Here is a 144,179-nt window from a genome sequence, read left to right on the forward strand (position 1 = left end):
TTCAGCTGAGCTCTCAGCTAAGTGAAACTTTTTTGATATTTGTGTGAAACATTTTGGATATCTTTATATTTTATTAAGGGATTACTTTTTTAGTGTCTTTTCTTCTGTCTGACCTTCATTTTTCCTCACTACCCATAGTTACCATTGGTACATTTTCAAATACCATTGTTGGCATGGCCTTCCTCCCTTACCCTTGTGGTATTTCTTCAATACCATAGTTGGTATTGTTTAACCTATTAGCTTTTTTTATTCAGGTGTTTCCATTCTTTTCTATCATATTATTTTCTATTTCTATCATACCAGTGTATCATTATATTTGTGACTTTTTTGAATGGAGTTGACTTTCATTATAGTTGGATTATACAGTTGGCTTGTGGTGTTTTTTCTCTATCAAGATATCAGATAAGAAGGGTACTTCAGGTTTTAGGCATTTTACTTCATGTAAGGACAATCTACCTAGCAGTGATTCTCATGACTGTGTATACTGTTTGGGAGTGCAACCTCCATGTGACATTTGTCAGAGTTTCAGTCAACGCAGTCTTAATGAGCACAAAAATAAACTCATTCTGAAAGGGTTACTCAAGTCTCCCTTCTCAGAGGCCATTTCTGCGATGGAGGTCTCAACCCCTCCTTCTAAGGACAAAAGGAGATCCCACTTGGTTCTTTCTTCACCATTGGATTATTAGAGCAAGCCTGGGAAATCAAAGGTCCGTATGTTATCTTCAGAGCATAAATCAGCCTCCTCGGCTCTGTGTTCTTCAGCCCCGACCATCTCAAAACCATCGATACCGGTGCCCGTTTTGGCACCGGTCCTGCCTCCGGCACCAATCATAGACCTTACAATGCCTATTTCAACTTTGGCACCTGTGGCCACTTCGGCTCAGGGCACATCTTCAACTACGTCATTAGTTTCCATTTTGGAACCGACCGTTTCAGCTCAGAGTGCCACTTTGGCACTGAGCGTTGTACCAACCTCACTGGATTTGATCCCTTTACTTCCGGTCTCGAAACTAAAGACTTCAGTGCAGGCAGACCTTGCACCATGGACCCAATACTCCCCCTCTCTAGATCCATTTCTGGCCAAGTGTATAGACCCTTCATCAAACGTCCTGACTCCCCATCCAGAGTATCCACTAGATCCACCAGGAGCCTTTCTGAACATGATGTGGTGCATCTTGTAGACCAGCTGTTGTTAGCCAGGGGGATTCCTTCACTTTCTTAGAGCCATCCAGGGTTGCCTTATCCACGGACTCCATCTTACACTCCTCCTTCGACCATCTTGGTTCCGAACGACATCTTTCTTGTAACCCAACACCTCGGTGCCTATGGTGCACCTCACTCTGGTTCCGAGTTTGTCCCTTTGGTCTTCAGTTCCCACTGAACCAGTCCTTCCTCAGTCTGGGGATTGGGGGATGGCCACGTCAGCCTGGGGTATGGAACCACCTCTCTCCTCGGTTCTATCCTCGGTGCCGATAGCCGTGTCCGCGCCGATCCTGCTTGAGGCCCCATCAGTAGGGGTGGGTTCATCAGAGTGGGGTGTGACCCCAGTCCCAAGGTTGTCTTTATTGGTTCCAGGCTCCCATCCCTCTTTGGGCAGGCCTGCCTTCCATGCGATGGAGAGGGCTCTTGCTTCTGGTAGCACTCCTTCGATGTCGGAACCCCAGTTTTCACCCCCTGAGCTACAGCTGTCACAGACCACCCCCCCAGGACATCAGGCAGAGAAGCCACAGGACACACCTGTTCAGGGTACCCACTCTTCCAAGTCCTCCTCAGAGACCCCCACTGAGAAGCCCCTCAAAAGAAGACATGCAAGAGGAAGCAAATGGACTCACCCGAAGTGTCCTTAATGGAAGACATGGATTACAATGATGGTGAAGGGTCCCCGCGGTCACCTCCTGATGATGTCTCCTTCGGAAATATCCTGGAAATGTTAAAGCAGAGAGGTGACTCAAAGCCCTCCAACCCTTCATCTGAGGAGTCTGTGTTCCTGCAGGCTTTTCACGCCCAGCCTTCTACCTCTTGGGTGCCTCCACCTGCCGACGAGCTCAACCAGCTCATCATGCAGTTCCCTTGGAAGAACCCTAATTCCATTGAGGTGATCCCTCAGAGACCAGACAAAATTCTTTCCCCTCCCGAGGAGAACCCGCATTGGTCCAAAGGGTTACCAGTTGATGCTATGGTGGTGGCCACAAAAAAGGACTTGGCTGTGGAAAGTCCTGCTGTCCACCCACCCAACAGGGAGTCCCAGGCAGTGGACAGATGCGGGAAGCAAGTTTTTGTATCAGAGACCTTTGCCATATGGTCCCTGAATTATTTGGCACATTTTACAAGGCTCCAGAGGGACTTAATCTCTGAACTCTCTGGGACACTCACAGGACAGTTGTCTGATGAGGTCAGGGACAAAGTGGCCTCAGAGCTCACAACCCTGGAATCAATATCAAACTTGTCCAAGAGGTTGCTGTCACATGCAACTGAAGGGGTGGCTAGAGCAGCGGGTTCGGGAATTGTTATGAGGTGTCATGCCAAGATGCACATTTGTGACCTCACGGACCCCTTCAAGTCTTCCTTTCTGAATTCTCCCATCAAAGCTTCATCCCTTTTTGGCTCCAAAATGAAGGACATGCTAGCCAGGTGTGAGCAAGATGGAAAGACTCTGCCAAAGGCCTATGGTTTTCCAACCCTCAACATACCTTCTCCAGGAATCAGAGGAGTGGAAAGATGTGGCATAAAAATTCTCAAGGTCCCTTCCGTGCCACACGTGGAGGCAGAGGGGGGTAACAATTCCGGAAGATGCCCCTATAGAGGCCAAGGGTGTCCTCATAATCAGAGCCCCAGGGATTCCTTCTCTGGACAGCCTTATCAGTGCTCCTGAGGAGCAGCCTGATTGCTTATCTCTGGAAGCAGTCGGGGGTCATTTCTCTCTCTGCACCAAGCTGCCTGGCAATCCATCACCACCGATTGTTGTGTGCCGAGCATTATCACCAGAGGTTACACCATTCCCCTTTCTTGTCAGATAAATTTCCCAAGAAAACTTACCGATGTCCCACCCAGTCAAAGGGAAGAAGCAGCTTCAGAGATTTTAAAGCTGTCTCAAAAAAGAGTCGTCCAACCAGTCCCACCAGACCAGCACAGATCTGGATTTTACTCGAGATTCTTTTTGGTGTGAAAAAAGACAGGGGACTGGAGACCCATTTTGGATCTCAGCATTTTAAGCAAGTCTATCCCCCAAACCAAGTTCCAGATGGTCACGGTTCAGTCCATTCTCCCCTTTTTAAAAGAAGATGATTGGATGTGCTGTATAGATCTCCAGGATGCATATTACCACATCAAGATGGATAAATGCTCCAGGATTCTGCTTTACTTCCAGCTAGGAGCCAATCATTATCAATTCCATGCCCTGCTGTTCAGTCTCTCTACAGCCTCCAGAGTGTTCACGAAATGCATGGCAGTGGTAACAGCTAACTTGAGACTAAAATGATTCCGGGTGTTTCCATATCTGGATAACTGGCTCCTTACTGCCCCCACCAAGCATCTTCTGGTAACACCACTACATTATACTCTCTCTCTCGCTGGCAAAATTGTTGGGAATAATGATACATTGAAAGAAATCAAATCTTGTCCCTACACTACAAATAGAGATCATTAGAGCAGTGCTCAATACTCAGTCCTGCCTGGTATCACTCCTAATTCACAGACTCCATTGATTGAGGCTTCAACTCTGGGTGATACTCTCACAAACAACAGTTTCTCCAAAGGAAGTTCTTCAGGCCCTAGGTTCTATGGCAGCATCAATCCCAATAGTGCCTCTAGCAAAGCTACATATGTGGAGTCTGCAATGGCTCCTTCTGTATCAGTGGTTCCCAAACTATCACCCCCTCAGTTACCAGATTCGAATAACCAACTCCTGCAAACAGGACCTGCTTTGGTGGATGAGGCCAGACACAGAACTTTGGAGTCGTCCATTTCAATCTCCTCAGCCCACAGCCATTGTGACCACAGATGCTTCCCTGATTGGGTGAGGGGACCATTTCCAGGGAAAGACTGTCCAAGGCACATGGTCCATCTCAAAGGGCCACCTACATATCAATGTTCTGGAACTGAGACCTTTGTTGTTAGCGTTGCAGGCCCTCCATTTGGCTCTCCCTTCCGAGACCACTGCAATTCAATCAGACAATATGTCAGTGGTCTGGTATATCAACAAGCAAGGAGGAGCCAAGTCCTATCCCCTATGTCGAGAAGCCATGAGAATTTGGCAGTGGGTGATAGCTTCCAACCGCTTTCTAATAGCAACGCATATCCTGTGGAGCTCCAACGTGATTGCAGACAAGCTGAGCAGATGCATCCTTATGCCTCACAAGTGGTCCCTCAACCCCGAGGTGATGTCAGCAATCTTCAGCCACTGGGGCCAGCCCTGCTGCAATCTTTTCACCTCCCCATCAAACACCAAGTGCAGCAGCTATTTCGCCCTACTTCCCCCCTGAAGGGGAGTCACCGAGGGACGCTCTGATCCATGACTGGCCCACAGGACTTCTTTATGCTTATCCTCCCATCCCTCTGATCCCACAATTTCTAAAGAAAGCTCTTCGGTTGAGATGCAAGGTGATCCTCATTGCCCCATTCTGGCCTTGATAAGTTTGGTTCCCCTTCCTTCGGCCTCACCTAGTATACCCACCATGGATTCTGGACCCTCTACCAGATCTGATTACTCACCCCAAGGATTGAGTCACCAAAATCTGTCCAGTCTCAAGCTGACAGCTTAGTTTCTCCACTTCCACTAGTAGCCAGGCAAGCTAATCTCTCCTTGCTTGTTCAAGATATCATTCTGGCCTCTCATAAACCATCCACTAGAAGAATATACCAGGATAAATGGAAAAGATTCTCCTTCTGGTCCAAGGATAACATGCTAGATCCATATTCAGCTTTAGTTACTGCAGTGCTTCAATACTTGGCTAAGTTTTTTTGATAATGGAGCCTCTGCCTCTACCGTACGAGTACATCTAGTGACAATTTCCAATTTCCAAAATGGTATAGATGGCACCCCTCTTATCTCTCTATAAATTTGCAAGGCTTTCCTCAAGGGGACTTCCCATATCTGGCCTCCTGTCAGACAGCCCGTGGAACCATGGAACCTCACTCTAGTCCTTCAATCTTTGACTCAGAAACCTTTTGAACCTGTTGTGAAGTGTGACCTAAAGTTTTTGTCTTGGAAATCATTGTTCTTGGTAGCCATCACATCTGCCAGAAGAGTCCCGGAGCTGCAGGCATTGTGTATCAAGAGTCCCTATCTGGGCTTTCATAAAGATAGAGTATCATTTCGGATGAATCCATCCTTTCTCCCCAAAGTTGTTTCTGAATTCTCCATAGACAAGACCACTGACCTACCAGTGTTCTTTCTGAATTTTGTCATTAGAGGAGAGTACTGCCTTCACTCTTTAGATGTAATAGACAATTGAGATTTTATCTAGGCAGGACCAAACCTATCAGTAAATCTGAACAGCTTTTCATCTCCTGTTCTGGGCCCAGAATGGGAGAGGCTGTTTCCAAGGTTACTTTATCAAAATGACTAAGGGACTGCATATGTTTCATCTATTCCATCAGTAATGAACCTATACCAACAGTTAAAGCTCACTCCACTAGACCTATGGCAACATCTGTAGCTTTCTATTCCAGGGCTTTCATAGATGACATCTGTGCAGCAACTACTTGGGCTAAGCCTCATACCTTTATCAGTCATTACAAATTGGACTTGGTCTCCAGAGGTATGGCTGCCTTCAGCTCAATGGTACTCAGGAATGTTCTTTCATAAGGGCTGCCCATGGACCTCAAGGTAGCTTGGGATTATGTCCCATCAGTGATGAATGGAAAGAAGATTAACAACATCAGATAAAGAAGTTATGTCTTACCATAACATTCCATCTGTGTTGTTCATCTTCTTATATTCATCACTTCCCACCCTCCTTCCCCCTCTAAAGGCTCCTGAGGGGTGCTTTGGGTCTAAGTGGTGCCCTAGGGTAGTTGCACAGAAGTGGCCTCGGCTGTGCTTTCTTTTCTCTAGCAAACTCAATCTGAGGTAACAGAGGGAAGGGCATTCTGGGTAGATACTTCACTCGAGAGTTTTTTTGGCTGGCGCGAGCTTGGTAAAAGGGCCGACTTGGTTCCATGGGCTCGGAACCGAACCCATCAGTGATGAATGAAAGAAGATGAACAACACAGATGGAATGTTATGGTAAGACATAACTTCTTTTTTTGCTTGCACTGAGATTTTTGCTCAGTACATGCGTACTACCATGTCGATATTTGCAAAGTCGATCTTTTGTGGTCAATCTTGTGAACATCAATGTTTGGGTCAGTGTTTAACCCTAATCCTGCCCCTGCTATTAAACCCAGCTAACAAATTACCTTACCAAAAGCCAATTTACTATGAGTATTACTAAATAAGATCTCTAATAAACTTTCAAAATTTACAACTTTCTTAAAAGTAAAATTAGGTCTTGTACCTATAACTTTGACTAAGTCCTGATTGCCTAATACTATCTTCCAATTGTCAACTATAATGCTTTTAATAAGCCACATTTCATTAGAAATAGGCAAAACAAAAGCATTTAAAAATTCCTTATCCATAACTGACATATTACTTAAGAAAGTTGTAAATTTTAAAAGTTTATTAGAGAAAAGAGCTAATTCATGTGATATAACTAGTGAAATTACCATTAATACCAGGGGCACCTATGCGTGCCATCACTGTAAACAGTGTAGATATATTAGTAATTCCTCCTCAGTTTATTTTTCCCATTTAAACATTACACATTGGTCTAAAAAGTATTACACTTGTCATAGTGAAATGGTAGTATATGTAGCCCAGTGCTTGTCATGTCCAAGCTATTATGTAGGGATGACTACAAGATGTCTCAAAAAAAGAATTAGTGAGCACATTTTAGCTATTAAGAAAAAAGACATGACAAATGCACTGGGCAAGCACTCCACTAAGTGTAATAATTTTTAAAAATTTATATTTTCTGTTTTGGACAGTGTGTCTTATGGTATGTTTACTGGATACAATAAACTTAGTTTGGAATGCAGAGAATCTATATGGCAGGTATATCTAGGTGCAGATCAAGCTCCTGGATTAAATTAATTGGTTAATATAACATGTTTTTTTACAAATGAAATGAATTTTATTAGTAACATGTTTACAATATTTTTCTTATTTAACATATAATTTGTTAGGACATTATTATTATTTTTTGTATTTATACATATTTATATAAAAGAGAATATATATTTATATGTATATAAACTTACATCTTAACGGAATTAATTGATTACTGACATCATTGAACATGTGATCATTATTTTATTATATAAAGTGCTTTAGTGTCTGGGTGAGTTGTTTCTGATGAAGTTCACGTTAAATAAAGTGAATGAAAGAGCTAAAGATTGGTGTTCCGTACTTTATTCAGCTGATTTGGATTAACCTTGGAAGTGTGTTTTATTTAGTTTCTATTTGTGGAGTTTTCTTTGTTTTCTTGTGGTTTTGGTTTCGAGGTTTGGTTCATTTGGCTTTTTGCAAGTATGTCACAGGACACACTACTCAACTTATCCATTCATCCAGTCCCAGATGGTTTTGCTCAATTTTCAGAGCAAATAACAAGTGTGATAACTACAGCTATTCAGAAGGGGCTTGAAAAAGTAACTGCTAACAGCGTTGCATTTTCTGAAAGCCAAAAAGAACATAGTTCTAGTCGGACGGTTTTATCTAATACACCGGATACAGAAGGAGACGACGATACATCTGGTGAGCCTTTGGCGGGTCCGAATAGTGTATTGGATTATATTTTACAACATTCTATGAATCCTTTTGTGAACATTACAAATGGTGAAGCGACTGATTCAGTGAGTATAGATACGGATTTAAATTCAAATTCATTATCTATTCAAAAGAATTGTAAGCAGAGTATATATGATTTAGAAAAATTGACCTTGAAATACGTTATGTTAGACATTGAAATCAGCTATTTAACTGAATGCATAAAAAGGAAATGTGTTCCACAGGGACTGAGAACCAACAAATTTCCAAACTGTGTCAATTTTGGAGACAGCTTATTCAACGAACTAGTTAACATGTTTAATGACTTTGGTATCAAAATGATGATTACACTAACTGAACATTATACCAAGCAAGTGCAAACTATTAAAAATCAAATGATTGACTTGGATAAAAAGGTCAAAATTTTTTCATGTTTTCCAATGTTCAACAATCTATATTGTGGTATAACAGCAAAAGCGGACAGACAAAGAGCTACAATAGTGGCCAGGAAACAAAAGAAGTTCAAGTGTGACATTTTAGCTTACGCAAATAAGACTGCATACACTGTGAATAATAAATTTTCAACAGTTCATGATTGTGATACAAACAGTAACTGTGTTAACAATGTTGCTAATGATAACAACAGTGTAAGTTGTGTAAATGTAAGGCTTGACAACAATAATGTAAAAGACATAACTGGTACCAACAGTAATGTTAACTGTGTTAACTGTGTAGGTTCGTCTAATGATTCGAATGTTGAGACATCGAATGTGCATTCAAATAACAATGGTGCTACAAATAACAACAGTAGTGAAGGAGTAGCTAACACTGTGCCTTTTTTGGTGGGCAAACAAGGGAACAAGAGGGCACCTACTTGGTCCAAAGTGGTGCAGAACAAGCCCAAAGGCAGGGTCAGGAACAAAAAGAGATGGTAGAAGAAAGTAGCTTTACTAATTATGATATACAGATTCATAATTTATCTAGTATAGCTCTTTCACTTCCTACAATAAACCTTCTCAAAAAAGGATTTTCTTTTATTCCTACTAATTCCTTTAATTTAGCCAGGACTATTATTGATTTTAGACTTGCTTTGAGGAATTTAAATTTGAAATATATTATGCAAGACATCAACTGCACAATGCCATCTATGGGCCTGAAAAAAGCAAGTACTTATAATCCACCATTAATAGGCACATTGCAAGTATTTCAAAATATGTGTGAAGAAGCTATTAGAGATATCCAACCTGTGAAAAATGTTAACAACTTGAATGAACTAGAAACTAAGGCCATGAAGGAATTAAGAGAAAATAGTCAAATAAGATTGATGAAAGCGGACAAGGGGGGTAAGATAGTTATCATGGATAACAGTCAATATAATGAGTTTATGGAAAACTTGTTACAAGATAAAAATACATATCAAAAGGTATATTATAGTTTCATTCAGCGAAGTTTTTTAAGACTGGACACATGCTTGTTTGATATGTTCTGTCAAGGTGAGTTAGACTATCAAAGTTATAGTTTTCTACAAGTAGAATATCCAAAAATGGCTGTATTGTTTGGTATTCCTAAATTACAGAAAAATATTTCAAATCCCCCCTTTAGGCCCATCATATCAGCCAATAAATCTAAGACTGAAACTCTTTCTCTTTGGTTGGACTATATTTTAAATCCAATTGTTCAGAGTTCCAACCATTACTTAAAAGACTCCTGGCATTTGCTTGAATTATTAAGAGATTTAAAACCATCTAATAAAGATTTTTGTATGGCATCATTAGATGTTCAATCACTATATACCTGTACTGACCAGGAGACAGGCATTGAATATTTGAGAGAGTACTTATCTAAACACAGTAATTTAAATGACATCAAAATTAATACTGTGTGTACGTTAATGGAATTAGTACTCGACAATAATTTTTTTACATTTAATGGTAATCTTTACAAGCAAATTTCAGGTGTTGCAATGGGTGCAAGAGTGGCTCTAGCATATGCCAATTTAGTAATGGAAAACTGGGAAAGCACCTTTATTGACAATAGTTATTACAGTGAAAATATTATTTTTTACTGTCGTTACATTGACAATTTATTTTTTCTTTGGCAAAATACATTAGATGATTTCAATAATTTTGTTAGCTATTTAAATAGCACCACTAATTTTTTTAAATTTTCAGTAGGTGGTTATGGATCAAGTTTAGATTTTCTTGATCTTAATTTGTATTATGATTCCATAGCTAAACAATTTTTTAGTAAAATATATAGGAAATCAACATTTGCAAATCAGTACTTGCATAAAGAAAGTTTACACCCACTGCATATGAAAATAGGAGTCATTAAGGGACAATATATTAGATTGAGTAGATTGACATCACAAGACACTATTTTCTGTAATGAAATGAAAACTCTGAGAATTTTTTTTCTGGCTAGAGGTTACCAAATATCATGGCCAGAATCTATTGAAAAAGAAGTTGTGGCGTTAAGAAATAATAAAGCTAGTCCTATTTTGATTATCAGTTTGCCATCTTCCACAAGTAATATGTCAGTTATGGATAAGAAATTTTAAAATGCTTTTGTTTTGCCTATTTCTAATGAAATGTGGCTTATTAAAAGCATTATAGTTGACAATTGGAAGATAGTATTAGGCAATCAGGAATTAGTCAAAGTTATAGGTACAAGACCTAATTTTACTTTTAAGAAAGTTGTAAATTTTAAAAGTTTATTAGAGAAAAGAGCTAATTCATGTGATACAACTAGTGAAATTACCATTAATACTAGGGGCACCTATGCGTGCCATCACTGTAAACAGTGTAGATATATTAGTAATTCCTCCTCAGTTTATTTTTCCCATTTAAACATTACACATTGGTCTAAAAAGTATTACACTTGTCATAGTGAAATGGTAGTATATGTAGCCCAGTGCTTGTCATGTCCAAGCTATTATGTAGGGATGACTACAAGATGTCTCAAAAAAAGAATTAGTGAGCACATTTTAGCTATTAAGAAAAAAGACATGACAAATGCACTGGGCAAGCACTCCACTAAGTGTAATAATTTAAAAAAATTTATATTTTCTGTTTTGGACAGTGTGTCTTATGGTATGTTTACTGGAGACAATAAACTTAGTTTGGAATGCAGAGAATCTATATGGCAGGTATATCTAGGTGCAGATCAAGCTCCTGGATTAAATGAATTGGTTAATATAAAATGTTTTTTACAAATGAAATGAATTTTATTAGTAACATTTTTACAATATTTTTCTTATTTAACATATAATTTGTTAGGACATTATTATTATTTTTTTGTATTTATACATATTTATATAAAAGAGAATATATATTTATATGTATATAACTTACATCTTAATGGAATTAATTGATTACTGACATCACTGAACATGTGATCATTATTTTATTATATAAAGTGCTTTAGTGTCTGGGTGAGTTGTTTCTGATGAAGTTCACGTTAAATAAAGTGAATGAAAGCGCTAAAGATTGGTGTTCCGTACTTTATTCAGCTGATTTGGATTAACCTTGGAAGTGTGTTTTATTTAAATATTTCAATGTGTTAGGAAGTTACATTTAGAGAGTTTTTTTTTTCTTGATAAGGCTAAGCGACATGTTGTGAATAATAAATTTGGAGGCTGTGAGTGAGGATGATAGTTTTTATTCTTGCACATCAGATATATTTGATGGCAAAGAGAGTCCTAATGCATATTGTTTGTTGGGCACTGCAAATGAAAATGTTAAGAGTAGATTTATTCCACCTTATAATAATGAATGTGTTAAACATTTCTCACAAATGGTTAACTTTGCTATTGAGCAGTTGTTTGCTGAATTTTATAAGAACAAATCTGATATACAGTATACTTTGACTAAGAATGAATGGGCTGCTTTAAAAGATTTGGCAGAGAGAAAAGACCTGATTATCAAGCCAATGGATAAAGGCAATAAAATAGTTATCTTACATTATTCACAATATTTATGTATGTGTTGAGATCATCTAAATAATAATATAGTGTATGAAGTTAGTGATATTAATGTTTATAAAAAAGCTATGCAAGATTTTTCTAGTTTAATGGAGAAAGGTTGCCATTTAAAGTATTTTATTAGAAGTGAAGTGGACACAAAATTTAGTTCTAAAGGTTGCAACTTGGCCACACTTTATTGTCTACCCAAAGTCCATAAGGACAGTAGTAATCCCCCAGGTAGACTGATTGTGTCCACGACTCTTTTCTTCAAAATATTGAAAAGGTATCGCATAATTTTTTGTTGCCTTATGTTGAGAAGCTCTCATCCTATATTAGGGAGTCTTCTGATTTCCTTACTAAAATATCTAGAACTAAATAGAATCCGAATATGTATTGGATTTCTTTGGATGTCAAAAGCTTATATACTAACATCTGAAGAATTCTGTGAATTCTATGCACGTCTTTCTGTTTATCTTGCTGTTAGTTGCATTTACATGCATGCACACCACAGTATATTAACTCTTAGTATGAACAGCTACTTTTAAATACTGGATTGTACTAAGTACACTAAATACATGGAGGCAAACTGCTTCAGTAAACTGCTTTAGTTAGTACGACATTTCTGTTACATTTGACTTTTGGTTCTACAAAGACACAACACATATGCTGTCAGCTCTCTATAGTAAATTCCCAAAGTCTATTTAAGCATAGTTACATTTACACCAGAAGATCTGGTATTTTTCCGGAGTCTAATGTAAAACAGTTCTTTCTTTGTATAACAGTTTTTCTTTGTTCTTCTAATTTATGATTTGTCCTTGATTCTTTGGTCCAGGAAATTCAGTCTTGCATTATCTGAAACTTAGTGTTCCAGCACTATCTTGCTTGAAGTTACTTCGATGTACTTTTAGCTTTACTTTATGGATGTCCTTGCAGCTGCCATCTACGTAGTTATTTTTACAGACTTTGTTTCTCAATAACATACTTCTTCACATGGATGCCAAAAATCTATTTAAGCTATCATATGTTTGCCAGCACATATACTACTTTCTATTTTTTAGCATTTATATTATTCTAGATTAACCCTTTATATTTCATACTATTTTGCAGCTTTTTATTCAAGCTAATAATCATACTAGCAACAGTTTGAAAAGACAGTGGTTGGGATTCACTAATCCACCGTGTAAGACTAACTAAGTCTTACACGGAAACTGCAGTCTAAGAGTATGATGTCAGCCCGTCATGCATATTCATGAGAGCGCGCTGACTCAACTCTAAGGCTAACATGGAGCATGCACGAGTGCACAGGGCGTGTCAGACTGCCGAGCAGTCCAAATATCCATGCCCCTGCAAGTGTCTAAACTGCAAATGTCAACTGAAATGAGCGAGTCTGCTCAAATGTCTACATACCCAACACTACACTCCCCCACATTCTAAATCCCTGTACAAGTTAAAAATGTAAAGCGTACCTTTTTTTTAAATTATTCCCGACATAGCTGCCCGTATTTGCGCGGGTATGTGCGGGTTTGCCCTTTGCTTAGCTACAGTTAGCAGTGTAGACATCAAAGAGGATAATACACTACTGATATGCAAATGAAGCCAAATAGCAATAACATAGCGGTAGAGCCCTCGCACAAAGAGGAGGCATTCCTGGTTCGAGTCCCACCACTCCCCTCCCTATTTTATGTAGGAAATGTGTGCATAAAAATAACTCTTGACATTTACCTTTTAAATCCCAGTAAAATGCATTGAAATGGCCTATGCATTAGTGAACGATATTTTATATATATATATATATATATATATATATATATATATAAGAAGGTGGAATGGTCATGCATACTGATAAATGCATAAGTAACGTATCTTAAGCAATGTGAAGCACTGCTAAGCAAAGTCCACTAGTATTAAGCACAGTGAAGTATAATTGCTCAAAGCTCAGCACTGCTTTAACTGGTGCAATAGTTTTGTGCGGAGCTACGCATCGTGCCAACTAGCGCAAACACAACATGTTTGCGCGGAGCTGCGCACCGCGCTAACTAGCACAATGTTGGGCAATGTCGGCCAGCGTAGAGCAACTACCTATAGCTTAGCACTGCTTTAACTAGCGCAATAGTTTTGTGTGGAGCTGCGCACCGTGCTTACTAGCACAACGTCAGGCAACGTAGGGCAACATCGAGCAACGTTGGGCAAAGCTGAGCAAAGTCGGCTAAACACAGCTACACCTCCTATCCGGTCTGGTCAGTAGTAAAATAAAAAGCAATGACAGGCCTCGAACCTGGGATACTGCGCACCATAATCACAGTACTAAACACTAAGCCATGACAGCTTTAAATATGGATGCATTTCCAACACACTCATATATAACAATGGAAGTTTACCCATTGCTAAGCAGGTTTGCTCTTAGCTGAGATTTTTCAAAACAGGCCAATCACAAATAAGTGTGGGAAATGAGGCATATTTAAGCTCCATAGGCGGGAATAATTGCCATAACTGGTTGTAGCTCCCATCTACAGGGCATTGAGGAGTCAAAATATATGGTTTGGCTCCTCGTCCATCATCATGATGCAAGACTCCTGCAGAGCCAGTTTCAGGGCACTGAGTACAAAGCGGAAGCCCGGAACCATTTAGCACATGATCTCACCAGTGCCACAGGCGTCCCTTGGACTGGTGAGCAGGTCAGACACCACCATGCAGACCTGAAGAGATGCAAGGAGGACCGACTGAACCAGTGGATACAGGAGGCCCGTGGAATGGCAAATGCCCCACTACTGAGTATGTAGCCATGGAATGAAGTATGTAAGAATTGCTATTGTAGTCTATATTATGGATAGGTATGTCTCAATATCCCTTCATTTACTTCACAGCTGCAGGTGTCCCTGCTGTGATTCAGAAAGCCTATGCAGATAGGCTGCTAAGGCTGTGCCATCAGGCAGGTTAGTAATTATTCTGCATGTGTGATCATATAAAAGAAGTGAGAGAGCCTGAAAAAGAGTGTTGTAACCCATTAATAAAGGTATAAAAAGTGTGGAATAACTTCTCTGCATGTACTGTTATATAAAATAAGTGAGACAGCCTGAAAAGGTGTTGTAACCCATTAATAAAGGTATAAAAAGTATTGAATAAAAGACCTCTGCATGCACTGATATATCAAATAATTGAGAGAGCCACTAGAAAAGTGTGTAATGTAATTAATAAAGGTATAATTCCTGGAGTGTGTCTGTGTCACTTACTTCGATATGTTGTTGTACCCTTGCATAATAGAAATAGTACTGCTGTATTAAGTGCAGTCAACCCACACATGGGTAGGCCCATATAAAGTGGATGAAGGGAGTGCCAGTAGCTGTTAAGCATATATACAGTCCTCAACTGTCGGTTAATGGCCGGCATGTACAGGTTAATCTGGCACATGCGTAGCTTGTTATTGTGTTCCCCAGAAATGTCAGTATACTGCTAGAAATGTAGGGGGCTGTTAACATATACCTGATAATGTCACCTGAACACATCCAGATATGTAGATACATAAATATAAATGAAAATATAAATATGTAGCAGTAACATCTGCATCCAGGAGAGTTTGTATATCAGATACAGGTCAGGTATATCAAGAACTAGCAAAACCCATTTCACAATTTAACGGACATTGCCTAGTGTAATAATACATGTAGGGGATATTTAACTGCAGTCAATAGGAATGTAGTGTAAACTATAAGTATAGATAAGTTGTTAATGGAGGTATCTTTTTACACCCTACTGTATGTGCATAAACAATGCAATTCCACACCTGAATGGGTATGTCTAATCTCATAACATTTGTTGGGACACATGTCCTATTGGTTTATAAATATCTGCATTTACTTTGATGCATGTGCCCTGTTCGCATACCACAATCTTGGTGGCCTGTTGCCACCAATCAATCCTGCATGCTGTTGGAATGTCCACAGTTGATCTATATATGCATGTGTCATGCTTGCTGTTCAGCTGTTGGAACTCTGGTGTGTTGGGTTAATGGGAATACTAGTGTATGCTGTTACAACTAAATTGGAATGCTGTTGGCTATTACTAACCCATATTGTCATTAAATCCTCCTAAACATAGAATGTATGGGAAGGCCGGTCCCAGTGGACCCACCTGTCCCACCTCAGCTGGTGATGACACCTGGCACCAGCAGTTCCGGTGCCCAGCCCGGGACCTCTTCCTCCGTTGGTCCTATGCCACCTTCAGGTGGAAGCGATGCAGGGGATGGGGCTCATCCCCCTCGTGCAAGTGTGGGTGGAGGAGGGCCACCTATCACCCTCTGAACAGACCGGGTTGTGGTGAGTAGGGAGATCCAGCGTTCAGTCACTGATCCTCTATGCCAGCTCGAGGCAAGAGTGATGTGACTCATGGGTGAGCCTGCCCCTCCTACGCAGCCCCCAGCACAGCCACCCTCCAGGCTGTGAAGGTGCAGTGGTGACTGCCCATGGGTGGGGATCTCAGTTCCACTGTTGCCATCTGTGTGCTCATGGGCTTGCGATTTCCAAACACCCTTCCCCGTCAATGGTGTTCACCCACCCCATGTGTCATACTCTGCCCCTGTATGCATCTTGTTTGTCTTGTCTGTTTACCTCCCCAACCTTCCTCTCAAAATATACCTACTTCCCCTACCCCAAATTCCACTCTCACCTGAAAAAAAAAAATTGGCAATCTGCTCCCCAAAAAAAATTACGCCCCATACATAGCTGCCCATTTCGCACACATGTCCGCAGGACACAAACTGAAATTTAATTGGCAGTGCAACATACTTTGTTGTCCTCACCCCTCTCTCAGGAGTGGAAGGTTTCAAATTTCCATTCAAATTACTAGTAAATGCACAGCTGTTGCTGTTAAGAAATGAGCAGCTATGGACCTTCCCTACACCCGTCCTGCGCATCCTGAGCTGTTTTCCCTACTGTCTTTCCCTCTTTGTGCCCCTTTTTCACCACTTTCCTATCTTCCCATTTTCTTTTCTTTCAAAGAAATGAGCACGGGGGTTAGCGGGAGTAAACACTTTTAAGCAGTAGTTAGCAGGTTTGCGCGAGTGTGTGCCTGTGTGCGCTTGTGTGCACTTAGCTAAGCTTGTGTGTGCTTAGCTAAACATTACGCAAACCCGCTTACAACTGCTTAAAAGTGCCTTAGTCACTCTGTATGTCAGGGCCCTTGTTCTGCTCAGCAGCAAAATAAAATACCTCTATCAGTCTCGAACCCCGGACCTTGTACACACTAAGCTGCATGAAGTACCACTGAGCAATGGTAAACATACAACAAATTGGTGCTGAAACCAATATATAATGCATCAGAATGAGTGAATGTAAAGGCCAAATAGGAATGCCATAACACAAATCCTGTTCTGTGGATCTTTACCAGCAGTTCTTGTGGAATTGCATTACATGACTGTGAAAACAGAACCAGACATTCTAGCATGAAATAATGTTACAGCAGCACTTTACAACCCCCACACAGTATTATAGCAGGACAAACACTAGCATATCTGATTAGGGTAGAGGCCATACTTCCCAACTGTGACTAATTTCCAGGCATGTCCCTGATTCCTAGACAGTTTTTAGTTGTGTTCCGCTGAATCCTACTGAAAGCTACTGAAGTTAGGCAAAAAGGTGGTGAATTACACTTAATGAATAATGACAAAAAGTAAGAGTTAGACACCACTTGTACTTCAGGAAATGTATATTAATCCATATGCTCTGGTTCTCTCAAAGTCTCAACCTAATGTTTCTAATATTGTAAAGGTGTACCTCACTTCGACCTACTTTACCCTGAGTCTGTTCAAATATGCACCTGAGTGTTTAAGAGGCCTGGCACAGGCAGAAACACACAGGCATATCAGCTATTCTGCTGTTACACACTGTGCAAATAGCTTTGGAAGGAGTTACAGAAGCATACCCATATGCAGGAATACAACACTGAAATACCAAGGGATGTAGCCATGTACTGGTAGCAACCAACTGTGACAATGCCATTGTTCCAGTACTGAAAATACCGGTGTGGTGCACAAAGAATAACAGGCTAACCTCTGGCTACCATCTGGATAGGTCCTCAGTTGGGAGCTACGCAGACAGACTACTTGTCTTGGTAAACTAACAGGTACACAGCAACCCTTTAAGTCCAGCAAGATAAAGTTCACACATTAATACATAATGCTCTCTGTCCTACTGCACCCCTACCCAAATGTAAAATAAACCTGTGTGTTCAGGGTCTACCAAGGATGTAGGTAGGCATACTCAGTACAGAAATTTATACAGTTTCCTTGAGCAGCCTGTGCTAATTTCAACACTAAAAAAGCACAAACTGTTCAAAAGTGAGTGAATAAATATTCACACTATAGCAGTTCACAAACAGTTCATGTGCCAAATGAATACATCTCAATAACTACTTTTGTATGGCAGTAAATCGTATAAGTAGAAAAGAAACTACATACTCCCATGTATCTTGTGTTAGCATATGTAGGGGTGAGTACAATTCTACACTGACAACTGTGCAGTGGAAGTGGCAACATTCAGGTCTGAGTACAACAATTATATCACTGGCTACACCCCTAGCTTCAAATATAAGAACTATACCAACCTGCTGACTTACACAACGGTCTCCACAGCAAACAAGCATGCTGGAAAGTTGAAAGGACTACGCCTACCTGACATAGCAATTTATAGCATTGGGTTGCTATGACAGTGAGTAATGCAATTACCACACAGCAGGCTACATGCGATTACCAAATGGTGGCCACCAATTGGTGCAGAGGCCATCACATGCACATGTGCAGATACCTATAAAAGCAGGCTGTACCTGCTGGCCACACATGCAATCATCCCATTGCAGATGGTGCGAGAGAGAGAGAGAGAGAGACACAGAGACAGAGAGGGTGAGAGAGAGACTCACACCCCCACCCACACCAGTGGAATAAAAATAAATAAATAAATAATAAACTAATAAAAAAAAAAATAAATAAAACATAAAAAGAAAAAATTAATTACATTCAGCCAAAAAGACAGCTAACTGAAAAATACGAACTCATACAAAGGAAAGGTATGTAACAGATATGTATTTACTGGCATGTAGTAGATGTATTTGAAGACCACTCTACATACTTTGAAACATCAATATGTGGCAGCAGTACATATCTATGCACAGATGCCCTGCATAACTATTGCCATGGACAAATCAGTGTGTAGTTGTGTGCAGTGGGACATTACTGTGATATATGTAGCTCATCATTAAATGTCAAACATCTGAACCATGTTATCTGTGTTCTGTACAGTAGTGTGGACAATGTCTGTTTGGGGAAGTAGTGCATACAGCTATATAACCATGGATGTGACAGAGTAACAAATGCATGATAGTCATATCAACATGTAGCTTAGCACTGGCAACAGCTGTACCAGGCTAGTATGGTAATTTAGCATTTGCAGCTATATATACACCCCCTCTAATATTACTGTGTGCTCACATGTGACACCTGTTCATGTTGCAGCAAGGCCCAACAGGTCAGCTGTGAGGTACATGGACTTACAACAGTGTGGTCCTTGTGTGTGTATGGAACACACATATGGAGAGATCTGTCTGTGTCAGATATATTAGCATCTGTACATGTGCATAGAGCAAGGGACATACTGCAACTGTTTGTGAAAGGTGGATATATATATATATATATATATATATATATATATATATATATATATATATATGTTGTTGAAGGGTGTTATGTGCATATTTCTATATAGGTTGTAGTGTGTGGCAAGCCAGACAGCATACAGTGCTGGTATATGACATGTGGTGGTTGAAGGCTGTGGGTATGATTCGTCAGGTTTGCAGTGTTGCAGCCAGTGAGGCCTGCTAAGGCTACATGGGCTGAGAACACCTTCAATGCATTCTGCACAACACTGTGCAATATTATGACATAACTGTATACCTCACAATCTTCCCATACTCAATATTCCCACCATGAAAGGTGGACTGTATATGTGCCTATATGTATATCAATATGTACACCAATGGATGTTTATATGTATGTGTGTGTATATACATATATATATATATATATATATAGAGAGAGAGAGAGAGAGAGAGAGAGAGAGAGAGAGACAGGGCCTTATTTACTGCAACAGATGCCTGGTGACAAATCCATGGACTCAAGCTCAATGTTGACACTGCATTGGCATCCCTCCTTGCAAAAACTCAGTACCCATTAACTACCACATAGGTGGTAGTCTACTTAACACTGAAGGTGTGATAAGAGACCATGGGACACAGGTGGACAGTAGTCTCCCCTTTGATTGTCACAGTGCCCCACTAGTCATGTAACCTGTCTACGTAGCACATGTAATCACAAAAGGTGTGTCATCCAGGGAAGTATAGGTCAGTGTTCCCCTCTACTCCACACACATAAAGCCCATTATAGAGTACAATGCCCCATGTGGTATGTACCTCACAAGACATCTACAGTAACTGGAAAGGACACAGACATACCTCACAAAGAGTAATACCGGCCTCAACCAGATGCCCTATGCAGACCGTCCCACAAAACTACAGCTAGACTGTGTCACATACCGTCTACCCAGAGGTGACCTCTGCCTAATATGCAAAGCTATGTGAAACCCAGAGCTGGTGGACATGCTCCACATAATCAGATCACAATCCCTACGAGCTACAACGCTCTAGGGACCTAAACCTTGTCACCTCAATAGACAGCACATGCTGGAGGGATAGATCCCTATCTCAGAGACATCCCATACCCTGGCACAAACCACCAATCAATAGAAATCGAAGCTCCTAATTAGCAGTCATCATATATAAACCTGATGATTGTATATGAGATAGGAAATACACCCCGGGAATCACCGCTGTAGCTCTGCTTCACAGGGCCACGTGAAATGAAATTACCTGTGTGTCAAAGGCCAGGGTAGCATATGGCTAGACATCTATAGGTCCTAGGGCCAATAGCCTATAACCTACCTATGAACCGATACACACCCACATGTACTTGTTGCAATAATTGCTTTGTGAGGTTGACTGAGTGTGATGGTGAATGTGTTGGTGAATGTGTCAGAGTTCTGTATATGTCTGATAGCTAAGTGGGAAACTGTTTCTGTCATGGTATTTAGTGTCCTAGCTGTGATCCCAGCAAAAGATGTGTATACTATTGCTAGGCACAAAAATCAGTATGACAGACGGTCTGACGTAGTGTGTTGGTGTCGACTGGGGTGTCCCATTGTAGGCTGCAGCAGTACATGTATGCTTATTGAATGTTACTGCTGGTGAATCCAACCCCTGAATGAACTGTAGTACTACCTGAAGCTGTATGCCTAAACAGCACAGTATGGTGTATGTACACATGTCCTGGAACCACTGTTTTGTTTGTTCCCCGTAGTCCTCCAGATGACATACCTCAGGCATAAGGTCTTGTAACTGTTGACACACAGTACTGTATGGTATGCAGGTAAAGGTCATGTGTGTTGTCATACCTTTGTGTCTGGTATGTATGTCTGATGTGTGTGTGTGTATGCCTGTACCATGGCCTTGGTCATATGTGTGTTACAGGATACAGGTGCATATCTAGCAACATGTAGAGTGTAATACAGCAGTACGCCACTTATATTGACGAATGAGCACATATGATAGGCAGGGGTTTGCCATCAATGACTAGTGTGGTATACTGGTAAAACTGTGACTGGTCTTTACAATCATTGCAATGGATTACATGTTACGTTATGCATTAGCTTGATATATACCCCCTGTGGCTAGGTGGTGCATTGTGTCTCATACAGTGTGCCATGTACTGATGTATAGTCTTACATACTGGTTTATCTTTGTTGCTGTGCAAAACATGGTTTGATATATAGAGTGTGCCAGGCACTGTCAGGCAGTTGTGGGTTGAGCACTGATATTTGGTATTGAAATTGTGTATCCTTTGACAGGCAATAGGTTGCTATATATGGCAGTTAAATGATATCTGTACTTTAGAATATTAAGTGTGCTACTTGATTTGCTCACACATATTGTTTCATTGTCTTCCAGGGTCATATCCCACCATCCTAATCCCTCATACAGCCCAGCAGAGGATGAAGTAATAACAGACACCATGGTTCAGTGCTACACCATGCTGTTCTCAAGAACCAGCCAGGACCAGCATGAGCGGACTGCACTGTGGCAAGATCTTGTCCGTAGGGTAAATGACATAGGCATGCATAACCGGACATATGAGCAGGTATGCCATCACTGCAGTGATTTAATTAGACATGTCCGGCAGCATGCGTCTGATATCCGTAGACAACAGCTTGCCACAGGTGGTGGGGAAGCCATCCATCCCCCCCTCAACAAAGTGGAGGAGCTGCTCCTGAGCCAGGTGGCTCCTGGCCAACAACAGCAGCAACAACAACTAACATGCGTCATCATGGAGACCGGAGCCATCCTGCAAGTTGACATGGAGCGTGCAGGTAACATGGCATAGCTGTACACTACTGTTACCTCTATTGGTATATCATGCTTATGTGAGATGTGTAGTGTGTAGTTACAAGATGTGGTGCCTAGTGTTGTGCAATAATAATAAATCGGAATATAATATGCAGGCCTGTGACTGTCAACAGTTGTACTACTGTAAGATTGCAAACACACAGTAGCAATGCCACAGTTGTTGCCACTGACAAACTGTCTCATATCCTTGTAGGTCCCTCTGGTGTGACAGCAAGGCAGCAGACCCATGCTGGTGAGTGTGTTCTACATTTATTATTGCTAATTAAATGTGCATGTCATAGGTGAGGTGTAGGCCATGTACACGTCACACACCAGCGCATAATGCATGCTGTGCATGTTTGCTGTGAGACTATGCACATCTCAGTAACATGAGTAGCTAACTCAAACACATGCAATACACAGAGCATCCCACACAATTGTGGCAACACTGTAGTGGACATTGGATAAGCAGAATCGATACACATGCACACAACACACACAACTATGTCATACACAGTACACGTTAACATGCTACACATGGCATATTCAGACACACTCTGTAAGGTCACACTTCAGTATCCCAAATGTCATCCACACAGCACACATAACATACCTGAGTGGTAGAGTCCTCTCATGTGGCTGTGCGACACTCTTCAGCACATAACACATTCATGTTAGGCAATGCCCCCTACTGTGCACCTTACGAACCCATGTAACAACTGGCCGTGAAATGGTGAATGTAGCCATGGTACTGCAGTTCAGGTACAGCATGCTATGAGCTGGTCTGGCACACATTAGTAGCCTTGAGTGACCACATGATGCTGCATGATGATGTCACATGGTACTACACCACATCCAGTTACAGTGGCCACAGTACTACACATATCATTAATTGCTATGCATCTCAATGTTGTGTGTGTGCAAACAATATGCACCGATACACAATATGCATAGCAATCATCATTTGTACAAAGTGACACACATGTCTTGCAATACTATTGAGTGTATAGGTCACATGACACACATTGTGTATGTGTGATGTTTAATGTTGCAGTTGTGTGGTAGCATGCCATGTCATGCTTGGCACTGGCATGTCCACAATATGTCCTACACTCACCATAACCACTGAAAATGGCTATGTTGAGCAATGGTATTCCATCAGGTATACATGCACCACTCATCCTGTGTGTATACATAGCATGCATGTGCTAAACCTGTGTCCACAATTGTCTACTAAAGATACAGATGCTATAATCAGAAATGGATATCTATGTGACACACTGATACACATCCAGCCATGGTATGTATACCTGTGAGTGATGGTGCACAGGACATTGCAAAGCTGTTAATACCTGCACAGCAATGTTGTGTCCATGTACACATTGCTTTCCAGGGTGAGGCCAATAACTGAACAAAACACACATGCATCAAAGCCATGTATACTGTTATTAGCAAGGGCTGTCTACACTCACACTGCATGCTGTTGAGCAACACACATCCTGCCTGCTGTCACGTTTGATATAAATGTTTGGCTTGTGATACTATACCCCACCATCACATGCTATTGAGTATGTTCTGGATTGCTGATGGTGTGTGTGTGTGTGTGTGTGTGTGTGTGTGTGTGTGTGTGTGTGTGTGTGTGTGTGTGTGTGTCTGTTGTAGTGAGGAGTGTATATGCGTGTGCATGTGTGCATGTATTCATGTGTTCATGTGTGCATGTGTGCATGTGTGTATGTGTTCATGTGTTTATGTGTGCATGTGCATGTGTGCATGTGTGCAGACATCATGTACAGGTTGTAAAGTGTGTTTCCTGTCTCCCTCTCACAGGTGCTGATTTTGGGCTGGTTCACTGCAGCAGGGAAACTGATGTCACTGAGCATGATAGTGATAATGATGATAGTTGTGTTGAGGCACAGGCATGTTTGCCAGGGTCTGTCGTTGAGCCAACAATCGACAGTACACGTGTCCACCCCATCCATGCACACAGTCATACTGCCAATACATCCATCACCAATGCCCTTAGCTGAGGGACAGCATACAGCCGGCATTGGCCAGGACAGTGTGGTATCTATGGCACTTGCATCCCAGCACAGCAGCCATACCCAGATGTCTGGAAGGGTACCACATAGGCAGATGTCCAGGGGTTCTCGTCGAGCACTGCTGGCCATCATGCCACTGGCAGACGTGCCACAGGTCTAACAACCTTGCGCATGTTCCAGGCTGTCATGCAGGCACAGGCATGTATGGAACGGTGCACCAGACAGAGACTAAGAGCACAGAGGGCACATAACACCGCTTTAAATGACAGTATCCATGACCTAGCAGGTGCCATCCGTAATTACACTGAGGTCATGGATAGACGTTGGGGTGAGACATTAGATGTCCTCCTCAATGTCATGTCCATGTGTCAGGACAGTGTGGGACGGGTGAGATGTCGACTTGGATGTATGCCAGCAACATCAGCAGCTGGCAGTCACCACAGATGTCCCTCAAGTCACAGCCGCTCCCATAGTGCCAGTACCAGCCCCAGCAATGTTGGAGCTGGGCTGTCCATAGACCGTCCTAGAAGACCACGTGCAAGTGGCTCTAGACAGTCCCAGCAGGGACCTGGGTCCAGTGTACATCCATCTACCTCTGGGGATAGCACCCAGTCAGGCTTAGTACCTAATAATGTCAGTAGCAGCCCTGCCAGGCACAGGTACCTTATCCGTGGCCAGAGACAGTGATCTGTAAAGCCTGGCAGGTACAGTCTGTGCCTGTCCCACAAATACCCATATATGGCAGCCACATGGTGGAACTGTCTGCATGCAGACACACACACATAAGCAAGACACCTATGGCTACCACATACACGCACACATTACATCAACATTGGCCCATAGCAGTACTCTTGGCCCTCACACACACACACACACACACACACACACACACACACACACACACACACACACACACACACATACATGTCAATTGTATGGTTCACTGTAGGCCTCTGGCAAACCAACTACATACCCTGTGCATATGATGAATCCTGTGCCACCTCCTGTCATCTGTGACATCGATGCAGGAACAGGCTACCATGGTGCTGATGCACAGGGTGACTTTATAGCAGTATAGCAATGTTAGCATGTTGTCAGCAGTAGAGTGTAATGATATGCTTGAAGGTGTGGCTGAGCAGGCATGATGCATGTGAGCTATGATTGTCAATGTAGTAATGTTTACACCAGTGTTAGTTCCAATAGTGTATTGTCCGCCCACGTGCCAGTTGGCTGATGTGTGTAGTATTGGCAGCATGTGTTAGAGAGTGGACAGTATGTGTGGGATGTGTGTGGCACAGATTTGCAGGTGTACATTTGTGAACATGGTGGAGGTGCACTGTCTGCATGTATGTGCATAGTGGACACATGGGCAGGGTGACATGCCCTGTATTACACAGTAACACCCCATAGTCTCGATTGGTGGCCAGTATGCAATGTACTACACACATTTTGGAACTTGACTACACGTGTGTATGACATGGTTAGACACTGTGCTGTGGGTGATACTGTTACTATCTATCACTGATTTGCATTCTGGTAGTATACACAACTTGAACAGCCTGACCATAACCAATCGTTAGATGATGTCTTGACAACTGACGCACAGATGTAGGACACACAGTAACATTTGTACACTTCAGGTACTCTACTATGCCAGTAACCAGTGGTATTCACCTGCACCCATTACTGAGACCACTACTGTTTGGCATATAGCTCTCTTAGGTACAAGCAATCACAGTAGGGATATGTCCGTCCACATGTGGTAATGCATACTGTGGCCTATAATGCATTCTCCAGATGACACACACATCCTCCACAAGGGTATCACACAGACAGATCCCTGTTGTCAAACCCATGCTGTAAAGCTATAAGTCAACCAAAGCATAGTCATCCACCTTTACGGAACATAGTATCCCCACAGTACCACATAGGTAGTAGCTACCAACATGAAGAACAGGTACCGATGTGTACATGCAACCAAGTGGTACGTCATCTGTCCTTCGATAATCACATTTCCAAAGGTATGTTTAAATCCCTCGGTGGATCACATAAGCAATGAGGGGTCTGCATGCATGTCAACAAAGGTTGTTGTACACCTATAATGAATAGCCATCAGTGATAGATCCTGCTGCATTTGAACAGGTCTGACATCTACCTCGGCCATAAACCCTCACTCACACAATTCTATAGAAACCGTAATGAGTGTGTGTGACACAGTTGACCTAGGCCAGGGATCACTGCAGTGGCTGGCCTTGTCACAAGCATACAGATGTGACCTAAGATCTGGAAAGCAGCATCACACTCTTGAAAAGATGACAGATGTGTTCTTGGAGAAAGCTGGGTTCCCACACATGCAATAATTGAGGTCATATGTTTGTATATGTATTTGCCACACAGCTACCTCACATGTGCAATGCACATACTGGTTTCATACTGTAGTAAAAGCAAAACCCACAATCCATTGACTAACAGTCTCACATACATAGAGCACACACACACACACACTTGTCAAGTGCAGGATTCAAACCCCTACCTAACTGCTTTCTGTTACTACAGGAGTACGCATTTACACGACGCGCTATACACATTACTGTGAGTTCTCTTTTCCACAGGTATATTTGTAGGGTGGTGACATCATCAGACCTTACAAAGATTAGTATACCACTTTTAAGGTCTTTGACTACTCTCCAAAAAGGTTGCACCTCTCCAAGGAGATCATATACAAACAGACACACACTTGTCAAGTGCAGGATTCAAACCCCTACCTAATTGCTTTATGTCACTACAGGAGTATGCAGTTACACAACATGCTGTACACATTACTGTGAGTTCTTGCTTCCACAGGTATATTTGTAGGATGGTGACATCATCAGACTAGACAAAGTGGATTACATTAGGTGACAATGGATGGGCTACATAGAAGGAATGTCTGAATACTTTGGCCATGTGATCATCAAAGGAGAGTTCACTATCTAACTGTGTCCCCAGGGCCTTCATGACTTTCTCCATACATACTTGGTGTACCACCTATGTGGTAATTTGTTTGCACTTTGTTTTAGCAAAACGGGATGACTATGCATTCTTTGGCATTCTTGTTGGGGCATTGTTTTGACACCAGGTATCTGTGTCTGTTAGCCCCTTCTGGAGGATGTGTGTGTCAGCCATAGAGTCGATTATGGACCACAGTTAGCAGTCTTCTGCAAACCTGTTCAGCCATACTCTTCCCATGCTTGCCTGTACCTCTGAGCAGTGTCCATTGAACAGGTGGTGTCCCAGGAGCAAGACCTGTGGGATGCCATTTGTTACTGTCTTAGAGTCGGACATGGCACCTGCAACTCTGAACATGTGTGTTTGATCTGAGAGCCACTAGGCCACACATCCTGTGACATAGCTGTTGATGTTCAGGCTGGTAAGCGTGTCCATGATGACAGAGTGGGGAATGGTGTGAAGTTCTTAGTGAGGTCCAGATGGGCTGTGTGGACTACTTTCACCTCCATCTATGTCCTTGGTGACTGTTTGAAGTAAGTCAACTATGTTTAGGAGGCAGGATCTGCCTTTAACAAGGCGAGCTTGTGTAGAGTCCAGTGTCTGGAGGTCCCCAATGTCTCTGTTTATGGGTTCCATGATAATTTGCTCAATAGCTTTGTAGACCAGGCTGAGTAGACATATAGGGCAATGGTTTCCAGGTTCTGTTGTGGCACCCCCTTTGTGGAGCTGGATGACTGCCAGTGTATGCCATTCTTTGTGTACATACCCTGTGGTACGATTGACTCTGGGCAGTGAATGTAGGTGAGGGTGTAGTTCCTTTTGGGCCTAGTGTAAGACGCAGCCTGGGACACCATCCAGTCCCATTGATGCTGTGTTCTTGGCTTTGGAGAGGGCTGTCCTTACCTGCATGTCCATGACGTTTGGGGCTCTGCATCCTTCTGTGATGGACACAGGCCCTTTTGGGGGTGATGGGGGGAGGTTTACACTGAACTTGTCCCCCAGGATGTGGCCATTGAAAGTTGGTTCAGTGTATTCCTTGTCATTTGTCAGTAGCTGACAGCATATTTGCAAGTTGACAAATAAACCAACGAACCTTGGAAACAAACTGTTTGTTTCAACTACTGTCTGCGGAATTGTTGGTGCTTTGTAATAAAGGATAATCTTTCACCAGGATCCAAGGTTCGTTGGTTTATTTGTTACATATTTGCAAGTTGACACCTACATGTCTGGTAAAGCTACGGCAATCTTTGTGGTTGTTATTCTTACAGTCCTTGGCAATTTGTCTTTTGACAGTGTCCTTTAATTATTTTATGAGCAATCATTGCTTCTTCCTAATAATGATCAGTGATGCCTTTCCTTTAGTGAAGTTGGCTCTATCGGGTGTTAGTTTCCTCTTTCTGTTGTCTAGCTTATTTATGGCCCATGACCACCAGATTGTTTTCTTATTTTTGGAGTAGTGCATCTTGGTTTTATTTGTGATGTCTCGATCCATGCATCCCTGTAGATGCTCATAGGATGCACTTGTAACTGATTTGGCAGATTGTATACCATCCTCCTATTGCAAGACGTCTTTGGAACTTTCCACTTTTGTCTTGGGACGTGTGCAGTTTGCTTTTGAAAATGTCTTCACGGTGGTTTCATTGGCTGGGTGGGGGGGTGGGATGTGGATGTCCAGTGTGATTACTTTATGATCTGATATTACCAGCGAGGGTTTTATATCTGTTGTGGAACACTGGTACCCCATGTTGGTGATGATCATGTCCAGTATGGTGTCACCTCTAGTGGCCATGGTGACCAGCTGTTCCAGGGTGTTAGAGCTTTTAAACACTAGGAAACATTGGGCAAAGGACGTTGCACACATGTAATTCTCCCACTCAATGTTTGGGTAGTTGTAATCACCTCATATAATGTTGTTTGATAGGACCTTGATATTTTCCACTGTTCTCAGGAATACTGAGTGAGGTTCCTGTGACAAGGTAGGTGATCTGTAGCAGGCTACAGTCTGATGAGCAGCTTTGACCAATCTTAGTTGCACTTGCATGGTCTCCAAGGCCTCATGCTGTGCCACTAACCTGGAGGTGTGGGTATCCATAAGGTAAATGTGTACACCCCTTCCTTTTGTATTTCACTCGTGGTTTTGGGTCCAAAGGTCAGAGGGATTGTGAGTGTTTTACGTGGAGCTTGTCCAACAGCTCTGCGTTTCACATAGCTTTGTATGTTAGGCAGTGAACACATCTGAGTAGGTGATATGCAAGGGAGTACTGATGGAGCATTTTGAGATAGTCTGTGTATGGCATGTATTTCAGGCCACTAATGCTCTTTGTGAGGTATTGCTGCAGGCTTTCCAGTTGTTGTAGTTGGCTTGTGAGGTACATAGCAAAAGTGGTGTTGTACTCTATTATAGTTCTAGTGAGTGATGAGTAGTGGGGAACAATGTCCTCTTCTATTCTGCATGAGACACATTTTGTGATGAGGTGTGCCACATAGCAGGGTTACCTGAATACTGTGGGGATGTGATTATCACCATTGTGTCCAGTGTCCACCTGTGACTCAAGGTGTCTTATCACACTTTCAGTGTTAAGTATACTACCGCCTATGTTGTCGTTCTTGGCTATGGAGTTTTTAACAAAGGGGATGACAATGCACCTTTTGGCATTGAGCTGGGGCCCATGGCTTTGACAACAGCCATCTGTCTGTCTCAGTGAGGCCCTTTTGTAGGATATCCACATCTTTATTGTTTACAATTATGGTTCCTAGTCTGCATTCCTGTGGAAACTTCATTAGCCACAGACCTTCCATGTTAAAGTTTACTTCAGGGAAGTACATACTAAACAGGACAAGACACAGGAATGGACCTTGTGGTACTGCACTCATCACTGGTCCAAAGTCATACTTGGAGTCTGCTACTTTCACAGTGTGTGTTCTGTCAGTAAGCCTGTTGGCAGCACATCTTGTGACATAGCAATTTATACCTAGTTTAGTGGGTTTACCTATATTTCCAGTGTGTGCGGTGGTGTTGTAAGCCGTGGTAGGATCAACATAGGCTGTGTGAACCACCTTACCCTTGTCGACGGTTCTGTTGACTACTTCAATGTCATCTATCAGGTTTATGTGACATGATCTGCATTTTACAAACCCAACATGGTTGTGGTCCAGGGCTTGGGGGTTACAAATGTAGTGTTTTATATGTTGTATGATGATGCTTTCCATGGCCTTGAAGACCGGGCTCGTCAGGCTAATGGGCAGCTAGTTCCTGGGGTTCGTGGTGACTCCACCCTTGTGTAGTGGGGTAACCGTCACTGTGCACCATTCAACAGGCACAAAGCATGGGGTGAGGTTATGACTGCACATGGTACGTCAGTGTGGTGCCTGTTCGTTCTGTGGTTTGTGTGGAACACAGCCTGTGAAATTATCTGGTCCCATGGCTGCTGTGATACTGGCTTTGGAGAGTGTTTTTTACCTGTGCAGCCGTGATGACAGCAACTTTGCAGTCTTCCATTATATAGATGTGCTCTTTCATGAGTGAGAGGGGGGTACAGTTAACACTGATCCTATCTGCCAGGATGTTGGCAATATCAGTTGGGTCTGTATATTTAGTGCCATTGAGCTGTAACTCAGAACAGATCTGAGTGTAGCCATAACATGGACCTGTCTGTTGGGCAGAGATCTCCTGAGTAGACAGTGTGCAACAGAGTACAGATTGGGTTACATTCAGTCATGTTGCATGAGGCAACTGTTTAAGGCCAGTAATTCTCTTGTTAGCGTAGTTCAGTGGTCTTTCTGGCTGCTGAACGTGCCTAGTCAGATTCATCGCAAGTGTGTTGTGGTACTCTCTGATGGGTCTGATAACTGATGAGTACTGGGAACCTCCTTTGACCTACATGCACAGACCTTGTCAGTATGTGTGAACACATAGCATGATTTTCTGACAACTTTGTGAATGTGTTTCTGGAAGTAGAGATGTCTATCCACATTTGTCCATAGATCCCTTATTATCATCTCCGTATTTGGCATAAAGTGTGTGAGCATGCCCAGTATGACCTTTCAGTATGTTGTTGCCTAACATTTGCTTCGTTTTGTAAGTGTGTGAGCACGACCAGTATGACCTTTTAGTGTGATGCTGAATGAAATCCACTACATTTGTTGGAGTGTGTGAGCACGCCCAGTATAGACATTTATACTATATGTGTATGGAAAATCAAGTTGTATTTTTACAGCAGGCCTCACCTTTGTGTCATAGATCAACAAGGATCATGCTGTGCCTGCAGGGCTTCCATGAGACACTTTGCATAGGCTTATCAACATTTCTACATACAGAGGGGAGAGCTATTCTTTGTACATTTCTGCACAGGGGCACACTTGATTGTTACTGTGGGTGTACATATGATGAGGGGTTCACCTAACACTTATACACATTTGCTATGCCTGCACTGCTATGTACAGTACACCATTTCAGTCTGTACTGTTGCCTATCATACTGGCTTGAGGCATACTACTGTACTACACTTCTTAGCATCCAATGCCACATATATTAGATTTCAACTTCATAGCCTACACAACCCACATCACACCGCCTAGACTGATGTTCTCTGTCTGCATAGGCCTGTGGGGGAGGTTACCCATATGCATCTTTAGGGGCATGTTACATCATTTCTTTGTGTTTGCATTACTGTACAATTGTCCTGCTGTGTCTGCACTACTGAAATGCTATCATGGGTTAGTGGTTCAGTACTGTGACTTTAGTGCACAGTATCCTGGGTTCGAGCCCTGTCACTGCTTTTTATTTTCATGCTGGGCAGGCCAGACTGCATAAGGGACAGTAAAGCTGATATGAGCATGTTTACCTGTCTTTGCTCAACTTTGCACGACTTTGCCCGACCTTGCCCAACATTGCTCAATGTTGCCCAACATTGCGCTAGTTGGCACAGCCAATTTTGTTTACATATACTAAATATTGGTAAATGCTGCTTAGAATTGCTTTATATTGCTTAGAACATGGCCATCATGCCTCCGGTGGTGCTGCAGGGCTGCCTATGTCAGATGCACATACTACACTCCCTATACATGTTTGGAAACAGGTAGTGTCAAGTTAGGCATCCCTTTTATTTGATGTGCAAGTCAGAGAGAGGTATCATTTCTGGGGTTCCTACTGAGCCAGTGTATGTGCTATGCGTTGCCTCTTTGCCAAGGCCAAGGCATACTGGGCATGCTTCCTTCTGCCTACTGGGGCAGGCTCAGGTTGTTCCTCCTCTGAGTCACGCTGTGCCTGTGCAGGCCCTGGCAATGGTGGGGGGCTGTTTGGCCCTGCCCCATGCTGTTCCTGCTGCAGCTGTTTTCGCAGGATCATATTGTGTAGCATGGCACATACCATGACAATTTGGGTACATGTAGTTGGTGAGTATTGCAAGGCTCCACCAGATGTGTCCAGGCACCAGAACCATGACTTGAGCATCCCAAACACATGCTCAATTACATTTCGTGTTTGTGCATGTGCCTCATTATGGAGTTCTTGTTCAGGTCTGTGTGCATTTCTGATGGGTGTCATCAGCCACGGCTCCAGTGCATATCCAGCATCCCCCACTAGGTGACCGTCAGGGATGTCCCCATTGGCAAATGTCTGGTAGAACTGCGTCAGATGCCAGATATGGGAAACATGGTAGCTCCCAGGGCAGCCAGCACACACATTCATTATTATGCCCTGGGCATCACACATGACCTGGCAGTTGATGGAGTGGAAGCCCTTGCGGTTAATGTAGGCCCTACCCCGCTCACCGGCTGGTGCTTTGATGCGTATGTGCATGCAGTCTATTGCACCCACTACCTCAGGGTATTCCGCTATTTGATGGAAGAGATGCATATTGCTGGCCAATACCTCACGGGAATTGGGGAAATATACATGATCACCGACATGTGCTGACATGGCATCCAGGAACTGGTGCAGTACCCTGGAGGCTGATGCCTGTGATATCCCCATCATATCACCACTTGGTCTCTGGAAGGTACCTGTTGCTAGTATTCTTAGGCCAACACATACCTTGGTTTCCACTGGGATGGGTTCCACTCTGTTGGTTCTGTGTGTGAGGCGTGGCCTGCACAGCTCAACAATTTGCTGCAGGAGGTCTCTGTCCACTCTATAGTGCTCCATTATCTCCAGCTCATGTAACCCCTGGTAGGTGACCCTGGGCCTGTACACTCTTCTCCGTCTCCTCACTGTGGGTTGTCTGGTAGCATTTGCATTGTCACCACCCTCAGCAAGTCTCCTATGTCTCCTTATAACAGCTATGGCAGCCCCTAGCATGTTTGGTCTGAGTGCAGCTTTTCAGTTTTCACTTCTACTAGCTTACTCCTGTCTTGCAGTGTCTCTTGAGAGAAACATACTGCAATGCTGTTTGCAGTGTTTTAAGTGCTGGGTTGGGCTAGTATTCTGCCTGTGTAATTGCCTGCTTCTAATTGTTTTCACCTGCTAGCTCTACCAGTATTCCCTGCTAGCTTCCTACTATTTCTTCTGCTTCCTTTTTCCTCTCTGTTTCCTCAGGGGAGCAGCGCATACCAGCGGAAACACTTTCACAGTGGCTACCACGTGCGCACATGCTTACACGGAGTAGAATCTGCTTATTCGGGTTAAAACACGCGCACACCAGCGCAAACAGGTTTATATATCTTTACACAGGCTCCTACATGCTTACTCTGCCTTACACGCGTGCACTCTGTCTTACTCGCACCTCCCAGCGTGCACACGCACGCATGCATGCATAGCAAGAAACTTTGGTGTTGGCCACAGTGTACACCTTCCATTTCTTGACTTTCCCATGCTTATCTGTTGACACTCCTCTTTCTATGCTGTGTGATTGACATCTTTCACATACCACTTTGTTCCAATAAGCTTGATTTCTTCCTGACATTCCCCCCCTGTGATGTCACCTATCTCCTACTCTGTTACTCCCCCTTATCTAACTCTTACACTACACGGAATGTGCTCATTTGCTATGTGACAGTGTGATTCACTATCCTACCACTCATTTACATAGGATTGCCTACTAATGCTTAGTTACGTGTCTTACACTCAGCTTCCCCTCTTAGCAACCACTAAACGGTGGCCATGTTGTTTTCGATCTGCTAGTCCCTGCATTGCAAATCCATGCATTGCATAAAACCTACATTTGTGGGTTTCAAACCTTTATTTTTATGTCTTATTTAGCGCAGCCCGTTTGCACGGGGCTGCGCTGCGTTTAAACCTCGCCGATCGCCGAAAAAAATATATATTTTTCATGTTTGCATCGGGTTACCATGCCAGTGGCCACATATTTGGCCATTGGCATGCTGCCTGCTACATATGCACACTTTATTTGGAGCTGTCATGGCTCCATTGTGTTATTTGCAGTAACGTACTCAGTTGTCAACTGAGTACATTTCTGCACCTAACACGACTCTTACACGGGCTGGTTTCAGCTTCGTAGATCGCTAATCTACCTCATTTGCATGCCTTTCGGCTGCAAGTGAGGTAATTAGCATATCCACGCCCTGCCTGTGTAAGAGACGTTTTAGCTGGTCTCTTACACGGGATTTCGGGCTGTTCCTGGATCGCGATGGCTGCATGGAGTCTTACACGACTCTTAGACTCCATGCAAGCCATCGTGAATCCTGCTCACTGTCTTTTGGTATTGTTGTCCTATCATGGTACAAGTGGATGGTACTTTTACCACTTGATCTGCATGAAGTACTGGTTTATTACCCAGAATATCAAGTATTTTAACCCATGGTCCTTTTTCTTGTATTACTGTATTCATTCAAATAAACAGAGTATTGGTAGAAATCATACCCTTTTTTCCTCTGTTGAGTTTATTTTTATTTTTGTGTTATTGTCTACACACTGTGACATTTTTGCATGATGTCTTCCCTTGTCAGAACTGTTACATTTTCAGGGGGTAATGTACAGTATTTAATAGAAATAGAGCTGTTTATTGAAATGTTTATGTCAGTCTTTGATTGTTTCTCTACTTTCATGTATGCCTGACCTTGTTTAGCTAACCATGCTGTTATATTTGTGTTAAATGTTATTTTTTTAAACGTACATGTTGTATGCCTTTTACAACTGAAATTGTCTTGTATTCTATTTTGTGTAGCATTTTTTTACTAAGTTTTATTTGTGAAATATTGTAAGTCCCTCTGTTTTGATGTTCAGAATGATGCAAACGAAATGCAGATGTCTGTGTTGAATGCTGCTGTGTCTCGCAGCTGCATTTTTATCTATAGTCCTTGAAGCATGTTCCAGACACTGAACATTCAGCTTGTCTCAATCTATACCAGAATATATGTGTGCTACCAAACAGAAATACTTGTATTTAACTAACTATATTATTTCTACATATATTATAGCAACAGATGTGTATATGCATCTAACTAGCAAAGAGATGTGCACATGAATTTATACATATTTAAACATATTTATCACTGTATACATTCCCTCTGTTTTATTTTAAATACAAAACTGTCTATAGTAAAGCTATATTGCTATTAACTAGAAACACATTGGGAAACAAAACCTTTAGATTTTCTTTTGATACAGCAAGTTAACACAGTTTAATATTGTCAACACAATGATGACAACCATTGCTATTAGAACTGGATGAATCTGAATATGACTCTATACAGTGATGTTTTATACTGCAATTTATTGACAATGCTTGGGATTTTATTGCAAAGGCATTGCAGTCCTGTTTTTTGAAAAAAAAAACACGTGTATAGATACTATATACTGTACAGAATACACTTGCTTTCACAGATTGTTTTTGTATTTGTATATACATGGTTGTAATGTACACTCAGTCCAATTTTTAAACCTAGCATTAAACTGAAGCCTGCTAATTACATTACTTGAAAAAATTACACAGTTAGTGTAAAATTGAAAGCATGCCCTTTCCCCTGTAGTATACATAATTTTATTACAGTATTGTTAGTTTTATGCTGTGAGAACTGAATGTATGCTTGCCCTTTTGGCTGTTATGTACACTGTGACACTTTGCTCTTACACATTTGCTTATTTATTTTTGCTGTTGCCTATACTGTCAAAGTTGTAATACGAATTGCTTTTACCAATTTTGAAAAGACGTTTACTGTTACTGGTAGTTATTTGTACCCTCACTTTTTGTAAAGGGACCTGCATAATTTAACTTGCAAACATATTATTAATGACATGTATGCACAATTGTGACATCTTATTACCATTACTAAACAGGATTAGACTTTTGTTCTTTTTACTTAATGCTGTACGTGAATACTTAATAATGTTTTAGAAAAATGAAAGCCATTTGGCCTGACAACCAGTCTTGTTTCCTTGACCTTATAAACTTCAGTACCAGTAACATTTTATCTTATGCAACATTTTTTGTAACTACCCATTCCAGCCTGGAAAGATTTGAGCTTTTTTCTTTTTTGTGCGCATTCCAGACGCTTAACCCATAACTCCTTCAGCAGTTACTCGTACCTTCAGTCATTCGTTAATATACTTGCAACTTGATATTAGAATGCAGTTGTAAAACTCTTAGAATTATAATAAACATTCGTAATTTGCCTAACTATGCATAATACTGCTTTTGAAGACTGTTTTTGCTGGAGTTTTTATGCTATCATACAATTACAAAATATTGTAAGAAACAAAAGAGATATTGGCTTAACTAACACATACTTAAAACAGATATATTTACATGATTTACATTTGCTGTGGTCTGCTTTTTGCTGCACTTTAGATGAGAAAAAAGAATGCATGCATGTCAGTCTTGTGACGTCGTGTCTTTTCTACGTTTAACTACTCTCATTTGATTTCTATGCCCTAGAACTGTTTTGTTATTTGAAATGGTTTTAAAATCACTATTTAAGTGCCTTGCTTTAACTGAATGAAAGTTTGTGCTGTGTACACTTAACCATTTTCTAAAGGTAGAATAGTACATTGTAAATTATTTCTTATCAGTGCAGTTAACTGCTGTTTCTTTAACTCTTCACTAACCAGATTATATTTGTCAGTTTTCTGTTTTGCTGACTTTAAAGCTCTTATGCACTTTTAAAAAAGTGCTTGCATATGTTGTCTGAAATTTTTGAACTCACTCTGACTGTCTTAGAAGTTTATTAAATCTTTTTGTCAGTTCACCATGAACTTCGTCTCTGTTCTTATCTGTTTTGTAATGTGCAGTGGTTTTATGCCACTTTTGTCTAGCAAGATGTACAGAAGATCTTGTAAATAACTGACTTGACTGATATTGTAACTCTGAAATTAATATTTTACATGTGGTGACAGGACATAAATGTTTACTGTCATATAAATGATGTTGCTGTTTAAGATACCAGTCAAACATAATGCATTTACATAAAGCATTGACATCAACATTACCCAATAAGGTACTGCATGTGCTACAGTTGTGTTTATACCAATTTTTAAATTCTGACAATACATGTGATGGGCTATTACTACTGTGTACCTGAAAGGTAGTGGTACACTTTACAGTTCTGCTGTTTATGACATCCATGCTGTAGAATGAGAAACAAAAAGAGAATTACCAGTTTCTGTATGGAAGGTGATCAGTCTTCCATCGAGAAAGCGTGGAAAGTCCCTAGTTGATTCTGCCAAAAGGTGGCCAAACACCGCTGGCAGACTCAGCTGTGCAAATGTACAGGACCTGTGGAACTTGCAGAGTCACTGTTCTGCTACTGGATACTGTGCATAAGAAGGAGGCAAACATTTGCACTGGAACTGGACGTACTAACTAAATAAAATGAAAATGTAGCTGTAGTTGTCACAAGGAGAAACCATGCGGTCCATCAACTGTGGCTCGCCATTGAAGAATTCTGTACTGCCTTCCTGTTGGTTCCTTCTTGTTATTTACATTTGCATGCAAGCACACCACAGTATATTAACTCTTAGTATGAACAGCTACTTTTAAATACTGGATTGTACTAAGTACAATAAATACACGGAGGCAAAACTGCTTTAGGTAGTACGACATTTCTGTTACATTTGACTTTTGGTTCTACAAACACGCAACACATATGCTGTCAGCTCTCTATAGCAAATTCCCAAAGTCTGTTTAAGCATAGCTACATTTATACCAGAAGATCTGGTATTTTTCCAGAGTCTGATGTAAAACAGTTCTTTCTTTGTATAACAGTTTTTCTTTCTTCTTCTAATTTATGATTTGACCTTGATTCTTTGGTCCAGAAAATTCCGTCTTGCATTATCTGAAACTTAGTGTTCCAGTACTATCTTGCTTGAAGTTACTTTGATGTACAAAAATCTATTTAAGCTATTATATGCTTGCCAGCACATATACTACTTTCTATTTTTTAGCATTTATATTATTCTAGATTAACCCTTTATATTTCATACTATTTTTGCAGTGTTTTATTCAAGCTAATAATCATGCTAGCAACAGTTTAAAAAGACAGTATATACTATATAGAAGAGTATTCTTTCAACATCAGACATAGAGATGGGATAGCAGCCCTTCATTATTTCTTAAAAGATAGTCCAGTTTCACATTATGTCATAGAATTAGTACAATGTTGTTTATTAAATATTTTTTTTTTAGTTTTAATAATGTTATCTACCATCAGCTACAGGGTGCAGCACCTTTTGCCCCCATGTATACCAATCTCTTCATGGCAAAATTTGAAATGGATTATATCTATAAACATAAATTGGTTCAAGAACATTTTTTGTATTACAGTTATATTAATAATTTGATATTTGTATGTGAGAATGGTATTGATAAGGTCCATGATTTTGTTAATGATATACACAAAATTGTTTATGAGTTACAATTTGGTAAAGAATTTTTTTTCTTGATGTATATCTGACTGGATTAAATGATGGGCCTATACGTACCTCAGTTCATCGTAAATTTATTTTGAATACATTTTGAAATCTCGAAGTTAAACAACTGTGATTACCCAACAGTGCGGAACAGTATCTTTACTGTTCTCTTCACTGTAGTGCAATCTCAGAGTTGGTATATTTAAGTAGCAGGGGGTGTCACAGCCCCCCACTTGGGGGAGTGCAGGGGGGCTTGCCCCCTGCAGCAACGTGATGTCTAACTTTTTTGTTTTAGTTTTTGTTTTGTTTTTTTTCTTGCATTTTGAGATTTCAAAATCTCGAACATCCAGACATTGGGATTCTGATGTTCGAGATTTTGACTTTTCAAAATGACATAGTGGACATATATATTTATGGTCCACTTCTTAATTCCGAAAACTCAAAATCAAAAACACCAGAATCCTAACGTCTGGATGTTCAAAATTTTGAAATCTCAAAGTTAAACAATTGAGATCACCCAACAGTGTGGAACGGTAACTTTACTGTTCTCTTCACTGTAGTGCAATCTCAGAGTTGGTATATTTAAGTAACAGGGGGTGCAGGGGGCTTTTTGTTTTTTTTTTTGTTTGTTTTTTTTTTTTTTTCATTTTGCGATTTCAAAATCTTGAACATCTGAATGTCAGGATTCAGATATTCAAGATTTTAACTTTTTGAAATTACATAGTGGACCTATACATATCTATCTATCTATATATATATATATATATATATATATATATATATATATATATATATATATAGACATAGGTTCATAGGTTCATAGGTTCATACTAGGCTATCTGCCCTAGGGCATTTATAAGCCTAGCCAGAGTGTGTTTGGCTTTTGCCACCCATTTTAAATTAATTTTGCTATGCCCTTTTTCGAGGTTAGTATACTGTGCCTCTGTCTAACAGTGACACAGAAGTGATACCCGGGGTAAAATATGATCTCCCATCCACTCATCAAGATTCCTCTTGAAGAGAGTCAATGAGGGACTCTGCCTAACCTGGACTGGGATTTTATTCCAGAGTGAAGGGAGCCTCTGGGTTATGAACCTGTCCCTCCAGCATGTCCTATTTATTTCAGTGCTGAGGTTCAAGTCTCTCAAGTGCGTAGCTCGATGGGATTTGGATTTTCGGAGGTGCAGCATGTCCATTAATTCCGGGTTGGACATGGCTTTATACGTCAGGCACAGATCGCCTCTGAGCAGCCAGTATGCCACTGAGTAGAGCTGGAGTTTCTTTAACCAGGCAGCATATGGCATCTGTTTGAGCCCTTTGATCCTCTTGGTGAGGTACTTTTGGGGTCTTTCCAGTTGCTGCAGGTGTCTGGTAAGGTACATCCCAAAAGGGGCATTGTACTCAATTATGGGCCTGATGAGGGATGAGTAAAGAGGCACGATGACCTCCTCTGATCTAGATGAGAATCCCTTCATGATTAGCTGGGCTAAATAAAATGTTCTTCTAACCACTTTGGCCACATGGTTGTCAAATGAGAGATTGCTATCAACTTGGGTCCCCAGGTCCCTAATTACTTCTTCTGTACTTAATGGATTACCACCTATGTGGTAATTTGTGGGCACTTTGTTTTTGCCAAAGGGGATGACTATACACTTTTTGGCATTTAGCTTGAGGCCATGGCTCTGGCACCAGTTGTCTGTTTCTATGAGGCCCTTTTGTAGGATGCTTGTGTCAGCTGGAGAGTCGATTATGGAACCCAGTTTGCAGTCATCTGCGAACTTGGACAGCCACAGTCCTTCCATGTTGGCCTGTACCTCCGAGAAATATATACCGAACAAGAGAGGGCCCAGGACTGAGCCTTGTGGGATGCCACTTGTAACTGGTTTGGAGTCTGACATGGCTCCAGCAATTCTAACCATGTGGGTTCTGTCCTTGAGCCAGTTTGCAACCCATCTAGTGACATAGGGGTTTATATTTAAGCTGGTGAGCTTATCTATAATGCCCGAGTGGGGTATTGTATCGAAGACTTTTGCGAGGTCCAGGTAGGCTGTGTGGACCACCTTCCCCTCGTCAATGGCCTTGGTGACTGTTTCAAAGAAATCGACCAGGTTTAAGAGGCAGGATCTGCCCTTAACAAAGCCGAACTGGGTAGGATCCAGTGTCTGTAGGTCCCCAATATCTTTATTTATGAGGGCCATGATGATCCTTTCCATAGCTTTGCAGACCAAGCTAGTCAGGCTTATGGGGCGATAGTTTCCAGAATCCGTTGAGGCACCACCTTTGTGGAGAGGGACCACTGTTGCTGTACGCCACTCTTTGGGTACATATCCTGTAGTAAGGCTGAGCTTGAACAGTAGTTTTATGTTTGGGTTTAGCTCTTCTTGGAGTTCATGTAGGATGCAGCCCGGGACACCGTCTGGTCCCATTGATGCTGTGTTTTTTGCTTTGGAGAGGGCTGCTCTTACCTGAGCATCTGAGATGTCAGGGGGGCAGCACTCTGCTGGGATAGATATTTGCCCTTTTGGTGGGGAGTGGGGGAGAAGTTTGCGCTGAACCTGTCAGCTAGGATGTTGGCAATGTCTGTGGGTTCGGTGTATTTTTGTCATTTTGGACTAATTCTGAGCATATCTGGGAATTCCCACCCAGGTTCCTAACATAACTAAAGAAAGCCTTGTGATTATCTTTAGTGTCCTGTGCAATTTTTTTCTCGAAGCTGGCCTTAGACGATTTTATGAGTGCCCGTAGTTTTTTGCTAATACTGATCAGAGATGCCTTCCCTTTTTGGGATTTTGCTCTATCATGTAGTAGCTTCCTCCTTCTATTGTATAGTTTGTTTATGGCAGGGGTCCACCAGACAGGATGTCTGCCTTTGGAGGATTGGGTCTTGGTTTTATTTGGGATTGCATGATCCATGCATTCCTGAAGGTGTTCATAGAATGCGTTTATAAAGGATTCTGTGGTCTGGGCCATATTTTCCACAGGCCCAGGGGCTTTGAAGGATTCCACCTCGGTTTTGAGGAGTGTGAAATTTGCTTTAGAGAAGTTTTTCACTGTGGTTTTCTGGGCAGGGGGTGGGGTCGGGATGTGAATATCCAGTGAGAATAGTTTATGGTCTGATCTTACCAGTGAAGGATACACTTCTGGTCTGGAGCATAGAGTCCCCATGTTGGTGATGATCAGGTCCAGTATGTTTTCCCCTCTTGTGGGAGTGGTAACAAGTTGTTCCATAGCATTTGAGTTTATAAATTCTAGGAACCTTTGGGCTAGGGTGTTGGAGCTAGAGTAATGCATATATATATATATGTGTGTGTGTGTGTGTGTGTGTGTGTGTGTGTGTGTGTGTGTGTGTGTGTGTGTGAGTGTGTGTGTGTGTGTGTGTGTGTGTGTGTGTGTGTCTTGCTCTATCCTCCAATGTAAAGCAAGCTCTGTGCTTACATATACATTGATAACACTGTAATTTTATCCTGTCAGTTTACTGGTGCATGTACATATGCATTCTTTGCATCACATACTCTTAGCATTTTATTCACTGTCACTTTATATTTTTGTTACTTTATGTACTCTGTATGAGTGGCCATATTAATGTCATCAGGATGAGACTGAAATTGGTCAGAAATGATCAGTGTTCTTCCCTGCTTAACAAATTCAATCAATCAATCAATCAATCAATCAATAAATAAACAGTCTGAAATTAACTTTCTCTCAAACAAGGTCTGGCATAAATTTTTAAAGAGGAATGCCATTGCTGGTAAACTGTTTACCATTTGCAATAGTGCATTTTATTTACATAAAATGGTAATCACAGTCAATGTTTACCCAACTGTTGCATAGCCCCATCCTTTCCAATTAACCCCTTTCATTCAACTGCTTCCTGCAGCACCCCCCACACTTGTTTTAAAAGCACCAGCTGCCATGGCAAGTTATGCAGAGAAAGGGTTTGAAAGTTATTTGAATTGTTACGGTATGCTTTATGGAAAACAATGCTATTTCTTTAGGTCTGGGAATTGTAAGGTTATATAAGAGGGATTGCATCAATAGTCTAGTAAGAATCATGTTTATCAAGCAGCAAATGAGACTCCCCAAACTCTGGAATAGACTGCCCATACATGTCAAGCAGAGCGCCTCTTTGGCCCTCTTCATAAGGAATCTTGACAATTGGATGGGAGAAAGGAAATTCACCCCGAGGATCACATCAGTCACCCTGCTAGACAGGGGTCCAGGGAAGTAAATAGTGTGGGAAGAAATAGCCAGGGAATTGTTATGGCTAGGCTTGTATAGGCTCTAGGGCCAATAGCCTAGTACCAGCCTATGAACCTATGAACCTATATAGCTGGAGGTCAGTTAAGTACAGAAACAAAAATAATACCTTAAATAACCAAAGGAAATCATTTATTCAGATATGCATTTTCTTTATAAGCATAGATGTGTTGTGACAGAAGCCTATAAAACTATTTACCAGTTTTACAGTAGACGATTGATAGCATACTACACTTGTATTTGATTGTGAAAAGGCTTGAGCTCACTATCATATCATCCTTATATTTTTATTCAGGAGAAGTAAATAAACTGCTGCATTTATCTTATAATTTCATCAGTAAGCTTGGTGAAAAAGGAATCAAAAATCAGCTAAAATTTAGTCTATCATACTTATGCTGCATTTTACTTGAATAACAGAATTTCTTATTTACTTACTTACAGAACTGAACTATGGTTTACAATAATCTTTTTAAAAACATTCATAATGGGGTCTACTTCTAAAGCTCAAAGTTTCAAAACTTCAAACTTCAAAAGGTCAAGACCAGAAGATCGAAGTTTTGAAACTTCAAAAACTAAATAAAAAAAAATAAAAACAATTTTTTTTTTACATTTTTGTAGGGGAGCAAGACCCCCTCCACCCCCCACACCCCCTGCAAAATAAATAAACCAACTCCGAGATCACAGTACAGTGAGGAAAATTGTTGTTGTTGTTGTTGTGTCTTTCAGCTTTTCCTGGTTAGGGGTCGCCACAGCAGAACTCCGGTCCGCTAATGATTGGCAGTAGATTTTTACGTGCCGAGTTGCCAGCTCTGACGCACAACCTTCAATGAAGGTACACCCATTCACGCATGTCTCCACACAGAAGACGCTCTAGCTGAGAATCGAACAGGACAACGTCTTACTGTGAGGCGACAATGCTACCGCAGCACCACCACAGTGAGAAAAATGGTAAATATCTTATTCCATGCTATACAGCGATCTCCATTCAAAATGTTCGAAGTTGCAAAACTTCGACCTTCTAGTCTTGGCCATTTGAAGTTCGAAGTTTTGAAATTTCAAGCTCTGAAGGGAATCCACATAATTTATATGTATTTATCCTGTCTTCCTAAGATATTTCTTTCATTATTAATATCCCTTTTTTATAAATGTGTATCATTGGTCTGGTTAGGAAATAAATACAAGCTACTATACCTTATTCTGTACTAATTTCAAATCTCATTTGGCTTTGCATGTCCCAAGCAATTGTTGAAAGTAATCAACATGGCTATAACTACATAAATAAATACATTTTGGTGTATCACACAGTTGGCGCCCACAAAGCTGAACTGAGAGGTCCAGGATTAACGTGAAAATTAGTTTCTGTAGGAAAACATTTTTCATAAGACGAGTGCACTAATCTGAATTTGTAGTTCTCTCCTTCCCCTGTGATAGTGAAAACTGTAGCACTAGTTCATCTTCTAATCTCTGATTGTTTTTTACAGGTGCCAAGATCTACCTGTAATGAAGAATGTGGCCTAGGCTACAGGAAAACAGCTAAAGAAGGAGTGCCATCCTGTTGTTTTCAGTGCATTGCTTGTATTCGGGGTGAAATTGCAAATGAGACAGGTAAGCCATCTACAACTTACTGATGTGATTAAAATGTAAATGATTTTCAGAGACATGGCCAAACTTAGGAGCTTCTCCTGCCATTAGTTTCCAAATTGAAATAGTTCATTTAATAAAACTAAATCTCTTCACCTTTGGCCAGAATAATCCTACAAACAGACTCTAAATACCATTTAAAACAAATACTGTTAAAGGACCCACAGTGTGTTATAAGTAGATAGTGGTCAGAAACACCACATAATTTCTTTTCAGCAACAAAATCATGGTGACACTGTAATATTTGCCTTCTAATGATTATACTTAAATACAGTGTCAGTAGGCTTGCATCATGATCGAGAGGGATACAGTCCTGACTACTGCAAAGAAAAACAGAGACTGATTAGTCATCCAGCACTGGAAGGGGTGACAAATGGAAATGGGATCAAGCAGCTGCTACTATCTTGTCCACTTTGACAAGAAGAGCATGGACTGACTAGCTGCAGCACTGACTGCAAGCAGAGGCAAGGAAAAAAGGCAGTAGTACAGAAGACTATAACATGCACATGGGCACAGCAAGCAGTGTCCAGCAACGTAGGGAGAGATCAGAACACTTGCGGTACACAAGGGATACAATGCAATTCTCCAGCCTGAGTACAATTGGGGCCTAACTGTTAAAGGTGGACTGAAACCAAAAAGGAGAACAAATGAGCTCATGACTTATAGGTGGGGTCTAATGGTTGGTAGACACAAAGGAGAAAATGTCTATAGAAATATTTAAAAATAACTGCACGTCTGTGAAATTTTATTCATAGGTAAATACTAGCTAGCTGTCTTGTGGGCCATTTTAAGCCTAGCCAATTTTTTCAAAGGTGAGAATCAGACTATGTTCCTTGTGTCTAGGAGGTAAACACCTTAACCATTATGCCAATCACCCAAGCCCCATGTCAACCACCCATCCAGGGTATCTTGTAATTTTACCACTGATTTTGTTCCTGCTTCTGCAGGACTAAATGTGAAAAAAATAAGGCTTCTTCTAAGGTTTTTCACCTGTTTGTTCTTGTGTGAATGAGAAGGAGGATAGAGGAATGGTGAGGATGCAAGGAGTAGAGGTAGCGAAGGTGGATGAGTTTAAATTCTTGGGATCAACAGTTCAGAGTAATGGTGAGTGTGGAAGAGAGGTGAAGAAGAGAGTACAGGCAGGATGAAGTGGGTGGAGAAGAGTGTCAGGAGTGATTTATGACAGATGAGTACCAGTAAGAGTGAAAGGGAAGGTCTACAAGACGGTAGTGAGACCATCTATGTTATATTGGTTGGAGACAGTGGCATTGACAAAAAGGCAGGAGTCAGAGCTGGACGTGACAGAGTTAAAGATGTTAAGATTTGCACTGGGTGTGACGAGGGTGGACAGGATTAGGAATAAGTATATTAGAGGGTCAGCCCAGGTTGGAAGGTTTGGAGACAAAGCCAGAGAGGCAAGATTATGTTGGTTTGGACATGTGCTGAGGAGGGATGCAGAGAAAAGATGCTAAGAATGAAGCTGCCAGGTAACAGGAAAAGAGGAAGGCCTAAGATAAGGTTTATGGATGTGATGAGAGAGGACATGTAGGTGGTTGGTGTGACAGAGCAAGATGTAGAGTACAGGAAGAAATGGAAACAGATTATCCACTGTGGCGACCCCTGATGGGAGCAGCCGAAAGAAGAAGAAGAAGTTCTTTGATAGGTCAGGCAGTCATAAAGTCTTTTTTTTTTTGCTAGACAAAAACTATGATAACACAGGGTAATATCAAGAGTTGCAGAAAGATAAAAATGTTTTTATTATTCATTTTTAAGTTTTTTGAGGTTTGCTGTATGGGAGAGAAATATTCAGGAACTCTTCAGCTTACCAAATCATTATATTGCATTTGCTTGATGGCAGATTCAGTCAGTAAGCCTTTGAAGCCTACCCATGAAGTTAATTTAATATTGTATCTTACATCCGAACTACCTGTTCTCTTACTTCTTCTCTACCTACCCCATGGCCTCTTGAATATCAGTGACAATTCCATCTCTTATCACTCATTCCAGTAACTCATTCTATTATGTACAACCCTGTCCATGAAGAAGCACTGCTGCTTACCCTGGGGCAATGTTTTCATAACAAGAATTTTATTAAATAACCCCTTCACAGTAACCCGATAAGCAGTTATTTATTTATTGCCATTGTTGATCAGGGTTGTCTGATTAGGCACAAAAAAGGTCCCTTGGCAGAAAAGGCCTGGGAAGAAAAGCTCCACACAGAAATTTTGATAAACATTTTTGAAGATTTGAATTAACAATAATTATTAACATGATTAACTGTGCATATTTCAGAGACAATACATAATAACAATATTATGACAAAATACATTAGAACATCAAGAAAACTAGTTAAAGAGAAAAAGAAAATAGTTAATAATAAATAAAACATTTTAGGGGGAAAAGGCAAATGCTTATAACCAGGAATTGTATAAAATATGAGGAATAATGTAGATGGAAGATAGAGTTAGGTCAAAGGAGAGTAAGAGACCATGAGAGAGGAAGAGAGAGAGTTTGTGAGTGTGTTCGTAGTGAGAAAAAAAGAGTAAGAGAAGGAGTAAGATGTTTATTTCAGAAAATCTGAAACATCGTGTGTGGGTAGTAAGATGGAAAGAGTTAGGCTTGGGATGTCAGTGGCAGAAAAGGATATAGTTCTGGGGAGTAGAGGAGGAGATTAGATGGTAAGGTTGAAAGGCAGTGAAAGAAGAAGAAATGTTTTCTCATTTACACTTAATTATATCAGTGCCTATACAATATTTTATTTCCATAATAGAATTGCATTTAATTAAGTCATTTATACATGCAAACATGCAAATTCATTTGCACTGCAGACTTGATCAATTTGATTTGCTTTTTAAGTACCTTGATTATTGTAATCATACTGTTTCAGTCTTTCATTTAAATGTAAACCAGAGCCAGGGAGTAGCTGGTCATCTCATTCTGATGCCTGTGCTTCCTCCATGCCACTCTCTCCTTCCTGTAGACCATGATCCTTCATTTCTTCTGGACATAATTTTGCACAGTCATAATCTGTCTTCATGGTCTCTAACGAGAACAGCTCCAGAGACCAACATGTCTGTTCATATCCTTTCCTCTGCATCCCATCCATATTTCTGGTACCTTTCTTTTGAACTCCAAATAGCAGCCTGATATCCTTGTCATTTTATATTCCCCAAAACTGTGGACAATACTCAAAGTTTGACCCAGTACAATGGGAATGTTATCTATTTGCTTCTAAGACTCTCCTCCTGAGGATACATTCTAGCATTTTGTCTGTTGCTATTACATGGCTCTGCTTCTGAAGGCCAGTCACAGTGTGAGCAGCCCCATATCCTTTTCCTGCTGTGGTGTCATCACCTCCAGTTCTCCACTCTCTCCCTATAAGCGATATTTTACACAAGTGTTCTGGTAGCCCAAGAAAATAACTTCAGCTGCAACCTTTATGCTAACTTGGTAATTTTTATAAATTTTTCCTAAGATTCTACCTTTTCAAACTACACTTCCCAGCCTGAGCCTAAAATTTATCATTTCTGATCAGTGTTCTACCCTGGTTAATAAATTTAAATAAATAAATTAATAAATATACAAACATACATAAATATTTGTGACATGAGCAAAGAGGCAGACCATCTCCTCTGCTCCTTAAATTACCTGTGATACAGACTCACTGACCAGTATTGGGCCTAGAACTGACCCCTATAGTACTTCACTAGTGACTTTCTCTATTCCTGTTGCTGCCCATCTTGCAAAATGCTCTGTGTTCTTCAGTTCAACCATGTACCAGTATAGATGTCGTCATATGATCATTACTGCAGTAGCCTTAACTATATGGGTTATATCCTGCCAAGGATATCACAGCTATCCAGCTTCCAAAGCTTCAGGGCACCTTCCACACACCCAAACTGTCAAGCAGCTTGAACTGAGCTAACTGACAAGTTTGGGTACAAAGCCTTTCAGAGCTTTACTACTGCTGAAGAGTATGCTCCTCAGAGGCTTTTGTCAGCTTGTACTTCCCTTTGTTGGACAGATAAGTTCCCTTCAGGGGAAAAAAAGGTTTCATTTTTCTTAATTTTGTTGATGTTTCACTACTTTGGAAAAATGTCAGGAAAGTTATTTTAAAGCTAAAAGTGCTGTGTTTTAACAGACTGTCGCAAGACTGTAACATGCTGTTAAATGGAGCACTGTTTTTTCTTTGAGTTTAAAAGTAGTGTAAACTAAAAACATTTTTTCTGTGGGGAAGTTGTGTTTATTTTTCTTTTGGGGGACAGCATAGTGCTTTAAAGTGCTTTTTACTATGTTTTTTTCTGTCAAACAAAGTAACTTTTGTAGACTGGTAGTGTTTACCAGTAATTGCTGCTTGTCTTCCTTGGGGAAAAGGCACTATTTTTGGCTTGACCATGGAACAGACTACCAGTCCTATGTTCGGTCCATCTTCCAGACACAAAAAGAAAAAGTTAAGCAAACAGCCTTTGCCACCAAAGCAAGCTAGCAATTTGCCTCAGCCACAGGTGAGTAACTCTGCTATGGCTATTTGATGTACCTGAGACCACTCATCTTCTACCCGGATACCTCTGGTATAGCAACTACAGCCACTTTGGACATGGGGTTAGCCACATCCTTTGTGGCTGTTGGGGGTCCCCTCAATGGGCAAGGGAGAGCCACTCTTGTTAGTCTGGGGAGATGAAAGAGGGAAGGTTTTCCTGTTGTGTCAAAATGCTGGACCTATCCCTGGGAAAGCAGTTGCTGCCATTAGACATTTAAGATTATGAATCTGAACAGGAAGGTGCAAGGATAGAGACAGTTTTTTTTGTCCAGATTTCTGATTCAGACTCAGAGGAGAGCTCAGTTTCTGAGTGCCCCTGTGGAGGGGTTCTCTTTTTCTGAGACTATTGCTAGAATGTGCCAGTGTTTTCAGTGAGGTAATAGTGAGGTTTCTAAGTTCCTCAGAAAATACCATGAGTTGTTACAGAAGGATTTCTAGAACCTACACCCATTCCACCTGCTCTGTCTGCTTTAGAGGATGTGTACTTTACTGCCTGCAATTTCCTGATAGTCTGACCTGACCAAGCAGGTATAGCTTTAGTCGAGCCCACTGCTGCTAAGCACTTGGTTAATTCCAATCCTAATTTTTCTAATAAGGATGGGAAAAATCATTGATAGGTATGGAGAAAAAGTATATACTTCTACAACTTTGACTTTCAGAATTTTGAATTGTCAGGTTCATAGGTTTCATAGGTTGGTATTAGGTTGGTATTAGGCTATCGGCCCTAAGGCCTATGCAAGCCTAGCCATAACAATTCCCTGGAAATTTCTTCCCCCAATATTTACTTCTCTGGGCCTCTGTCCAGCAGGGCGACTGACATGATCCCCAGGGCGAATTTCCTATCTCCCATCCAATCAAGGTTCCTCTTGAAGAGAGCCAATAAGGCACTCTGCTTGACATGTATGGGCAGTCTAGTCTAGAGCATGGGGAGTCTCCGGGTCAGGAACTCATCCCTCCAGCATGTTTTGTTCATTGTGATAAGGTTCAGATCTCCAGAGCGTGTGGCTCTGACGGATTAGGAAAGATGTCATATGTAAAAGTTTGCTCTGGCAAATTATGAAAGTATCATGAATGTTTTATCTACAGTTTCTTCTTGGGAGGAAAAACCTGTTTTAAACAATTTCATTTTTTTCTATCGTGCAGGTCACTTACTCACTGGTTGCAGTGTGTTTGACTCTGTTGCTACTTCTTCCAAGACTATGGCCACTGGTACTGTTTTAAGGAAGTTTCCATGACTGCATTCTCAGAACCTCCCAGATGATGTTAAAATGAGATTTTAAATTCTGCCTTGGAAAGAGATTTATTGTTTGGCTCCTCTGCTGCAAAGGTGATCAAAAAGTGTGATGAAAGGGATGAACTGATCCAAGGAATCTCTAAGATTTTTAAGCACTCCTTTTCGAAATTGTCAAAGGGATTTTCTTTCTCCTCATTCAGTTTTGGCAAAAAAACAAAAGAATAAACAGTCTCAGAAAAATTCAGGTAAACAGGCATTTAACAAGAAATGGCAAGGGGGATCTAAAAAGAAGTCTTGAACCTCCCAAACCTAAGGATAGCCCAAGAAGTCTAAATGACTATTCACGAGATATTGTGACTCCTCTCTCACCCTCACCCCTTTTTCTTCTTCCAGTTTCAAGATAAATGGGTTTTGAAAATCATTCATCAAGGTTATAGATGGAAGTGGGAGGACATTCTTCCTTTCCAGGGGGTTAATCCTGATTCTCCAAATCAGACTATTTTGTTTCCACCTGTTCTTCATCACAAGCTGTCCCAAGGAGTGATAGAATCAGTTCCTCTTTCCCAGGTGGGGAAGGGTTTTTATTCAGGAATATTCCTTGTGCCAAAGAAAGAAAATTATTGGAGACCAGTTCTGGGTCTTTTTTTCCTAAAGCTGTTTGTGATGGTGCCCATATTCAAAATGATGTCACCTCACAACCTGTTGCCTCTTCTTCCTCTTTCAAGTTTCCTGGTAACACTAGACTTAAAAGATGCTTATCATCCCATCCCTATTCATCCAAACTTTAGTCATTTCTTAAGGTTTTGTGTGTCTGGATCACATTATCAGTTGTCTGCCTTACCCTGTGGACTATCCACTGCATCAAGAGTGTTCACAAAGTGTCTAGCTACATTTATAGCTCATTACAGGTTCCACGGTGTCCATATTTTTCTATTTTTAGACAACTTGCTTATCCTTGCAGAGTCTTTTTCAAAGTGTCAGGAATCTCTGTCTTGGGTGAGAGATCTGTTACACAAGCTGGGATACCAAGAGAACATTCTAAAGTCTTTCTTGACTCCCTTACACTGGATTTTGTTCCTTAGATGTCAACTAGACACTTCAGTTCGGAGAGGTTTCCTTCCACAGGAAAAATATATCTTTATTTAGATCTATGATTCTCATGATACCCCTGGCCAGACTCCATATAAGAAAGACACAGTGGTATCCAAAATCTCTTTGGTCTCAGTATCAACACCCTTTACCTTTTCAAATCCTAGTCCTAGGGGTTGTCAGAAGAAATATCTTTTGGTGGAAATGACAAATATCCTTAATTCCAGGTCTCCCCTTCTCCCTCCCTGCTCCAAAGCAGTTAGTTGCCACAGATGCCTCTGTCTTTGCTTGGGGAGCAGTTTCAGGAGGAATAAAAGTGTAGTGGGTTTGGGTCACCAAGGACAGAAGCACATAAGAATCAAGGAGATGCTTGCCCTGATCAAGGCACTCAACTCTCTGAACCATCTTTGGAACTCAAGACCTCTTAAAGTGGTTACAAACAATACCACAGCCATGCGATACAACAATAAGCAAGAGGGAACCAAGTCATTCTCCCTTTGTAGACTAGCTGTGTTAGCTTGGGATATAGCTTCACAGCACATTCTCACTCTACAGCATCCTACATTCCATTAGAGCAAAACTGTGTGGCAGACAAGCTGAGCAGGACCAGGGCAGACACAAGTGTAAACCAAACCAAGGGGTCTACCAAGATTTGATCCAGCTATATAGAGTTCCTCAAGTAGACCCCTTTCCCTCTTCTCTGAACAGTCAACTGACAAGATTTTGTTCCAAGACTCCACAAAAGAAGGCCTGGAATACAGATGCCTTTTCTTTTCTTTGAACAGGAATGTTCCTGCATCTTTTTCCACTCTTTCCACTAATAGCTAGAGTACTTCTGAAGATTTTATCTCCCCATTTTTTTCTTTCTTGAACCTAAAAATGAGGGAGAGAGGATACTCCATGCCTTGTATGTCCACAGTCAACTTAGATACTATCTCGACAGAACTAAATCTTTCAGATCTTCAGAGCAATTGTTCATTTCTTGTGAAGGTAAGAAGGGACAACCTGTGTCAAAATAGACTATTTCCAAATAGTTGTCTTAGGCTATTACATTTTGTTATACTCACCATAACAAATCTATTCCAGGCAGGGCCTAGGCCCACTCTATCAGGACATTGGCTTCATCTATGGCTTTTTGGAAAGAGTTGAATTCTAGAAACATTCTAGAAGTAACAACTTGGTAGTCTATACACACATTTACAAAGCACTCTAAGCTTGATTCCTTCTCTAGGTCCAGATCAAGCTTCGCTAGGACCATTCTCCCAGGGTTCCTGGACTATTCTCCTTCCACCTCCTAAATATAGTTAGCTATGGTTATCTACACATGTAGCTAAGGCTACTTCAGCAGTGATCAATATAATGAACATAGTACAATTGTGTAAGTAAATTTACCATAATGATCACTGCTGTAGTAGCCACTCCCTCTCTTCACCCCCATTGTTTTTTGGTGTGCTTTTGCCAGGGTGTGAACATTTATTTTTGCTCTTTCTAGCATTGTCCTCTTTCTGCTGACAGGAAACCTCTGAAGGGTTTGGCATCCAAACATGTGTTTTAGTCAACTCAGCTCGAGCTAACTGGTGGTTTGGGTACATGGAAGGTGCCCTGAAGCTTTGGAAGCTGGCTGGCTGTTATATCCATATAGCTAAGGCTACTGCAGCAGGGATCATTCAAACATTTACTAATATGGTAAGTCCAACTTATACAGTTGTACTTTCTTCTGTCTTGGTACTTCAAAGTCCATATAGACTGTATCTAGTGATATTCTCTTGTCAAGTTCCCCTGCAATCTAGCTTTGAAACTGGACCAGGTTTGACTGCCAACTTCTCATAGCAATGAACTTATGATGGTTGTTGTTGTGGAGACTGTTGTTTTCTGTGAAAGCATCTACCATTTCCTTTGGGATTCTCTCCATGATTTTCTTGCCACTACTGTTAGGCTAACAGGCCTGCAATAAACCTTGATTTTTCCTGCTTCCACCCTCCCAATAAAAAGGTATCACACTTGCTTTCTTCCAGTCCTCAAGATCTTCTTCAAAGTCAGGGTGAGTTGAACACCTCCATCACAGAATCTGCCAACTCACTGTCCAGACTCAATATGACCCTTGAAGAACACTCATGTAGTCTATGCACTTTATCCTTCCTTAAGGAATCTACTTCCTTTTCAACCTCCTCTCCTTCTTTTTTGGTGTCTGTCCACTGGTCTTCCTACTCTGCCCTACAGGGGTGTTGCCATGTGTACCCCATGATGTACACTTAATTTTTTATGATGACATATGATAGATTTTTTAAACTGACATATTTATCATGATTTGTGGTTATATACTTAAATGCATTTTTTTCAGTTAGCCTGAGTGGCTAAATGTTTACTTTGCTTAAACATGTAATTTCTAAGGTTTTGGAGTCAGGGACTTCATTCCAAATGCTGACGTACTATTCAAAAAATTCTGGCTATACTCACTCTGGCTGCCTACCCAATTTTGTTTGTAAAAGTTGAGGTGAAGTATTCTTCTTGTATCTCTTTGTTTAGGTACATGACCAAATATCAGTTCACAAGTGCTCATTCTAATGGGGAAAACACACTGATAATCCATGCCACCAAATATAATACAAAACAAGAATTTTGCAGTGAACAAGACTCACCTGTGCCCCCTACACCTCAATGCATTTCTAAATATTCTAAACATAACTCTGGCATCACACAACAGTGGGGAAAAGGAGAAACTCTCATCTCTTTTGTTCTATGATCTGATTTATTATATTGAAAAACATTTGATGAAAGTGAGAATTGACTAAACAAAACAGATGATTCACATTTCAATAAAATGCAACTCCACAAACAGAATGTCTCCCCCAGAAGCATAGCCCTGTGCCAGTATCATGAACTAGTGACCCACCCACTCAGCGCTTCACATGAAGAGCACAAAAAAAAAAGGACATTCCTTCTATTGCTACACCAATGAGGTTGCCAGTTGCACCCCCCCCCCCCCCATGCAGCATTCAGGTCACATTTCTGTGCTCTACCCCCGACCCTCTACCCTTTTATTAAAAAATAAATAAATCCTTCTTATAAACTGTAGCAAACTGTTAGCTACAAATGTAGAACAGTTTATACTCTGAGTGCACTGAGTGCTACGTCACTTATGTTTCAATTAAAAGGAAAAATTCTTATAAATTGTAGCAAACAGCTGCTACTGTTTATACCCCACTTACACAGAGTGCTTTAGTGCTCAGATTTTATTTAAAAAAAAAATTTCGACTTTAAAACTCAAACCATTTGCTACAGTTTAGATCTCACACAGAGTGCTACATCACTCACATTTGACCAGAAAAGCTGGTATTGCATTAAATATTAGGAATGGCTGACTGCACCTTTGGCAATTGCTCCTCTTGCCCCACCCAGCTACACCACTTATCTCCCCTCTTTTCCAAATCTTTGGTGCTCTCCTTTTGAGCTTTGTTCAGCCCAACCAGGTCACGCCTCTCCTTCATTATTATAAGAAGCTTTTTCTGTACCATACCACTAGACTTCCTGTATTCAGTCTTACTGTCTGTTCTAACTGCCTCCTTCCTTGTTCTGCACTACTCTATCCATCAAATATGTCTGAGATTCCTTTTCCAGTAGCTTCCCTCCAACTTGCTTTGTGGTGTCCTTTCATAACTAAGTACCTCTATCTGCAGCTATCTGAACCTGGTCTTTAACCTTGCCTTCCTTCTCCTTTTTCATATTTTCTGTGGTTTCACCTGAAATTTTGTCCTTCTACCTTCTTCTTTATTACAGTTTCCAGTACTCCTTTGACATCATTTGTCCATGTTCTTCTATCCTTTATCTTTTCTTTCCCTACCATTTTCCACCTCATATTGTCTACCACTTTCCTGTTGCCTCATACATGTCAGTTAACCCTTCTTTTTTCAATAGATAAACCAAATTCACTACCATCTCTATATCCCATAGTTCCCTCATTCTCTTACTTATACCCACATTGTTTACAGCTCTGAAGTTTCCTGAGTCAAATCACTAACCCCCTTGCTAACTGCATGTGCTGTCTCTCCCCCTTTCTTCTTTTCCTGCTTGTTCTTTCATACTGCCCTCTGTTTGGATCCCTCACTTTTCCTTTTTATTATTATTTGTTATTTATATGTATACATCTTTTTAAGCACCTAGATAGGACTCTGTACATCAACCTAAAGTCTTTTGTTCTTTCAACATTTTATTTATCATATACTAAACAGAATGAAACTCAGCAGAGAGATACAGGAAGTGATTAGAGCAGCATTGTATTTCTTGTCCATGACAGGACAGAAGGGTATTTTGTGCTGTTCACAGGTGGGCATCTAAGAAAGGGGTATGGGCAAAGGACCTCCCTTGGACCTAGGAGCAATGTCTGCTACCTAGACCAACAGAAGCCACAGATGGCTATAGCAACTGGTACCCCCAAGCAGGGAATGTATCCCCCTCTTCTAGTATCTTACATTTAATGAAGTAATGGGGTAAAGTACAACACCCCACCTTCTCATCCAGCTGGCATCCAGGCAGAGCATGAAGTAACTGCTGTACACTACATTGATACTTCCTTCAGATGTGTGGCGGTTCTAGCATAATAGTTAAGTACATGCTGTGCCACAGAATTGCCCTGGGGAAAGCAAATGACCAGTTTTAAAATGAAGGTCAGAGGTACCATAAACACTACTGACCCTATGGGGGAACTAACTCAACACAATGAAAGGAGCAAGATGGTGTAATTCAATGTAAAAACATAAACAATGTGAAACATTGCTGTGTTAATGGTAAACCAAAGAAAAACAGTACTGAAATAAAATGTAAACAAACAATAATGTGCAATGAGTTGTAGAAAATGGTGATCATGTTTCAGAAATGTTGTTTCCTTCTATTGGGCCAATACCACAAACAAGTATAGTTATATAAACTGGGCGGTTTTCTCAGCAAAAGATAATTCCTTACAAATGGTATGCTGACTGATAAACAGTGGTATGTATTTTCAGTTAACAGGTAGGAAATCTGTTTAAACTTGTATATCTGAAAAGTGTAAGAAAAGTTCTAAAATACATTGAGTTAAGAAAATTATAAGTTAATTTTTAAAGTAGACATTTGCTTTCCCCTAGGGTACATAGAAATGCAAGTAGTCAGGTATCTGCATTCTTTCTAGACCTATAAAAATCATTTGATTTGTTATCCCATCAAAAGTTATTCCACAAACTGTCTACCTTCACACTCTCTATCCCATCACTCACCTGGTTTCAAAGTTACCTCTCCAGTCGATGTCAGGTAGTTAAATGGCAAGATGAATTCTCATCCTTCCTCTTTATATCTATCAGTGCTCCTTAAGGATTCATCCTTGGCCCTCTACTTCCTAATATAGTCATAAATGACCTGCAAGCCTCAAGTAAGGACATTAGCATTGTCCAGGATGCAAATGATTTTGCCTTGATCTGTTTTGCCAAAATCCTGGAAAAAAATGCAAAAAAATAACCCAAACTCCCTTTATCTCCCTAAAAGCATGCCTACTGCACTCTCCGTTATTTCCAAGCCCTAAAAAAGTGCATTAATTATGCAAAGTCCGAAACAATCATCTGTACAAAAGTACATTTTGAGATAACCTCATCAAGCAATACAAAACTGAACTTGTTATTCACAACAAATGTCTAGTCATAATCTTAGATGAAAACATGAAAATTTGACCTGCACACAAAATGGGTAATTAAGAAAAAGCACCAAACACACAGCTCCTTCTATAGGATTGAACCATATCTAACTGATAATGCTAGAAAGCACATTGTCTCAACCCACCTTCATCCAGCACTCTTATGCAGCTTTCATTTCCACCAACCTAGAATCCGCACAGAATGGCCAACTAGAACAATGTTGCACCAAATGTGCTAGATTCACAGCTAATTTACCTCAAAGAACACACCACTGCCCTGAAATAGTGAAACTGGACAGGACTGTTACAGTACCTACCCTTTTCATAGTTAGTGACTACTCACAATGTCATCAACAAACCAGAACATTGCTCATCTCTAAATGACGTTATCACTTACTACTCCACTAACAGATCTATGTGTTCCACAGACAAACACCAAATACAAGTAACTAAGTCAGACAGCTCAGTACTGCTCAGCAGGAAACTCCCTATAATCCAACTACATCTCCTAAAAATGGAACTCCATCTTTCTCCCTCTCAGACAAATTGACACTCTAAAATCCTGTAAACCTTAAAAAATACCAATCAGACTCCTAAATGTATTCCTGCACTTCTCCAAGATAAATCCCATCATACACTTCATTACTACAGGTAACATCTACAGTACACCTCATTCCTACAGGTAACATCTTCTGTATACCTCATTACTACAAGTAACATCTACAGTATGCCTGATTACTACAGGTAACATCTCCTGTTTCCTCATTACTACAGATAACATCTCCCATTAACCTCATAACTATAGGTAACATCTATAGTACACCTGGTTACTACAGGTAACATCTACAGTATGCCTCATTACTACAGGTAACATCTGTACATCTTATTACTACAGGTAACATTTCCCATACACCTCATTGCTACAGGTAACATCTACAGTACACCTGATTACTACAGGTAACATCTACAGTATGCCTCATTACAACAGGTAATATCTATACATCTCATTACTACAAGTAACATCTCCCATACACCTCAATACTACAGGTAACATCTATCTACAGTACAACTCATTACAATAGGTAACATTCCCCGTAGATCTTATTACTACAGGTAATATCTCATGCACACCTCATTACTACAGGTAACATCTACAGTGCACCTCATTATTACAGGTAGCATCTGCCATGCACCTCCATTACTAAAGATAACATCTATATTACACTTCATTACTACAGGTAACATCTACTGTACACCTCATCACTACAGGAAACATCCTCTGTAAACCTCATTACTACAGTACACATCATTCCTACCGGTAACATCTCCTGTATACCTCATTTCTACAGGTAACATCTATAGTACCCCTGATCACTACAGGTAACATCTCCCGTATATCTCATTATTACAGGTAACATCTCCAATACACCTCATTAGTACAGGTAACTTCTATAGTACACCTGATTACTACATGTAACATCTACTGTATACCTCATTACTACAGGTAACATCTCCTGTGCACCTCATTACTATAGGTAACATTCCTCATTCACCTGATTACTACAGGTAACATCTCACATATACCTCATTACTACAGGTATTATCTGCAGTACGCCTCATTACTACAGGTATCATCTGCCATACACCTCATTACTAGAGGTAACATCTATAGTACACCTCATTACTACAGGTAACATCTCCCATACACCACATCACTACAGGAAACGTCCTCCATAAAGCTCATTACTACAGGTAACATTTACAGCACACCTTCATTACTACAGGTAACATCTCCCATACACCTCATTAACACAAGTAAAATTTCCCGCACACCTCATTACTACAGGTAACATCTACATTACATCTCATTACTACAGGTAACAGCTCCCATACACCTTATTGCTACAGGTAACATCTATACTATACGTGATTACTGCAAGTAACATCTACAGTATGCCACATTACTACAAGTAACATCTCCCATACACCTCATTAATACAAGTAAAAGTTCCTGCACACCTCATTACTACAGGTAACATCTACAGTACATCTCATTACTCCAGGTAACATCTCTCATACACCTCATTACTACAGGTAGCATCTATAATATACCTGATTAGTACAATTAACATCTACAGTATGACATGTTATATCTGTACACCTCATTACTACAGGTAACATCTCCCATACACCTCATTACTACAGGTAACAGCTATAGAATACCTGATTACTACAAGTAACATCTACAGTACACCTCATTACTACAGGTAACATCTCCCGTACAACTCATTACTCCAGGTAACATCTCCCATACACCTCATTACTACAGGGAACATCCCCCATACACCTCATTATTACAGATAACATCTGTAGTACACCTCATTACTACAGGGAACATCCCCCATACACCTCATTATTACAGATAACATCTGTAGTACACCTCATTACTACAGGGAACATCCCCCATACATCCTCCTAATTTTTCTCCTATGGACCAAAATCTGTTGCCAAATCTTTCCATCTCTCAAGGTGAAATCAGACCAATTATAAACTAATTTTTGCTGACAAAACTGTATTATTACAATTATCAATATCTCTTGATGCATTATTACACACTGAATATAAAAGTTAGGCCCTTTCACAAATATCCATCATTGTTAATTGTAAAATGTAATGAGAACATAACTCTATATATTACAAATGCACCCCTGTATATTGTACATAAATGTTGATTATTGTGCACTCCTTTTGTGAATCTAAAAGTTAGGTTTGCACACAGATATCCGTATCAGTTCATCTCTTACTTTCTACCACCTCTGGTACATGTTCCCAACTGTGGTCTGTTTAAGAAGGTACTAGGGATACTCTGGTATATGTTCCCAACTGTGGTTTGTGTAAGTAGGTACTAGGGATACTCTGGTACATGTTCCCAACTGTGGTCTGTGTAAGTAGGTACTAGGGATACTCTGGTACATGTTCCCAACTGTGGTCTGTTTAAGTAGGTGCTAGGGATACTCTGGTACTTGTTCCCAATTGTGGTCTATGTAAGTAGGTACTAGGGATACTGACTACTTCAAGGTTAATTTGATTCTTTGGAACATGGCACTGTTTCACTGCCGGCACTTTCTTGAAGAATTTCTGATCAGATGCTATAACAGCTTCCAATAACTGAGGATATTCAGAGTCATACAATAACTCAAGATGGCATAATCTTTACAAGTGAAGTGTATTACAATAAACTACATTAGAAGTGATTCCGACAACAAAATAATTTTGCTACAAAATAAGCCATTTTAAATTATTTCTACATTTTGTCCTGTCAAGTGGCTGTTCTTTGCCCCTGGTTGTTGCCATGTCTGGAATCAAATTGCCAGAAATTTTCATATGCCTGAAAAATGCCAGAACCACCTTAGTTTACAGACGAGTCAATATTTTTGAATCTGACACCAAAAATTCCACTTCCAGAATTCTCTTTTTGTTGCATCCTATAGAGGTGTGTGTGCATATATATATATATATGTGTGTGTGTGTGTGTGTGTGTGTGTGTGTGTGTGTGTGTGTGTGTGTGTGTAAATATATGGTGACCCTTGCACATATGCAGAAAGTCATCAGACTCTAAGCTGCAAAGTAGTGATGTAGAAAAAGGCACTCCAATGACTTCCCATAGCAAAACTGCCTACTCATTCCTAACCATAATAATAATAGTCACACATCTTTCATCTGTATCATGTTTGACTTTGACTACTATCATCCTAATCACTTATGTTACAAAATAGCTGCTCTTCATTTTGTTTACTTTCTAAGCTATAGCCTGACAAAGTAGTATAAAGCTCCTCTAGCCACCAAATGTGTCATTTGGCTTTTTAAATTTATTGTAATAGGACAATGTTAGGAATCTAAAACTTTTAAAAAGATCATAAAATCTCACTGTTGGTTTTTAGATTTAGTTCTATAACATTCAGGGAAAAATCAGAAAAAATGAATATAGCTATTTATTGAATAACACTATTAATAGTAATGAATAGTGTTATTCAATAAATAGCTATATCAATTTCTTCTAATTGTTCCTTGAATGTTATAGAACTAAATCTAAAAATAGTAATGAATGAGGCCATGGTGGAGCAGCAGTTAGCGTTGTCGCCTCACAGCAAGAGGTTCTTCCATTTGATTCTCGGCTGGAGCGCCTTCTGTGTGGAGTCTGCATGCCCTCCTCGTGGTCGTATGACATTTAAAGACATGCAGGTAGGTGCATGCGTGAATGGGTGTGCCTGCTTTCAAAGCTGGGCGTTGGGCTGGCAACTCGGCACCATAAAAATCCAATGCCAATCATTAGCGGGCAGGAGTTCCGCTGTGGTGACCCTAACCGGGAAAAGCTGAAAGACAAACAAAACTATTAAATAGTAATGAATAAACTATTAAGCAGCAATGACTACAGTGCATTGTTAGGTAACATCCCAAATGTGGGAAATTTCATAACCAGGATATGAATGTCAAAAATGTCCAAAATTACATGTGGAAAACACTCTAGCTTGGAATTTTAAACTGCTGTTTGACTGCATTGATTTTTTGATTTTTCTACTGTTAAGGTTTAAATAATTCCATTACTTTTTGATTTTACTATTAATATATTACAATTTGTAGTATTTTAAACTTTGTTTTACTATTAATTTCTTGAATTGTTAAAAGCTGTTGGCTAGGATCAGTTAGGAAACATTTCTTTTGCAGTCATTGAATGAATAAGAATTACATCTAGCTAATTAGTGTGAGAAGCCAATAAATAGTTTTCTTATTTAAGGTATTCAACTATATTCCTCTTCGGCTACAAGAGCTCTGAGTTTAAAACTGCTGTTTGGCTGCATTGATTTTTTTTTTGTATTTTCCTATCCACACATTGAACTCTTGTCACACTTTAAACTTGGTGCCTTTTTAGATGCCCACCCCTACTGTAAATTAAAGTGTGCAAGCCCCTCACAGTGCTATTTTTTTAAACAGCTTTATTGAAAACATTAAGGTAATGAACAGATATTTTGAAAAAAATTGAATAAGTTGAATTTTTAAAGTACAATATTTAAAAAAGAAAATAATACAATAACTACAATAACACAGAAAACTGTATACAATGATGTTCACTATATATCAAACAACAAGATCAATTAAGTTAATTTTTGCAGAAGAAAAATAAAGATAAAGAATAAAGGATAAAAAAAGGAAAAAAAAGAAAGATTACTGCAATAATCATTTATCCAGTTATTTAACTAATAATTTGTGTATATTTTCCCATTTGTAATATAAATTTGTATTCCTCATAGATTTAGATTTGATAGTTAACATTTCTAACTTAGATATTTCCAAGAGAAGACCTTTAAACTCTTTAGATGAGGGAACAGATGAGGAATTCCAGTTTTTTGTAATTGTTTTCCTGGCAATGGACAGTATAGACCAGAACAAAGAATATTTGTTTTTATTTATACAGTCTGGAACAGGTGTATTTGGTAATACAAGTGATTTTGTAAGTACAAAATTGTCTGTAAAAAATGTTAACTTCTTCCCAAAATTTCTTTAATAGTGCACAGTCATAAAATATATAGTTCCAATCAGCGTTTGTTTCTGCATTACATCTCCAGCAAACAATATATTGCTTAGTTATCTTACTCATTTTCTGTGGAGTGAAAAAAGATTTATGTAAAATCTCCATGTGAAGATTCTCCATTTAATGGAAGAAGTGGTTTTGCTGGCTGACTGAAGGAAATTAACTTTGCCTTTTTCTGAGGGAATAAAATTATTGATTACAGAAAATGAATTCCAATAGTTATCTGCATATACATCTAGATCTTGTTTAATTGCTCTATAAATAAATGATATACTATTTTTACTGGTAAAGTATTATAAGTATATAAAATCAAATACTGAATAAGTTTGGGTATTGAATTCTTAGCATTTGAGGGGATTAAAACTAGCTTATCTAGAATATATTTTTGAAACTCTTGCAAATCTGACCAAAGTAAAGTGTTAAGATTATCCCCAGGATTCACGAATCCTCCGTGTAAGAGAGTAGTCTTACATGGAAATGCCAGTGTAAGAGTAAGATGGCAGCACACCATGCATATTAATGAGGGTGCGCTGCCTCAACTCAAAGGCTAATATGGAACATGCATGAGTGTAGGGGGCGTGTCGGACTGCCGAGCTGTCCAAAAGTCCACGCCCCTGCAAGTCTCACAATAGGGAAATGTCAACTGACATGAACGAGTCCACACAAATGTGTACATACCCAACACTACACTCCCCCACATTCTAAACCTCAGTACAATAATAAAATGTAAAATGTTTATTTTTTTTTTTATTATTCCCGATACAACTGCCCATATTTGCACGTGTTTGCCCATTGCTTAGCTACAGTTAGCAGTCAAGACATCAAAGAGGATAATAAGAAACTTATATGCAAATTAAGCAAAATAGCAATAGAGTAGTGGTAGAACCTTCGCACTAAGAGGAAGCATTCCCGGTTCGAGTCCCACCACTCCCCTTTTCATTTTCTGTTGGAAATCTGTATATGAAAAGAATTCCTGACATTTACCAATGAAATTTTAGTAAAAAGCATTGAAATGGCCCATGTAGTAGTGACCGAATTTTATATATATATATATATATATATATATATATATATATATATATATATATATATATATATATATATATATATATATATATATATATATAAGAAAGTGAAATGGTTATGCATACTGATGAATGCATAAGTAATGTATCTTAAGCAATGTGAAGCACTGCTAAGAAAAGTTTACCAGTATTAAGCACACTTCAGTATAATAGCTCATAGCTTACCACTGCTTTAACTAGCGCAATAGCTTTGCGCGGAGCTGCGCATCGTGCCAACTAGTGCAAACAGAACATGTTTGCGCTGAGCTATGCACCGTGCTAACCAGCGCAATGTCAGGCAACGTTGGGCAACATAGAGCAATGTAGAGCAACATCAGGCAACATAGAGCAATGTTGGGCAACGTAGAGCAACTTAGAGCAACATAGAGCAACATTGGGCAATGTAGAGCAACGTAGAACAACGCAGAGCAATGTCGAGCAAAGTTGAGCAAAGTTGGTAAAACATAGTATCAGCTCCTAGCCGGTCTGGCCAGTAGTGAAATAAAAAGCAATGACAGGCCTCGAACCCGGGATACTGTGCACCATAATCACAGTACTGAACCACTAAGCCAGGACAGCTTTTCATAAGTATGCACTTTCAACACACACATACATATCAATGTAAGTTTACCCATTGCTAAGCAGGTGTACCTTCAGCTGCATTTTTTCAAAAATGGCCAATCACAAATAAGTGTGGGAAATAATGCATATTTAAGCTCCATATGTGGGAATACTAGCCATAACTGGGTGTAGCTCCCATCTGCAGGCAGCAATGGCCGGTGCTGGAGAGGGCTCTCATTTTTGAGTGCAATGTTGGGGCATTGAGGAGTCAAAAGTAATGGTTTGGCTCCTTGTCCACAATCATGAGGATAGACTCCTGCAGGGCCAGTACTAGGGCACCCAATACAAAGCAAAAGCCTGGGGCGGTCTAGCTCATGAACTCACCAGTGCCACAGGCGTCCCTCGGACTGGTGAGCAGGTCAGACACCACCATGCAGACCTGAAAAGACACAAGGCAGATCAACTGGACCAGTGGATCCAGAAGGCCTGTGGGATGGCAAATGCCCCACTACTGAGTAAGTAGCCATGGAATTAAGTATGTAAGAATTGCTATTCTAGTGTATACTATGGATAGGTATGTCTCAATATCACTTCAATTACTTCACAGCTGCAGGTGTCCATGCTGCGAATCAGCAAGCCTATGCAGATAGGCTGCTAAGGCTGCACCACCAGGCAGGCTAGTAAGTATTCTGCTTGTACTGTTATGTAAAATAAATGAGAGAGACTGAAAAAAGTGTTTAAACACAATAAATAAAGGTATAATAATTTTCTAATAATTATTATTCTGCATGTACTGTCATATAAAATAAATGAGAGAGCCTCTAGAAAAGTGTTTTAAGTCTTTAATAAAGGTATAATTCCTGGAGTGTGTCTGTGTTATTTTCTTTGATATGTTGTACTCTTGCATTATAGAAATAGTACTGTTGTATTAAGCGCTGTTAACACACAGTTGGGTAGGCTCATATTAAGTGGATGAAGGGAGTGCCAGTAGCTTATTCACAGTCTTCAACTGTTGGTTCATGCCCAGCATGTATAGGTTAATCTGGCACATGAGTAGCTTGGTATTGTGTTCCCCAGAAATGTCATTGTGGTGGCAGAAATGTAGGGAGCTGTTAACATATAACTGATAATTTCACCTAAACATATCTAGATAAGTATATGAAAGTAGAGCTGTCAGTGTACCATCTCAGCAGTAGTGTGTCTGAGCAACTCACAAAATATGTAGCAGTAACATCTGCATCCTGGACAGTTTGTATGTCAGATACAGCCCATGTATATAAAGATCTAGCAAAACCCATTTCACGATCTAAGGACAATTGTGTAGTGTAATAATACATGTAGGGGACATATAACTGCAGTCAATAGGAATGTAGTGTAAACTAGAAGGATATATAAGTTGTTAATGGAGCTATCATTTTCCACCCTACTGCATGTGCATAAAAATGCAATTCCACACCTCAATGAGTATGTCTAATCTCAAAACATTTGTTGGGACATATATATCCTATTTGTTTATAAATATCTGCATTTATTTTGATGCATGTGCCCTGTTCAAATACCACAATATTGGTGGCCTGTTGACATCAATTAAACCTGCATGCTGTTGTAATGTCCACTGTTGTCCCATATATGCATGTGTCATGCTTGCTGTTCAACTGTTGAAACTCTGGTGTGTTGGGTTAATGGGAATACTTCTGCATGCTGTTTTAACTAATTGTGAATGCTGTTGACTGCTACTAACCCATATTTTCATTAAATCCTCCTAAACATAGAACGTATGGGAAGGACGATCCCAGTGGACCCACCTGTCCCACCTCACCTGGCCCCAGCAGGTCCGGTGCCCAGCCTGGGACCTCCTTCTCTGTTGGCCCTGTGCCACCTTCAGGTGTAAGCGCTGCAGGAGATGGGGCTCATTCCCCCATACAAGCGTGGGTGGAGGAGGGCCACCTATCACCCTCCAAACTGTCCAGGCTGTGGTGCGTAGGGAGATCACGCGTTCTGTCGCTGATCCTCTACGCCAGCTTGAGGCACGAGTGGCGCGACTCACTGGTGAGCCTGCCCCTGCTATGCAGCCCCCAGCACAGCCACCTTCTGGGCTGTGAAGGTGCAGTGGTGACTGCTCATGGGTGGGGATCTCAGTTCCACTGTTCCCATCTGTGGGCTCATGGGCTTGCAATTTCCTAACATCCTTCCCCGTCAATGGTGTTCACCCACCACATGTGTCATATTCCGCCCCTGTATGCGTCTTGTTTGTCTTGTCTGTTTACCTCCCCAACCTACCTCCCCAAATATACCTACTTCCCCTACCCCACATTCCACTCTCACCTGAAAAAAAAGAAAAAAATGGCAATCTACTTCCAAAAAAAAAATTATGCTCCATACATAGATGCCCATTTTGCACACATGTCCGCTGGACACATAAACTGATATTTACTTGGCAGTACAACATACTTTGTTGTCCTCACCCCTCTCACAGGGGTTAAAGGTTTCATATTTCCTTCCAAATTTGTTGCATATGCACAACTGTTGCTGTTAAAGAAATGGGCAGCTCTGGGCCTTCCCTACACCCGTCCTGCACATCCCGAGCTGTTTTCCCTACTGCCTTCCCCTCTTTGTGCCCCATTTTCACCACTTTCCTATCTCCCCATTTTCTTTTCTTTCAAAGACATGAGCACAGGGGATAGCGGGAGTAAGCACTTTTAAGCAGTAGGTAGCAGGCTTGCGGGAGTGTGCGCCTGTGTGCGCTTAGCTAAGCATCGTGCAAACTCATGCAAACCCTCTTACAACTGCTTAAAAGTGCCTTAGTCACTCTGTATGTCAGGGCCCTTGTTCTGCTCAGCAGCAAAATAAAACACCTCTGTCAGTCTCAAACCCCGGACCTTGTACACACTAGACTGCATAAAGTACCACTAAGCCATGATAAACATACAACAAATTGGTGCTGAAATAAATATATCATGCATCAGAATGAGTGAATGTAAAGGACAAATATGAATGCCATAACACAAACCCTGTTCTGTGGAGCTTTACCAGCAGTTCTTGTGGAATTGCATTACATGACTGTGAAAAGAGAACCAGCCATTCTAGCAGGAATTAATGTTACAGCAGCACTTTACTACCCCCACACAGTATCATAGCTGGACAAACACTAGCATATCTGATTAGGGCAGAGGCCATACTTCCCAACTATGACTAATTTTCAGGCATGTCCCTGATTTTGAGACAGGTTTTTAGATGTGTCCCTCTGAATCCCTCTGAAAGGTACTGACATTAGGCAGAAAGGTGGGGAATTACACTTAATGAATAATGACAATAAGTAAAAGTTAGACACTGCTTGTACTTCAGGAAATGTGTATTAATCCATATGCTCTGGTTCTCTCAAAGTCTCAACTTAATGTCTCTAATATTTTAAAGGTGTACCTCACTTCTACCTACTTTTCCCTGAGTCTGTTCAAATATGTTTTTTGTTTGTCCTACACTGAAGAAGGCAGTTAATGCCGAAACTGGTCTGGTGTCAAAGGATTGGATAATATTTACATCTGATCTGCTGCTTGCTGGCTGGTTTTTTTTTTTTGTGCATTTGGTTTGGACCGTGCAATTCCCCGTGCATAGGACTTTGTTTGGTCTGTTCAAATATGTACCTGAGTGTTTAAGAGGCCTGGCAGAGGCATAAACACACAGGCATATCAGCTATTCTGATGTTACACATTGTGCAAATAGCTTTGGAAGGAGTTCCAGAAGCATACCCTTATGTAGGAGTACAACACTGAAATACCAAGGGATGTAGCCATGTACTGGTAGCAACCAACTGTGACATTGCTATTGTTCCAGTGCTGAAAATACCGGTGTGGTTCACAGACAAAGAATAACAGGCTAACCTCTGGCTACCATCTGGATAGGTCCTCAGTTGGGAGCTACGCAGACTACTTGCCATGGTAAACTAACAGGTACACAGCAACCCTTTAAGTCCAGCAAGATAAAGTTCACACATTAATACATAATGCTGTCTGTCCTTCTGCACCCCTACCCAAATGTACAATATACCTGTGTGTTCAGGGTCTACCAAGGATGTAGATAGGCATACTCAGTACTGAAATTTGTCCAGTTTTCTTGAGCAGCCTGTGCTAATGTCAACACTAAAAAAGCACAAACTGTTCAAAAGTGAGTAAATTAATATTCACAGTATAGCAGTTCACAAACAGTTCATGTGCCAAATAAATACATCGCAATAACTACTTTTGTATGGCAGTTAATTGTATAAGTAGAAAATAAACTACATACTCCCATGTATCTTGTGTTAGCATTTGTAGGGGTGAGTACAATTCTAGACTGAACTCTGTGTAGTGGAAGTGGCAACATTCAGGTCTGAGTACAACATTTAAATTACTGGCTACACCCCTAGCTTCAGATATAAGAACTATACCAACCTTCTGACTTACACAACGGAGGCCACAGCAAACAAGCATGGCCCCACTTTGGAAAGCTGAAGGGCTATGTCTACCTGACATAGCAATTTACAGCACTGGGTTGCTATAAAAGTGAGTACTGCAAATACAACACAGCAGGCTGCATGCAATTACCAAATGGTGGCCACCAATTGGTGCAGAGGCCATCACATGCACATGTGCAGATACCTATAAAAGCAGGCTGTACTTGCTGGCCACACATGCAATCATCCCATTGCAGATGCTGAGAGAGAGAGAGAGAGAGAGAGAGAGAGAGAGAGAGACAAACACACCCCCACCCACACCAGTGGAAAAAAAAAAGCCAAAGACACACCAAACTGAAAACTACGAACACATACAAAGGAAAGGTATGTAACAGATATGTATTTACTGGCATGTAGTAGATGTATTTGAAGACTACTCTACATACTTTGAAACATCAATATGTGGCAGCAGTACGTATCTATGCACAGATGCCCTGCATAACTATTGCCATGGACAAATCAGTGTGTAGCTGTGTGCAGTGGGACATAACTGTGATATATGCAGCTCAGCATGAGGTCCAGGGACTTACAATAGTGTGGACCTTGTGTGTGTATGGCACACACATACAGAGATATATATCTGTGTCATATATATTAGCATCTGTACATGTGCAAAGAGCAAGGGACATACTACAACTGTTTCTGAAGGGAGGTCATATATATGTTGGTGAAGGTTGTTATGTGCATATATGTATGTAGGTAGTAGTGTGTGGCAAACAAGACAGCATACAGTGCTGGTATATGACATGTGGTGGTTAAACGCTGTGGGTGTGATTTGTTAGGTTTGCAGTGTTGCAGCCAGTGAGGCCTGCTAAAGCCACATGGGCTGAGAACACCTTCAATGCATTTCGCACAAGACTGTGCAATATCATTACATAACTGTATACCTCACATACTTTGCATAATTGATATTCCCACCATGAAAGGTGTACTGTATATGTGCCTATATGTATATCTATATGTACACCAATGGATGTTTATATGTATGTGTATATATATATATATATATATATATATATATATATATATATATAGAGAGAGAGAGAGAGAGAGAGTCATATTTACTGTGACAGATGCCTGGTGACAAAGCCATGGCCTCAAGCTCAATGTCGGAAATTCATTGGCATCCCTTTTGCTAAAAACTCTGTACCCATGAACTACCACATAGGTGGTAGTCGACTTAACACCGAAAGTGTGATAAGAGACCATGGGACACAGGTGGACAGTAGTCTCCCCCTTGATAATCACAGTGCCACACTAGTCATGTAATCTGTCTACATGGCACACCTCATCACAAAAGCTGTGTCATCCAGAGTAAAAGAGGTCAGTGTTCCCCTCTACTCATCACTCACAAAACCCATTATAGAGTACAATGCCCCTTCTGGTATGTACCTCACAAGACATCTACAGCAACTGGAAAGGCCACAGACATACCTCACAAAGAGTAATACTGTCCTCAAACAGATGCCCTATGCAGACCGTCTCACAAAACCACAGCTAGACTGTGTCACATACCGGCAACCCAGAGGTGACCTCTGCCTAACATACAAAGCTATGTCAAACCAAGAGCTGTTGGACATGCTCCACGTAAACAGATCACAATCCCTACAAGCTACACGCTCTAGGGACCTAAACCTTGTCACCTCAATAAACAGAACATGCTGGAGGGATAGATTCCTATCTCAGAGACATCCCATACTCTGGAACAAACTACCTATCAATAGCAAACAAAGCTCCTCAGTAGCACTCGTCATGAATAGTCTTGATGATTGGATGGGAGATAGGAAATACACCCCGGGAATCACCTCTGTGGCTCTGCTTGACAGGGACATATGAAATTAAATTACTTGGGTGTCAAAGGCCAGGGTACTGTCTGGCTAGGCTTCTATAGGCCCTAGGGCCAATAGCCTATTACCTACCTATGAACCAATACACACCCACATGTACTTGTTGCAATAATTGCTATGTGAGGTTGACTGAGTGTGATGGTGAATGTGTTGGTGAATGTGTCACAGTTGTGTATATGTGGGATAGCTTAGTGGGAAACTGTTTCTGTCATGGTATTATGTGTCATAGCTCTGATTCCAGCAAAAGATGTGTATGCTATTGTTATCCAGAAAAAAGCAGTATGGCATATGGTCTGATGTAGTCCCTTTGTGTTAACTGGGGTGTGCCATTGGAGGATAAAGCAGTACATGTATGCTCATTGATTGGTACTGCTGGTGAATCAAACCCCTGTATGAACTGTAGTACTACCTGAAGCTGTAGGCCTAAACAGCACAGTATGGTGTATGTCCACATTGCTTGGAAACACTGTTTTGTGTGTTCCCTGTAGTCCTCACAGATTACATACCTCAGGCATAAGGGTTTGTAAGTACTGACACACAGTACTGTATGGTACACACGTAAAGCTCATCTGGGTTGCCATACCTCTGTGTCCTGTATGTATGTCTGATGTGTGTGTGGGTATGCCTGTAACATGCCCTCGGTCATATGTGTGTTACAGGATATAAGTGTGTATCTAGCAACATGTATAGTCTAGTACAGCAGTATGCCACCTATATTCATGAATGTGCACATATTGTAGGCAGGGGTTTTCCATCAACAACTAGTGTGGTATACTGGTAATACTGTAACTGGACTTTACAATCATTGCAATGGATTACATATTTCGTTATGCATTAGCTTGATATATACCTCCTGTGGCTAGGTGGTGCATTGTGTCGCATACAGTGTGCCATGAACTGTTGCATAGTCTTACATAGTGGTTTCTCTTTGTTGCTGTGCAGAAAATGTTTTAATATATAGAGCATGTCAGGCACTGTCAGGCAGTTGTGGGTTGAGCACTGATATGTGGTATTGAAAGTGTGTATCCTCTGACAGACAATAGTTTGCTATTTATGGCAGTTCAGTGATATCTGTACTGTAGAATGTTAAGTGTGCCACATGACTTGCTCACACATATTGTTTCATTGTCTTCCAGGGTCATGGCCCACCATCGCAATCCTGCCTATAGTCATGCAGAGGATGAAATATTAACCACCTGTCTCATCCAACACTACACCCTGCTATTTTCAAGAACCAGCCAGGACCAGCATGAGCGGACTGCGCTGTGGCAAGATGTTGTCCATAGGATAAATGACATAGGCATGCATAACCAGACATATGAGCAGGTATGACATCACTGCAGTGATTTACTTAGACATGTCCGGCAGCATGCGTCTGATGTCCGTAGGCAACAGCTTGCCACAGGTGGTGGGGTTGCCACCCATCTCCCCTCACCAGAGTGGAGGAGCTGCTCCTGAGCCTGGGGGCTCCCGGTCAACAACAACAGCACACATGTATCATCATGGAGGCTGGAGCCCCCCAGCAAGTTCACATGGAGCGTGCAGGTAAGATGGCATATCTGTAGACTACTGTTACCTCTATTGTTAGATCATGCATATGTGAGATGTGTACTGTGTAGTTAGAAGATGTGGAGCCTGGTGTTGTTCAATACTGATAATTTGGAAAATGATGTGTAGGCTTGTGACTGTTAACCATTGTGCAACTGTAAGGTTGCAAACCCACAGTAGCAATGCCACAGTTGTTGCCACTGACAAATTGTTTCATATCCTTGTAGGTCCCTCTGGTGTGACAGCAAGGCAGCAGACCCATGCTGGTGAGTGTGTTCTACATTTAATATTGCAAATAAAATGTGCATGTCATAGGTGAGGTGTAGGCCATGTACACATGTAACACACCTACGCATAATGCATGCTGTGCATGTTTGCTGTGAGACTATACACATCTCAGTAACGTGAGTGGCTGCCTCAAACACATGCAATACACAGAGCATCCCAAACAATTGTGGCTACACTATAGTGGACATTGGATAGGCAGTCGATACACATGCACATGACATACACAACTCCGTCATACGCAGTACATGTTAATATGCTACACATGGCATATTCAGACACCCACTGTAAGGTCACACTCCAGTATCCCAAATGTCATCCACACAGCACACATAATATACCTGAGGGGTAGAGGCCTATCATGGGGCAGTGCGACACTCTTCAACACACAACACATTCATGTTAGGCAATGCTCCCTATTGGGCACCTTACAAACCCATGTAACAACTGGCTGTGAAATGGTGAATGCAGCCATGGTACTGTGGTTCAGGTACAGCATGATAGGTGCCGGTCTGGCACACATAAGTAGCCTTGAGTGACCACATGATGCTGCATGATGATGGCTCATGGTACAACACGCCATCCAGTTACAGTAACCACAGTACTACACATAGCATTCATTGCTATACACCTCAATGTTGTGTGTGTGCAAACATATGCACCTATACACAATATGCATAGCAATCACCATTTGCACAAAGTGACACATATATGTCTTGTAATGCTATTGAGTGTATAGGTCACATGACACACATTGGGTATGTGTGATGTTTAATGTTGCAGTTGTGTTGTAGCATGCCATGTCATGGCTGGCACTGGCATGTCCACAATATGTTCTACACTCACCATAACTACTGTACAATGGCTATGTTGAGCAATGGTATTCCATCAGGTATACACGCACCACTCATCCTGTGTGTATACATAGCATGCATGAGCTAAACCTGTGTCCACAATTATCTGCTAAAGACACAGATGCTCTAATCAGTAATGGATATCTATGTGACACACAGATAAACATCCAGCCATGGTATGTATACCTGTGAGTGATGGTGCACAGCACATTGAAGAGCTTGTAATACTTGCACAGCAATGTTGTGTCCATGTACACATTGCATTCCAGGGTGAGGCCAATCACTGAACAACAACACACATGCATCAAAGCCATGTATACTGTTATTAGCAAGGACTGTCTACACTGCACTGCATGCTGTTGAGCAACACACGTCCTGCATGCTGACATGTGTAATATGACTGTTTGTCTTGTGATATTGTACCCCACCATCAACTGCTATTGGGTATGTTCTGGATTGCTGGTGGTGTGTGTGTGTGTGTGTGTGTGTGTGTGTGTGTGTGTGTGTGTGTGTGTGTGTGTGTGTGTGTCTCTGCTTTAGTGAGGAGTGTATTTGTGTGCATGTGTGCATGTGTGCATGTGTTCATGTGTTCATGTGTGCATGTGTTCATGTGTGCATGTGTTCATGTGTTCATGTGTGCATGTGTTCATGTGTGCATGTGTGCATGTGTTCATGTGTTCATGTGTGCATGTGTGCATGTGTTCATGTGTTCATGTGTTCATGTGTGCATGTGTGCATGTGTGCATGTGTGCATGTGTGCATGTGTGCATGTGTTCATGTGTGCATGTGTGCATGTGTGCATTTGTTCATGTGTTCTGACATCATGTACAGGTCATAAAGTGTGTTTCCTGTCTTCCTCTCACAGGTGCTGAGGTTGGGCTGGTTCACTGCAGCAGGGAACCTGATGTCACTGACACAAATAGTGATAATGAGGATAGGTGTGTTGAGGCACAGGCATGTTTGCCAGGGTCTGTCATTGGGCCACCAATCGACAGTACACAGCTATCCACCCCATCCATGCACACAGTCATACTGCCAATACATCCCTCATCACCAATGCCCTTAGCTGAGGGACAGTCTACAGTCGGCAATGGCCAGGACAGTGTGGTACCTATGGCACATGCATCCGGACACAGCAGCCATACCCAGAGGTCTGGAATGGTACCACATAGGCAGATGTCCAGGGGTTCTCATCGGAGCACTGCTGGTCATCATGCCCCTGGCAGATGTGCCACAGGTCTTACAACCTCACGCATGTTCCAGGCTGTCATGGAGGCACAGGCACATATGGAACGGTACACCAGACAGGGACTAAGGGCACAGAGGGCACATAACACCACTTTAAATGACAGTATCTGTGACCTAGCAGGTGCCATCCATAATTACACTGAGGTCATGGATAGACGTTGGGGTGAGACATTAGATGTCCTCCGCAATGTCATGTCCATGTGTCAGGACAGTGCGGGATGGGTGAGACGTCGACATGGACATATGCCAGCAACATCAGCAGCTGGTAGTTGCCGTGGATGTCCCTCAAGTCACAGCCGCTCCAGTAGTGCCAGTACCAGCCCCAGCAATGTTGGGGGTGGGCTGTCCATAGACCGTCCTAGAAGACCACGTGCACGTGGCTCTGGACAGTCCCAGCAGGGACCTGGGTCCAGTGTACATATGTCTACCTCTGAGGATAGTACTCAGTCTGGCTTAGTACCTGATACTGTCAGTAGCACCCCTGCCAGGCACAGGTACCGTATCCGTGGCCGGAGATGGTGATCTGTAAAGCCTGGCAGGTACAGTCTGTGGCTGTCCCACAAATCCCCGTATATGGCAGCCACATGGTGGAACTGTGTGCATGCAGACACACACACACATAAACCAGACACCTAGGGCTAACACATACCCGCACACATTACATCAACATTGGCCCATACCAGTACTCTTGGCCCTCACACACACACACACACACACACACACACACACACACACACACACACACACACACACACACACATGTCGATTGTATGGCTCAATGTAGGCCTCTGGCAAACCAACAACACACCCTGTGCATATGATGAAACCTGTGCCACCTCCTGTCATCTGTAACATTGATGCAGGAACAGGCTAACATGGTGCTGATGCACAGGGTGACTTTATGGCAGTATAGCAATGTTAGCATGTTGTCAGCAGTAAAGTGTAATGTTATCCTTGAAGGTGTAGCTGAGCAGGCATGATGCATTAAAGCTATGATTGTCAATGTAGTATTGTTTACACCAGTGTTAATCCCAATAGTGTATTGTCTGCACACGTGCCACTTGGCTGATGTGTGTAGTATTGGCAGCATGTGTTAGAGAGTGGACAGTACATGTGGGATGTGTGCAGCACAGGTTTGCAGGTGTACATTTGTGAACATGGTGGAGGTGCACTGTCTGCATGTACATGCATAGTGGACACATGGGCAGGGTGACATGCCCTGTATTACACAGTGTTAACACTCCATAGTTTCTATTGGTGGCCAGTATGCATTGTACTACACACATTTTGGAACTTGGGTACACATGTGTGTATGACATGGTTTGACACTGTGCTGTGGGTGATACTGTTACTATCTGTCATTGGTTTGCATTCTGGTAGTATACATAACCTCTACAGCCTGACCATAAACAATCATTAGATGATGTCTTGACAACTGACACACAGATGTAGGACACACAGTAACATTTGTACCCTTCAGGAACTATACTATGCCAGTAACCAGTGGTGTTCACCTGCACCCATTCCTGGGACCACTCCTGATTGCCATATAGCTCACTTAGGTACAAGCAAACACAGTAGGGATATGTCCGTCCATGTCTGGGAATGCATACTGTGGCCTATAATGCATTCTCTAGATGACACACACATCCTCCACAAGGGTATCATACAGACAGATACCTGTTGTCAAACCCATGCTGTAAAGCTATAAGCCAACTAAAGCATGGTCATCCACCTTTACAAAACATAGTATCCCCACAGTACCACATAGGTAGTAGCCCCCAACATGTTGACAGGTACCGATGTGTACATACAGCCAAGTGTTACATCATCTCTCCTTTGGTAATCACATTTCCAAAGGTATTTTGAAATCCCTCGGTGAATCACATAAGCAATAAGGGGTCTGCATGCATATCCACAAAGGTTGTTGTACACCTATAATGAATAGCCATCATTGACAGACTTTGCTGCATTTTAACTGGTCTGAAATATACCTCAGGCATAAACCCTCACTCACACTATTCAATAGAAACTGTAATGAGTGTGCGTGACATGGATGACCTAGGCCAGGGATCACTGCAGTGGCTGGGATTGTCACAAGCATACAGATGTGACCTAAGGTCTGGAAAGTGGCAGCACACTCTGGCAAAGATAACAGATGTGTTCATGGAGAAAGCAGGGTTCCCACCTCTGAAATAATTGAGGTCACATGTATGTATATGTATTTGCCACACAGCTACCTGATGTGCAATGCACATACTGTTGTCATTGTGATATGTCATACAGTAGTAAAAGCAAAACCCACAACACAGTGACCAACTGTGTCACACACATAGAGCACACACACACTCACCAAGTGCAGGATTCAAACCCCTACCTAACTACTTTATGATACTAGAGCAGTATGCATTTACACGATGCACTATACACATTACTGGGAGTTCTCCTTTCCACAGGTATATTTGTAGGATGGTGACATCATCAGACTTGACAAAGATAAGTATACCACTTTTAAGGTGTTGTAGTTGTCTCCAAAAAGGTTGCTCCTCTACAAGGAGACACACACTGTCATACAGTTGTCAAGTGCAGGATTCAAACCCCTACCTAACTACCTTATGATACTAGAGCAGTATGCATTTACATGACACACTATACACATTACTGGGAGTTCTCCTTTCCACAGGTATATTTGTAGGATGGTGACATCATCAGACTTGACAAAGATAAGTATACCACTTTTAAGGTGTTGTAGTTGTCTCCAAAAAGGTTGCTCCTCTACAAGGAGATACACACACACTCATACAGTTGTCAAGTGCAGGATTCAAACCCCTACCTAACTACCTTATGATACTAGAGCAGTATGCATTTACATGATGCACTATACACATTACTGGGAGTTCTCCTTTCCACAGGTATATTTGTAGGATGGTGACATCATCAGACTAGACAAAGTGGGTTACATTAGGTGACATTAGGTGGGCTACATAGAAGGAATTTGTAGACACTTTGGCAATGTGATCATCAAAGGAGAGTTTACTATCTACCTGGGTCCCCAGGGCCATAATTACATTCTCCGTACATACTGGATTACCACCTATGTGGTAATTTGTGTGCACTTTGTTTTATCCAAAGGGGATGACTATGCATTCTTTGGCATTCTGCTTGAGGGCATTGTTTTGACACCAGGTATCTGTCTCTGTAAAACCCTTCTGTAGGATGTCTGTGTCAGCCGTGGAGTCAATTATGGACCACAGTTATCAGTCATCTGCAAACTTGTTCAGCCATACTCCTCCCATGCTTGCCTGTACCTCTGAGCAGTATCTACTGAACAGGTGGGGTCCCAGGACCAATACCTGTGGGATGCCATTTGTGACTGGTTTAGAGTCGGACATGGCACCCGCAACTCTGAACATGTGTGTTTGATCTGTGAGCCAGTTGGCCACCCATCCTGTGACATAGCTGTTAACGTTCAAGCTGGTAAGCTTGTCCATGATGCCAGAGTGGGGAATGGTGTCGAAAGGCCTTAGTGAGGTCCAGGTGGGCTGTGTGGACTACTTTCACCTCCATCTATGTCCTTGGTAACTGTTTCAAATAAGTCAACTAGGTTTAGGAGACAGGATCTACCTTTAACAAAGCCAAGTTGGGTAGAGTCCAGTGTCTGGAGGTCCCCATTGTCTCTGTTTATGGGTTCCATGATAATTTGCTCCATAGCTTTGCAGACCAGGCTGAGTAGGCCTATAGGGCAATGGTTTCCTGGTTCTGTTGTGGCACCCCTTTGTGGAGCTGGATGACTGTTGCTGTATGCCATTCCTTGGGTACATAGCCTGTGGTAAGGTTGAGTCTGGACAGTGAATGTAGGTGAGGGTGTAGTTCCTTTTGGGGCTGGTGTAAGTCGCAGCCTGGGACACCATCCAGTCCCATTGATGCTGTGTTCTTAGCTTTGGAGAGGGCTGTTTTTACCTGCATGTCCATGAAGTCTGGTGCTCTGTATTCTTCTGGGATAGACACAGGCCCTTTTGGGGGTGATGTGGGGGTTTGCACTGAACTTGTCCCCAGGATGTGGGCAATGTAAGTTGGTTCAGTGTATCTTTTTTCCATTTTGCAGTAGCTGACAGCATTTTTGAGAGTTGCCACCTAAATGTTTGGTATAGCTAATGAAGGCTTTGTGGCTGTTATTCTTACATTCCTTGGCAATTTGTCTTTAGAAACTGGCCTTGGATTATTTTATGAGCGATCATTGTTTCTTCCTAATAATGATCAGTGATGCCATTCCTTATGTGAAGTTTGCTCTATCATGTGTTCGTTCCCTCCTTCTGTTGTATAGCTTATTTATGTGTGACAACCACCAGATTGGTTTCCTATTTTTGGAGGAGTGCATCATGGTTTTATTTGGCATGTCTCGATCCATGCATCCCTGTAGATGCTCATAGAATGCACTTGTAAATGATTCTGCAGATTGTATAGCATTATCCTATAGCAAGGGTGCTTTTGAACTTTCCACTTTGGTCTTGAGAAGTGTGCTGTTTGCTTTAGAAACTTTCTTCACAGTGGTTTCCTTGACTGTGGGGGGGGCGTGATGTGGATGTCCAGTGTGATTACTTTATGATCTGATATTACCAGTGAGGGGTTTATCTCTGTTGTGGAACACTGGTACCCCATGTTGGTGATGATCAGGTCCAGTATGTTGTCACCTCTAGTGGGCGTGGTAACCAGCTGTTCCAGAGCATTTGAGTTTTTAAACTCTGGGAAGCATTGGGCAAAGGACGTTGTACATGAGTAATTCTCCCAGTCAGTGTTTTGGTAGTTGTAATCTCCTCATATAATGGTGTTTGGTAGGACCTTTATATTTTCCACTGTTCTCTGGAATACTGAGTGAGGTTCCTGAGACAAGGTAGATGATCTGTAGCAGGCTACAATCTGATAAGCAGCTTTGCCCAATGTTAGTTGCACTTGCATGGTCTCCAAGGCCTCATGCTGTGCCACTAACCTGAAGGTGTGGGTATCCATAAGGTAAATGGATACACCACTTCCTTTTGTATTTCACTCTGGGTTTTGGGGCCAAAGATCAGAGGGATTGTGAGTGTTTTACATGGAGCATGTCCAACAGCTCTGTGTTTGACATAGCTTTGTATGTTAGGCAGAGATCACCTCTGAGTAGGCGATATGCGAGAGAGTACAGCTGGAGCATTTTGAGACAGTCTGTGTATGGCATGTATTTCAGGCTGCTAATGCTATTTGTGAGGTATTTCTGCAGGCTTTCCAGTTGTTGTAGATGTCTTGTGAGGTACATAGCAAAAGGGGCATTGTACTCTATTATGGATCTAGTGAGTGATGAGTAGAGGGGAACAATGTCCTCTTCTATTCTGCATGAGACACCTTTTGTGATGAGGTGTGCCACATAGAAGGATTTCCTGACTACTGCGGGGATGTGATTATCACAGGTGTGTCCACTGTCCACCTGTGACCCAAGGTCTCTTATTACACTTTCAGTGTTAAGTATACTACCACCTATGTTGTAGTTCATGGCTACAGAGTTTTTACCAAAGGGGATGACAATGCACTTTTTGGCATTGAGCTTGAGGCCATGGCTTTGACACCAGGCATCTGTCTCAGTGAGGCCCTTTTGTAGGATGTCCACATCTTCAGTAGTTTTGATTATGGCTCCTAGTTTGCAGTCATCTGGAAACTTCATTAGCCACAGACCTTCCATGTTAAAGTTTACTTCAGGGAAGTAGATACCAGACAGGACAGGACCCAGGACTGAACCCTGTGGTACTGCACTTGTCTCTGGTCTAATGTCGTACTTGGAGTCTGCTACTTTCACAGTGTGTGTTCTGTCAGTTAGCCAGTTGGCATCCCATCTTGTGACATAGCGATTTATACCTAGTTTAGTGGGTTTATCTATAATTCCAGAGTGGGGGATGGTGTTGAAAGCCATGGCAAGATCTACATAGGCTGTGTGAACCACCTTACCCTTGTCTATGGTTCTGGTGACTGCTTCAATGACATCTATCAGGTTTAGGAGACATGATCTGCCTTTTACAAACCCAACATGGTTGTGGTCCAGAGTTTGGAGATTACCAATGTCTTTTTTTATAAGTTATATGATGATACATTCCATGGCCTTGCAGAGCAGGCTCATCAGGCTAATGGGCCGCTAGTTCCTGGGGTCCATGGTGGCTCCCCTTGTGTAGTGGGATAACCATCGCTGTGCACCATTCAGCAGGCACAAAGCCTGAGGTGAGGCTATGACTGAACATGGTACGTAGGTGTGGTGCCTGTTCGTTCTGTAGTTTGTGTAGAACACAGCCTGGGATGTTATCTGGTCCCATGGATGCTGTGTTCCTGGCTTTGGAGAGTGTTTTTTACCTGTGCAGCCATGATGACAGCAACTTTGCAGTCTTCCATTATAGAGATGTGCTCTTTCATGGGTGAGAGGGGGTAAAGTTAGCACTGATCCTATCTGCCAGGATGTTGGCAATATCAGTTGGGTCTGTATATTTAGTGCCATTGTGCTGTAACTCAGAGCAGATCTGAGTGTTGCCATTGAGATTCTTGACATAGCTATAGAATGCTTTGTGGTTGTCTTTAGAATCAGTGTCGATTTTGTTTTCATAACTAGCTTTGGAGGATTTTATCATGGATCACAGCTTCTTACTGATGTGGACCATGGAGCTCCTCCCCTCATGGGATTTTACCCTCTTTTGCAACAGTATTTTCCTTCTGTTGTGCAGTTTGTTTATGGCAGGGGAACACCAGATTGGCTTCCTTTTCTTGGAGGTTAGTGTCTTGGTTCTGTTTGGGATAGCACGATGCATGCAGTCATGTAAGTGCTTATGAAGTGCAATTGTGAAGGATTCAGTAGTCATAACTGTATTGTCCATCTGCATGGGTGTCCTGCAGTTCAGCACTTCTGTCTTAAGAAGCATGAAGTTGGCTTTGGAGACATTTTTAACATGGTTTCCTTAATGGGGGTGTGGGTCCAGAATGTGGATATGTAGGGTAATTAGCTTATGGTCAGATGGGACCAATGAGGCGCTGACGTCAGGTGTGGAACACTGGTCACACAGGACAAACCAATCCCCGTAACCAACACAAATAACCACAAAGTGAGCTAAATGCTACTCATTGCCAGAAGTCTCAGCCTCCAGATGCACACACTCGAGGCACTTCTCATTATGGAGAATATTGATATCTGTGCAGTATCGGTAACCTAGTTCAAGGCTCCAGACAGCACACCAGCACTACCAGGATACTACTCATTCCATACCTTCCAGCATCAGAACCTGAATCATAGCACATAGGGTGAGGATGTATCCATATTCATCAAGGATACCTACACCTCTCTCTACATGCTCTCTACAGGATATGTACCCATAGAATGTTGCACAGCAATGTTCTTCACACTCCACAGGGGCGGGCCATGAAAACCCATTGGCATTCATGCTCTATGAGCCTGACAAGTGTGTTCTGCAAGGCAATGGAGCCAATCATAATGGAAGTCAACAATACAGAGATTGGGAACCTTCACACAGTTGAGCACACACAGTTTGGCTTTGTCAAATGCAGACCATGCCTCCTGAACTGGGAGGATTTCTTTGACAGTTACCCAGGCTATGGATGATTGAAATGAGCTCCACACAGCCTACCTATACCTCGCTAAGGCCTTTGACACCATTCCCCAGTCAGGTATCATAGATGAACTCACCAACCTGGCCATGAATCCATACATCACAAGATGGATTGCAAACTGGCTCACAGATAGATCCCACACATTACGAGTTGCTGGCTACATGTCAGACTCTACACCGGTAATGACTGGTGTCCCCCAGGGTTCAGTCCTGGGGTCCCTCCTGTTTGGTATAGACTTCTCAAATGTACATGCCAACACAGGAGAGTTGTGGTTGACTAAGTTTCCTGGGAACTGTAAAGTGTTTGCCATAATAGATTCCCCAGAAGACAGACATATTCTCCAGAAGGGACTCTATGAGACAGATGTGTGGTGTCAGAATCATGGCCTCAAGCTCACTGTGGAGGAATGCATAGTGATCCTCTTTGTTGAAAACAAAATACCCACAAACTACCACATGGGTGTTACCCCCTTAAAATGACAAGGTGATAAGGGATCTGGGGACACAAGTAGATAGTCATCTTTCCTTTGACAACCATGTTGCCAAAGTGATTGGGAGATCCTATGTGGCCCACCTAATCAACAAAGGGTTTGCATCAGGATCCAAAGAGGTAGTGTTGGCACTCTACTCTTACATCATCAGACCCATCATTGAGTACAGTGCACCATTTTGGATGTACTCGACTTAGCATATCCAGCAGCTGTAGAGACCACATAGGTACCTCACCAAGAGGATTACTGGCCTCAAACAGTTGTGTTATGCAACACAACTGGTAAAACTAAATCTGTTCTTTGTTGCGTACTGCCTACTCAGAGGCACACTCTGCCTAACATACAGAGCCATGTCCAACACATAACTGTTGAACATGCTCCATCTACACATAACAACATTGAGTCGCCCTACACATTCCAGGGATATGAACCTCATCAGAATGATGAATACAACATGCTGGTGGGATAGAGTACCATCCCAGACACTTGCCTTACTGTGGAACAGAGTCCCAATGTACATCAGACAGAAGCCCTCGCTGACACTCTTCAATTGGAACCTTGATGAGTGGATGGGAAACAGACAGTTCATGCCAGGCATCACATCAGCAGCCCCACTAGAAAGGGGCTTAGGGTACTAACTATTAGAACTAGGCCTTGGGAGACTACCCAATGGTGTGGTGAAAGCTGCACAACTTGCATAGGCTGATATATGCCTTTGTGGAGATAGTCTACTACATACCTATGGACCTATGTGACAGGTACATGTCTACAGATAGTAGATGTGTACTTCATTGTACAGTCATGTTGTACAGCAGGCACATGGACCACATACACTGTAATGCTTACAGATACTGGTGGCTGTTATGTACAGTGGGAGAGATGTGCACCTCATGTCTTTCGTGCCATTGGGATGTGTGCTGGGTGGGACAGTCCTGGATGGCTCCCTGTCATGGTCACCCTCTTACACACATCTCTGCCCATCCATCTTTGGCTTATTATACTGTGTTCCCCTACATATATATATATATATATATATATATATATATATATATATATATATATATATATAGGTACATAGGTAGGTGATAGGCTATCTGCCTGAAGGCATATATTAGTATGGCCAGAGTGTGCAGCTATCACCACCCATGGAGTTAGTTCCCTAGGCCTCTGTGTAGTAGAGCTGATGAAGTGATCCATGGTGTGACAGTTCAGTTTCACATACACTCATCAAGGCTCCTCTGGAAGAGTGTCAGTGAGGGTCTCAGCTTAATGTCGGTTGGGAGCCTGTTCCAAAGCAAGGGAAGTCTGTGAGTTAGTCATGTATCCCTCCAACATGTTCTATTTAATGTTGTGATGATGATATCCCTAGAGCATGTGGTACAGTGAGCTTGGGTTTACTTCAGATAGCGCATGTACATCAGTTCTGCATTGGACATGGACCTGTCTGTTGGGCAGAGATCTCCTGAGTAGACAGTATGCAACAGAGTACAGATTGAGTTAAATTCAGTCTGGTTGCATGGGGCAACTGTTTGAGGCCAGTAATCCTCTTGTTGAGGTACTTCAGTGGTCTTTCCAGCTGCTGAAGGTGCCTAGTCAGATTCATCGCAAGTGTGTTGTGGTACTCTCTGATGGGTCTGATGACTGATGAGTAGAGGGAACCTCCTTTGACCTACATGCAAAGTCCTTGGCAGTTTGTGGGAACACATAGCATGATTTTCTAACCACTTTGTGAATATGTTTCTGGAAGTAGAGATGACTATCCACATGTGTCCATAGATCCCTTATTATCACCTCCATATTTAGGGTGTTGGCACCTATGTGGTATTTGTATGACTGTAGCTCGAGGGCATAATTTTTACACCACATATGTCTGACTGAGACCCTTTTCAAGGATGTCTCTGTTGTCCCACACATCGATTATGACAACTTTTTTGCAGTCATCCACAAACTTTGCTAAACATAGCCCTCGTGTGTTTGACTGTATTTCTGAAAAGTATACACCAGACAGGAGGGGTCCCAGGACTGAGCCATGGGGGACAGCAGTTGTTACCAGCTTGAACAGGAGACCACAATTCTTACCTTGTGGGATCTATCTGTGCCCCAGTTGGCAATCCATCAGATGACATACATATTTATGCACTGGTTGTTGATTTTGTGGATACGACATGTGTCTGGGATGTTGGAAGAGGGCTTTACCAAGGTCTATGTGGGACGTGTGTAGCTCATTTCATTGATGTATGTCCTGGGTGACTGCCTTGAAAACAGTCTAGCAGGTTTGGGAACCATGATCTGCCCCTGACCAAACTGAAATTGGTAGGGTTGGGTGTTTGTAGGCTCACAATAGCTCTGTTTATGAGTTCCATCATGATGGACTCCATGGCCTTGCAGATCAGGCTTAATAGGCTTATAAGACAATAGTTCATATGGTCTGTTGTGCACCAACACTTGTGGAGTGTGCCAAATGTTGCTGTAATGCATTCAACAGTTTCATATCCTGTACAGAGGGTGAGTCTCAACAGACTGTTCAGGTGCAGGGTCTGTTTGTTTTGGAGTTCACATATGACACAGCTAGGAAGCCATGTCATCCCATAGACACTGTGTTTTTAGGTTTGGAAAGTACTGTTTAACCATTGTATATGTGATTTCTGTTTTTTCACAGTCTGCAGGTATGATAATGGGCCCTTTTGTCAGTGAGAGGGGCGTAAATATGTATGAACCTGTCTGACAAGATGTTGGCGGTGTCAGTCATGTACATGTATTCATTTACAGTTTGCACTGACTCAGAACATATATGTGTTTACATTGATATGTATGACATTGTGAAAGAAAGCTTCATGGTTCTCTATGGACCCTTTGACAATGTTTTGGCCAGAACATGGATTGGATAATGTTAGGAGTGCTCATTGTTTATTGATGATACTGATCGGAGATTTATTGGTCTTCTTTGAATTTTCACTTTCTCTGAACAAGTTCAGTGCTTGTAGTACATAGTTTGATTATGACAGGAGTCCAATATATTATATGGGTCTGTTTTCATATAACTGTGTGTGCAAGGCAGGATTGGTGAATAGTGACAAGTTTCTGGGGTAAGAACTGCAACTGCCAGATATGTGTGGCCCACTGCTTTACTCAGACATGGCCTAAGTGTGTGAGCATGCCCAGTATGACCTTTCAGTATGTTGTTGACTGACATTTGCTTTGTTTATTTAAGTGTGTGAGCATGCCCAGTATGACCTTTCAGTATGTTGCTGACTGAGATTTGCTAAATTTGTTGGTGTGTGAGCATGCCCAGTATGGACATATATACTATATGTGTGTGAAAAATCAAGTTGTTTTTTACTTCAGGGCTCACCTTTGTGTTGTACATCGACAGGAAGCACGCTGTGCCTGCAGGGCTTCCATGAGTCACTTTGCATAGACTTAACATTTATACATACAGGGGGGATAGCTATTATTTATACATTTCTACCAGGGGGCACACCTGATTGTTACTGTGGGTGTACATTGGATGAGGGGTTCACCTGACACTTATACACATTTGCTAGGCCTGCACTGCTATGTCAGGTACTCCATTTCAGTCTGTACTGTTGCCTATCATACTGGCTTGAGGCATACTACTGTACTACAGAACTTAGCTTCCAATTTCATGTATATTAGTTTGTGACTTCATAGCCTACCCAACCCACATCACACTGCCTGGCCTGCTGTTATCTGTCTGCATAGGCCTGGGGGGAAGTTCAGAGGGCATGATACAGCATTTGTTTGTGTTTGCGTTAGTCTACAATTGCCCTGCTGTGTCTGTGCCAGTGAAATGCTGTCATGGCTTAGTGGTTCAGTACTGTGACTATAGTGCACAGTATCCTGAGTTTGAGCCCTGTCACTGCTTTTTATTTTCCTGCTGGGCAGACCTGACTGGTTAAGGAACAGTAAAGCAGGTGTGAGCGTGTTTAGCCGACTTTGCCTGACTTTGCCCAATGTTGCCCAACGTTGCCCAACATTGCCCAACGTTGCGCTAGTTTGCACGGCATGCAGCTCCACGCAATTGTGCTTAAATATGCTAAATAGTGGTAAAATGTGCTTAACACTGCTTTATATTGCTTAATATAGGGCAATGATGCCTCAGGTGGTGCTGCAGGGCTGCCTATGTCAGATGCACATAGTACACTCCCTATACATGTTTGAAAACAGGTAGTGTCAAGTTAGGCATCCCTTTTATTGTATGTGCGAGTCAGAGAGAGGTGTCATTTCCAGGGTTCCTACTGAGTCAGTGTATGTGCTATGCATTGCCTCTTTGCCAAGGCCAGGGCATACTGGGCACACCTCCTTCTGCCTACTGGGGCAGGCTCAGGTTGTTCCTCCTCCGAGTCACACTGTGCCTGTGCAGGCCTTGGCAATGGTGGGGGGCTGTTTGGCCCTACCCCATGCTGTTTCTGCTGCAGCTGTTTTTACAGGATCATATTGTGTAGCATGGCACATACCATGACAATTTGGGTACATGTAGTTGGTGAGTACTGCAAGGCTCCACCAGATGTGTCCAGGCACCAGAACCATGACTTGAGCATCCCAAACACACGCTCAATAATGTTTCTTGTTTGTGCGTGTGCCTCATTATGGAGTTCTTGTATGGTTGTGTGTGCATTTCTGATGGGTGTCATCAGCCACGGCTATAGTGCGTATCCAGCATCCCCCACTAGGTGACCATCAGGGATGTCCCCATTGGCAAATCTCTGGTACAGCTGCGTCAGATGCCAGATGTGGGAATCGTGATAGCTTCCAGGGCAGCCAGCACACACATTCATTATTATGCCCTGGGCATCGCACATGACCTGGCAGTTGATGGAGGGGAAGCCCTTGCGGTTGATGTAGACACTACCCCGCTCACTGGGTGGTGCTTTGATGTGTATGCCATGCAGTCTATTGCACCCACCACCTCAGGGTATTCTGCTATTTGGTGGAAAAGATGCATATTGCTGGCCAATGCCTCACTGGAATTGGGGAAATATACATGCTCACCGACATGTGCTGACATGGCATCCAGGAACTGGTGCAGTACCCTGGATGCTGATGCCTGTGAAACCCCCATCATATCACCAGTTGGTCTCTGGAAGGTACCTGTAGCTAGTATTCATAGGCCAACACATACCTTGGTATCCACTGGAATGGGTTCCCCACTGTTGGTTCTGTGTGTGAGGCGTGGCCTGCACAGCTCAACAATTTGCTGCAGGAGGTCTCTGTCCATTCTATAGTGCTCCACTATCTCCAGCTCATGTAGCCCCTGGTAGGTTACCCTGGGTCTGTACACTCTTCTCCATCTCCTCACTGTGGGTTGCTCAGCAGCATTCACAACATCACCACCCTCAGCACCTTGCACATGTTGGTTTATAATAGCAATGGCAGCCCCTAACATTTTGTCAGCCTTAAGCTTTTTGAGTTTTCACTCTTTCTATACTGCAGTGTTGCAGAGTTCTTGTGAAAAAACAGGTTAGATGGTTGTTTGCAGAGTTTAAATTGCTGGGCTGGGCTGGGCTAGTCGACTGCCTGTGTAATTGGCTGATTGTGATATATTTCACCTGGCAGCTCTGCTAGTTCTCCTTGGTTAACTTCCTACTACTTATTTTCCTTCCTTTTTCCCTTTCTGTTTCCACAAGGGGCAGCGGCGCACAAACAAATGCACACACACGCGCGCACACGCTGTGTGCCCGTTTGCAAGAGATTTCAGATATATCCATGGCGTACACCTTTGGTTTCTTGTTTTCAGCTAGTACCACTGTTAACACGCCTCTTGCAATCCTGAGCAACTCAGGGCAAACACAAGCCACTGTGCTCCAATCACCTTACAGTCTTTCAGACATACCCCCTCATGATGTCACCTATCTTCTACACTAGTACTCCCCTACTCCTACACTTACACTCTAGGGACATGGCTCACATGCAAGGAAAATTGGGATTCACTATCCTTATCCTCATTTGCATAGGATTGCCTACTAATGCTTGGTTACATCTCTCACACTGAGCTTCCCCCCCTTAGCAACCACTACTCAGTGGCCATGTTGTTTGCAGCCTGCCAGTCACCTGCATGGCAGAAGAAGCTTTTTAGTGTAAATGCACATTTGTAGCTATTTTCCCTTTTTTTCATTTTATTTAAAGCGCAGCATGTTTGCGCGCTGCTGCGCTATGCTTAAACATCGGCGATTGGAAAAAAAATAACATTGGATTTTAAGGATTTACAACATTTGCAAATGACAATGGCCTTATATTTGGCCATTGGCATGCTTCCTCAACTAGATGCATCCTTTATTTGGAGCTGTCATAGCTCCATTTAGCTATTTGCAGAACGGTACTCCGTTACCAACGGAGTACATTTCTTCAGATAACACTACTCTTACACGGACAGGTTAGTGGTTCCTGAATCGCAAATTTACCTCATTTACATAACTTTCAGCAGCAAATGAGGTAATTTGCATAGCATAACACTGTCCGTGCAAGAGTAGCTTTAGAAGCTCTCATGCACGCCCCTGCCGGCTATTGCTGAATCGCTCATCAGACATATTGCCTGTCTGCCGTCTTACACTGTTCTTACACTCCATGCAAGCCTTCGTAAATCCGGCCCTATATTAATCTACAAGAGCATTAATAGATTTTGCCTAATTTTTATTTAGCATTTGATGCATTAATTGTTTTTGCTTAAATAGCAACATTTTAGAATAATCTGCAAAGAAAATTATCCCTTGTGTATAGGCAATAGGGAAAATGAGAAACAGCCAATTTTCAAAGATTCTAAACCTAAATATATAGTTTTTAAAGGCCTTTAGAATTAAAGTTACATAAGTAGATTTAAACATTTGAGTGGAATAATTGGAAAAGTAATCTCTCAAATTCCATATAAATTAATTATTTATTAACTATGATAGATGGTTATTGCCTTTACTTTTGGTATTTTGGAATACATTTAATATCATTTCTTTCCATTTTGCGAAATACTCTCCATCTATAAGATAAATAATTGTTTTAATAAATGATGAAATTGAATAAAGTTCTAGATTTGGTAAAGATATACCTCCATTTTACCAGCTATACATATGATAGGACAATGCAATTCTAGGCTTTATCGGATGCCACAAAACGTTTTTAATCAGTGTGTTAAATTTTTTAATAAAAGAGCCTGTAGGGGGAATAGAAATAGATTATATTATGTATAAAATCTTTGGAAGCAAAATCATCTTTATAATGGAAAGTTTTTCATCCATTGTAAATATAATCTTGTTCCATTTACTTATTAGAGTCTCTATGGTTGTTATACTTTTGCTATAATTTAGGTGTAATATGTCTTTAATATTAGTTGTTATAATTATACCTAAATATGTTATTTGTTGAGACTGAGATATATATTTTTTATATTGATCTTGTATATTATACCTTTTGGAACCAATTAGGAGAATTTGAGTTTTATTGTTATTAAAGTTAAGACCAGAACTTTTTTTGAAATATATCCATGTTTTTAAACAATTCTTGTAAGGTGGTGTCAGTACCACCAAGTGTGATTAATACATCATAAGCAAACATTTGGATTTTTGATGTTTCATTAAGGTTTAATCTATAACCTTGTATACTGTTGTTATCCCTTATTAAGTTAGCCCGAGGTTCCATAATTAACATGAATAAAAGAGGAGATAAAGGGCAATCTTACCTGGTTCCTTTTACAATGGGTATGTTCTGGGATATATTTGTACCTATTTTTATGTAGGCTTGACTTTCATTATATAATTGAGTTATAAGATTAAATCATTCAGTAAGATAAAAAGATTGTCCTAATTAACTGAGTCAAAGGCACAGTTAATATTTAAACTAACAAGAGTCAAATTATTCTTTAAGATTTTTACTGATTCAATTAAAGTTATTGTTCTTTTGATGTTATCATAGGAAGTTCTATTAATTATAAAACCTGTTTGATCCATGACTACCAGGGATGGTAAAAATTTTTTGAGTCTAGCATAAATAGACATGAACATTTTATAGTCTGTGTTTAATAATGAAATGGGCCTATATGAAGCACATTTTTCAGGGTTTTTATCAGACTTTAGTATGGGAGAAATAAATGTATACTTCCAAGAAGGGGGTATAATATTATTATGTTGAGCTATATTGAATAATGTGTGTAACATAGTTAATGCTTTGGCAGGCAAAACCTTGTAAATTTCCGAAATGATATCATCATTACCAGGAGCTTTATTTTGCTTAAGTTTAGTGATTTGATCTTTTATGTCTTTAAAATATATTTGTTTATCTATTCATTTTATTTGTGTTTCTGATGGTCTGTCCTTCATATTATTATTTATAAAAGATTGAATATCTTTTGTACTATTAATCATATCATTGGGTTGGTTTAGTTTTAAAAATATTCTCTAAACTCAATATATTTGTTAAATCAGATACCATTTTTTTTGTTGGAGAATAGATTTCTTTAATATGATTAAGTTTATTTAATCTTTTAGTCTTCTTAACTAATATATTCATAGATCTGGGATTTATAGAAAAAAGTTTAAAGTTTATATTTTTCAAGAGTAATCATGACTTTATGGTTTAAAATTTCCATATATTTATTGTTTAAAGTATTTATTTCATTTATTCTATCTTTCTTGTCTGGGTTTCTTGAAACATCAAGTCTTAAAGCATCTAACTTTGTTTGTATATTTTGAAGGTCTTTATCCCATGAAATTCTTTTCTTTTTATGCCAGTCAATAATTGTACCATATAGGTTAACTTTTAGAGCATCCCAAATGTATATTCAGAGGTTCCTTGTGTGTTATTAAGTTCAATAAAATGTACTCCTGTAGTAAAGAAATCAATGAAGTCTTTTAGTTTAGTTATGTACGCTGGTATCCTTTTAATTTGAACATTAAATGTGGAATTTAGTATAAAATCAAATGTTATGGAATTATGGTCCGAAAGGGGACATGAAATCACTTTTGAGTTTAATAAGAAATAAGTTAAGTTATTAAAAATGAATACCCTATCTATTATTGAATATGAATTGTGTCTATGTGAGTAGAATGTACAGAACAGTGACTTAGCATCTGTAAAGTTATTAATATCCTTCATCATGTATGAATCTGAAAATTCATTCAATAATTTGGCTATTGCTGGAAATTTTCTTTTACCATTGGTACTTGAGTCTTTTATGTCAGAAATATCTCCAGCAAGAATAATACTACCTTTAGAAAACTGAACTATATGCTCTATATGTTGTTTCACTGTTGTAGGTCCAAAGCCAGGAATCCAATATATATTTATTAAAGTCAAAATGTTCTTATTAAATTCTATAACAACTGAAGATAACATCCCTTTGTATTCTGTAGTCAAAATATTTTCTCTAGTACTTTTTGACAGTAAAAAATAAAAAAGTTGCAAAAATGTTTATATACTATCCTAAAGGATGATTAGTAGATTCCAAATATGTAAAAAAAACAAAATTAGGATAGATAAATTCAAAAAATCCCGTCACAAATATTCTGTAAAGGCAGAGCAGAGAGAAAGTGCTGTTACTCAGTGCTCATCTTGGCCATGCCTCCCTCCCAGTGCTATTTCTACTGGACTCTGAAAGGTCAAATTGATAAGGTACTTCCATTAGACTCTAAAAGCTTGAATTACCCTCTGTTTCATATAATCCCATTTCAGCTAGTGCACACTGCAATATCCAGAGTGTTAATTTAAATTATGTATTGTTCTTTTTGTCAGTTTTCCTTGTTCTAACCAGAAGTCAAATGCATTTTTAACTTGATCTGGGACATTGTAATACCCCTCCTACAGACTATTAAGGGATGATCTATGCCTAACCTACAAGGCATTCTTCAATCCAGCCCTGATGGATCTGCTACACATTCATAAAACTAATAGCACTAGCATTATATAATATAAAGATCTAAACCTCATCTGTGACATAAACAATACATGTTGGAGGAAAAGGTATGTGTCTTAGAGATTACTCTATCTCTGATTCCCCATTCATGTGAAACGGAGCTCTTCCCTAAGCTTATTCAAATGCAATTTGGACAAATAGATGGGAAATCACAAATTCACTCCAGCTTGCCAGCTGTGGCCCTTATGGACAGGGGCAGTTTGTATTTGCACTAAGGCACAAACATATACCAAAGTTATTCTAGCCTGTGGGCATTTATAAGTGGGAAAACTGGGGCATTAATGGCTAGGCTTAACAAAGGCTCTAGGGCCATTAGTCTAGTAATGCCCTATGATCCTAAGCAGTAATACTAGTAAAATACAAAATACAGTGCACTCTTGTAAATATATTGTCACTGGAGTAACTATATATTTCTATCACCTGTGGTATCACCTCCTTTAGTCTGACAATTCTCATTTTTTTTCAGGAGGCTTTTGTTAACCAAAATGGAAAGAAATTGTGACTAGATTTTATCACCAGCTTGTCTAGCAAAGTATTCTTAGTCGAATTTAGATTTATTTCCATAAAGGTCCAGGATAAGTATTTTTGTGTGTCATCCACATTGAACACATCAAATTTCATTGTCATTGTTAAGGAGAAAAGCTGGTGACTAGCTTCTTGCTGAAGCAGCTTAAGTGATCATTAGGTACCTTTATTCATAATATCTGCATTACTGGACAGTCTGACAGACTTTATTAGGTCAATGAGATATGTTTGCAAACTAACCTTGTTTTATGGGTAGTTTCGATCTGCAATATTAAGGTGAAGCATGGGGTTTAGAGTAACCAGCTGTTAGAGCTTGAAATTTAAGTATTAGCTTTGGAATGTCTTCTACCTGCAAAGCTTTAGTAGAAAATCTAAAGCTTCATCATCTAAGTTTAAGGGTTTCCATGTCCCATTCAATATGATCTCTAATATTTTTTGTATTTGAAAAGTAAGGCAAACAAATTATTGAAACATAATGTGCATGTACCTTTCAAGAATATATGTTTTGCCTCTATATCTCTGGAAAATTCTTGGTATCTTTTTGAACTTTCCCATTATGCAGGATAAATTCATTACTTTCTATAACTTTAATATTTTTGCCACATCTGTGTAGCTAAATAATTTAAATTTGACCAGGAGGGGTGGCTGACCAGTTTGTAAAGGAGGTATAAGAGCTCTGTGCATGTGTTGCACAACCATAGCTAGTGAATGATTATGGAGCTTAGAAATGTGGGTTTGCAGGTATTGCAGTGGATCATGCCCTTTAGAACTTTTGTTCAATCCTATCAATCAAAGATTGCTGCATTATTGTCTATTCTCAAGACCATTAATTTTAATCAGCAGTTGTTTGATTAAGGAGTCGTTATCATACATTAAGGTTTGTGTCTCTTAAAGGTGGGTCACTCGCAGAGAAACTGCAGACTCCATAAATGCTCTTTTTGCCATTAGAGCTTGTATCACTTCTAGATGCCAGTGAAGTTTCTTCCAACATTTCATTTAGCAGGATTGTAATTTTTTTCCATTTTGTCATTCAAAAGTTCAAATGACTTGTGGCTGGTAACATGGTATTCCAGAATACTAACAGATGCACATCTATAACTGCAGTGGGTCAGGAAATCAGATGAACATTTAATACCTACAGATAAAGTAAGTTAGATGGTTAGAAGGGTGCTTGGTGTGACATCTGGAAAGAGGAAGGAGAATAAGGAGACCTGGTGGTGGAATCAAGAAGTACAGGAGAGTATACAGAGAAATAGATTTGTGAAGAAGAAGTTGGATTGTCAGAGAGATGAAGAAAGAAGACAAGAGTATAAGGAGATGAGGTGCATGGCAAAGAGAGAGGTGGCAAAGGCTAAGGATAAGGTATATGAAGAGTTGTATAAAAGGTTGGACACTAAGGAGGGAGAAAAGAACCTGTACCGATTGGCTAGACAGAGGGACAGAGCTAGTAAAGATGTGCAGCAGGTAAGGGTGATAAAGGATAATGACGGTAAATGTACTCACAAGTGAGGAGAGTGTGTTGAGCAGATGGAAAGAGTACTTTTAGGGGTTGATGAATGAAGAGAGTGAGAGGGAGAGAAGGTTGGATGATGTGCGTTTAGTGAATCATGAAGTGCAGTGGATTAGCAAGGAGGAAGTAAGGATAGCTATGATGAGGATGAAGAATGGAAAGGCTGTTGGTCCAGATGACATACCTGTGGAAGCATGGAGGTGTTTAGGTGAAATGGCAGTGGAGTTTTAACTAGACTGTTTAATGAAATCTTGAAAAGTGAAGGATGCCTGAGGAATGGAGAAAAAGTGTTTTGGTACTGATTTTTAAGAATGAGGGTGATATGCAGAGCTGTAGTAACTACAGAGGGATTAAACTGATCAGTCACAGCATGAAGTTATGGGAAAGAGTAGTGGAAGCTAGGTTAAGAAGGGAGGTGATGATTAGTGATCAGCAGTATGGTTTCATGCCAGGAAAGAGCACTACAGATGGGATGTTTGCTCTGAGAGTGTTGATGGAGAAGTACAGAGAAGGTCAGAAGGAGTTGCATTGTGTCTTTGTGGATTTAGAGAAAGCATATGACAGGGTGCCTAGAGAAGAGTTGTGGTATTGTATGAGGAAGTAGGGAGTGTCAGAGAAGCATGTAAGAGTGGTACAGGATATGTACCAGGGTAGTGTGACAGCGGTGAGGTTTGCGGTGGGAGTGACGGATGCGTTTAAGGTGGAGGTGGGATTACATCAAGGATCAGCTCTGAGCCCTTTCTTATTTGCAATGGTGATGGACATGTTGACAGACGAGATCAGAAAGGAGTCCCCGTGGACTATGATGTCTGCAGATGACATTGTGATCTGTAGTGAGAGTAGGGAACAGGTGGAGGAGACCCTGGAGAGGTGGAGATATGCTCTAGAGAGAAGAGGAATGAAGGTCAGCAGGAGTAAGACAGAATATATGTGTGTGAATGAGAGGGAGGACAGAGGAATGGTGAGGATGCAGGGAGTAGAGGTGGTGAAGGTGAATGAGTTTAAGTACTTGGGATCAACAGTTCAGAGTAATGGTGAGTGTGGAAGAGAGGCAAAGAAGAGAGTACAGGCAGGATGGAGTGAGTGGAGAAGAGTGTCAGGAGTGATTTGTGACAGACGAGTACCAGTAAGAGTGAAAGGGAAGGTCTACAAGAGGGTAGTGAGACCAGCTATGTTATACGAGTTGGAGACAGTAGCATTGACAAAAAGGCAGGAGTCAGAGCTTGACGTGGCAGAGTTGAAGATGTTAAGATTTGCACTGGGTGTGAAGAGGATGGACAGGATTAGGAATAAGTATATTAGAGGGTCAGCCCAGGTTGGAAGGTTTGGAGATAAAGCCAGAGAGGCAAGATTACGTTGGTTTGGACATGTGCTGAGGAGGGATGCAGAGTATATTGGGAAAAATATGCTAAGGATGAAGCTGCCAGGTAGCAGGAAATGAGGAAGGTCTAAGATAAGGTTTAGGGGTGTGGTGAGAGAGGACATGCAGGTGGTTGGTGTGACAGAGCAAGATGCAGAGGACAGGAAGAAATGGAAACAGTTGATCTGCTGTGGCGACCCCTGATGGGAGCAGCCGAAAGAAGAAGAAGAAGATAAAGTAAGTTAAAAAGAAGCCACCAGATATATGCAAATGGTTACTACAAATAAGAATTCGTTTTTAAGGATGAATAAATTGTCTGTGGTTAGAGATTGTAGGAATTAAGCTATCATGAGCCGTGCAGGCTGCATCTCCACCATGTATTATATAGTTAAAGCCAATACTGAAAGGTGAAAAGGAATATATTTTACTTTAATAGTACTTAGGCAGGAATAGGTGGGCATCACATAAAGCAAAAGTAAAAGCAGATGATCAGAAGTAAGGCAGGGTGGCACTATACCAAGCATAAAGTGTAGGTGTGCTTGGCAGTATTAGGTAGATAATGTTAGGACCAACAGCACATGATGCATTTGTATAATCTCAGAAAGGAGCTAGTATTTAGACTAACACACCTAAGATACAGGAGAGGTTTAAGTATGTAAGAGAAAAGTAGAAGGGGTATAGGAAGGAAAGGAAAAGGGATAAAAGGTGAATAGTTATTGCATAAGGTAAAGATAGTCAGATGTTCATCTGATAGAAACTTTAATGCCAGTGTTGAGATTTAAATTAGGTGACAGCATCTTGGGTCCCAAACTAAGGAGTTTCACAATGTTCAGAGAAATGAGGAGTTGTTATTGAAAAAATGAAATTCTCTTGGATTTCTTAATTTAGGAAGAAAGTAGTCTTAGAAGGATAGTTTAAGATAGGAAAGTGCACCTTTGCCTTTCACGAATCTGCATCTTAAATATTGTAAGTCTACTTTTTCATCATAGATTGCACTGTCTCTAAACAGCAGTGATCAAGCAAATGAAGGACAGAAACAGTATTTTAAAGAAAATGAAATTAACTGATAGAATTATTCCTTCTTTAACAAGGAGCTCTTAAGTCTTGATTAGAATATGACAATAGTGCTTAAATTGGCGGGAGAAGGCAAGTTGTACAGATCTGCACATTTTGTTAATTAGAGCTTGGAGAATGGAGCAGTTCTTTGCTGATGAATAGGCAAACAGTGTGGTAGTCACGTTCAATTAACAGCATTAATACTCATGTACCAACAGCTATCCTTGCCTAAGGAGTAAGCTGAATATCTATTTTTCATGGCACACAATGCTAAGCATTTTAGTGATGTAATATGAAACTGAAGGGTAAGTAGACAGTCAAGAAATATACTTGTTTTTTGTAATGAAGGGCATCTTCAATTAAAGAACCAACACAACTGATAGCAGATCCAGTTTTAGGTACACTTAAATTACAAGGTGTTCCAAAGTTAACAGATTTCATTTATTTATTTATTTATGAAAATGAAATTAGTAAATTTCATGCAGTTCTTTAAATGTTCCATGTTTTGTTGTAGCTTCTCCATTACTTCACATTTATAAGCAGAGGAAAATATAATCACTATGCCATCTGCATTATCAGTTTTGTGATGTGAAAATCTGCTAACATGAAATTTATGAAAAGAGAAAATAATAGGGAACTCAAAGCAGAGCCTTGGAGTACACCACAGCACAGGCATTTAGGATCAGAAAAGCACTCAGATGTTTTACAAAATAACTGCATAGAGAGGTGTCTTCTTCAAGTACAATTTATTGAACAGTTTGGAAAGGTGAATGACTGCATCAAATACCTTGAAGAAATCAACATAGACCACTTCAGTCAGCAAACGGTTATCTGTGCCTTCTTCTACATCAGCTGTTAGCAGCCATTTTGTGTCATAATAATATAACCAAAGTGAAATGGATGCTTGAATCAATTTAATTAGTCTGTCACTTGAAATGAGGCTGTGCTTTCCAAAACCTGCTAGGCATGGTAAGAGAGAAAATTGATGATGGTGTGAGGGGTCTGATAGATAACAAATTTTAGGTCTACGTGCAATAGTTGTTCTTTTACAATCAGACCAGACTATAGCCTGGCACAAGGAGGGGAAACAAATAGAAATAAATAGGGGTAAATGGTAATGTATGTAGTGTAACAGATTTTAAAAGTCTTACATGCAGATCATCTGTGCAAAGTGAATTATTAGCTGGCAATTTATTCTGTGGTGTTGTGGCTTTCTTCTGAGTAATTAATAAAAGGAAAATGTAAGAGAAGTTGGCAGTGGGCAAAAAAACATAATAAGCTGATGCATAGAACAATTCTTCATTTATATGAGTGACACACTCCCTATCTGAGAGGACTGGTTCATTGTTGTTTATTAGTTTGAAGCTATCAATTGCTTTGTTATATCTAGTAACCCAGAAGATTTCCTACCAGAAACTCCTGGGATTAAAGAAAGTTTTTGTTTCAGAGATGCATGACATTTGCCTCTTAAAAGCTTCTTTTGTTCTCAGATTCTGAAAGGTAATAAAAGAACCAGTGAGATGAATATTTCCAATATACTTCCAGTCACTCTCGGCCATCATGAAGCTTAAGATCCTCAGAAATTTCACTAGTGCTCTGGAAGATCACTTGACACTTTCAGTAGATCACAGGCCAGATCAGAAATGCCTGAAGACTAGAAAACTGTGAACTTTGTGCAAGGAGAGGAAACAGGAAAACATATTGGTGCCTTAGGCTTGTAAGATTGCTAGCAGTTTTAGAGTAGTCAAGAAAGTCTTGGAGAAGATTTTTGGGATTAGGATAGTTGCCTTTCTGGATAGCTAACTCAAAAGTAATAACCAGCATGGGCTCATGGAAAAAAAAGAGCTGCAAGTTATATTTAATCAAATTTTATAGCCGAGTTAAAGCAGGCCTTTACAGGGGAATGTCAGTAGATGCTAGCTACCTGGACTTTGCCAATTCCTTTTACTTGGTCCTGAACATATAACTGCTATGAAAACAGAAGTAAATGAAGGGTTAGTAAGACCACATCTGAGGAAATTGATTACCATATACTTGAAAGGCACAACACAGAGACTTATGGTGAAAAGGGTGATGTCTGGACTAAGCAAAGTAACCAGTGGAATACTGCAGTGTATCAGTAATAGCTCCAGTACAGTTCATCATGTTTACTAAGTGATATGATGACTTGGCAGTTAAAGTTTCTGCCTCGCACCAACAGGATCTGGATTTCATCCTTGACCTACAGTCACTGTGTGAAGTTTGTACGTTTGCTCCTGCATTGTTTTTCTCTGGCTAGTCTGTTTTTCTCCCACTTCCTGAAAACATGCTGCTTATTTGAATACTCTAAACTGTCTTTATCTACATTGCATTTACTCTTGACCTTTTGGCCCAGCTCATGGCTGAAATGTGTTAGAAAGCCCCATTTTATTTGCTTACTGAAATTAATAAATTAAAAATAAAGCAAATATATCTAAGGGAGTAAAAAAGAGGGTCTCCCTCTGCACTTGATCACACAAAGACAGATGCAGCAGTGGAGGATTGTGGGAAAAGTCTAAGGAGATATTTTCAAAGGCTAACCATGTGTGCACAATGGGGGCATTTGTGGTTCAGGGCAATCATTCAATATGTTGTTTTATTTATATGCCTATTCTGGGCACAGTATAATAATATTTAAATATAGATATAACATAAGTAAGATCACTTAGAAAACTGCAATGCAACATGTTACAAAGTCAATAAAGACAAAAAATAGAAAGTCACTAAAAATGTTATAGTTACCATAAGCACCTTGAAATAGACGCACGTCGAAACAAATCAAAAAAGCAGACCACAATGGGGTACTCCTAAATCTACAATACTAGTGAATCCTAAAGATCAAGTCAAATGTCTGATAAAAAACAGTGAAATCCTGATGCAGTCATTGACATCATCATTGTAGGAATCATAAACAGTCTGTGGGAAGATGAAGGCAGAGAGACAGAGAGAGAGAGATGGTATGAAGGTCATGAGAAAATGTTTAAGATAAATGTGACCAAGGTCATGTTAAACTTACAGACCAGTAGTACAGCCTTACATTTTTCTAGAAGATCTTTTTTGTATTGAAACAACAACTAAAATTTTCTGAAGTGGTAAACAGACTGTGCAGTCCATCTTGGGTGATTATTTGTTGGGTTTTTGCGGCATCTGCTTGTGAGACTGGTGACCGAAGTAATCTTGAACTTAGCAAGAATCCATAATAGACTATGTAGCATGGATGCTATATTTCTGTGGTGGGGAGCACATGCTGCTAGTCTAACTAACTTTTTATCAGCTGGAACCTGCTCTGCCCACAGCTGGGAAGCTCCACAGAGTATTGTAGTAGCTGAGGAACGACTGGATAATGGATGAACAAAATTAATAAGTGTATTGTTGGTTTAAGATGTTTATGAAGGTGATATTCCTTGGATGACTACAGCTGGCACTGGATCCTTAAAGGTCAATCTGTCATCAAGGATCATGCTGAGGTTCCAGACTTTAGACAAAAACTCCATCTGGTTTCCTCTAAGGTGACGTTCAGGTGGAGGATGGAATCTAAAGAAGGTTTATAAATGGTATGAATGACCATCATCATATAGTGTTGTCAGGGCTGAACTTCAGTCAGCTTCTCTTAACCCTCTTAAGTATGACATCTGTATTTTCTGTTAGGGAAACTGAAACATGTAGATCATTGTTGAGGAAGACTGGCCTATGTCACACACTCCAGAGGGATGGAGAATTAGATCTGGGAATCATCACTATAACAATGAAAGTACAATCTTCTCCCTTTGAGGACATTGTCCAGAGGTAGCATGTCCATGGAAAATTGTAAGGATCCTAATACTAAGCACTAAGAAATCCAGTGTTTGACTGAGCAGCAACTGCTGGTGTTAATATCAGAATCTAACTACTGAGCACATCCAGAACAGTAAGAGGCAAATTAGTATAGCAAAACATAAGCTGCAGTAATTTCTCAAGCCTTCTAAAAGGATCCCATGATTCACTATACCAAATGCAGCAGAGAAGTAAAGGAGAACAAAGGGTGGAACCAAACTTTTGATCTCTCACCAGCAAGTAATCATTAGCCACTTTAGTAAGTGTTTTCACGGTATTGTTGAGTGACTTGAAACTAGAGAAAAATGGCCCTAAGAGCCCATAGGTTTCAAGAAAGGATCCAAGCTGCTTAATTTTTCTACAGCCTTCACAATAAAGATAAGGTAAGGGTGTGGTAACTTTCAAATATGTCTACAGTAAAAAATTGTTTCTTGAGTACTGAAGGCAACCAAGGTGTGCTTTAAAATAGATGAAGCGATCTCCAAGTTTAAAGAGGAAGAGAGAATCTGAATTCAGCAGGACCATGGATGTACAATAAAGACAGAATAAGCTTAATAGGTCCGATGAGTTTCCAAGTTATGAGATGTAGACTTGAAATCAAGCTCCTGATGTCTTACAAAAAAAGACATAACATTCATACCTCTCAACCTGGAAACATCAAAAATCTGGACAAAGGCCCATGAAAAGTAGGTACAACTGGTCAAAATTCTAAACGCTGATTAACATGAAATTTGCATACATAGTTATGTAACCCCACCCACTCCGTTGGAATTGTGGGATACAAATTGAAGAAATAAAGAGATATGGTGCACGTGTGTGTGTGTGTGTGTGTGTGTGTGTGTGTGTGTGTGTGTGTGTGTGTGTGTGTGTGTGTGTTATTTTGACTGCCATACTGCATGCTACATATTATGTTGTATGTGAGGATTGCTCATACTTTTTGTGTGAGCAAAAAAGTTAAGAATTTGAAGGAATGGATAGGCCAGCACGGTCAGAAATAATAAGTGGACACAAATACATTGTACAAGTATATAAATTGGGATGTTAAACATGTTTTTAAAGTTGCACTCCCTAAAATTATACTATACAATAGACAAGGGGCATTAACACATCTGGGGAAAAGAAGATTTATTCTAGCTGACCTAATGCAACTACAGTACCAAAGTTAAATGATAATACTTCTATAAAAAGTGTTTTAAAATTAAGAACATTTCAACACCATTCAGAGATATCATGAAAGCTGAATTGCCTTCTAGCATTGATCTGATTTAGGCATCTCTGTGCTAGACTCGTTTTTATTATTTTAATTTGAATAAGGTGCCTTATTCAGGCTATGTATTCTGGCCATTTGAGTTACTGATCTGGATCCTCTTAATCAAATCTGTATGCATTTACATGATAAAATGCATTATCTTCAGGTCACTTAGTGCAAGCGCTCTTGGTTCAAGTGTGCAGTACCTTCCATACAGTTATTGTCAAGCTTAAGGTGACTTAAAGAAGTGATTTATAACACAGCTGAATGATATCTCAGAGTTGGGAATATTACCAAATGATACATCTTAAACATAAGCATATAAAACAGTTAATATACCCATGTCAAAAGCAAACTAAATAGTGATTTCAAAAGAAATGTTGTTACATTACTGCTTCTTGCAAAGATGGCATAAACTGTACTGCTAAGAAGGAATGCAATATTCTCAAACTGAAGACTATTTTCTTTTCCTCTCACCTTCCAGTAACACAAAAACTGTTGGCTCACAATACTATTGAATGCATAATACTCAATACCTTAATTACTTTAACAACATGTTGAGAATCCAACTCAGCAACATATGTAAACATTACAACCATGTTAATGTCCTAATCATGTTGTGAAGACTGGTAGAGATGGGTGAAGGCTGCGAGCCTTGTCAAATAGAATTTGGTACATAATTCTATCATTTGTAAATACTGTGAAATGTTGAACTTAAAACAATGTGGCAACATTGTCCTCTGCTGTAAGGAAAGCTAAGTCAAACATTTCTTGTTGGTCCTTTGAAATTAAAATTATTTCATGAGTGTCTTTGATGTTTATAAGTCAGCTCCAGTCCAGCTAGATGAAGGCTTCCTGCCTATTGTTTTAAGGCTAAAGTTAATAACCAGAATTTACTTGTGGAATGTCCTTTATTGCTCTAAGTGTAAAAGAATATAAATGTAGTTTCTGTCACCCTGGGAACACCAGGAAAGTGTGACATGATGTAATGTTTAGCAGAACTGCAGTTTCAATTTAAACAGTGAGAACCAGAAATTATTAAGCATTTTTGTCTAACCATCCAACTCACAGCTCTGCCTTATGCTCTCTTTATGTACGTAGGGTCTATATTAGAACACCGAACATTTAAAATGTCGGGTGTTCTAATATCGACCCGCTTTCAGTGAACCCTAAAAATATTGAAGTAACAGGAAACCAAATTCTTTCCTGGGGAAAGAATTTGGTTGTCCGTTTCTGTTGCTTCGGTATTTTCAGCGATCTGGTAGAAAGTTACGGGTCGGGTTCAGGTAAGTGTGCGATTGTGCGGATGTGTGGGTTAGGGTAGGTTAGGTGAGTTAGGGTTAGGGTGCGGGTCAGGTAAGTGTGCGATTGTGTGGATGTGTGGGTTAGGGTGGGTTAGGTGAGTTAGGGATAGGACATGGGTAAGGTGACTGTGCAATAGTGACGGACCTTAGGGTTAGGGTTTGGGTTAAGGTAAGTGGATAGTTAGTGGTGTTTGTATAGTTTAGTGTAGGGTTAGGTGTTAGAGTTTAGGTGTATGTGTGTGGATTGCTGTTTGTTTGGTGTGCTTGTTTTGTGTGTATGTGTTTTGGAACAGCAATTTTTTTCCCTAGGAAAAAATTTGCTTTTCTGAATGTTCAATGTTTTTTTTTTTTTCGATTGCTAGGGTTTGATATTAGAACACTCGACATTTTGAATGTTCGGTGTTCTAATATAGACCCATGTAAGTAGTATGTTAGAACTGTGTTTTCTTCTAGCGGTAGCCAGGAATTATAAAGATTAGACTAAGTGTTTTTCTGTGATGTCAAAACTGTACTACTTATTTATTTTAAGTATTTCTGTGTGATCTCTGAACTCTCTTGACTAGCACTGACTGTGTAGTAGAAAGTATTGTCTTGTGGTTTTAATTATTTATTATTAAATATTTTAAAACCTTTTAACTGTGGCTGGTTTGTGTAGAGATAAGTTAAGCTCTAGAGTACATTGCATATTTATAGAGTTTATTGTACAAAGCCACTCTAATAAACCTTGACTGATTAGTCACATTTACCAATTGGATAATAATATTGCACAGTAATAATTGGACACCCTTTTAAGGGCCTTTGGGTAGCTGATAATATTTGCTGGGTGGTGGCAGTAATTACTACTGCATAGTCTGGGTAAAAAGGGCACAGCTGGAGAACATGTGCCAGCCTTTCCCAGGATTGTCTCTGTGGTTGTATAAACTTATCTCAAAGTGTGTGTGTGTGTCAGCTACTTGGGCAGGGACACAAATCACTGGTTAGACAGAGAGGGTGCTGGAGATTTTAGCTTGCCCAGCTAGGCTGAGATCTGGACGCTATAGCTGTGCCAGTGGGGAGTTTTACTGGGGACCTGGGGAGCAAGGGAGCAACCAGCCCTGGACTGACTGTGATCTCTGTGTGCTCTTAAGGGAAATTGCACTTTACTGTGTGTATTTGTTATCCTTTCCTCATATATGAGATGCCCTCTCTGGTATTAGTGGTGAGGATTGTGGATCCTTGATTGCTGGGCCAGGGCACAGGCATCACATATTAATTGGTGGCAGTGGTGGGATATCCACATCAAATATTAATTAGTTGACAAATATTAATTGTATTGTAGTGGTGTGGATAGAGTGAATCCTGTAGCTTGCATACAGTGAGCTTTGAAGGTGTTTTGTACTCTAAAACAGCCAAGCAGTGAATACTCAGAGTTCAGATCACAATTGTTTTATTTCTTTTGTTAGCTTAGTTAGTCAGGGTGAGCAGGCAGCATGCCAGCAGAGGAGCATGGAAAGCTGACAAGGAGACAGCTGGCAGAGATGTACCAGGCTAGGGGACTGGTACATGGAAACCTTACTAAGGCAGACCTGATTGCAGCCTTGGTTACAGCTGCATCAGAAAGCAGCAACCAGGAGGACAATCAGACTGGCAGTAGAAATATAATTTCCTCAGAGAATGGACAGCTCAACCTTTCTGCAGTGGTCTTACAAATCCAGCTGGAGCTAAAGAGACTTGAGTTGGAGACCAGGCATGTGGAATTAGAAGCAAATTAGAGACTGCGATGTTTGCAGGCTGAGGAGAATGAGAAACTGTTATGTCTGCAAGCTGAGGAACAATAGAGACAGAGGCAGCATGAGAAGGAGATGCTGACTATTCATCAGAGTCATGGAGGTAATGGGGAAGGTAGCAACTGGACCCCGAAGCACAAAAGGTCAGTGAATTTCTTCCGCAGTTTAAATACGGTGATAATGTTGATAGTTTCATTCGTATGTTTGAGAGGGTATGTAAACAGTATGAAGTTGACCAAGGGCTCTGGGTACAGTTCCTAACCCCCTTACTCCATGGTAAAGCTGTAACTGCATTATCTAAAATGCCTGATGTTGCATGTTTGGATTATACTGCTGTAAAGAAATGTCTTTTAGAACTGTTTAAACTAACACCTGAAACAAATAGGAAAAAGTTTTGTGAGCATAGATGCAAGGCAGATGAAAGTGTGTGTGAATATGTTGCTGAATTGAGCACTTATTTCCTCAGGTGGGTGAGTGGATGTCAGATCACCACTTTTAAAGGGCTGGCAGACCTTTTGGTGAGGGAACAAGCCCTTAGCACTTTGCCTGAGAACATGAGGATCTGGTTAGCTGATAGTGTGCTACTTCAGATGAGTTGGGGAAGAAGGGAGACCTATACCTGGCAAGCAGGGCAGCCCTGCACAGGAAGGTGACCCCCAGTATTGCTTATGGGTCTCAAGGAAACCATGGTGGGCATCACAGACTGCCACAACAGAATCTGCCAGTAGCAGGGGAAGCAAGTAGTCCAGGTACACGTCCAGGAGCTAGGGTTAAATGTTTTGTATGCAACCAGTGGGGCCATGTGGCATACAGATGCCAACAGAGGCAAGGTGGGGAACTAAAGATGAGGGAGCCAGTAAGTGGGAAAGACAAAATGCCAATAGTAGGTTGTCTTGAGACAACAGGGGGTACTAAACTACCATCCTGCAGATGTCCTTAATGGGAAAGATTTGGATGAAGCAGTACCATGTGCTTATGCAGTTACATGCAGTGAGTCTAGGAGACAAACATGCTGGTCTGGTAGCCTGTGGGAGACCCAGACAGACTGCATATTTGCAGCCAGGACTGCTGAGGTGGTTACTTCAGGGAGGGAGCTACTCTGTAGCAGTGAAACTGAAGGTGAGTCACAGCTCCTTGTGGGTACTGTTGCTCCCTTGGACAGAATGACTGCAAAGGTAGAGGTGAGTAGTAGTACCCAGGCTGACAGTGAGGCACCTCTGTCAGAAGATGCTAGACTTCCTGTGGAAGGGGAGCTGGGAAGGGTTAGAAGGAGAGAGTTGAGACAGGCTCAACTCTCAGACCTTACATAGCAAGGCCTGAGGCAGGTAACTAGGGAGGCACCTGATTCTCAAGGAAAGGGGGAATCTGTATATTGGGACAAAGGGTTACTATACATAGAGTGGACCCCTGAGGGAGGGCTAGAAGGTGGATAATAATACCGCACAGTAATAATTGGACACCCTTTTAAGGGCCTTTGGGTAGCTGATAATATTAGCTGGGTGGTGGCAGTAATTACTACCGTATAGTCTGGGTAAAAGGGGCACAGCTGAAGAACCTGTGCCAGCCTTCCCCAGGAGTGTCTGTGTGGTTGTATAAACTCTTATCTCAAAGTGTGTGTGTGTCAGCTACTTGGGCAGGGACATGAAACACTGGTTGGACAGAGAGGGTGCTGGAGATTTTTGCTTGCCCAGCTAGGCTGAGATCTGGACCCTATAGCTGTGCCAGTGGGGAGTCTTATTGGGGAACTGGGGAGCAAGGGAGCAACCAGCCCCTGACTGACTGTGATCTCTGTGTGCTCTTAAGGGAAATTGCACTTTACTGTGTGTATTTGTTATCCTTTCCTCATATATGAGACACCCTCTCTGGTGTTAGTGGTGAGGATTGAGGATCCTTGATTGCTGGGCCAGGGCACAGACATCACAGATGTAACATACTGATTACTACAACACAGACCAGAAGCTAGGATAAAGAATGTCTATATACTTGTCTAAACGTGTGATAAGAAGGACTGACCCACAACGATGTCAATAGATGTACATCTTACACTTCAGTACCACACCAAGAAACACTAGATTATGCAATAAAGTCATAATAGTAAGAGGGAGTGAAGCACACAACTAAAATTAAACTTGTCAATAACATCACAAGTGTGACAGTTTTGAGACTGAGCAGTACATGTAGTTCTCCTCTCCGGGTGAGAAGGCGCCTGTCTAGATAAAAGGCCTGGGCAAGTTAAAAAGGCAGAAGACCTAAGAAAAATAATGACAAGTGTTCAATGGTTAAGCTTTCAAAAAAATGTAACTCTTTATATTTATATTTATTCACACAGTAGAAGTGTATTTTACTGCTTTCAATCTTCATTTCACAAAAACACAATGAAAGCCTACCAAAATGGGTAACAAAATGGGGAAAATGTAGAATGCTAACAACTTTAACAAGGAAGGTAAAAGCATACTTCAAATGTGTTGCTTCACACTAACAAATGTTTGTTAACTGGATACCTTATGATTTACCATGGATATTCGCTTTAAAGATCTTAAGAAAAAAATGTGTCAGAAGCTTTTGAGGTACAAGTAAGAGTCGTTCTGCATTTTCCATGGGGAAATGTCAGACATTATCATCTGTCCCTTTTTTAATATCTCAGTTAAGTTCAAATGAAAGAGTGTAAGAAATAATTCTAAGACAAAATAGTGACAAACTAGTGTTTTACTCTTTTTTATATACTACTTCTAAAGGATGCAGCATTAGGTTCCATCCTACAATGTTTTCCAGCTTTATAAAAGCTCAAAAAACAAATTCTTCTAACAGTCCTAGTATTTATACATCCCACTTTCTACGCTATTGTCATTCTTTTACATTATATGCATATCTGCAAAGCTGAAATATTTGTTAAGGCCATTCTAAGTGAAGAAGCTGGAAAAGCCAAAGAAATCACCAACTTTACTAAGGCCTGCAAACATAACTGAACGTGATGTTACTAACCATCCTCAAAAGGCTTTATTAAAAGTAAAAAAACAATAAAACTAAAAAGACAGCACTAACCCTTGGAAAATAATGCTGGATAAGTAACACAAACAAATTTGAAAAGAAAGAAGTGCCCTACTTCTGCCTCCTGGTGGACTACAGCGCAGTCTGGGACAATGCAAAGACGGACGAGCTGCCTTGAATGCAGCTTTTTCCAAAGTAGTGAAGACTTGACAATACATCATGCCAGGGTGGGGGGTGAAAACCCAGTGCTCTGTGCAGGAGAGAAGCTACCTGACTCCTGGTAACACATAACACCCCACCACTCTCCAGCCCCAGTAATGCACTATAGATGCTACACAAGTAAAAGGCAAGTGCATTTGATAAGAGAACATCGATGAAGAAGCACATTCATTTGCTGTACTCACTGGATTTATTTTCTGCAGAATATAGCATTACTTCAACTGACTGGTGATAACTAAGGCAAAGGAGGGCGAAGGTAGTACAGCTGGACAATTAAGTGAGGCAGAGAAAGAAAATAGTGCTTGGGAACGTTTCCACATCAGCTGCAGCAAAAGTTGCTGATACAACTGAAGTGTAATCTGAATATGCAGATACTTTGTAAAGATGCGGGCTGATGCGGAGAAAAGAGACTGACCAGCCTCTACAGAGAGTGGGTTCCCCTAATACTGCAATAATGTTTAGGATGTATACACACCTGGGTCAAATACTAGGTTATGTGATTTATACATTAATGATTCTTCAAGAAGATGATAATCATATTACATGAAGAAGTTGTTCCTCCATTATTGTAAGTAGAAGCTTTGATAAGCCGAAGTTTCAGAAGTCTGTGTCCTGTCCTCCATGAAGCAGAGGCTGATGCTAGAAATTTAACTGCAGTCTGGCATTTTGAATTTATTTCTTTTGGAGTAGGCTGCCTCCCTAACCTCCCACCCATCCCTGATCAGTTCTTGTTCCCGGGACTCTCACTTAGTCATAGCTTCCAAATGAAAATTATGTTTTCTTTAGGGTGGACAGACATGAAAAAGAACTTTTAAAAAAAGTAAGTTTGACTTGCTGTAGGGTAGAAAAGGGATTTATATAAGTGTACCCAACAGACAAATTTATCAGTAACTAGAACACACACCAAAACCTTGTGGGAAGGCTGGTTAAATTAAAGATCCAGAGTCACTGTCTCATGACACTGATGTCATCACGCATGCCCCTGCATGTTGATGATGTTCCGGGATACGTTGGTGATGAGTGGTGACGTCAGTGGTAACTAAGAATTGTAAATAAAAGAAAAAAGCAAATTTGGGATTTGAAAGGGGTCACTCAGGAATTAATGGCACCCCATTATGTTGCCATCAAAACCAGTAAATTCTAAGGAATTTGGTACGGTTGAGAGGTATGATAACATTCACTCCATGTCCAGTCCAGTTAGCTTCTCACTAGGATAATCACAGAGTCCAAGGAAGCATCAGGGAAGAGAAAGTATTACTCCTAAGAATGTCCACTTTGTCTGCAATGAATCAGTCACCAGTCTCACAATCAGATGCTGAAAAAAACCCTAGAAATGATCACCCAAGATAGACTGCACAGTCTATTTACCACCTCAGAAAACTTTAGTTGATTGTTTCAATACAAAACAGAAGTGCTTTCTTACATCAGGTCTTTGAATGGTACTAAAACAGTAAAGGTCCTGTTCCAAGAAGGCAAGAAGATTTCAACCAATATTTTGTCCTTTTTCCTCTGCAACCCAAGAGCTGCAGGACATATACTAACCAGCATAAGATGATTATGTACAAGTACCATACAGGTGTTGTACATGGCAGCAAGTGAATGGGAATCACCCACATTACAGTCATGGCGGTGTTGGTCATGGTCAGGGATTAGGTAACCACTATTCCCATTACTCATGTTTCTGTATTCAACAGCTCCAAATTAAAGTGGATCAGGCAGTAGTCTGACCAAAAGATTTGTTTCACCCCAAGTTTAAAGTTACTGCACTCAGTCAAAATATCAAGTTCATGGATGGATTGCAGAGACAATAAAGTGAGCAAACCTGTATTTCTTTCTAATCACAATGTATTATTTTGTAAAAGTCACAGATTCACCATCACCATAAAAGACACCAATGTCACACAAAACTAACTATTAGGGGATTAAGCAATGAGTTTCAAGAGAAGTCTATGAACTCTTGCAGGAATTCCTTCATATTAGCTGGTGGGTGGTAAATGACAAGTTATCCTCATTCTGTTCCTGTCCCAGTAATATAATTGAAGGTGTCGGTACTTCCCCTGGGAAACTGTACCATTTTTAAGTTTTATTTAAAATGAAAGGCTACACTTTCCTGATAATTTATTTATTTATCTGACATTTGTTGACTGGGAATGTCTGACTGAGCTTAAACCCTTTTCAGCAGAGACCCTGTGAGAAAAGCTTCACAAAGTATTACATACACCATAAAAATGTTTACAAACAGTACAGTATACATGAAGTAATATAAACATGCATTATAATGCTTGGATTCCCACTTGTAGCATGAGAGTTTAAAAGGTGTTATTTACAAAAAAGGCAATAAAGCAATATGTTAAAGTCATTCATACATCTCCAATACATAATGAATTCACCATTTAGAGGAGAAGTAATAAAGCAATAACCGATGACGTGGTGTGGTATACTGAAGATTTACCCACAGTTGGTGTGGTTTAATCATGAGGGCGAAGTTGAGTGATTAAACAAAGGCAACCGTGGGTAAATCTTCAATATACCACAACCACGGAGTCAGTTATTGCTATTATACAATGACATTATTTAAGAAAAAAATACTTACTTTTCTTAAATAATGTCTTTGTATAACAGCGGATTACTGTTCTTATGTCGGTTGTGGTACACTGCTTCTTAGTTCTGATGTACTGCACATGCATATGCGTCTTGCATTCCCATGCATACCCAGTACATCCATGCTTTAAAACGGAAGCAACAGAGAAAAGAAAGTCTCCATTGCTCCGTTTTCTCTTTTTTTTTAATTGTAAAAAAAAAAAGGTTTTGGGGCACTTTATACCAACAGAAAAAAGTCTGGATGACTGGACCTTTTTCCATTGGTATATTGTGGGATTTACAATGGGCATGCTGGTTGGGCTGGGCTAATCAGCGTGCATGTTTTTGAATAGTAATAGGGAGTCCTTGTATAATGACAATTAACTCACAGTTTAAGATTTACAGAAAGTAGTGTATATCAAATCTTTGTTCTTACAGGCAACACCATGTACATCAGAGTATCATGCACTGAAACTCTTGAAATAATCAAAACTAACGGCTAAAGACAAAAACTGAAGTCCAACCCAGCCTCACTCATGAGCAGTAAGTTAGCTCCTTCGAAGTTGGATACATACTTGTCTTGTGAATGAATCTGGCACTGATATAGCGCACCCTGTGCAGACCTATGGACTACAATACAGATTTCACTTATTGACCAGTCATGCTGTGGAAGCATCCTTGCTGTCTTATGAAGACATGAAATGTCAGGTGAAATAGATGATTTCACCCTGAAATGATACATTGTGACTAAGGAAAATCAAGAAACCCCATCCAGGTCTTGCATTATGAGCTGTCCTTGTTTTATCCCTGCTCTATGCTCCTAAGTATTTTCAATCAAAAATAAAGAGCAAAGATCATACCAGGGATGCTGGATGGTATAACAGTTAAAATGAGAACAAGAGATATATCATAAATATACCTTATAGATGCTGAATCAAGCATTAAAATAGTAAGAGGCAAACTGCTCTGAGATGTTTCCAGAAATTCAAATCAATGTTAAGTTACCAGGTATGCACAATGGATGAACTGATGTTAAAATGATGAAATATTACACCAAACAGAAGCAGACACAATCAAATAAATAAACAAAAGTGGAACAACCAAACAAGTAACAGAAATGAAACAAAATCTCTGGGTTATTGGCTAAAATGAGCTTAATAATTTAGATTCAGTTTCAGATATCTCGAAAGGCAATTATGAAGTACTAGAAACTTAGTTTATGGCCCTAATGTGAACTAGGGTCAGCTGAGTGAAAAGGTAGAAAGTGGTAGACTTTGGAAGATGGAAATTCAAGGAAAGGACTCTACCAGATAACTGTCACTTAAGTACAGACTGGAACTATGCCCTGCCTTGCTTGAATGGGCAAAACTCCAAACACCACAGTACAGTGGTGCTATCATGGACTAACAGCTGTAGTAACATTTAGCTGTTTTGCAGCTTCAGTGTTGTGTGGTCCAAGTGTTGATCATTTGTATGTCTAATAATATGATTAGATTTATCTAATGAGTATAACCATATTTTAGATATTTAGTGAAAATGAGATATCATTTATGGAGATTAATGAGAGTTGGTGACAATCTAGTTAAATTACAGTTAACAAATGATCACTCGTGTGAGCTAAATTTCTGACAAAGCAAATATTATTTGCTAGGGAAAAATGTGACAAACAACTGTATGCGTGTTGGTTCCTACAGGATTTTTACTTATTTCTTTGGTTTTGTTTACCAGGGTAGAGCACTTAATCATGGTGGATTGATTTCAGGCTCAGCCTGGGAGGATATAGGTACAGAAGTAGTGCTAACAATTAAACTGTTATGAATGAGGTAAAACAAAACAGTCAACAAAGGCTATATATGATATTTACAAAATGAAAGGAAAAAAAGACAGTTCACATTTTGAAATAAATAAAAATTGAAGATTTATGTGTAGGGCAGTTAGGTGGAGAGCGAGAAAGAGGGAAGACAAGGATAAGGCAAAGAAAGAAGACAGGAGAGACTGAGGGTGATGAAGATGAGTGGAAAAAAGAGGAGGGAGAGGAAGACACAGGGTGAAAAAGAAAAAGGGGGTAAAAATGGATGATGACAGATGAGTGGGTGAGTGTATGAGAGTAAGAGACAAAGAAGAAGGAATAACAAGGTAGGGTTATACTGGGATGAAGGGGAGAGTTTACGATGCAAGGCCAGAGTGGAAGCAGACTGGTTGGACTTGTCTGAAAAGAAATTCTTTAAACTGTATACTGAATTTTGTGTAGGATATCATCTTTTTTAGGATCTGAGTAAAGGATTCCCAGAACTTTGGTGCTAGAATTGAGAAGCTGTGTTAAGTGCATTGTAGTTTTTGTTTTGGGTACTTATTGAATTGAAGCAGTTTGTTCAGTCAGTTTGTATAAGATGAATTAATTTAATGTATGCTTTCACAGATCCCCTAAGACCAAGAAAATTAACATTAAAATTACCTATAATGGTATATGGCACTACAGTGCTCCTACCACTCAAGGAATCTGAAGGTGATGGGAGAAGGAAATAAGAGACTATGAAACTGAGTTTTAAATGAACTTGTACAATCACTTTAGTGCCAAGTTAGAATGGTCCAAAAGGAACGTCATATGATCATTTGATAGTTAGGGGGCTAGCAGTCTGTTTACTAGAAATATAAGTGGACAACTAGTCCTTTAATCTCTATCATACCACTGAACTGTCCAGATTTTTGGCTCATATTTTTCATCTATTCCTCAATTAAATTTGTGGTTTTCTGGCTAATCACTGAGGATTGAAGTCACTAAATAATGACATAAATTAGAGTTTCAGATTTCATATCCTTCTGAAAATTCATGCTAACACAAATCCTGTTATTCTAGCAACTTTCAAAGTTTATAAGAGCAATATTTAAAACCTGTCCCTAATATTGTGTCTTTGTCACTCCATTATTTTAGGCTTTGTCCAAGTTTTTTGTAGTAAGAAGTTGTGAGGTATTATCTGTATGGTCACATCTAAAACAGCATATTTTTCAGATTAGTATTCAGTGAGCAGGCATTCGGGAAAAACTATATTTCATGGATATTTAATATATCTAAAGTGTGCAAGGAACTCAAGCTTTCAAGATAATAAGGTTATTAATATGGTCACTCATGTTTTTTTTTTCATTTTTTTTTCAAATGTTCCCCTATAAAATACTTTAAAATGAGTTTGGACTGTCAATCCACTAGAAAATATGAGGTTTAATGAAAATTGGCATTTTACGGCAGAATACAATTCATAAGTTGTGCTTTTCATATATTTACTACTCAGTGTACATTATTCAGTGTTCTGTACTTAGGCTGTTTTAATTTTGCTTACACACATATACATTTGCCATAACAGAATCAAAATGCTCTTAAATTATACTTAGCGATCAATGGTATCATTCCCAGAATTTCAGATGATGAAAATGGAACTTATTTTTAATAACTTTAAATCAATGCCCTGTTATTTTTAAATAGAACCAACATTTATTTGTGAAGCAGATATATAAACAGTGGCCTAGGTAAAGCAGAATGCAAAAAAGTTATGAAGCATTAAAAGTGGACAGTGATTGCAGAGTAAATCTCCTTACTGACAGATAAAGAATGCCAAAGATAGTGCTGCAGCCATCTTTTGGAGGCTGCCCAGCTTTAGCTTGCCTTAATAACAAGGTCATCTGGACTAGGGGGTGAGGCAACAGAGGAGTTCATAAAAATGTTGACCATTTAGCCTATACCGTAATCATCTTCCATTCAACATCACTAGGTAAGAGACAGTCATTATGTGTTCATTAGCCAGGCAGTCATGAGGGTGTTTTGTGTCCTAACACTGCCATTGGTGGCAAAAGTGCAGGCTTAAACAAGAAGTGGCCTGCAATGCCTCTCTTCTGAGCTCCTCATTGATGCACATCACTCATGAAGGCTATCAGATGGGCATAGCATGGCAGGGGCAAACATCTATTCCAGGACAGTACTCTGCATGGCATGCATCTTATTGCAGATGGATGGATGGATCGCATCCATTTTCTCTGGATTTGTTAGACAGATTTGGATGCTAACTCCTCTTCTCCATCTTCAGCTTGCCCAGTGTACAAGTCACTAGTCAGTCCTAGGATTTCTGAGTTGCAGACAATCAGCCAATTAGCACATTTGAAAAGATTGAATAAGTCCATGTAAAACTTATCAGGGCAAAGCAGGGGAACAGCTTCAGGAAAGTAGATAGTATTATAAAACATTAAAACCAAGGTAAAAAAGGATGCCAGAGAAATAGACAGTAGTATAGTATACATTGTGCAGGGCATGACTAATGAAAGTAGTAAGAGAACAACAGGTTTTTCTAAAGAAATACTGATTGTAGTTAAATAAAAGAAAAGAAATCCTGGAAGAAAGTAAAATGTGTGAACAAATCGTTAAATCTCTCAGTGGAGTAGACTTAACTAAAGCAATATGTAATATGTAGAATGGATAATGAAAGATCTTAAAGATTAGGTAGTCGAGTAACATTTTGTTTATCAGTACATAACAAAATGTGTTATGGTCAGTGAGGCATTAAGAGCAAGATATTTATTTGTTTTCTCTATGGAGCTTTTTTAGACACAGCTCACAAGCAGTGTCTAGTTGAGTTACTTGCTCAGAATCATACAGTTCGACAATAGAAGCTGAAGGAATCAAACCTTGCATCACTGGACCACAGGAAATAGCCCATTAATAGCACCTTAATCCTCTAAGCCAACTGCTAGACCAATGACCAAGATAATGCAAAGAATACCTCTCAACTGTCCCTAATTTTCAGAAACATCCCTGATTTTGACTCAAAATTTAGTTGTGTTCCTCTTAATCTCTCCTAAAATTGATGGCCTTTGGAGAAAAGGTGGTGAATTATTAAGCAATATCTAATGAGTGGATGTGGGTATATTGAGGATTTATCCACTCTTGGCCTGGTTTGATCACAAGATCAAAGCCCAAGTGATTAAACACAGACATCCATAGGTAAATCCTCATATTCCCACACCCACGAGTTGGTCATTGCTATTATACAATAACATTATTTGAGAAAAAAATTGCTTACTTTTCTTAAATAATGTCTTTGTATAACTATGCCGTAGTGTTCCTCCATGTTGCGTCTTCCTTCTTCAACATTTGTTGATGTACTGTGCATGTGTACAGAACTTATGTTCCCACACTTGCACAGTGCATCAATGCTGAAAAAACTAGCAAAGAAGAAAGGGAGATCTCTGTTGCTTTTTTTTTAAACTATAAAATCCTTACAGCTTAAAGGTATGAGATAGACATGGTAGAAATACAAGGAAAATCAGGTACGTCTCTTTATTTCTGCACATACCTCTCAACTTCTAAGCTCATGAAATGTGGACAAAGACCTAAATAACAGGAGACAAAGGTCTGGACTGATTGTAAATGCTGTTCTTATAAACTTGGAAAGTTGCTAGATTAACAAGATTTGTGCTATTGTGCATTGTCTGAAGGATATGAAGTCTGAAACTGAAATGTGTGTCATCTAGTGACTTCACTTCTTAGTGATTTACGGGAAAACGACAAATTTTATGAGGAACAGAGTAATAATATAAGGCAAATATTTAGACATTCAGTGAAAATCTGGACAGTTGAGATGTATACCCTAGCATATACTAATAGAAGAAAGTCTGACACTCAATGGTACTTCAGCGACCTGATTTTTTTCTGCTGGTATATGCTTGATTTAAAATGGGCACACTGGTTGGGCTGACCTATCAGCATGCACTTTTTGAATAGTAATGAGCTAGCATTGTAAAATACTTAATAAATAATGAAAATAATTAAGAGTTACAGATTTCTTTTACTTCAAAAACTATAATAATGCACATGCCCTTCTTCTTTCAATATCCAAAGTTAATAGTATTAATATTTAAAAAGTGTCCCTGATTGTCCCTGATTCTGTTGAGATTTGTCTCTGATTGGTTTAGAACTATGCTGCAAAGTATAGGGGATAAAAATATCAAGTAAGCAAAGGAACATATAGGTTCCTAGGTTCATAGGTAGGTACTAGACTATCTACCCGAAGGCATTTATAAGCCTAGCCAGAATGTCTTGGCTTTCACTGCCCCCTTAGATTAGTTCCCTGTGCCTCTGTCCAGAAGAGCCACTGAAGTGATCCCCAGGGTAAACTTTCTGTTTCCCATTCACTCGTCAAGGTTTCTCTTGAAGAGTGTTAGCATGGAGCTCTGCCTAATGTAGATGGAATCTTGTTCCAAAGCATGGGAAGTCTCTGGGACAGGAATCTTTTGATCCAGCAAGTCCGATTTATTGTTGTGGTGAGGTTTAGATCCCCAGAGTGTGTGGCTCGAGAGGGATATGGTTTTCTTTAGGTGGAGCATGTCCATCATTTCTGGCTTGGACATGGCCTTGTATGTCAGGCAGAGATCACCTCTGAGTAGGCGGTATGCAACTGAGTACAGCTGGAGTTTCTTTAGCCGAGCTGCATAGGGCATTTGTTTGAGGCCAATGATCCTCTTGGTGAGGTATGTCTCTGGTCTTTCCAGCTGTTGCAGATGTCTTGTAAGGTACATCACAAATGGGGCATTGTACTCTATGATGGGTCTGATGAGTGATGAGTAGAGGGGCACAATGACCTCTTTTGATCTGGATGTGAACCCTTTTGTGATTAGGTGGGCCATATAGAAGGATTTTCTAGCCACTTTGGAAATGTGATTATCAAAGGAGAGATTAGTATCTACTTGGGTCCCCAGACCTTTATTACATCTTCCATATTTAGGGGACTACCACCTATGTGGTAGTTTGTGGGTACTTTATTTTTTCCAAAGGGGATGACTATGCTCTTTTTGGCATTTAGCTTGAGGCCATGATTTTGACACCAGGTATCCATCTCAGTGAGACCCTTTTGGAGGATGTCTGTGTCAGCCGGAGAGTCAATTATAGCCCCTAGTTTTCAGTCGTCTGCGAACTTGGTCAGCCATAGTCCTCCTGTGCTTGCTTGTACCTCTGAGAAGTATATGCCGAACAGGAGGAGTCCTGGGACTGAGCCCTGGGGAATGCCACTTGTAACCGGTTTAGAGTCAGACCTAGCTCCCACAACTCTCACCATGTGGGTTCTGTCCATGAGCCAGTTGGCAACCCATCTTGTTATGTAGGAGTTTATGTTCAGGCTGGTGAGCTTGTCTGTAATACCAGAATGGGGAATGGTGTCAAAGGCCTTTGTGAAGTCTAGGTGGGCTGTGTGTACCACCTTTCCCTCGTCTATAGCCTTGGTAACTGTCTCAAAGATGTCCACCAGGTTCAGAAGGCATGATCTGCCCTTAACAAAGCAATTATCTGTTGCCAGAAACAGGCATTGGTGAAATTTAGAGCCTAACACTCAATATGAAAGATGGCAACCAGTGAAGAACAAGGTAAAAAGCTTAACAGACTATCTGCATGGCTTAATGTATGAATTTTATTGAATACAAATATGCAAACCATTTGCAGTGGCTGTCAAGTTATCTCCTGTTGTGAGTAACCTGTGCCCTACTTCCCAACAACAAAACAAAGGCAGGCATCAGAATTTAGTCTGCTCTCATCAGCTAGCCCACCAGCACGTCAGGCACTACTAAACATGCATCACTTGCATCATGTCTTGCCATCACTCACTTCAGGTTGAATAACAAATTGGAAACTGTAAGTTATGTATGCAAATGTGTGTGCCTGTTATATGCAAACCTATATGAAACATTCTCATTAGGAATATTTTTAAAACAAAAAAGCAGCCTTGAAATACCAGTGCAAAGTATAATGCTGTCTATTGTAATAATATACTTTGCTGGGCTTGATAACCAATTCTGCCATTTTTATTAGGTTTAAATGACTGCTTCAAATGCCTAGGAAATGAACGGCCCAGTGAAAGACGTGACAAATGTATTCCCAAAGAGGTGGAATTCCTCACATATGAAGAACCACTAGGCATTGCTATCATCACCACAGTGACCATCTTCTGGCTTGTTACTGCATTAATATTGTGCATCTTTATCAAATATCGAGACACTCCAATTGTCAAGGCCAACAACCGTGGACTCAGCTACCTTCTACTGCTTTCTCTTATGTTATGCTTTATCTGTTCCTTGGCTTTCATTGGTCAGCCAACAAAGGCCACATGCATGATCCGCCATACTTTCTTTGGTATTATATTTACTATTTGTGTCTCACTGGTACTAGCAAAAACAGCAACTGTGATTGTTGCCTTCAATGCAAAGAGACCCAATAGCAAATTAAAGCGGTGGGTAGGAAACAAGGTTCCTAATTATTTAATTTTTTTCTGTTCCTTAGTTCAAATCATAATATGCTGTGTTTGGGTTGCATGCTATCCACCTTCCCAGAACTAAATACAAAGTTAGATGACACAAAGGCCATGTTAGAGTGTAATGAAGGTCAAACTGCATTTTTTTATTGCATGCTGGGATATTTGGGGTTCTTGTCTACTATCAGTTTTATAGCAGCTTACATGTCTAGGACTTTGCCAGATGCTTTCAATGAGGCTGGCTACATCACAATTAGTATGCTGATTTTCCTCACTGTATGGGTGGGCTTTATTCCTGCATATATCAGCACACAAGGCAAATATACAGTAGCTGTTGAGATATTTGCTATTTTAGCTTCTAGCATAGGATTGCTGAGCTGCATATTTTTTAACAAATGCTACATTATTTTGTTCAGACCTGAAAGAAATGTTAAGAGATATATAATAAGAAAAGGGAGCACTAACTATACGAGTAAGTAACATTTAATTGTTGTTTTATTTTAGATTCCTAGAACATACGTAATTAAAACCTTTTAAAGCTCATTCCAGATGTCTGTGCTGCCTTAATGCTTGATCTATATTTGTTTACTGCCAGTAAAGGTCTGTTTCACCAAAATAATTGAGATTCTTCTGAAATTTTGAAAGAAAAAAACTGGGATACTCTGTTGTAAAATATCTATAGATTGTTTAACCATCTTCAAAGGCAATGGGAAGGTGCATTTTGAATATACATGTGAAAATGATCATTTCATGTTTTATTTTCTGCTACATTGAACATATTAAAGATCATTCTTTTTCTTTGAATTGTGTTGTTGCAACTTCACTTTTCATGTGAAAATGCTAATTTTATGTACTTTTTTCTGTTACAGCATTGAACACAATGAAAAGTTCTATTTTGTGCAAACTATGTGCTATTTTAGCTCTCATGCTATAAATACATGAGATGTATTTGTGTTTTGACAACTTTCATATTTGTCACCCTGAACAAAATAGTAACTGTATTTTGTTCTGAACCAAATGTTTTGGAAAAAGAATTGCAGTTTCTAAATTTGTCATTACTATTTTGATCCAAATTTAGCTATACTACATCCTTGTGATGGTTAGTGATTTACTACAATTTTTAAGAGAAAACCTTAAGTAATTAGCTAAACTTTAGTACAACATGTGCTACTAAGACTTAAAGCATCTCAAATGTGTTTTCATTGTACACTTGCTAAAAGGTATTTTCACTGTAACTTTTAAAATTGCACAAAAAATCACCTTTTCAGAAATAAATATTATTTTTAGTTTTGACATAATACAAACACAACAGAAATACAGTTCGAATTTATTGAGTTTGCCAATGCAGCACATCACATCATCTGCATACAAGGCTTACTAGCTAGCCTTGAAAAATATAGGATTCTGTCGATCTCAAACAGCTTGACATTTTCTAACAAAAGTTTTAGGAAAATGTGGAATGACAATTAAAGACTACACTTAGGGCTTGATTCCAGAAGACTTACTCTCGGTGTAAGTGACCACTTACACTCAGAGCAGAATAAGAGCAGGTCTTTTGAAATCCAACCCCGAGTATAAGCCCTTACAGTGAAGTAGGAAACTTACACTGAGAGCAACTGTTTTAGAATCTGGCCCTTAGTCTTCACTTTTAGGTATAAGGACATATTCATAGCTTCACACTATTTGGGCCATTTTGCATGTGCTTTTCTGAGCCATAACTGCAATGACAGAAAAGTGTCAGTTATGAATCTTGGTAAATATGCACATATATGTATAAGAGTTGATATCAGTGTAAGTCTGCCCTCACTATGAAAGGCTTGCTGTCAGTGTAAGGGATTTACTTCTGTGTAAGGCCTACCTATAAATAGGCTTATACCTCTCAACTATCCAGATTTTCACAGAAAGTCTAGACTTCTGCCTCATATTTTGAAGACCGAAGTCATTAAATAATGATATGCATTTGAGTTACAGACTTCATATCCATCAGAAAATGCATGTTAACCTAAATTATATTATTCTAGCAGCTTTATAAGTTTATATCTAAAATCTGTCCCTATTTCTGGGCCTTTGACCCCCCCCCCCCCCATTATTTTAGGCTTTGTCCAGATTTTTTGTGCTAAGAGTTTGAGAGGTATAACAATGTTTGCTACAGGACAAAATTTCAAAACACCAGCTGTCAGCCTGCTCTCAGTGTAAGTGGTCACATGCACTGACAGGAAATCTTTTGGAATTTGGAGTTCTCATGAGCACTAGGCTTAAAAAGCACAATGCAATAGCCAGCATAACCAAATACCATAATATCAAGATAGTATACAGACATTATTGAACCTGCCCAACTCTCCCCCCACCCCCTGCAAAATCTATGTTATTACTCATTTCCTGGGTCCATGCTGAAGAGAATATGTTAAGCCATGGTTTATCATGTCTGCTGTCAACATTTATGTTCATGTTATGTTTGTCCCGTTTCTCCCTGATATTGTACATCTCAGCTTAGTGTACTTGAATTTGCACACACACACACACACACACACACACACACACACACACACACACACACACACACACACACATATATATAATAATAAAACCAAACTGCGATAACTAATGTAAACGAAGGACTGTACTAATAAAACATCTTTCTTATAAACTAAACAAAAGACACTCAAAGGCAAAACCGATGCTAAGTGCTTTCATTCTTTCTTTTAGTTTATAAGAAAGAAGTTTGTTGTTTTATATATATAAAAAAATATATATATATCACATAATATATGTTGCACATTGTGTGTGTGTCTGTGTGTGTGTGTGTGTGTATATATATATATATATATATATATATATATATATATATATATATATATATATATATATTATATATATACTTTGTGTGTTTGTACATATATATATATATATATATATATATATATATATATATATATATATATATATATATATATATATATATATATATATATATATATATATATATACACAGATAAAGTGTGTGTATACAATATATGCATGCAAATCATAGTATATTAATGCATCAAATGTCTAAGTGTTATTTATCAAAACTGTGCAGTTTTATTTCATGATACAACAAAAGTCATTTGTGCAGTCTATTTTACAGTTAAGTGCACCAAGAATAACCTTCTGAACAAAAGGAGTACAAGCAGAGTACCTTTCATCTAATTCCATTCTGTTTGGTAAATTACAGGAATCAAAGTCCATACTATACAGATGCTCTACTGCAGTGTCTTTCCTGTGGATTCCTTCATGGGAAGATGTCTATGTCTTTTCAGAACAGTATACAGTGAGTCTTCAGAGTTTCTGTCTCAGAGGTAATACCAGCTTGAACTAGAAATATCTTTTTTACTTGTATATACTCCTGATAATCAGACATTTCCATGGCCACACAGGTTTTAAAGACTCCCCACTAACTTGAGCTGAGAGCATTCTAGCCCAAGAATTCATCTCTCAGAATAAGTTTGCATTTATCAACTTTACCACAAGACTGCACTTATGAAAGTCTTTTTATCAATTTTATTGGGATTTTTTCTTGAATGTGGCTTTACACCAACAAAGTTAAGTATGAGAGTGTTTCAAGGCAAATTCCCCTACAAAGAGAGAGTGCCTGGCATTTGCACCCTTGAAACAAAATAATTTTATACCTTACCTCACCCTAAGCTTTGATGGGATCACTGAATAATGACTTTGACTTGTTGAGTTTACTGTCAGGACTTTGACTACTTTTATGTGTGATGGATCCACACATGTAATATCCATCTTTTACATTACTAGATCAATGGGCCCAGACAATATCCCAGGATGCCTTCGAAATAGCACGAAACATGACCTATCAGGGCCTCTGGAATTACTATTTAACTGTAGCCTCCAAACAGGCTTCATGCCTTATGAATGCAGAAATGCAACAGTCATCCCTCTGCACAAAGGTAGGCCATCTACAGACCTTGGAAACTACAGACCCATATGTCTCACTAGTCTTATACGTAAAGCCATGGAAAGAATTATCATGGAGATGATCAAGAGAGCTATAGTAAACCTCCAGCACTACACCCACCCCAGTTTGATTTCATCACGGTCAGATCATGCCTACTCAGCCTGGTGGACTACTTAGAGAAGGTCACTAAAACAATGGATGAGGGCAGAATCATTCACACTGCCAACACTGACCTGGCCAAGGCATTTGACACAATACCTCACTCGGGCATTATTGACAAACTCAAGAGGTTAGGTAAACCTGTATGTCACCCGGTGGATAGCCAACTGGCTCACAGACAGGACCCAGGAAGATAGAACTGGGGAGTCCACTCTACAATGAGGCCAATCACAAGTAGAGTCCCTCAGGGATTAGTCCTTGGACCGCTCCTTTTTGGCATTTACTTCCCGGAAGTCAAGGCCAATATCAGTGGTCTCTGGCTAACTAAATTTGCAAATGATTGCAAATTAGGAGCTGTCTCTGAATCTCACACTGACACAAATGTTCTCCAGGAGGGGCTGACACAGACAAACAACTGGTGTCAGAGCCATGGACTAAAACTAAATGCCAAGAAATGCATAATACTATCCTGTGGGAAGTCATACATCTCTGGTAATTATCATAGTGACAACACACCTCTTAGAGCTGACCCAGTAGTCAGGGACTTAGGGATACACATAGATAGTAATCTAGCTTTTGACCATCATGCATCTAGAGTGTTGAAGAAATCATTCTATGTTGCACAATTTATAAACAAAGGTATGGCATCTAAGTCTAAGGAAGTCATTGTTCCACTGTATTCGGCATTCATCAGACTTATCACTGAGTACAATGCCCCCTTTGGTATGTACCTAACCAGACATATCCAACAACTGGAATGTCTACAGAGGTTCCTCACTAAAAGAATACAGAGCATAAGTAAAATATCCTCTGAAGACCAGCTCAAGGCCCATATCCCTGTATTCTGTCTCCTACAGGCGTTTGAAGGGAGATCTATGCCTGGCATACAGGGTATTATCAGACCCCACTCTGATGGACCTCTCGCATATCCACAAAACAAACAGCACTAGAACTACCCATTCTAAAGGCTTAAACCTTGCCTGTGATATAAATAGGACCTGCTGGAGAGATAGGTATGTATCCTAGATACTACCCTGTCTATGGAACAGGCTCCCCATCCATGTAAAGTAGAGTTTTTCCCAAACCGAATTCAAGTGCAACTTGGACAATTGGATGGGAAACCAGAAATTCATCCTTGGCTTGGCACTTATATCTCTAATGGATACAGGCAACCTGTATGGTTCATCTCCGAGACCCATGCTTACACTTATCAAGGGTATCAGAACTTGTCAGAGATTTGGGATGCATGGCTAGGCTTAAAAAGGTCCTTATGGTCATTAGCCTAGTAAACACCTATGAAACCAATTATTACAGAAGTACTGAAGCTTTGCAAGCTCTGATTTCTATATAGCCATGTACTCCTCAGTTTGCTACATACATTTCTACTGATATTTCTTAGGAACTATTTTAATATTCAGCATTAAAAATTGCAGTGGAACACATGAGGTCATAGGATCATGGCTGTTTCATACCAATATAATATCATAGATACTCCAGTCAATACCCAGGATTGTATTTATTAATGACTGCTCATGTCCAGGAGGGTTGTGGACACAATCCCCAATAAGAATTTATGGTGCCCCAATCTACTCATGCAGGTTCCTTTTGAACAGTTACTAATAAACCAAGAAACAAGCACTCAGACAGCCATTTATGCCCTAGGACTTTATTCACACAGCACAGCAATCCGTTAAAAAACACTAACACTTATAACGAACAGCACATTTTCATCCAAAACATCCTCATCGTTAATGTTTTTTGCTGATTTGCTGTGCTGTGTGAATAAAGTCCTAGGGAGTAAATGGCTCTCCAAGTGCTTGTTTCTTGGTTTATTAGCAACTGTTTTAGCACTCTGTCTTTCCGAGGTCCTTTTGAACAGTGTCATAGAGGTGCTCTGCTTCACATGAATTGGCAGCCTATTCCAAAGACACGTCACTCACTGGGAAACAAATATGTCCCGCCAGCATGTCCTATTCAAGTTGTAGGCCATATTTAGGTCACTGAAATGGGTAGCTCTAGTCCCATTTCATTTACAGATGTGCAGCAAATTCATTAGGTTTGGGTCGGAGATTGCTCTGTGAGCCAGGCATAACTCTCTCCTAAGTAGTGTATACAATACTGAGTATAGTGAAAGGGACTTTAGTCGGTCTGTGTAAGGCATGTGCTGGAGTACCTTGATCTTCTTAGTTAGAAATCTGAAATCTCTCCAGTTCCTGCAGATGTTTGTACAGTACATACTGAAAGGGGCATTATACTCAATTATAAGCCAAATTAGTGACGAGTATAGTGGGGTTATAACCTCCTTTGCTTTAGAGGTGATGCCTTTGCTAATCAAGTGTGCTACGTAGAACGCCTGCCTTACTACAGTAGATACATAGTGGTCAAAATTAATGTTGCAGTCTACTTGTGATCCCAGATCTCTTATCACTTCATAGATACACAGGGTATTGTTGTTAATTTGATAGTGCAAAGGGACATTATTTTTACTGAAGGGAATGATGATGCATTTCTTTGCATTCAGTTTGAGACCATGACTAAGACACCAGTTGTTGGTCTGCATAAGACCCTCCTGAAGTATATTGATATCATTTGGGTATTCAATAATTGCACCCAGTTTGCACTCCGCAAACTTGGTCAGCCACAGCCCCTTAGTTTTGGCTTGAACTTCTGAAAGGCATATACCAAACAGTAGGGGGTTGAGCACTGACCCTTGCGGCACCTCACTGGTGATAGATCTACTGGTTGATTTGAAGTCATCTACTTTGATAATGTGTGACTGGTTCTTGAGCCAGTTGACAACCCATCTTATAACAATGGGGTTTACATTCAGTTTTCTAAGTTTATTTGTAATGCCTGATTATGGGATTCTGTCATCTGCCTTTGCCAAGTTAAGGTATGCTCAATGCACAGATTTGCCATGGTCAATGGCCTTGTCATATTTTCAAAGAAATCCACCGGGTTTAACAGGCAAGATCTGCCCTTGACAAACCTGAATTGGGTCGGATCCAGGATTCAGAGGTCACCTATGTCTTTACTTATGAGGTCCATGATGATACGTTCTATGGCTTTACAGATGAGGCTGGTCAGACTTATGGGTCTATAATTCCTTACGTCTGTTGCTAAGGCACCTTTGTGTGCTAGAAATAGTAATTCTACTGTGATTCAGGTTTAAAGGGAAAAGGTTCACTATTTCTTTTCACATGATTTTGTTTCAGATCATCATTGTCTTGAAACTACATGGACATTTTATAGGTATTAGCACTTTTTCACAAGTGTATTTGTTTTGCCGCCACATTATAATGGTGAACAAATATCTGTGTTTGTGTGTGTGCATGCGTGTGTGTGCATGCGTGTGTGTGTGTGTGTGTGTGTGTGTGTGTGTGTGTGTGTCTATATCTATATGAGTGTGCAAATATCTCTCTCTCTTTATATATATATATATATATATATATATATATATATGTGTGTGTGTGTGTGTGTGTATATAGAGAGAGAGCAAGAGAGAGATGTGTATATATATATATATATATATATATATATATATATATATATATATACAGAGAGAAATGTGAATATATTTATATATATATATATATATATATATATATATCACAGAAGAATGAGAAAAGCAAAGGTATTGAATGGATACTTTGCTCCAGTCTTCATGACAAAAAAAAACAAAGAAAAGGACCACTCTGGTGGTGTATAGAGATAAAGCCCTAACTATGACCCATTTGACCCAGGCTTAATTAGAGCCTTGGGTGACTAGTGGAACAGCAGCGAGGGATGACTGTACCTGTCCCATTTGGGAGGACTTTTGTCACTGAAATCCCCTTAAGGGAGATGTGGTTCAAAGACAGGAGATGCCATCAAATGTAGGTGATGAGCATGGGAGGCAGGACAGGGAAGTGGATAGGGATATATTAAAAAATGGATGGAAGTAGAGTTGGCTGAGCTCCCAGGATACCCTTTGGATCCACAACTGCCAAGTCTGGGGGGGGATAGAAGACAAGCTAGTAGAGCCATCATGGATGAGGGGTACTGAGGATCAGGCTAGTAAAATGATATTCCAAGGGTGACCAAAAAAAAAAAGGTGGGAAGGTGCCATGCTGGAGAGGAGGTATAAGAGAACTGGAAGAGCACTAGATCTAAACATGATTACAGAAGAGGAGAAGGTTAAGAGAAACCTGACTTCCCTAATGAAGGATAAAGTGCAGGGAACCGAAGACTAACTCACACATTCCTCAGGAAACTAACCAGTAAGTTGATACAACCCCTGATGACTACTGTAGAAGTGCCTGATGACAGAAAGGCAGTAAGAGTGGTAACACTGTAACAAGAACAGAGAAGGAAAAATCAAGTGAAACACAGGCCTACTAGCCTAACAGCATTGGGAAGGAAAGTCATGGAGAGAATAGCTGGGGAAAGACTGGTTGGTTTACTAGAGGACAACAGTCTCTATGACTACAGACTAGAGGTGTAGTTATCTATTCTAGCTCTTGGTGCCATCCTCAAATCTGGCACCTCCCTTAACTCTAAGCTAAGGAACAAAAAAAGTACTGTGCTCCCCCAGAATTCCGGAGGAAAAAACAAATTTTATTTTTAATCTGTAGCAACTGCTTGCTACATTTGTAATAAACAGTTGCTGCAGTTTATGCCACATATAGCATGCTACAGCACACACACACACACACACACACACACACACACACACACACACACACACACACACACACACACGCACACAAATGTAATACTGGCATATGAATGCTAGTAATGCACTGCATTGAAAACTGCTTGGCATCCGCTGATTGTGCCCTCTAGTACTTTGCACCTGTGTCAGCTGCCCCTTTACCCACTCTACCTATTTTACTGCTGTAGCCCAACAACATGATTGCATGGTCAGAAGAATCTTTCAGTTAAACCTAATTGTTTTATGACTCTTTTACAGGAGATACTGATAGGGGAATACTACTAAATATGGTCCGTCTGGATTTCTCTAAGGCCTTTAATTGGCCCCATATAGGAAACTATGATAAAAACTCTTCCATGTGTTCATTTCAGACATATATGGGAAAAAAGAGGATAGAATAAGCTTCCTCACTTCAACAAATGTAAAATGCAGGCATGCAGGATGGGGAGATGAGTTTAGCAAAGGTTTTGAAAAGGCTGATCAAATATGAAAGGTGACAGGTGAGGTTCAATGCTGAAAAATGTAAAGTAATGTACCTGAACCATGGCTACCATGGTAAAGTTATCAACCTGGAGGAGTATAATAAAAAGCAACTGAGCAAGAAAAGACTGCTGGTATTAATTACACCTCAAATAAGCCACCAGATGCAAAATAAATGAGAAGCAGCAACAGCCAACAGAATGCTAACAAACTACAAAAATAAAAGACGTAATGATCTTGCCATACCAGGCTATAATCAGGCAATATCCTAAGTACTGAATTCAGTTTTGAAGGCCATACAAGGAGAGGGACTGCAAATATGGAATCAAGAGGAAATGTATGATTGGAGTAATGGAATGGACAGGGAAGGGTATGAACAGATATTGGAGGAGACATAGCTTTTTTCATTACAAATGAGAAGAGATGGATGAGGGAATGATATGGGTACACAAATGTACTTCAAGAAAATGTAAAAGAATTGTCCTGAGAAAGCTGGATAGTGGAGGCAAAGGTTGTACAATCAGATTTTTGAGGTGGAGGGAGAAGGTGTACAATCAGCAGATTGTAGGAGAAGAGGTGGCGTGTAGAATCAGCAGATTGTAGGGATGGAGGTTGGGGTGTACAATCAGCAAATTTTGGAGGTGGAGGTGGGGGGTGTACAATCAGCAGTTTGTAGGCATGGAGGTGGGGGGTATACACTGAGCAGATTGTGAGGGTGGAGGGGCAGGATGTACAATCTCAGCAAATTATATGGGTGGTGGTGTTGGGGGTGTGCATTCAGCAGATTGTAGGGGTAGAGGTAGGGGTGTACAATCAGTAGATTTTGGGGGTGGAGGGTGTACCATCAGCAGTGTGTAAGGGCGGTGGTGAGGGGTGTACAATCAGCAGATTGTTAGGGTAGAGCGGGAGGGTGTACAATCAGCAGATTATTGGGGTGGAGGTGAAGGTGTACAATCTGGATATTGTAGGGGTAGAGGTGGGGCATGTACAGTCAGCAGATTTTGGGGTGGAGGGGAGACTGTGCAATCAGTTTGAAGGGGTGTAGGTGGAGGGTGTACAATAAGCAGATTGTGAGGGTGGAGATGTGAGGTGTACAATCAGCAGATTGTAGGGGTGGAGGTGGGGGTGTACAATCAGCAGATTGTGGAGGTGGATGTGGGGGGTGTAAAATCAGCAGAGTTTTAGGGGCGGAGGTGGGGGTGTACAATCAGCAGGTTGTAGGGATAGAGGTTGGGGTGTACAATCAGCAGATTGTGAGTATGGAGGTGTGGAGTGTACAATTAGCAGATCATAGGGAGGTAGGCCAACCAGTCTGGCTCAGTCTGCCTCCACTCTAATGTCTGCTGCAGCACTGGCATGCAGCACATCTGGGATCAACTTGGCAGTATTGCCACTGCAGTCCTTGCACTACCTGGTCTCTCCACATCAAGTATCATTACCCCAGCAGTTGGTGCAGTGGTACCCTCCAGGAGTATTGGTGGAGGTGGGGATTTTGTCACCTGCAGGAGATGCCAGACATGGTGCATGAAGTCCTGGAAAGCACTATTAGTGCATGCCTCAGCTGGATGGAGAAGATGCTCTCAAGAATGCTAGGTAAACAAAAACATCAAGCACTTCAACAGCAAGCTGAGGAGGACAGTGATGACAATTCTGAGGGTGAGGACTCAATTCTCAATGTCCCCACATGTGATGGGCATGGGCATCCAGTGTTCCCCTCCCTATCCCTAATCAAGGTGTCCCCCAACCTGTTAGGTCCCTCACCATCCCTGTCTCTTGTCTCATTTCTTCTATTTGTCTGCATCCACTTCCTCACCTACACTAATAACCTGACCCAAAAATATCTACATCCTTTACCCAACATTCCTCTCTTATAGAAATAAAAACACATAAATGGGCACCTGTCCCCAAAACAAATATTGTTCATACATAGCTCTCCATTTCACACATGTGTCTTCTGGGCACACTTGATTCAGTCCAATTGGCTATACAACATGATTGTTCTGTCACTCATCTTTGTTGAGGTGACAGTCTAAGTTCAGTCAATAGTCTATATATATTCATTTTGCATTGTTTAAGAAATGGATATCTATGGTTCTTACCTACCTCCTTCCTACACATTCCTATATTGTAGAAAAGAGTTGAGTAGTGGATCTGGGCCATAATCCAAAATAACAACCGATAAATGCAAAGGGCGTCCACTCTGACTAAACCAGTAAATAGATCTTTATTATATTAAAGATAGGTAAGCACTTTCATGGATATACTGCTTCTTTAGACCATTAAAAAGTAAGAAAAATAAGCACAAATATTTTAAAAATATTTTCAACCAATCAAATCATGGAAAGTTAAACACATGACACACTAAGATAAAAATAAAATCAATGAAACAAGCCTCTCTGCTTCAGTAACAGTTTTAAAGAGACATGATCATTTAATCCTGGGCTATGATCAGCCCTGAAATCTAAATCTACCACAGTTGACTGCATACAGATTTAGTACAGATGTATCCCTCTCTAATAGTGTCATTAATCAACTCTAAAACTAAAAACTTAAAAGAATGTTCATGTCCTCTTTCCTTTTCCTTCTTAATATCATTACAGTGTTCTAAGACCATCTCTCTTAATGGACAGTTAGTTTTACATATATAAAATCATTTGCATTGTATGCACTGTGCTAAGTAAACTAAATTTTTAGTCTTTAGTGCTGTTCTAATCAAATCTTTACATGCTAACATCAGAAGTTGGCTACAGCATGTGAAAATGACAACTCACAGCACACAGCAAGGATTAACATCCTCTGTAAGTTTCTCATTTTTCTTTGTTCTTTTAAGATGTTCTACTCAGTATCAAATATCTGGCTTTACTTCTTTCAATTAATGTGTACAGTTTATATGCATAATTAAAGTTAATAACACTACAGCATAAGCTATTAGTACATAAAATGTAAGCAAATTAGATGTTACAACTTCACTGTGTAAAACATTACTATAGCTTTTGTCTTACCAAATTTTCACTTCTAAGAAAAGAAAAGATGTGCTATTTTGAGTAGATTTCTCACATTTATACTTGAGAAAAGAAAAAATAGAAAGTTCTTTTTCTTCATTCACAGACATCAGTGATGACCTTTGATCTAGATTTTCTTTTTTAAACATTTTTTTTTATTAATTTTAAAACAAAGCTTGTACAAAATTATTTAAATATAAATAGAACAAAACATAACTATTTACAGATGTCCACAGCAAAATCAAACATAGATGACTAAATCAATAAATTTATCAAGTGAATCACTTAATTTTGACCAAAATATAAACTGGTGAGTGATATTCAAAGTTCTCATATTGGCAGTTCACAATTCTTTCTTTACAGACATTTTTTTGCTAAATTAATTAATTCAGTGAAAGAAAGAGTAGTTTTACATTTCCGATTATTTGTGACTATTTTTCTTGCTATAGCTAAAATGTACCAAAGAAGAGGCACCTGCACCGTAGGAATGGAATCCAGAACTGGAGCATTAAATAAGCTCAAGCAGTTAGAAATGATACAATTATCTGTCCGCAAAGCTTGGGCAAAATTTCTAAATTCAACCCAAAAAAAAGAGTTACTATTTTACAATCCAATATTATATGAAACCAATCTACATTAGAGACTTGATTACACCTCCAACAATTAATTTTCCCATAGTTATATATTTAAGCCACTTTATTTGGAGTTAAAAAAGCTCTGTGGAGAAATCTCCATATATTTATATATATATATATATATATATATATATATATATATATATATATATTTTTTTTTTCCCAGTAAAGAAAAGAAGTTGATTTTCCTACAGATTTAAAAATTAAGCATTTATCTTCACCAGAAAAAGCCTTCTCATTAATCTTGGTCAAACAATTCCAAAATAATGAATCTGTGGAATCAAACTCTTCTCTTATTATTTTACAGATTATTGATATAAATGATTTATTCTTATTTGAGTTACTATTGATTCTGAAAAAAACTCTCAAATATCTTTAGAATATGTTTTGTTTGAAAGTCCATGGAGATTTTAATTTTATCACTAACATATTTTTACAAGATTGTATAGTCAGCCAATTATTATTTTCTAAACAATGTCTTGCAAGAAGATCTGTCTATTAAATTACTGTAATTTACTGCTTTTGAGTCTTTTACATTAGATTTAATTATAATTTCAAGATAGTTAATTTGTGAATTGTCCCAAATAAAATTAGTATAGTTTCTTAAATAATTATTAACCTTTTTTATTAAAAAGTAAATTTTCTGTTTTATCAGGGTTAAACATTAAACCTGACACTTTTTCAAAGTACTTAATAGACTTACTTAAATTTTCTATTGACGCTTCAATGTCACCACTTGTTATTAAACTGTCATCTGCAAATAATTGAATTTTAAAGGAATAACTTTCATCTATCAAGAATCCCTGACTTCTGCTATTAGATCTAATAAGGTTTATGAAAGGTTCAATTGCTAGAACAAATAATAGAAGTGACAAGGGGCAATCCTGTTTTGAATGAGTCACTATATAGATTAGTTATAAGATTTATAAACTCTAGGGAAAATTCATATTGCTTAAGTGCTTTGAACAAGTAATTCCAACTGATAAAATCAAAAGTCTTGTTTATATCTATACTTATTATCATTGGTTCTTTTTTGTTTTTATTAGCCAGATCTATTAAAGTATCAAGCCTAATTATGTTATCCTGAACCTTTCTATGTAGTATGAAACCACTCTGATCACCATTTATTAATCCTGTCATAATAAGATTCAATCGTTTTGCAAGAATAGACATAAATATTTTATAATCAACACTTAATAATGAAATAGGATGGTAAGAAGAACATAGGTTAGAATGTTTATTTGGTTACAAGATAGGAGATATCAGGGAATATTTCCAGGAGGGAAGGATGGTTGACATATGTTTAACTTGTTCAAAAACTTTTAATAGGATATTTAAAATATTATTTGGAAATAATTTCTATAATTCTGGGACTATACCATCAAGACCAGGGACGTTATTTAGTTTAAGATTATTAATTTGATCTTTTAATTCCTTAAAAGAGAGTAACATATCAATTTTGGATCTTTGTTCTTTGGTTAATTAAAACCTTATTTTGTCTTTCAAAAAGTCATTGGTTATGTTGCTCATTTCTAAGTCTGTCTCTTTGCTATTAATTTCTTCATAATATTTCCTAAAGCATTCTAGTATGTCTTTTAAATCAGTCACTTTTTTATTTTTAACATCTTGTTTGGAAATGATTTATTTATGATTAGTATTCTTTTTTTTATCTAACAGCCAACCTGTGTAAGCTTTTTGGATTCATTGAATAAGTTTGTCATTTTATTTTTTCCAGATATATTGATATTATAAGGTAAAGTACATAAAGATATTTCTGATTTGATATTTTCAACTCAGCATCTGCAGATTTGTCATAATGTTTTAATTGGATTTCATTTTATTTGTATTAGACCGCAAAGACATCAGTTCTTTATCCCACTCTTTGTTTACATATTTACCATTTTTTTAATTCTTCCATGTGTATAAGCTTTTAAAGAATCCTAGAAAATTACTTATGAATCTTCTCTACTATTATTAATTTCAGTGCTTTAATCTATTTCTTTTAGACACCATTCCTTAAAGTCTTCTAATTGTACTATATAAGCAGGGATTCTCTGATAGTAAATCAAATTACTTGACTTTAATGTTAACATAAATCTAATAGCACTGTGGTCAGATAAAGACCTGAAGTTATCAATACATCTCCAATTTTAGTAAATAAGCTACTACAAGTATACATTTTATCAATGTTTCTCTGGGTGCCAAATCTATAAAAATAATGTGCAATGTTAAGAGAGTTAGTTGATTTAATATCATAGGTATCTATAGGTATCTCTCAAATGTAGAGAATTAGTAAAATGATTGAAGTGTTTAGCTACCAAGGATAGCTTAAAAACATTATCAGTAATTTTGCCTTTACTAGAAAGAATACTGCTGTGATAATCAATTCACCTTTTGTATATAAGGTTATAATATCCAAATATTTCTAAGCAACTTTGGTTCCAGTTCAAGGTATCCAGTAAGAATTCAAAAAGTATAAGTTTTTGGTCAATTTCTACTACTACTAAACCTAACATGCCATTTTTTTATCTGAATATGTATTTAATATTTTAGGCACAGGTAATACATTTCTCCAAAGAATAAGAGTGCTTGTCCTTTATGATTTAAAATGAGAGCTCACAAAGTTGAATAATCTTATAACATCAGCCTATCTATATCTTTAGATAACAAATGTGTTTCTTGTAAAAAATTATTTGAGTTTTATGCAATTTTAAATATTTGTTTAAGCTACTCCTCTTCAATTGCTTAAGTCCATTGAACTTTAATGAGAGACAGTTATATGTTGACATTCATAAGAACATGTAAATGCACTGATGTAAGATGATTTAGCTTAAAATATAACAACCAAGTACTAATAATTGCTGTTATAGAAAGACAGAAAAAGCACAATTTCAAGCTTATATATACTCAAACCTCCCATCACAGAAAGAAAATCCCCTAATTTGATGATATAATCATATAAATCACACACCAACCAACCCAGCTCAATGTCACCAAGCTAAACAGTTGCTACTGCTTCTTAATTTAAAACAATATTATTAATTACAAATATTTAGAGCACACTGAAGTCATATTAAAAGAAAAAATAATATAAAGTATTAATTTGAGAAATATTAATATTTAAGATCATAAAAATATAAAGTTGGAAATGTTAATAATAAAGAGTGATAGTATGTATTTCTGAATTTATCAAAAATATCCCAGAAATAACGCATTTCAAATTTCTCTATTTGATCAAGACATTTTATATAGTCATTTCTTTTAATTAATCCTTCTATAGAAAATACTATAAATAGGCTGGTATTTAAGCATTTATATGAAGGAAATAAATAAAACTGACAACACCTATAACATGTTAACCTATAGATAACATAACACCAATACATACCAAACTCATGTATCATAAAACTTTTAAAAAACTAATTTAATAACATGGGTGAAAAGGTGAAAATAATAGAATATGGAAGTATAATTAAAAAGTGCTAGAATTTAAAATTACATATTTGCATATATTGTATGTGCTTATATATGCATAATATATTTACATGAGTGTGCATACATATAATTGTGTATATGTGTTTGTAATTTATCAGTAGATGCTTGATATGTATATTAACAGTTAAGAGAGCAAATATGTTCTATATATCTATGCATGTGAATAAATACACAAATGAGTGAGTGTCTTTAAGTGAATGTTTGTATTATGAATGTATGTATATTATGATCAATACCTCTAGTATTTGGAATAAACATTTAACATCTAACTTCTGTACAGGAAGCATTCTGATTATATTTTAAGTATTATGTAATTACAAATTTGCTTATACTACTTTTCATTGCCATATTCTGAAATGTACGGATGATGGTTTTGTATTCATCATACCAATGGGAAATGAAAAATGCTTGAAATGATTTAAAAGTCAGTTTAGTATAAAATAAAATTACATATTTCACAAAGAACTGCAGAACATTTCAAAGAGTTAAATGTGCTCATTAATATAATTTTCCAATAATTATCGAAGTAACTCTGAGTAATTAATGCAAAAGATGTTGAGTAGATTGAGGTGTTTTAAGCATCTCCTCCTCTAAACTGTTTCATGTAGCACAGAAGACAATGACATATTAAAGTAGAAATACAGTAATGTATGTAAATGCTGTTATATGCAAGTTAATATATAAAAAATGAACAAGTGCAGGAATCTGTCTAGTTCCAACCTCACAATGAGTTTTTTTCCCCAACACCTTTATTGAATTGTCACTTATAGGCAAATTTACATTCATATAAAAGCAATCATGCTATAACTAACATAACATTCATATAAAAGTGATCAGACTATAATTAACATAAACATTTTACTTTACATATATTGCTATATATCATATAACCTAAGCAACATTACATAAGTTATTCAATTCCAAGCAACATCTTTATTAAACTATCACTTACTACACAGACAATCATACATTTATACAAATGAAAACAAACCACACTGACATAATCATAGTTGCAAGCATTTTACATCACAAACCACACTGGCCAACTCCCAGTTACAAACATTATACATCACTTATAATCTACCCAATCTTTTTCAGTCAAACATTACATAGCTCATTTAAGTCCTGATGCCTTTTAAACTTCATTCCTCCCTTGTATGTATTGTTTCCACAATTCCCATGTTTTCCTACTACCACCACGGGTGTTGAGGAAAAGATAAAAAACAAAGAAACTAGTAGTCTTAAATCTTTGTTGCTGAGCTCAATCACAACTAGAATTTAGTTTGATCTAATCAGTAGTAGTGTGTGGGGGTGGTTATTTGTTCTAGAAAGCACTTTTATGGCCCTGTTTATACTCTTTGGCTTGAACAGGCTGGTTTAAAATTAAACAATACACACATTTTCCACACCTACTTTTAAATATATAAAAGCTGATAAGTTTAACATTGTTAAAATATTTCTGATTTTTTGTTACTCAGCATTTCTTGTCTTTGACGAATAAAGGCTTGTTGCTTTGAAACACTACCTGGGTTTCATGATTTTTAGAAATTATGGAGATTGAGCTCATAAATTAAGTTTTAAGACCACTAGTTTCTTTGTTTTTTTTTTTTTTTAATATCTATATAGAAATCAAATAAATATAGTTATCTCAATTAAATGTCTGTAAAAATCATTTTGTATAAAAACAATTTTATAGCAACCAGTGTGCAGAGGTGTGGACTATATGTTATCCCATATAAGATATGCTAGCTTCCTACATACTTGTTTTCATTTGCATTTTAGTAATGAAGTGTTCCCTGCATTTAACCTTACAGTTTTGTTGCATTTCACAGCTCTTTTAAGCATCACATCAGGTGTTCGATTTCACAACTGGATTTCAAGGAAAGCATTGAGACAACTGTGTACTGAAGGAATATCAAAAGGTTATGGGGGTATTTAGTTTTTGTAGGCAGTTGGTTATACCTTGTGTAAATACATCTGTAGACCCCATACTTATGAATAGACAAGTGTGGTCTGTGTAAATTTGAATTTCAATTTGAGTGTGTTTTTGAGAGTGGATGTCCTTATGTATATAGAACTGCAAAGCATCATTTACTTAAATATGGATGCTTAATCTGTATCATACCAACTTTCAGATGATTAATCGTGCTCTATAACAATATTTTAATATACTGCCAGATGTTATGTATGGCACATTAGTCTCTTTTTACTATTTTATTAGCATCATTCGTGCTATGCATTTGTAAGTATTCTGTATTCCATCAACAGTCTTGATGCTTAACTACCTCTTTGTATTATATCTCAGCTCTTCCATTGTCTGCGCATCACTCATGGTCTATCTGTTTGTTATATTTTTTTTTAGATTAAACCTTTAGGTGTGTCATTGTCTATTGCAAAAAGCAGATTAGTTATTTTACTTACTAGATCTTATTTACAGAAACTATTATCTGTTCTTGTGAAGAATCTGTATTCCAAGGGAGGCCAGGTAGAAAATACCAGATAGCCCTTGAACAATGCAAAAGTTAGAAAATGTCAGAAATATAAGGCATAGCTAGCAAAGAAGTTAATGGTTTGTACTTACATAAATGAAATGTGGATATGAAACAACATATTAGGTCAGTGACAATAATGGTTCAGTTATGGAAAGTAACCTTTTAAAATATCAGGAATCACAATGCTAAGTCCTGAAATGTTTAGACTAAACAATCAAAAATCCAGTCTGACAGTGTGTAAATATCTGTGTGTACAATATAACAGGTAGCATGTTACAGAGCCAGATAAACTGCAGAGGAAATTCCATTACTGTAATATGTACTTCTTTGTTTAGCAGAAGTATTCTGTATAGCAGTAACTGTCTAATTCATTATTATTAAAGTTATATTAGTTTTTCAGCTTCTTTCATGACACATTAAAACCAGTAATATTGTTTTAAACAAGCCATTCCATCACTATAAATGACATATTCCTCTGTACTGTGATGATCTGCTGCATGAGTATATTTACACTGTACATTTATAAAGGATACAACTTTTACTTCATGACACATTAAAACCGGTAATATTGTTTTAAACAAGCCATTCCATCACTATAAATGACATATTCCTCTGTACTGTGATGATCTGCTGCATGAGTATATTTACACTGTACATTTATAAAGGATACAACTTTTACTGAACTATAATTAAGATGATCAAAAGATGCCATAAAACAGAGATTAGCACCAGGTGTCTTTAAGTCTGCAGAGGTCTTCTTCTTCCAATTGCATTCTTCGTTCCTTTTCTTCTTTTCATTATTCTACTTTTTTAAAAGACAATGAGCATACAATTTACATGGATATGTTTTAAAATTAACTAAATTAATTTTAAATGTTCTATTTTTGTGTTTTTGCTGCTCATTTTAACATTCTAAAGTTCACATCCTGTAAATGAGGGTTAAAGTTTAAAATGCATTGCTTGCAGCACAGGCAGCATAAACATGGAATCTAGACTGTTATAAGTTGAAAAACAGCTCAATGTATTTGAAAAAAATATTGTAAAGCAATTTAACTAACACTAGGTGGGAAAAGGGACTGAAAAGAAGCAGTTACTATAAAAAACGTCAATAGCAAGTAATTATCAAACACCACACAAGTTAAACCTATTAAAAGAAAGTGAAGTAACATATATAAATGATTTTCATGCAACCTAAACCACTCAACAGAACACCCACTGCACATAGATAAAACTTATCACATGCACCCACATTCACCAGATGGAATAACCAAAAATAAAAAAACAGATTACTTGCAATTATGTATAGAAAATAAGTGGATTAGTTAAACATGTTCATATAACCCCCATATATAATGTTTGAGAGGATTTAGATAAAATAATGTTTGAGAGGATTTAGATAAAATAATAAAGATACTTATATATATATATATATATATATATATATATATATATATATATATACACTATCTAAACCCCACCACCACATACACACTACTCTCTCCCCAGGATTCACGAATCCTCCGTGTAAGTGTAGAGTAGTCTTACACGGAAACACCAGTGTAAGAGTACGATGGCAGCGCGCCATGCATATTAATGACGGCATGTTGCCTCAACTCTAAGGCTAACATGGAACATGCACGAGTGTAGGGGGCGTGTTGGACTGCCGAGCTATCCAAAATTCCACACCCCTGAAAGTCTCACAATAGGGAAATGTCAACTGACATGAGCGAGCCCGCTCAAATGTGTACATACCCAACACTACACTCCCCCTCATTCTAAACCCCAGTACAATAATAAAATGTAAAACTTTAATTTATTTTTTTTTATTATACCCGGTATAGCTGCCCGTATTTGCGCGCGTTTGCCCATCACTTAGCTACAGTTAGCAGTCAAGACATAGATTCATAGATTCATAGATTAGTACTAGGCTAACTGCCCTTGCAAGCCATTTTAAGCCTAGACAATTATCCCCTGTGAGATTCAAACCATGTACCTTGTGTCTGTAAGGCAAACACCTTAACCATTAGGCCATCCTCCCAACCCCAAGAGGATCCAATCATCGAAGAGGATAATAAGAAACTTATATGCAAATTAAGCAAAATAGCAATAGCGTAGTGGTAGAACCTTCACACTAAGAGGAGGCATTCCCGGTTGGAGTCCCATCACTCCCCTTTTTATTTTCTTTAGGAAATCTGTATATGAAAAGAATTCCTGACATGTACCAATGAAATTTTAGTAAAAAGCATTGAAATGGCCCATGTAGTAGTGAACGAATTTTATATACACATAAGAAAGTGAAATGGTTATGCATACTGATGAATGCATAAGTAATGTATCTTAAGCAATGTGAAGCACTGCTAAGCAAAGTATTCCAGTATTAAGCACACTTCAGTATAATTGCTCATAGCTTAGCAGTGCTTTAACTAGAGCAATAGCTTTGCACGGAGCTGCGCATCGCGCCAACTAGCACAAACAGAACATGTTTGCGTGTAGCTATGCACCGTGCTAAACAGCGCAACATCGGGCAATGTAGAGCAACATCAGGCAACGTACAGCAATGTAGAGCAACATCGGGCGATGTAGAGCAATGTAGAGCAACGTCGGGCAGAGTTGAGCAAAGTCAGTAAAACATAGCCACACCTCCTAGCCGGTCTGGTCAGTAGTGAAATAAAAAGCAATGACAGGCCTCAAACTTGGGATATTGTGCACCATAATCACAGTACTGAACCACTAAGCCATGACAGCTTTTCATAAGTATGCACTTTCAACACACACATACAAATCAATGTAAATTTACCCATTGCTAAGCAGGTGTGTACCTTCAGCTGCATTTTTTCAAAACTGGCCAAACACAAATAAATGCGGGAAATGATGCATATTTAAGCTCCATAGGCAGGAATACTAGCCATAACTGGTTGCAGCTCCCATCTGCAGGCAGCAATGGCCGGTGCTGGAGAGGGCTCTCATTTTCGAGCACAAAGTTGGGGCATTAAGGAGTCAAAAGTTATGGTTTGGCTCCTTGTCCACAATCATGAGGAGAGACTCCTGTGGGGCCAGTACCAGGGCACCCAATACAAAGCGGAAGCCTGGGATGGTCTAGCTCATGAACTCACCAGTGCCACAGGTGTCCCTCGGACTGGTGAGCAGGTCAGACACCACCACGCAGACCTGAAAAGATGCAAGGCAGATCAACCAGACCAGTGGATCCAGGAGGTCCGTGGGATGCTAAATGCCCCACTACTGAGTAAGTAGCCATGGAATTAAGTATGTAAGAATTGCTATTCTAGTGTATACTATGGATAGGCATGTCTCAATATCACTTAAATTACTTCACAGCTGCAGGTGTCCATGCTGCGAATCAGCAAGCTTATGTAGATAGGCTGCTAAGGCTGCGCCACCAGGCAGGTTAGTAAGTATTCTGCTTGTACTGTTATGTAAAATAAATGAGAAAGCCTGAAAAAGTGTTTAAACACAATAAATAAAGGTATAATAATTCTCTAATAATTATTCTGCATGTACTGTCATATAAAATAAATGAGAGAGCCTCTAGAAAATTGTTTTAAGTCTTTAATAAAGGTATAATTCCTGGAGTGTGTCTGTGTCATTTTCTTTGATATGTTGTACTCTTGCAATATAGAAATAGTACTGTTGTATTAAGTGCTGTTAATACACAGTTGGGTAAGCCCATATAAAGCAGATGAAGGGAGTGCCAGGGGCTTTTAAGCATATTCACAGTCCTCAACTGTTGGTTTATGCCCAGCATGCACAGGTTAATCTGGCACATGAGTAGCTTGGTATTGTGTTCCCCAGAAAGGTCATTGTGCTGGCAGAAATGTAGGGAGCTGTTAACATATAACTGATAATTTCACCTAAACATATCTAGATAAGTATATGAAAGTAGAGCTGTCAGTGTACTATCTCAGCAGTAGTGTGTCTGAGCAACTCACAAAATATGTAGCAGTAACATCTGCATCCCGGACAGTTTGTATGTCAGATACAGCCCATGTATATAAAGACCTGGCAAAACCCATTTCACGATCTAAGGACAATTGTGTAGTGGAATAATACATGTAGGGGACATATAACTGCAGTCAATAGGTATGTAGTGTAAACTAGAGGGATATATAAGTTGTTAATGGTGCTATCATTTTCCACCCTACTGTATGTGCATAAAAATGCAATTCCACACCTCAATTGGTATGTGTAATTTCAAAACATTTGTTGGGACATATGTCCTATTGGTTTATAAATATCTGCATTTATTTCAATGCATGTGCCCTGTTCAAATACCACAATATTGGTGGCCTGTTACCATCAATTAAACCTACATGCTGTTGTAATGTCCACTGTTGTCCCATATATGCATGTGTCATGCTTGCTGTTCAACATTTGGAACTCTGGTGTGTTGGGTTAATGAGAATACTTCTGCATGCTGTTATAACAAATTGGGAATGCTGTTGACTGTTACTAACCCATATTTTCATTAAATCCTCCTAAACATAGAACGTATAGGAAGGCCTGTCCCAGCAGACCCACTTGTCCCACCTCAGCTGGCAATGGCACCTGGCACCAGCAGGTCCGGTGCCTAGCCTGGGACCTCCTCCTCCATTGACCCTTTGCCACCTTCAGGTGGAAGTGCTGCAGGGGATGGGGCTCACCCCCCCCATGCAAGCGTGGGCAGAGAAGGGCCACCTATCACCCTCCGAACGGTCCGGGCTGTGGTGCATAGTGAGATTGAGCATTCTGTCGCTGATCCTCTATGCCAGCTTGAGGCACAAGTGGCGTGACTCACGGGTGAGCCTGCCCCTCCTACACAGCCCCCAGCAAAGCCACCCTCTGGGCTGTCAAGGTGCAGTGGTGACTGTCCATGGGTGGGGATCTCAGTTTCACTGTTGCCATCTGTGGGCTCATGGGCTTGCAATTTCCAAACATCCTATTCCATCAATGGTGTTCACCCATCACATGTGTCATATTCCGCCCCTGTATGTGTCTTGTTTGTCTTGTCTGTTTACCTCCCCAACCTACCTCCCCAAATATACCTACTTCCCCTACCCCACATTCCACTCTCACCTGAAAAAAAAGGAAAAAAAGGGCAATCTGCTCCCAAAAAAAAATTACACCCCATACATAGCTGCCCATTTTGCACACATGTCCGCTAGACACATACACTGATATTTAATTGGCAGTACAACATACTTTTTTGTCCTCACCCCTCTCACAGTGGTTGAAGGTTTCATATTTCCCTCCAAATTTATTACACATTCACAGCTGTTGCTGTTAAAGAAATGGGCAGCTATGGGCCTTCCCTACACCTGTCCTGCACATCCCAAGCTATTTTCCCTACTGTCTTCCCCTCTTTGTGCCCCGTTTTCACCACTTTCCAATCTCCCCATTTTCTTTTCTTTCAAAAAAATGAGCACAGGGGTTAGCGGGAGTAAGCACTTTTAAGCAGTAGTTAGCAGGTTTGTGCGAGTGTGCGCCTGTGTATGCTTGTGTGTGCTTAGCTAAGCATTGTGCAAACCCACGCAAACCCGCTTACAACTGCTTAAAAGTGCCTTAGTCACTCTGTAT

The 144,179-nt window shown here is 39.8% G+C and overlaps 1 pseudogene; it reads left to right on the forward strand.

Moving 5' to 3' along the window:
- The first annotated feature begins 8,924 nt into the window (after positions 1–8,924).
- Positions 8,925–120,174, forward strand: LOC122801296 (annotated as a pseudogene).
- Positions 120,175–144,179: the final 24,005 nt, after the last annotated feature.

This window comes from Protopterus annectens, chromosome 4.part1, assembly GCF_019279795.1.
Source record: "Protopterus annectens isolate FY-2018-M chromosome 4.part1, PAN1.0, whole genome shotgun sequence".
NCBI lineage: Eukaryota > Metazoa > Chordata > Ceratodontiformes > Protopteridae > Protopterus > Protopterus annectens.